General features: G+C 30.5%; 4 protein-coding genes and 1 long non-coding RNA gene across 6 annotated transcripts; all 5 read right to left on the bottom strand.

Moving 5' to 3' along the window:
• Nucleotides 1-3,901: 3,901 nt before the first annotated feature.
• Nucleotides 3,902-11,980, bottom strand: LOC114254449. Its single transcript, XR_003625821.2, has 2 exons — nucleotides 11,195-11,980; nucleotides 3,902-5,567 (listed from the first exon to the last, which is right to left on the bottom strand). It is a non-coding gene; the product is annotated as an uncharacterized LOC114254449 (long non-coding RNA).
• A 76,687-nt stretch (nucleotides 11,981-88,667) lies between these two features.
• LOC105841116 lies at nucleotides 88,668-102,364 on the bottom strand. Its single transcript, XM_036289084.1, has 25 exons — nucleotides 102,168-102,364; nucleotides 101,946-102,055; nucleotides 101,765-101,858; nucleotides 101,273-101,458; nucleotides 100,932-101,025; nucleotides 100,408-100,510; nucleotides 100,144-100,252; nucleotides 99,946-100,052; nucleotides 98,669-98,737; nucleotides 98,236-98,404; nucleotides 97,897-98,076; nucleotides 97,645-97,828; nucleotides 96,417-96,443; nucleotides 94,207-94,364; nucleotides 93,985-94,094; nucleotides 92,871-92,964; nucleotides 92,170-92,355; nucleotides 91,826-91,919; nucleotides 90,796-90,898; nucleotides 90,523-90,631; nucleotides 90,322-90,428; nucleotides 89,857-89,925; nucleotides 89,369-89,537; nucleotides 89,047-89,226; nucleotides 88,668-88,981 (listed from the first exon to the last, which is right to left on the bottom strand). The coding sequence occupies exons 1-25, from the start codon at nucleotides 102,319-102,321 to the stop codon at nucleotides 88,797-88,799; spliced, it is 3,150 nt and encodes a 1,049-aa protein (XP_036144977.1). The 5' UTR covers nucleotides 102,322-102,364; the 3' UTR covers nucleotides 88,668-88,796.
• A 2,205-nt stretch (nucleotides 102,365-104,569) lies between these two features.
• Nucleotides 104,570-111,563, bottom strand: LOC105840696 (cytochrome P450 4C1). 2 transcript variants are annotated; one of them, XM_012687704.3, is made up of 14 exons: nucleotides 111,303-111,563; nucleotides 110,370-110,570; nucleotides 109,640-109,861; nucleotides 108,995-109,104; nucleotides 108,457-108,550; nucleotides 107,870-108,052; nucleotides 107,456-107,549; nucleotides 107,172-107,274; nucleotides 106,880-106,979; nucleotides 106,712-106,818; nucleotides 105,856-105,924; nucleotides 105,485-105,653; nucleotides 104,855-105,034; nucleotides 104,570-104,794 (listed from the first exon to the last, which is right to left on the bottom strand). In XM_012687704.3, exons 3-14 carry the CDS (start codon nucleotides 109,788-109,790, stop codon nucleotides 104,610-104,612), a joined length of 1,545 nt encoding a protein of 514 aa, XP_012543158.1. In that variant the 5' UTR covers nucleotides 109,791-109,861; nucleotides 110,370-110,570; nucleotides 111,303-111,563; the 3' UTR covers nucleotides 104,570-104,609. The 2 variants fall into 2 exon arrangements, with proteins under 2 accessions (XP_012543158.1, XP_012543160.1); XM_012687706.3 differs by lacking the exon at nucleotides 110,370-110,570.
• A 3,339-nt stretch (nucleotides 111,564-114,902) lies between these two features.
• On the bottom strand, nucleotides 114,903-123,352 carry LOC105839692 (cytochrome P450 4C1). The gene is made up of 14 exons (XM_036287943.1): nucleotides 123,244-123,352; nucleotides 122,601-122,675; nucleotides 122,307-122,520; nucleotides 121,248-121,357; nucleotides 119,884-119,974; nucleotides 119,468-119,653; nucleotides 119,200-119,293; nucleotides 118,394-118,496; nucleotides 117,259-117,358; nucleotides 116,922-117,028; nucleotides 116,780-116,848; nucleotides 115,984-116,152; nucleotides 115,431-115,610; nucleotides 114,903-115,366 (listed from the first exon to the last, which is right to left on the bottom strand). Exons 3-14 carry the CDS (start codon nucleotides 122,458-122,460, stop codon nucleotides 115,194-115,196), a joined length of 1,536 nt encoding a protein of 511 aa, XP_036143836.1. The 5' UTR covers nucleotides 122,461-122,520; nucleotides 122,601-122,675; nucleotides 123,244-123,352; the 3' UTR covers nucleotides 114,903-115,193.
• A 7,798-nt stretch (nucleotides 123,353-131,150) lies between these two features.
• LOC114253711 (cytochrome P450 4C1) lies at nucleotides 131,151-138,322 on the bottom strand. Its single transcript, XM_036287942.1, has 12 exons — nucleotides 136,765-138,322; nucleotides 136,376-136,485; nucleotides 136,067-136,157; nucleotides 134,674-134,859; nucleotides 134,425-134,518; nucleotides 133,857-133,959; nucleotides 133,620-133,719; nucleotides 133,280-133,386; nucleotides 133,138-133,206; nucleotides 131,945-132,113; nucleotides 131,528-131,707; nucleotides 131,151-131,459 (listed from the first exon to the last, which is right to left on the bottom strand). The coding sequence occupies exons 1-12, from the start codon at nucleotides 136,922-136,924 to the stop codon at nucleotides 131,287-131,289; spliced, it is 1,542 nt and encodes a 513-aa protein (XP_036143835.1). The 5' UTR covers nucleotides 136,925-138,322; the 3' UTR covers nucleotides 131,151-131,286.
• Between the last annotated feature and the right edge of the window lie 3,611 nt (nucleotides 138,323-141,933).

The following is a 141,933-nucleotide window of genomic DNA, read 5'->3' as shown; positions in this document are numbered from 1 at the left end:
CGTATTTCCGCGGACGGGTGTGCGATACTGCTCAACACACAGCGGCAGAATTTAATTATCGTTGAACATTCTTAGCGGCACTCGCGCGTGTCAAGATTCTCGCGGATTGGCAGATTTTAATAACCTTTTTAATGTTACTATAAAGAAGAGGTAGATTAACGACCAACTGCTTCCGCTCGGCGATAATGAATACTTTATCTTTTGCACTTTACCTTGGCACTGCTAACTTTACACAATGTTACAATTTTTCATAAGTAGAAATCATATAATATAAGATTTTTTGTAAATTCATTAGATTTGCATCTTGCAATAGCTTTTCATATGTTTGTTATGTATAATTTTTACGCACAGAGAGAAAGATTCCTTTAAATTTAATAAACCGTTTTGTTCGACTATTCTAAAGCATATATATTTCCTTGTTTCTAATAAATTGTATTAAATGTAAAAGAATTTGTATAAAATTTATTAAAACCAAAGAAATATATACTTTGGAATAGTCGAACAAAACTGTTTATTAAATCTAAAGAAATCTTTCTCTCTGTGTGTATACTAAATAAAAGTAGAGTAAATATATTAAATTTAATCAACTTAAGAAAAGAATAAAAATTAAAAATATTCTCTCTCTCTCTCTCTCTCTCTCTCTCTCTCTCTCCTGTAGAATACATTATTGTGTTTTAATAACCACTATACATAACATTTAAACTTACATTATTTTTAAAAAGCTTCGTAGTCATATAAATGTTAATACAAATTGGGTATGAATAAAATGATGTTAATAGATGCAAATTCGGTATCGAAGTCCTTAGACATACCTCTTAAAGAACCTACCTCGTTTTACTTGGGTGCTTAATCCGACGGTCTTGGTAACCAAGTAACAAATCCCGTTCTGGAATACTGCAAAGTTGGAAGTTCAAGGAATAAAGTTGAAATTATGGATATGGAAACTATAGGCATGAAAAAGTTAAAATTGTCCCCTAGGCAGACGCCTATTTTCTGTCGATTGTTTGAGTAACCTTTATTGAAAGTTTACATATCGAACAACACTTAAAAAATAAAAAATAGACCAAAGTATTATCAGTATGCAATATTATGCTTCATAAAATAAAGTGGCAAAATTTAATTACTACAATTTTCTCAAGAAAAACTCTGCTAATACACTATAAATCAAAATAGTGTGAATAAATAAATATGTGCAAACTATTCAAATACGAATCGAATTAGATAAAATTGATTCGATTTAATTCGATTCGATTTTATTTGAGAAAATTTTATTGATTTAATATTAAAAAATCCTAATTTGTATATTTTTAATAATACATATCTATATATATAATAATTAAATTTTATTATAAAGATTATCAATTAAAGTAATAAGTATAATTTTAATCTGTTGTAACGAGATATTTCCCTCTCTTTACTTATGACTTAGACTCATTCAAGAAGTACACGTAAATAAAATTAGCTAAATGGCCTTCAAGAATATCTATTTTACCTTTGTAATATTAAATTCAATAATCATACTGTAAATCGTAAATAAGTAGTAGCTCGTTACAATCGCATCGCTGAGCGATTAACTGCTTCGGAGGAACGATTAGACGGACTTAAAGCATTATAGCCCATGGTCTAAGGCACGTATTCAGGTCGCGATATTAGCGTTGTTAACCCTCTTATAGAGTTTACTTGGAATATATATTTAAGCCGTTCACATCCAAGAGACCTGGCATTTCGTGAGACACCATTTATTGTACATACGATGTACAGTGCTGAATTTCCATTATATTTATCTACCGTAATTATGTCGTTCTAGATACATTTTGAGAGATTGTTTGAACATCAATAACATTACTTCAAAGTAAAATTAAATTGTCACATGTTGGCGCAAGATAGAATATATCCGTAAATAAAATTCTCAAAAAACTATATAATTATTATCATTTATTATATACAGCGATAAATATGATTTTACGCTTTTCAATGATAAATCCTTGAATATGCCAAATATAAAATGATAAGCACAATGCTCAACTTGCACAGCATAATACGTGTGGATACAATATATGTAATTGTCGTGGAATTTAATGTGAGATATGAAAAGCAAATCGCAACTCGCGGTTGATAAAAATTTTAATCCCCGCTTGCGCGACCCAGATACTCTTCCTGTTAATTTAATTTTAAACGTTGTCACTCGCAAATGTAACTCGGATCGTGGTATCTCTCCAAGCGAATATTGTGATGCCGCTCGTCCGCCGGATTTAAAAGTCGAAGTGGCGAAATTGCAATGACGAATTGCGGCGAATGAGAGAAAGGAAGTGGAAGTCGCGTAACGAGCGCGACCGACAAACTCGCTTCTCTACAAGCTATTACACCCACCTTGACCGTTCGTAGTTCACAGGCTGCAGATTTATTTCCGCTCGAGGCGGAACGATGTATCCGCGCTCGATTTTATTCGTGGTCGAGCAAATCTCCCGCGCGAAACTTAGAGCTGGTGGAATAAAATTGAGATGATGAATACGGCAACGCGAGCACGAACGGGAAGGGATTGGAATTGCGGCACTGAGTCTTAATCGTCCTACTTCGTAATAGCGTGGCACGTGGGATATTTTCTTCCGCGCAAAGGGGAATCTGTTATAAGTTAAAAAGGCGAATGTGGTAAAGTTAAAACGACAAAGAACAATACCAGGGTACGGAAATTGAATTACGTATCGTCGAAATGTTAAGCTGATATTGAATAAAAAAGAAAGGCTCTTTTTGAAATATACTTACGTTTCCTCGTATTAACTAATGCTTGCTGGTTGAATTAAATGTAATGTGGAATTTTTTTATGAGACGAGGAACAAATGAACAAAAGAACTTTAGAATGTGATATCATTTTGTATATCTGAGAATATCATAAAGGAATTGCGTATACTTTTATAATTTTAATTAATTATATTATAATACGTTACTTTTACGTAAAATATGACATTTGAATATAACTAAAAGTTCTACATAAAATACATTTTATTTGTCAATCATTTAAATTGATAATTGATGATTTTGCATTTTAATTTTATTTACATAACTTTACATTTTCCGAAGAAGATAAAAATTTCGAAGAAATAATATAATATAAAAGCTAAAATAATGTTACATATATTTATCAAATTTGAATACGTTTTGGCTCATTGCGAAATATCATAAAAGAATTTGCGTGCTTCACTATATTATATGATGCGCTCGATATGAAATACCTATATTTCTAAATTAAATTCTATCGCGAAAATGACGATTTTTCCGTGGTAAAGCTTCGTAATATTTCTTATCACGACTCTTTCTTTTAGATATCAGCTGTTTGCAGATATCCAAATGAATGTGATTAATAATGGAGATGATATTATAGGCCATACTATTGAAAAGTTTAACCTTTCTATATTTCTTGAGTAAAATTTCAGTACGACGGGGAAGGGGGAAGGAAGTGAAGGAAAACCCGATCATGACCTGTTTGCGCGCCTACTCAGGAATAAAGATGGAAAACGCGACGAGGCTATCGGGCCCTCCATCCGATAGTAAAGAACGACAGTCATTCTTAAAATGAGGTTAATCGAAAACATCTCGCGACGTTTGTTACCCCGCGCACGTATCAAGTACGTAGAGTGGTAAGGTGGAAAGGGAGGCACGAGATATCTCGAAACGACCGCGCCATGGCCAGCATTCGTAGCTCCAAATCATTCCTCGTCTCTCCATATTGTCAACCGCCGTATCAAATTGCAAATAGATGTCATATTAGACCCTGAGATATTGCATGGGAATGAGCAAGAACCCTTTTTGGTTGACGAGTAACAAGAGGTTATTCTATCCATTTTCTTGAACGTCAGACTATTATTCGATTAATAAATATTAGCAGTAATTCAATAAGTTTTTACGGGTTCGCCTGATGGTTACATTTATTTTCGATGATAACTGCTTTTATTTTATCTAGATAGTATTCATACATGTATACGTATTTAGCACTCGTAACTGCATTAATTTTTTTTCTTTTCACTTTTATATCGTTACTTATGATAAAACAACACAAATGTAATTAACAAACAGAATTACAACTCTTATTCTTAATACTTACAAATAGTTCTTAGATTAATATGTAAGTATATGTAAGTATATGAATATACTATACATAAGTACACACACACACACACACACACACACACACACACACACACACACACACACACACACACACACACACACACAACAGACATTTTCCATCAAAATTATTTCTTTAATATTTTATTTACTTTTTAATTTAAGTATAAATAACAAAAGTCAGTATAGTCATTATTTATAACGTTGATAATATCAGATAAGTGCTTTTTATTTACATGAAAAAGAGAATATGCATTACTCTATACATTTGTAACTTTAAATTTATCTACTTACAATTATTTTTTTAACAACATAACCTATAAAAATACTTATATATATATAAATTATACGTATATATACTAAATCAAAAATTTATTGTGACGAAGTAAATTATAAACAAGATGTAAAGAAACTTAATTTCGATTAAATTTTGTAATGAATTAAAATGTATAGATAAGCGTAATGTTTAACTAAATATCTGAAAGTATCTCTATGTATAAAAAAATATCTCTATGTAAAAAAACTTAGTAATATTTTTATAAATGCAAGTATAAATATATAAGTTAAAACAAAATTAATTTTAGTTTAATGCATTTATATCATAAGTCTAGTAAAAGAGATAAATGCGACTATATTTAACATCACGTTTTATTATAGCATATATTTAATTGAGTTTCTATATCCCTGAGCTCGCAATTAACTGACACACTAACTAATCTTTTATTTGAATCTGCTTTTTGAAATTTGTGCTTCAAATTACAATTTATGTCTAGAAAAAAACGCAAATTTCCATAATACAAACGCGGCAATTGACTCATTTATAGATATTACCGCATAACATTATTTTCACGAAATGTCACTGCTTGCATTGGATACACACGGTCAGGAAGAACAGTATTTATACTTGCGTTATGGAAATTTTTACACGTTTCAATTGAACAAATATTTTTGCTCTGCATGAGATAGAATTGAGCCGGAATACAGCGTTTTCCTTTCCCTGCACATTTGTCGCCGGGAAATTCACCGCTATCGTCATCTATCGCACATTAAATTGATTACGTAGTAAGTTACAGTTATTAGCTATCGCCAGCAGTTGATTACGTTTATTTCTGTACAGAGGACCATATACTGTCTTTACAATACGGTTTCAGTAACCGACGGTTGAATATCAGTACCCGACCGATGTTACAGGGACCTTGTTCACCTTCTATGTAGCACCGAAGATTCCCTGGCCACAGTACCATGTTATCTTTACACTTTGTAGCGAGTTTGATGTAGTCCGTTTGGTCAGGGAAATACACAGAGTCAGAGTCGACAATTTCTGTGATGCCGACCGTCGACTGTGCGAGAGCGCACATTATGATAAGAAGAACCAATGCCGATAGATGCATTTCGATGTACCGAGCGTTTTTTGCACTATCTTACGAAAGTACAATTTGAGAAATCTGAAAATGATACATTTATTATGTAGATTTTAAAATAATATGCCTAATCACATAATATCTTATATGTCGGAAATAATAAAATAAATAGGATCAATATTTATTAATATACTTCAATAAAACGTATTACAAGTAACTTGTTTACGTTTACGTCTTTTTGTGAGAAAGATTTAGTTTTCTTTTACCAATTGCAAAAACTAACATTAATGTATTAATTTATACATATTTTCCGTGCACGCGCGCAATAATTCGAGAAGAAATATAAATAGTAGACTGTTGAATATAAAATGTAAATAAAATATAAGGAATATATCAATTTCAATAAGTTATATGGCGATACGCACACACGTACTGGCAGAGAATTGAAAAAATTATAAAAATATTTTTTATATATCGGATCATTTTATATAATTTAATCGGTGGTCACAATGAACAGAAATTAAACTAAAAGTTGCATACCATCATTTGTTGCTAAAATGTAATGAGTATATTGCATCCGATTTTGAAACATAAAAAATAATAAATTAACAAATTAAGTGAACTGATAAATTTAATAACATAATTCAAAACATATATGTGCAGTCTGCATAAAAATTGATTATACTTTATTAAATATTTGCGCGAATATAATTCCTTATTGTACAATATATAAAAATGAATATATTTTATCAGAGAGAGAGAGAGAGAGAGAGAGAGGAGAGAGAGAGAGAGAGAGAGAGAGAGAGAGAGAGAAGGGGGGAAATTCGACTTTGATGTATAGTTAAAAAAAAATAAGTTTTCTTTGTTTACCTCATTTTTTTCTCAAATTGTAATAATTGAAATTAAACATAAATAGGAAGAATAAGAAGTACTAAGTTTTTTAATAGCTAAATGAATACTTTTGAAAAGTACGTTTATTGAATGATTTCTCTGACTGAAGTAGTACTGCCGATTATTTAATTGAAAATTTTGCATGTCTTTAATTCACGAATTTACATTTCTGGAGCGAAATTATTGCACGTCTCGTATTTTTTAGTGCAGTCAATACAACCCAAATTGTTTATAGTATTGTTTTATGATGAAACATCTTTAATGCATTAAAATTCAGCGTTACTTTGGTAGTGATTAACTTGTACTAACGTAGCAATTCACTTTGTGATAATCTTATTTTATCATTCAATTTTGCATCTATCGCACAGTGTATTGCAGCAAGATAAAATGGAACGACATTTCGATTTATCGATGAATGCAAATATCGAAAGAACAGTATACATATATAAAAGTATACATATACATATCGTGAAACGATGCAATATAGATAAATATAGATAGTATGAAAGACGAATTGATTGGATTTAGGTATTATATGTTCAATTTGGTTTTTTCTTGTTTTTTTTGCATTTTTTTGTTACTTTCCGAGAAGACGCATGTAGAAATTGATACGTTGTAAGATGTGGAAAAAAGTTATAATAAAAAGTATCAGAACTGTCGTTTGGACTATGATTTATGATATCTAGCAAGAGGTCTCGAATTTATGCGTATGTTACAGCCTTTACAGAAAACAATGTAGTTTCGTAAATGCGGTGAACTTGCGCTCAGAGAAGGTGAGAAGAGAGTGAACGTGGAAAGAACGTTATACAGAGTTCCCGCAAAATGTTGGCCCGCGAACGGTGATAGTGTTCGCGCGAGCGTGTTTATTTCCACGCTATCGCGTTTTGCGAAATTTCCGCGCACGGCCAACAAACTGCGGTCTGCGGTTTACCCATGCGTGGAAAGTTTGAAACTAATTTTCCAGCTGGACAAACGATGCATTAGTGATTGTGCGGAACAATTTTTGACACAACAATGTCATCTTAAGCAAAATTTTCAAACTATATATTGTTTAAGCACTCTATGATATTTTATCTAAAGAACATCATAAGCGAGTACATTTCAATATATTTTTTAAACTTGATCTTATAATACATAGATTTCGATAAAAGTATAAACACACATACACACACATACGGTATAATATTAATCTTTAAAATGCAATCATCACATGTTTCGTAGCCGCTTTGTATAATATTTATCTCTCGAAATTTTAAAGGCAATTAAATTATACTATTATTATTTTATCTTTTTTCAATAAGAAGTACAAATTTATTTATATATAGAAACTCGATAACATTCATGAATTTTTAAATTTTCTTGAATCACGCTTTAAATAGATGAAAAAGTTGATGGGATACGAAATACTCGTGATTAGATAAATAAGATTTAATATCTTTTTCATATTGTATCATATAAGATTTGAAAATATTTAGAATTACGAATTTTATATAGAAATTTTATATATAAATACTTTTTTACAATATTGCCTAAATATTGAGTCTTTCAAGTAGGGCTTAGACGATGGTACGGTATTTCAATGGATTGTACGTGTTTTATCTCGGTGCAGTGTCATCCTGTACGATGCCATCTCAGAATGTGGCTACTTTACGGAGGTCGTAGCATCGACAATAAAAATTATGTCTGACGCCGCTATCTGTGACAGCACAAGTTTAAAGAATGCAGTAAAATCCCGACCGTAATAGGCAGGCAGTTCTTTCAGGCACGTCAACGTAAACTTTTATGGATGATGCACGAAGGGCGGTGAAATATTTTCTTTCGAAAGACCTCGCGGTTGCAGTGAAAAATCGTGTTAAACGACGGCAAACGCTTTATTATGCGTCTGTATTAACAGATGAAAATTTTTCGTATATATTGCTCGAGTTGTTTGTGCTCGAGAGGTAGAAACGGCGATGTTTGCATTGAAGCGATTGAAATGTTTTACTTAAAATTTTATAAACTTTATGTGTGTTTGATTCTTCTCGAAATTGTTATTGCGAAAAATAAGAACTAAAAATATGATAAGTACAATACAACTTAAACATTATTTTAAAATTAAACTGTTATTATTAATTTCTTTTTATATAAAAAGAAAGAAGTTTCGTACACACGTGTAATTTTTATATCAAGATGTAAAAGTAATTAATGAATAATTTATAAAGTGTGTTTGTACAAATTTTTTATGTGATATTTAATAATATTTTAACAATTACTTCTACTTTTATACACATTGATGTATTTGATTATGTAAATTTTATCCAATACAATTGACATTATTTGTTATTATTTAAAATATTTGTTAAATTGTATAATTGATAATATTACAAAATATTATAAATTTTTATTAAAAACATCTCCAAAGTATATCAAGAGTTGGAGGACAGAAAGCGATTAAACAATTCCAGAAATATTTTTGAAAATTGAATTAATGGCAATGCATTTTCTGACATGTAATATGAATAAATGCATTCACAATAAGTTGTAGGGATAGTACATGATATTTATTTCGTAATTTTCTTGATGCGTCGCATCGCGTTATCACTTAAGTATTAATTAACGTCGCCTTGGGCTACCTAAAGTGATACTAACAGAAATTAACTTCCGTAAACGGGAAGTAGGTGAACGTTCACAATAATTGCAAAGTATCCCTAAGCAATGCGCTTAGTAAAGACGGCACGCAACGTCGTCATCAAGATAAGCAACCGTTGCCCCGGGCAATTAAAGCAAGTTGGTATCACTTGTATCGGCTTTAGTCGTAATGTCTAACTTAAGCAATTTTAGATGTAAGTGCAACTACAAGCGTCGTGAGCAATCAAATGTACATCCAATGCCCGCGGCACGGTTGAATCCTTAAACAATTATCAATCAATTTCTTGATTGATTTCTCTTGCTGGACATAAAACTTAAGTAACAAATTTTGAAAGAGAGCTCAAGCTATAATAAAAGCTTGTATAATAAAAGTTATATATATATTGAGATAACAACGTGCGCCACTCGACGTGATTAAAGACGAGTTAACTTTGGCCCGGAATAATAAATTGCGCTATCTCCATCTGAATGCTTAAATTCCAAGCATGGAACAGAACACAATGGGCGGGTATATCTGGCTCCTTCAGGTGAAATACTCGCGATAATTCCGGAGGAAAGTTTCAACATTACTCCACGATACGGTGACCGGTCCTTTAGACTAAGTTGTTGCTCCGACAGTCTAGCTTAAGTAACCCTTGGTTAGCGCTTCGCTGCTCCTTTCTGGATCGTGAGTGATATAGACGGGGAAATGGAATTTGCTACAATCGACTACGAAAAAGACGGACGTGAAAACGGCGAACTTGTCTCTTCAATTGCATGCTTGCTTCTTTGCGGATCTGCGATTTATATGCTGATAAGTGAGATTCGCGTTGTAAATCTTTTGGAAATATGACCCGACATTTACATTCGGGGCTCCTATCTTTTGTCTTTACTTTTTTTATATATATCTTTGTATCTCTCACCGAGCGCAAGGATTATGGAGCGTTTGCGAGACCATACGCGGATATATCCATTATAAATGCGCAACGGGTTTTAAAACAATTTATCGCCTATATATACAGCCTTGCCGGGTTGTCACGCGGCGGCCGGTATATATGGTGCATCGTAATTTTTAAAAATAGGTCCATCGTACCGTAATCTGCAATCGTAGAAATAAAATACACGACGTAGAGTACACCCGCGCGCCATCTCGTCGCTGTCTCTCCCTTTCTAACTTTTATTTATTTATTTATTTATTGTTTTCCCCGTAATTTCTCCCGGTACATTACTGCGGGAAAATACAAATCGCAAGGATTACACGTGCACCGGTTGACTCCCGAGCGGTTGACGAGAACGATTAATTTTTGTCTGTCTCTCCCGTCAACGGTAACCGAAGTCGGCTAATTTTATCTCTCGGACACGAAAAATTCGGAGATTAATTTCCGTTCGCAAACAAAGAATGCGTATTTGCTTCAGTACTATTTACATATCTCTACGGTGTAAAAAAACCGTTCTGCAAAAATTTGATCATAAGCTTCAAGTAAAATAATGAAATTCGTTATTTTAACTTGAACTATTATTTTCTTATTTGTTTTATTAATAATTATGTTTAAAGTAATTGTTAGTGGTAAAATTACTATTTATTAAATTTCCGCAATAATAAAATATATGTATATGCATCAAAAAAATGATTTAAAAAAAAAGTTAAAAATTCTAATAAAATTTTATTCGATAGTAAGTGAAACACGTCACTATATATATTAGCGAAGAAATTAAGATGTTAAAAAACGTTTTTCTTTGATAGAAAAAAATTCCAAACTTTTTGGTACATAAATCTTTTTATTTTCCGTAATAAATTTTAATAAAGAAGCGTGTTGTTTTTCTAGTGAAATTTACGCAATAGCAATTTAAAAGAAATACGGAAATAAAAATTTGTAAAGCAAGGGTAAATTGGAAAGGAAATAAAAGCGACTTTTTAAAGGATCAACTGTCGAAGATACTATAATTTTTGATGAAACACTTTTGGGCGGTAAAACGTTTATCGAAAGTTAATATGGCGCAAGCTGTAAACAATTTCCCAAGTCACTATGAAATCACGACCGTCACGAGATTGAGCATAAAATCATTCTCGGTTAGCTTGGAGAACACAAAGGAACCGTCCTAAAGCGTCCACTGGTGCGAGATGCAAATCATTTTGCATAATTAACATTAAACTTACACGGTATCCTCGACACTTTCGCGGCCAACAGGATTAACAATTACTTCACACTCACATTCGTTCACTCACTCGTTCTTCCTCTAACTTGGCGTTCCCTTCTTTCTCTTCGTCTCTTCGTCCCCGGTTCCTCTTCGTTTCGCGTATATGCCGTGATCCTACCCGTAATACCGTCACCTCGAGTTACCAGTCAAATTACGCTTTACGAGCAATTCGCGGCGCTAATACAAATTTAATAATCAGCACCAGCAAAACGTGTTACTCCCGCACACGTACGAATTGGCGCTGGCACAGAGACTGAAGACGCGTATCAAAAGTTAATCTGTGAGAGACTCCATAAGTACTTGGCAGGTTAGTGGTGGAAGGAGAGTAGTAGGGGAGAAGCTATCCACGCTTCCTCGAGACGTGTCATCGTTTTTAGCTGTTTCTGAGGAAAGAAAAAGGAAAAAGAAAGATAAGGGATAGATTAATCCGCGAAGCAAGAGGTGATCGTCTCTACCAGAATGGGCCCGATCGTGAGAGGACTACCTCTCCGTTAGCGGTATCTTTCGCTAAGCTCTTGGAAGTCTTTCTCCCCGGGGAAATGAAAGAATATATTTTATATTTCCAATGTAGCATCCGCCGAGGGATGGCCGGTTATTCAATGAATTATATGCCCCATTGCGCGAATAAATAAAGAACTTGCTATATCGGAATACATCGCTGACTAGATGATTCGATTTGTTTTACATCGCTTTGCGTATTTATCAAATGACATGAATAATTTATGAGGAGACCTTTCCAGTACGTTAATCTGGATTATGATGTATTGTTCTTCTTAGTTGACTAGGACGATGTCTGATGGATGAAAACATTTCTGACATTTTTTTTACTAGAAAAAGGAATTAAACTGTTCTTATTAATATTAAATTTATATATGGTAACGTAATAGGAAAAAAATTATTATATAATATTCCTCTATTATCTAATTTTTAATAATATTTTTAAGTACTAATTATTATACGTGTTATCCTTATCATGTAAAACTAAATATTCAATAATTAAGAACTGTTACAATTACCGTTGCAACACCAAAATTTTAATAAATGACAAGAAACTTTGTAACATTTTATTTCAATAAGAAGTGCATGCATTAAAAATTAGTCATCGTGTTAGCATACGCATTTGTTCGTGTTGCGTTTGGCCGTAACCTTCACACTTGTAAAACAGTGTTCGTAAATGCTTCCGAACTGGTTGAAACGTCACGAGTACGTCAAAAGAAGCACGGTAGGGATTTCCAAGGACGAGTAATGTGCTTCTTTATCAAGAAATAATTGTTGAATAAGAATCGAATTATCCGGAAAATCAATTTATATTTCAAAATAAAGCACAATTATTTTCCAATTTTCGATAAAAAAGTTTGTTATCAAGACGTTGATTAATTTTAGAATATTCGTATTGATTTTAATCAAAATTACTAGTTAAAATATACAATATGAACAGATAACTGATACATCTTAACTCTTCTGTAATAAAAACTATCAGTTTTTGATTAATTAGTTATTGACGTAATTCAGTGTTTAACTGTGACGTCAATTCAGCTCTTTTACCTATTAATTTCTTGATTTTCTTTAAAATTTGAAATTTATTGCCAAACGAATATTTTTACTGACAATAAACATACTATGATTCATCACCAATGAATTCTTGACGTAAAGGGGAATCCGCTGCTCATTTACAACACGCATTTACGACAGACAGAAAATTACTTTTCCTCTTATGTGAGTCAGTGATTAGACAAAATTGCGGTAAATATAAATCAGGAATGTCCTCCATTAATCGCGCTCGCATTCAAGGAAGGAAGTGTCGCCCGTTATGATTGCATATTTTAACATGCGAGGAAATTTCTTCGCGCATTTAATTTCTTCGTACTGATGTCATACGTGACATATGTAGCGGAAAAAAAAAGATGAATTCAATCAAGCTAGTGGTATTAAGTGAATGACGGTTTTCCCAATTATTTTTTTTTTTTGTTACATAATAAAAACGTCTATTGAATTTAGTAATTATACACGTGTTATGTATTGATGGTAGTAATACTTCATAATATGGCAATAGTTTCACATGGATATAATTTTAATTGCAACTAAATTACATAACATACAAATAACTCACCGAAATGTATATGTATATACATATCTATGTAATAGCAACAAGTTCAATGATATATATTCAAAGAGGGAATTTCCGTCAATGAGACGCGACGTATTTCCTACAGTTGAGAGGAAAGTTGGAGCAAGCACAAAATTATCAAATCAAATCAAATCAAATCTTGTAGCAAATATTCAATGTGAATAATAAACTTGCTTGCTTGGACATGAGGATTTTGTAGTTATATATATGCATTACGATTGCAATTATATTGAATTACCGAGAAACCATTTCTGGAAAATCAGAATCGGATAGATATCTTCGTCAACTTTATTTAATTTTTATTTCTGTTTTTTTTAAGAAGAGAGTAATTATTATTTCAACTGTAAATTCTTTTAAAATTATCTATTAAGAACATGAATTTTTTTCTCATAAAAAAGAGTAAATCTAATATTACAATAAATTTACAAAATCACAAACAAAAAAATTACATAAATTTTTATATAATGTGAATAATTTTTTTGTTTATTTCTATCAGCACAGATCTTGATTTAATTTTTTAATTCTTTCTTGATCTAAGAATTATAGAAAGAAAAATATAAATTAATTAATTTACATTGATAGAAATAGGTATTAGAAATACCTGGCAATATTATCAGTTATTTATAATTTATAAAAAATGTATCATAGCAAGATGACAGTCAATAATCAGTTTTAATAGTACAATATTTCAACATTATTATGCAATATATGATAAAGTAAACGAGCGGGTATTTTACTGAATGAGTCATGATGTTGCATAACATATCATTATTATATCGCAACTGAATGCTATATGTGTGAATCTTTTCCTCTGCTATTGAAAAACATAAACGAAATACTTAATTATTGAACTAACAAATCGTGCACGAGTGCATAAATAGATGATGCAATTGCAAAATGTTTCAACTACTTGCATCATATATATGAGTAGCAGTCGCAAAATCTGATACAACTATTAGTCATACTGTCAACGAATTCTATTCTTCTCTCTCTCTTTCTCCCTTTTCTCTCTTGTTGTATGTTAAAATAATATTTTGCGTAAAATATGTTATATCAACGGTTAAATCTCTAGAGAATTTCATAAGCATTCTCCCCCGTGGCCATTAAATTTTCCATTCTCGTAGAATTTACTTTCTAGGTATAAATTATAATCCTACGTATGTACGTTTAATTAACAGGACTAATGGACGTAATCAGCATGTATCAACAAATTTCTGTGTAAATTAAAAAAAAATTTTTTTAACGATCAAAAAAACGCGTCAAGAGTGATTTGTATAAATATAGAAGTGTTTCTATCGATGTCATTTGTCTTAATAATCGTTCGACTTAAAGCACCAATTAATCACCCATTGAAATCATGAATAATTTATTCAAGGAGAAAGAGATCGTACTTCCGAAAATGTCTTGCTTCAGCCGATCTTAATTCCTGCCGCCGAGACGAGCCATTTGCTTCAGCCACTTTCATCGCCAGGCGACCGTTTTTTCTTTTTAATTACGTTTCAGTCCATTTCATTTAGAATTAATAACGGACCAACTTATCGCGTTCAACGCTCCGTAATAAGAGTATTAAATATTACTGCGGTTGAAATGGACATTATGCTGTACGGTACAGTAACAAATGTGAAAAGTGAAGCCTGAAAAGCGTATAAGATTATATGTAAAATTATCTCTAGGAGAAATTTTTTCTTAAAAAAAGTGTCTTTTTATAAATTACTCTTTCTCTCTTTCTTTTTATTTCTCTCCATTTTATCAAACGCAATTTTTTAATTACGTAATAAATTATGGACCCACATTTTTTATTAACAGAGATAAACAAACTTTTTGTAAACGCATGCAACAAGCTTTCATTTTTTTTACTTATTCATTGTGAATACTTTATAGTAAGAATTACACTTATTTCGCAGTTTGATATAATTTTAGATTAAATATTTACTACAGAAAATAGACTTTCTGTTAAAATTTTAATTTATATTTTTACGAAAATATTTTGTTTGAACGGATTTTGTTTACTGTAAATTTTTTACGACTAGGATGTTTTGTTAAAATTTTATAAATTTAAATATTTAATATTATTTAATTGAATTAAATATATTTATTAAACATGTTATTAAAAGTTAGTAATATAAGACAGACTATAAGACACATAAAATAAAAAATAAGAAAATTTAGCAATTGATAAACGTCATAAAGTGATCATTTACATATAAAAATCACGCACACTGAAAATGTATAAAAGGTACAAGCTCTTTTTATAAGAGAAATTATTCTCGATTTGTAATGCGATTGTATAAAAGTAAGTTATGGTTAGATAATTTATTATTAGGTTACTATTACATAAAAGATCTAGCAATATGAAAAATATTTTGTTGTATAGTTATTATGTAAACATTAAAACATTAATTTAGGAGTATGTAGCAACTATTTATTTATCTTGAAATTTTTAAAATTTTTATATTTTATTAGTTATGTTAATATTTTATTTTTATTAATTAAAATTTTGATATTGTCTTGATTGTTTAAATTCAACTTACAGCATAATAATTTAAGAAGAGAAGTGCTATGAAAACGTTGCTATAATTAATAATACATACATCACGGCTGTTACTAATTCTGGTGATTAAATAACTTTCATAATATAATCAGCGCTTTTGTACTTAGCATAACTTTATTCCAATAGTTACCATTTTAATAACGATTAAAGATAAATAATTAAAGGATATAATGCATTACAAAAACCATATTATAATGGAAAGTTTGTTGCGAGAAATTTCTGTTATTAAATTATAAAAATTTTTGTAAGAAAAATTTGTTGTAAGTATAAATAAAATAGAAAGGTATAAAATTTTTATTTTATAATTAAAATTTTTAAAATTATTTTTTCTTCTGTAACGTATATCATAAAATAGTTTTAATATTTACTCATCAGTAATGATACCGTAATATTGTATTTCTTAATGAAAAAAATTATACATATATACATATATTATACTATCACGAACAGTTATAGTGTAATGGATCAAAACAACACAAGTGTGCTCATAAAAATGAAAAAATTTAAAGAAAAATTTTTTAATTAAGAACTTAATAATTGAGTTTATAATATTGCAAGAGTACTCATAATACGTCATAGCATTTTACGAAATATTTCAATATATAACATTTAATTTATTACATTAAAAAATGCAGTCAAATTTAAAATTTACATTTATGTCTGCACTTCTTTGCTTGAAAATCCACGCTAATATAGTGGAATGACTGAGCGCAGAAAAATAAAATGCAGACAATTATGGTACTATTTAATTTTCCAGTACTTTCGGGCTAAATCTTACCGTTTAATAGCCGACAAGGACATTTATGCATTAGGCTATGAATTACAACTGACATCCATTACAGAATGTCGGCGCGGTATTGGTGCACGTTCTATACACGCGAGCGTGTATGTATGTGCACTCACATTCGGTATATGCGAGTCTCCTTATTAGCGCCTACCACATATACCACACTGCTCGCATGGCATCGATTATTACTTATGGCTTGCGCTAAATTACCCACAAAGCGGCATCGCTGCCGCCGCAACCACTGCCGTTGCCTGCGCGGTAACTTCGAAAGACAATCTCGATAATTTTGCTGACTTATCGTTGGATTCCCGCAATCCTCCGGCGTATATAAACGGCTCCTGCACGATATCTCCGCGGATTGCCGATTAACTTACAAGTTACGAGACATGCTGACTTACAGCTCGTCTAACGTGAGTTTCCTTCCGATTCGAAGCACAATTCGCGATCAGCGAGAAAATTCGATTAATATGATTGGCCAGATTGTCTCAAATATAGGGAATGTTATAGAACTGCTAGCTAAAAAATGAACTTTATTGGAGGAAGCTGCGAATAAAATATTTGAAAAAAAGTAAATAATTTTAAAAATATTAAAACAGTTATATATTATATAAAAATTGCACAACTAAAATGTTCTAACATGCATTTAACGTTATCGTAAAACATGATTAATTTTTTATTTTATATAAAAATAATTATAAATTTTATTATACAATTTCTTTGTGTGTGCGTGTGTGTGTGTCTCTCTGTGTGTGTATGTGTTTAAAGTATCTTTGAATCATTCATGTGAGATTTCAAAGAGATTAACGATTTACGATTGTGATCGAATCCGCGTTTCTTTTATTTGTTATTAATTAAATAAGATATCATAAATATTTTATAAATTTTGTTGTAAAGGATAAAGCTCTGATAAGCTGATGAACATTCAATAAGTGAATGCGTAATCTTTGTTTGCGATAGATTTCTTTTTGAAAGAGCTTCTGACAGTTACACAGAATAAAATATCATTTAACGAAAGATTTAACAAAGTACGCATTATGACATGCGGGTTCAGTAAAGTAACGATGCGTACCATTTTCATGTTATGCATTATGCAAAATTTTCGATGCATTATACTGTCCACAATTGCATCAGCCGCAGCGGATACTGCTTGTCGATACCTACATCTCGCAAAACAATTCTGATTCGTTTATTAAATTCATTAACTAATTGCATGTCGTGATTAATATCGGAAAAATTGATAATGATGCGCGACTGTCCGATTTCAAAATTGACCCATTATCCGTGATCATGCAGTGAAATATTTGTCACGTCATTGAATATTCCGGGCTAATGGCTATCACTTAAAAGCTCTTCTGTTTTTTATCATTTGCTTGCTCTCCTGAGTCGAGAATGCGTTTAACTTAAACGGCATGTGTTCGCCGCAAAGCCTAATGATGTTAGGAACGAGAGGCGCTCAACAACGCCGGCAAATCGTTTTGTTTACAACAAAAGCTCCAGAGAGGAGTATGTTGAACTTGTCTAACCGCCGGCCGCCGCCGCCGCCTGGTCGCAGGAATGAATACCACCTCGCGCTTTTAATGACATGCTTTACTCGGTCTTCATTCGGTTAAGCGAAAACACTCGCAAGGATAAAGCGATGGACGGGCGACCACCACTGCGCGCCGGTATGAAAATTAGGATACCCGATATATAGATAACATAGCCGCGAAATGTACGGCGACGGAAAACGAGGGTGGTATACGCTGGAGAAAAGCGGGGACGCTCAGATGAGAGGGGGAGAAGGGGGAAAAGAGAGAGAGAGAGAGAGAGAGAGTTGGAGGGAGAGTGAGAAGTCGGTCGAGGGAGGTTGGAGGGTGTCGAGTGGAGAAGCCGTTCTGGGGAAGGCGGATGGTAGCAGGGAGTCCCGAGCGAGCTGTTTGCAGTTCCTTCCACAAGCCTTCAGTTTGCATTAGTTTGCATACGTGAGTGAAAGTTTAAAGTTTAGTAATTTAAACAGCCGCGCGAGCTGTCCCTTTTCCGAAACGTTGCTAGATATATACGCATGTATATATGCACGTATTATATACGCATACAGTGATGTGGTACGCGTATGAACTTGCCTGGAATGCATTTTCCTTCTACGAATATTCAAGAATGTCCTCTCCCATTGGGATTCAGTCCATTCCCGTTGGGACCCCATCTACTCGCGTGTCCTTTTACTCTTGCATCTTTTCTCCACTCTTCTTCTTCCCCTCCTCTTTCCTTCTCTCTCTTTCTCTATTAGTTTCGAGTTTCAAAGAAATAACAAAAATTTATCCGCCTTTTTCATGGGTTTGTCTCTGACCGATTACTTGAGTTTTTAATCAAGAATATGTACAGCCCCTTGAATAATGCTCTTTTTATCTGTAACAACCACGTTAAATCCGATTATTAATAACGATAATTTTGCCCTTTACGCTGATAGAATTGTGGTAATAGCACGCTAAGTTCTACAGCTATCTTGAAGAAAATTTTCAAGAAACTAGAGAAGCTTATTATTAATGAGATAAGTAATTTTCCCTATAACGTTTAAACTTATTTCTTAATAAGCTAGTAGCCTCTTGTGTTGAAAGAGAAAGAGAGAGAGAGAGAGAGATCTTATAATAGCTTTAAAAGGCATGCAGGAAGTTTTAATTACAACCCTAATAAAATTTGTAAACATGAATAGATTATATATGAATAGATTAAGTGTATAGATTATCTTACATTAATTTATATTTATTGGAGAATCCTCTTTTGACATTATCTGATATGCCATTAAAGAAATATTCTTGCTTTTTATTTTTATATCTATTTTTATATCCTTTAGAATTTTTTATAAGTACATAAACTATAAATTTAAAATTTTTATAAAACAGCAAAGTTGTAAAAAAATTTGATTTTTTTTTTGCTGTCTTCGAGACTTTCTTATTGGAAAGTTGGAATTTTTATTATTTTAATATTATCCAATAAAAAACACAACATCGTGTATAAGATTTTCAGATAATAACACTCGCGTTTGTCTCTTCGCAGTTTGATCTCTTTTTCGCGAGCACGGTCTTCGCGAAAAACAAAAACTTGTGCTCGTTCCTTGCATGGACCCTTCCCCTCTGGGCGCGACTTTTTCCCGTTCGTCTTTCTTTTTGCCATACGCACACGCGCAAGGAAATCGCACACGGATGTACAGAAGCGTACAAACGTCGTCCTTTTGCTTGCGACTTCGCCACGATACCACTTTTAAGCTCGTAGTTGCTCATCCTCCGATCGTTCGTTCCCTCCGTCGCGCGCATCATCCCTCTCGTTTCTCTGACGCATATCTACGACGTGGTTATTTTTCGATGGAGGATTCGACATCGATACGTTATACCCCCGCGAATACATTACCGGGTTGCCGAGCAATACGCACACGAATGCATTACGCTCCACAATCCGCCGGGTTCGACAGCTATATATGCGATTGTGATTTACGATATCGCAAACTACTTTCGAAAGCGCGTCCGAAAATGCGCAGTGATTGCATTAAATTTCTAAACAGCGGCATGACCGCGACTTGTCGACGCTGTCTGCTGTAGCTGCTGCAGACGCGCGACTGCGTGAAGGGGATTCCTTTGAGCGACTTATCCGACAAACAAGTTATTTCCGTAAAACGTGACAAAGTAGATTTTATACTCACCAACAAATGTAAAGAAGAACGACATCTGCGCGTGTTTTTCCGCTGATAAATCGAGATTTCCGTGAGTCTTTTAAGCGTGTGTTATTTTATACTATATATCTTAAAAAATATCTGCATGGTATGTCATTAAAGCATACGCAAGTTCTTAAATTTTATTTTTATAAAATATACAGTCTCATAAATAGAACTTATAAATCAAGCTTTATAGGTATATCCCTTTTAATTTGAATAAAAATATTTGAACTTATTTCTATTATCTAATATATGAATTTAAAAAACTTTTAGCTCTTTCTAAATACAGTCTAAGTTTATAATAGAATTTTTTTTCTTATATATAAAATAATATAATATATTATCTGTTTTTTTTAAATGTATTTATTATAAGCGGTATAACGGCATGCACATTATACAACATAATCGGGAAACTGTTTGCTCAGCTTGCAAGTGATAAAGCGAAAATAGGGATGAGATGCCAGTTGAAAATTATTTATGTGAAGAAAATCTTGAGAGCAGAGGAGTGCATTCCTCAAGGGAGGTATTTCACGAACACCGGGACCTTAGGTGCAAATTGAAAGTGGGGAAAGCACGCCTTGGCACGCTCGCTATTCGGAGAGGCTTGTTGCGATTAGATTTTCATCGTATCGCATCTTTTTTCGCCATAAAAGAGTTGGATATGCTTATCTTTTTATCTTTGATCAGATTTGTGTCAAACAAGTTTATATCTTAATTATCTATGAATAAATCATCTTGTAAAGAAAAACAAAGATACACATTCTTGAAAATTATATCTATTAAATTACATATTTTTAAATTAACAAAATTTATTTTATAATTCTTTACTAAACCTGAATTATTATTTTTTTAATAATTCTTCTATGTAGAATTAATTTTTTTTTAAAAACAGTATAAAGTTAAGAAATAGAAAAAAACATTAATTTATGAAATATATTTTTATGGAGTTGATTGTATTGTTATTTTACAAGAGCATGTTAAAAATGAACACAAATAAGACTTTGCAAATTATTGTATTAAAATCAAAAGTTCCTATACCAAACTTTATATTATATTTCTTTTTAGAATTTCATTATTCATACAGTTCCTACTTTCTGAAGTATTTCATATTATAGATAATATCATCTTAGAACCACTTACATAATACAAACATATTATCATGCAAAGTATGATGCAAGAAATTCACCATATGTATGCTATTTTATATATGTATATACAATAGTCGCTCATCAAATATGCATGAGAGCAAGTTTATGCCTAATTTATTTTGCACAATACTACAAAAATAAATATATCATTAATAGAAAATGTACTATTAGACATATCCGTAATTTAATTCATATAATAGATAATCTATAATATCAGTAATTTAGTATTATCAGTAATTTTTAAAACAGTGTGATCAATGCATATCAAAGGTAAATGAATTATTTCTCAAAATAATTTATAAAATGATTGACTACGCGGCGAGTGTTTTCATTATGATTCTCTTACGAGTCTGTTTGCATTTAATTTTATGATTTTCTCAAAGATACACTGTTCGCTCCGTTTTCCAAACGCCGGTGGAAAAGCACAGCGAATGCACGGCTGTTACGGGTACGTGCACATCAGCCGGTACCACGCCGTCCATTTCCGGCGTCTGGATAGCTTTGCGTTTGTAGCTTAGCTAGAGCCCACCCTACTAACGACATCGTCTCGTTGTCGTCCTTTCGCCACTTCGAGGACTTCGACCCCGCATCCCGTTGCATTTACCGCTGATTCTGGATAGTTCCAGATTCCAAGAGACTTCGCCTCTGCCGGCAGACAATTCCACTCTAACCAAAATTGCTCTCGGCCTCCCAATCTCCAGCTAATTTCATAGAGACGCGCATCAAAGTCTGACAAATTAACAGCCTGAGCTTATTACCTGTCACAGCGTAATTACACATATAAGGATTAGGCGGGCGAAATAGACATTCGTCGTACCGGGTCAGCGTCGCATACCGTCGCGTCGCGTCTCATCTCATCACGCGCATCAAGATTCGCTCGGCGTGCTTACGGATATAATAGGAATAACACTAAAAATAATAACTTTTATTACGTCATGAAAAGATGCTAGCGACAAAATTCCATTCTCGCTATTTTCGCGAATAATAATAGTAACGATAAAGTCAATATCTGCTTTCAGTGAGAAACGTATATTCACATATGAAGAATTTGCTACCATTATTTGCGATGATAATGATGAGAGATAATTGGTGTTTACAGTAGTGAATATAAGAAGAGATTCTTTAATATATAAAAATGTATATTTTAATTAACACTTTTGCAGTAACTTTCTCATGTTATATAATAGAAAAATAGAACAAGATAGTGATACATAAAATCGTGTGTAATAATACACCAATGAGAATGGCATTACACGGTTTGATTTGTATCAATTGTTTTTCGATTATTTTTCATTTAGTAGTAATCGTTATTCTCTGTACGCGACTTGAGATATTTTTTCAAATTAGTTTCAACGTCAAAAAAATGTTCCTAATCGAGTTCAGTTGAATCGGTCGACGATGCCAAACCAACCAGGACATTTCTGTGGCCGATGAGGATAACGAGTTAAAGTTCAGCAAGCTGTTTCTGGCCGTGTGAAGTAAGGTCTGATTAGAATGCGGATGAGGTCGATCGGTTCGTAGCGGTGAACATGTATATTCAACGCGGTTTCCACAAGCGGCATCGGAAAATCGATTTCGTACCTTAAAGCTTATTCCTCGAAGGGCAATGTTGAATAAAAGTACATAAACTGATTTTAAAGCGTCGCTAAAGTATTCTAAAGGACCATGAACAAGAGTACACAATTTTTTTAAATTTTAATAAATATTTTGCAGGTAATGTAATTTCCGATATATTCTTAAACATCACGTACATACATTATTCTCTCTCTCTCTCTCTCTCTCTCTCTCTCTCTCTCTCTCTCTCTCATTTAGTTAATTAATTCATTATACATATATATTTTATAATGTGGAAATTTTATTTCTGAGAGCGAGAAGTATTATTGTAGTAGAAACAAAATAAAAGTATTTTACTTTGTAGCAAAATCTGTGTAGAAATATTGCAGTCACTATTTTATTATTAATATTCGAAACATTTTATCTTAATCTTAATTGAACGGCTATTAAATAATAGGGATGATAAAATTATTCGGTATGACTAATTAGGTTTTAAAATTTAATAGATTATTAATATATACACGTATATTTTGAATAATAGAGCCATGAAATTGTCGTACAGATTTACGAGTATTATTAAATGTACTGTTTATAATTATATAACAATGTTTTATTACCATATGCAATTAGTAACCTGGACAATTTGTTTTATACGTTGCAAAAGGAATAAATTCTTGCTAAAGGTTATCGCATGTCGAGTCATAACGTTTTGGTGTACTTGAACGACTCGACGCTGAAGTGCCTGCCAGACGTCTTCGTGGACTGCTCGACTTTTATCGCTGTTATCGAACGTATATATTTTATAGATTGTATCTAGACACAATGTCGAGATATATCTTGGCAGAATGTCGTTACCTTTCGCCATACGAGAGTGAGGTTTCCATTTGCGCCTTTCAACGAATTCTGCAGTGGAGTATTTCACGCTTGCTGCGTTTTTCTTTAGACATTCGGTCGACCTTTATTCTCTTCTCAGAGCACTAGTCAAAAGTCTTCCAGTATCAAGCGTACATTCACAAAGTGCATAGGAATCGCGATTGACGCTACAAATCTCCGCTTCCTTCTCACAAAGAAATTTTAACACTATTATGATAGTTGATAAGCGGTTTTATTCCACAATAATATCTACAATTATTTTCGTGAAGAATGAAAGCAACACAATATTTGAATATGATTTGTACTAATGTATATACATATATATATATATATATATAATATAGTTTAAAATTGTTTTTTGTTGTAAAATATTTATTTTTAAAGATTAAATGATGTAGTGTGATGATCTGATTATGTGTATAATGGAACATGCCGTTAACATAGTAAATAAAGTTTCCATTTAAAAACGTTTGTAATAAACATAAAAAAATCTGGATAATATTATAAAATAGATGCAAGGAGACTTAATACTTCGATGCTATTAATATTGGAAGGGTTGTAATTATAATATTTATGCAAATTAAGGCTAGTAAACATTATTAATGTTTATTAAATGTAGTTTAGAAATTATATGTTACTGTTAACATTTTTAACAAAACATTAAATTTGTATTAAAATATTTTCTTAAAGATTATTCACGGTACTGTTATTATCCAATATTTTAGAAATTATAAAGTTTGTTCAGAAAAAGAGAGTAAGAATAAAAAGCGAGCAGAAAAGATTTTCTGCGTGGCGCAGAGGGATAGCACGTGGAAACAATGAGAAGAAAGACGAGCGGAGGATTAGAGGAAGAGATTATAACGTTGGAAAGCGCTTATTACGCGTTGCGACACGGTATTCTTTCAAGCGTTTAATATTATAAGTAAATCTAACAATTTTAATAACTTGACAAGATTATTAATAGCAATCATAACAGCCTTTGACAATAATAATCGCAAGAGTTACTTTTAAGCGTAACCAACGCGCAAAACAAATCAGAAACCGAGAGTCGAGATCAGAATCACACAATGACGTAGATAAAGTTGTACCAGGATAAGACATAGCTGACGGTAAAATGGAGGCAATTAAAGAGAAAAAGTCCAAGAATAAATATCGTTTGTGTCGACAGCGCGCGCACACAAGTACACACAGCATCCGAGAAATTATTGCGTGATTACCGTGCGACCCGTTTGTTAAGCGATCGGGAACAAGTATACCGAAACTAACCGACGGAGCTCCCGCGCTGCTACATTCCCTTAATCGTCGTGCACGATGGCTACAAAATAATCTTTCTCTTTAGTATTTCTCCCGCGAATTACCATTCCTGGCTCACATTCAACGATCTCATATCAGTAGCAATATCGGCGCGCTCTTGCATTATTCGTATCCGTCCTCCTACATTCAGGTTTTGCATGATCACGCAAATCGCCAAATTATTCTCAACCGAGCTCAGACCTTACGTATAAACATTCTCGGCTTTAAGTTTTTTTTACGATTTTAAATCGTGATCGAAACCAAATCAGACCATCGTTCTTAACAAAGTGTGACTCTCATTTACGCCGATTCTCATCCTGTCGCCACTGCGTTTACGATATTTTATCGGCGGTCACAAATAGCTAAAACCTATCCGTGATACGGACGAGTATCTCGAACTCAAAGGGCTTCTTAGAGCGCAGGTTAGCTGAAATTTGCACCTCGCTTTCGTGCCGATAAAACTGCTTTCTCGCCGTCGACCCGACCTCCTCAACCCACAGAACGTTAAGAGGAGTTTTAAAAGCTCGAGCGTCACTTCTAAAAGAAGCTGTGGATTCAGATTTTTCTTACCTAGCGGAAGATTGGTCTCCGATGCGCGTCTAAAGAGTCCGCGAACAAGATGAACGCGCAAATTGCTCCAATCCAATTGCTATAATTTCCGTAAAATAGTCTCGAAATGTTCATTAAACTCGTTAATGTTCGATTTAAATTAATTGCTACTTTGATGTGAGGATGTGTACATAAAATATGTTATTAATATATATTTAATAATGTAAAAGCCAAAATTATGAAATAATATTGATTTAATTTTCCTCTCTCTAGAGTATCATTATTTTATTGACAATTACACAGCTTAAAAATCGTTAATATGTTTTTCGTTATTTATTTACTAGCATTTACATACCGCAATAGTATTTAAATGATATAAGAAAAACAGTCAATACATTCGAGAGAATTCCTCTGCTAAAGATTAATTTTGTATGCACAAGGTTGAGAATTAATAACAAAGCCAGAGAGAGTGCTTGGTGATTCGGCGACCCGCACCGTGTTTTACAGGCACCACGTCGTCAGTTAAGGGGTTAAGCAAATTACTGCGCTACACCAACTTCGTTTCATCTGTGTTAGCGCACTCGACCGAAAGCATCCACGAGAGGTATAAATCTGCATTGTATCTCTCGCAAGGTGAAGCACAATGAGTACGAACAAGTGAAAACGAGCGTCGCAAAGAGAATGATGGAATAGTAAAATGACCTCTTGAACGAAAGTGCAACCAGCAGCACATCCAGATATTGTGTATCTGCGTGTTGTGTATTTACATATTATATCTTTAAAATTATAATTTAAATTTATTAATATTTTACTTCTAGGGAGACACAGAGAGAGAGAGAGAGAGAGAGAGAGAGAGCAAACACGCGATTTAGATTTTCATTCATAATTAATTCCATTTACTTAAAAAATATTTTAAAATTTTTTATCATTTTTAGAATATTTCTTTAAGAATAATACATACATATATGTATGTATATATATATATATATATATATATATAATATTATAATATGTTAAATTAAATAGCTTACTGTAACATAACGTTACACTAAAATTAATAACTTGAAATTTTTGCTTGAAATGTTATGTATTTTTGAAATAAAAGAAAATTAGAAGCAAAGTCATTATCTTTACAGTAAAATTATTATAATTACTAAAAAGTATCTTCTTTTACGATTTTTATTACAAACATTTTCTCCTAAAGTACGACGATACATGAATTTATGCTTTATATTAATTTATACGCTTTATGTGTCTTACTCCAGGGAACAAACGAAGTTCAGTCTATTACAGCCGATACTCTTGTCGTATAATAACATCGACCAGGTAGATTGCATCACGTGCACGAGAGTCAAGAGTGAGCACGGGTGAGCAAGCAATTAAATAAACGTGTTTACCTACTTGGCAAGGCGACATAGTGCGAGTGAACGTTAGTAATAATTGTGTCCCGTCGTAAACACGCAGTAAAATATCGTGTAGCAAGACCGTCCGGTCTGGGGAGTCGTGGGAGCATTACAGAGCAAGTGGAAGGCGCGGGGTTGTCCCGGAGGTAATGGGGCTGGTAATAAAATACCGAGGGGTCTAAAGAACGGTAGAGGCGCAAGAGTGAGACGCTTAGGAGCGACCCCGGTTGCTCGAAGAGACGAGGCACGGGGGATGAAACATGTGTGGGGGTGAGAAGGAGTGTGACCAAAGGGCTAGGGCGAAAGGAAACGGTAGGAAGGTCTCGGATAAAGAGGATGAAGAAACGCTCGGACTGGTCCGGATGACGCTGACGCTGTAAGAAAAAGAAAAGATAGGCCTGTGGCGGAACAGGATGCTCGACATCGGTAATATTGAGAGGGTGAAGAAGGGGAACACAAGGTGTAAGGGTGTGCAACGGCGGCGAACGGCAACTACGAAACAACAGTGAGTTGTAAGTGAACCGATATAAAGGACACTCACGATCCCCTCATAAAATATTATACGGCTACGTGTCGTTCGGCGACCGGGGACGTTTTTTCGCGTGATAACTTCGCCCCCTGACCCGCCGGGATCGCATCCTTGCTCGGTGTCATCCACCCCGAGGTACGTTCGGCGCGACGAACGGTGTACGACACGACAGGGTATCGCGCCAATCTAGAGGATGGTTTCGACATTGATACAGAGCCATCCTGACTCGAACCACCATAGTATCGTTTCACCCTTTCTACCGTGCGATGCCGATACATATACGTGTGCGCTCGTGCAAAGGATCTGTGTTTGTTGCACAACAAGAAACGCCGTGACGAACTCAATCAGGCAAGGAAAAGGTCTTTTGCGAGATTTTTCCCTGGATTGGTCAGCGTGCATTATCACGTTCTCGCCGTTCTTGTCGCTTTCATTTTACAGTTCTTTCATAGCAAATGCCGCAAGACGAATACTAACTCGGAACATACATATCTAATTTCAACTCAATATTTATATTTTTAATTGTTTAACTGTTTAGCTTGAAAAATTTTAAAAATAAAATGTCGACGTGACATATTAAAAATATACTAAAAATAAATTTATAGAAAAAAATCATTTTTTAACAAATTTTCACATACACACGTATATATATATTTTTTTTTATGTTGACATTTAATTTTTTACATTTTTTAACACATACCGCAAAACAATTTGAGATACAAATATAAGTTAGACAAAAAGGTTTGATTAATAAGAACGTAATGTGCTTGACTGACGTGATTGCATTGAATCTTTTTTACATATCACTAAATCATTGCAAAAGCCGTGGCATAAACGTCGCAGCTTGGATAGAAGCAACGTTTATAGCGCTCGGAACTTCTGTAATTACACCCATCAAACGCAGAATGGGTCTACTACCTAGCTGTTAGCTGAACGACAAAAAGCGGAATCGCTGGGAAAGCGCGTGCCGCAAAAAGAAAATCGCTTAAATTATAATTAAATGTCATAAAGTAGCTTTATCTTTGACAAAAGAAATTGATCTGTTGATCTATTCAATACTACGTAACGTACTATACCATTTAATAAGGCTTAATAAACAATTAATGAATAATGTTACGCTATTGCAATGCGACAACAAAGTAACAAAATTAGTCTTGTATTTTAATATTTTAAAAGTAACTTTTTCAATGTATAACATGCATATTGTTAGTTTTAAAGAAATTATCTTGAAATTTAAAATTCCGTTTATAGCAGAAACTGAAGTGAAATTATACTACCGTTTACTTTTCTTTTCTGCGCGCTTTGTATGTAAGTACTGCTGATAACGCCTTTATTTATTCCAGCTGCATTCATAGAGATTGCCAAATGTTACGCAATTGCGATACTCTGTTATTCACATTGATATACATGATTTTTAGTTGATGGTCACATAATAATATGTTTCTTGCTGAGCTAGTAATTGATCGTTGAACGATGTCGAGTGCTTTCATGAAAACGTTACAACGAGAAACAAATACAATAACGAGGGATTTTCACTTGCGGAAAATGATGTAAATTGTTGCTGCACAAATTGACCCAGCATCCCAAATCAAAAACATTTATTTTATAATTAAATTTTTTTAAATAAATATGCATAGATTTTGATATCAACAATTATATTTACAATAAAAAAGTTACTGGAGAAACGCTTGAAAAATATATGGAATTGTAATGCACGCATGAAATGATCGTGTGTGTGTGCGTGCGTGTCTTATTCTTAAAATATGTGCGGCAATACAGCATAAAGAATTAAAGAATACTATTAACTATGATCCGTGAAACTCATAATGAAAGTATCGAGCTTTACAATGGTAAAAATAATGCATGATGATATAAAATGATGGCTCTAATAAATAGTCATGAATGGATCATAATATTATTTGAGTGGATCGTCGTATTTCTAGAAATGCGTAAAACCGTAAATCGCAAACGAAACATCAATAATTGCGATTGCAATTTGTAACATATAAAACACGAAAAGCATATGTAATCATAATATGCAACGATAATGACTGCTTCTGTCATCAAAATGGGATGCCACCACTTTATAAGGATTAAAATTTAAGTACATAATTGATCGGCAATAAAATGGAATTAAATTCTTAATTCGTATTTTATCGTACTTTACAATATATCAATACTTGTTAAAGTCATTTAATGAGATTTAGATATTATTTGATGAGTATCATCATTCAATGAAGATAATTTGTTTTTATGTAAAATAAATCCAGATGCAGAGTAAAATAGAAATATGCTATACTTATTAATATGTGACACAATATGAAAAGTGAAAAAATAAAAGCATAATTAAAATATGTCGATTTGGAAAATAATATAGCATTTAATGTTATGCATTTTAAATGATATCCAAGAATGTGACATATCTCTTACAATATTTTTCAAACAATACTTTAATTAAATATAATATAATAAAATACTTGTTTTACTACTAGTATTTTTTAATTAAAGTATATATTTTTAAAATATTTTAAATTAAAAAATTGATGAAATTGATAAAAAATTGAATTGAAGTGTTAATTACATTTTCAAATTAAGAGGTAATGTTTTGATTAGATGTTATATATTACTGACTGTCCTAGTTCCTAAAATATAATTATGACTAAATAATATTTGATTATAGATAATGATGATAAAACATATCAGCTATAAATTTCCTCGTATTTGAAACCTGAAGATTTGTACTATTACGTTATCTATATATAAAATATGTACGTACATCCAGTCGACTTTTCATTGTACCGGAAAGGATATTTCTTGTAATTTGGTACAATTTTATTTCTGACTATTAAACTAAAGGAGTTGATTCGTACTGTTCCGATTTTTTTACGATCGATAGTATAGGTACGTTACGATACGTATTGCAGCGATATAGTAACTGTATATCCCTGTCGTTACTCAAAACGGATATACGATATACGAATAAGTCATAGGCGAATAAACGTTGTGCACAAACGATTGAATTAATCGACTAGATTTGTTTCACTCGATTGCGTTATCTGTATCGAGTACCTAATAAAGCGTTACAGTATTATTGTTTGGCCGATCGGTCAATGAATATTTGTAGAGAAAAAGATTTATTTGTAATTTTAACATAAGATCTGTGTGTACAGAAAACTTCGTCTATAAGAGAAGAATATTTTTTATTAAAACACAATATTTTTTTATGAAATTATATTATAAAATTCCTGTTTACCTTGCGATAAAATTGATTATTATTTTCATAATATAAATTTATTAAAATATTGACTGCCATTCTGTAGTCGCAAAATTGAGAAACGTATTTTAAATTTATTGAAAAAATATTCCGGACATTAAATTTTGATTAAATTTATAGATTGAAAACTAAGATGATATATGTTAAAATAAATTAGACTTAAAATTTTCAAAAGATTCCAAATTGGGAGCATTAGCGATTAATTGTAATCTCTCTTTTGAAAAGTCTATCGATTTAGTGAAGTTAGAAAAATTATAATAATTATCATGTATACATAAGCTATAGCTTTATCTCAAATTTACATTTACCTAAATTTGCATTTTTATTACTTCTTTTTGTTATATATGTACGTCGAAAGTGATCCTTTTCATCGCAAAATTGCCGATTGTGCATGCACAATTTTCTCGCATAAATAACTCATTCCCCCATTGAACAATTGTGCGGAAAGGAGTCGAGTAGGAATATAATAGGATTTTCGCGCGACTATTCCTTCAAATTCTACACGTTTGATCATTTTTTACACCTTATTCATTTTGACACTCACATCGTATCAGAGACACATCATCTCGCGATACGCACATGGTAACTTTTGAAAACGTTACCGATATTTCATCGCCATCTTGCAATGCGCATACGGCATTTCTTGATGCTTTGTCACTTTCGCGAAACTAACCTTGGTTAATCTGTTAATTTACAAGGATCACATTTCGACGCACTATACTTCGACGTAACAAAACATATTTTGTATAACATGTGCGAATTAGCTATTCCCTACTTATGCGAGTAACGTACTCGAAGAAAATAGCCGACTTCTTATACTTGTACACAAATATCTATTTTAAAACTATATTGTTATATATATAACTAATATTGTTATATATATTCTTATATTTAAAAATTAACGCAAAATAAATTAATTTTAATCTAATTTTAATTCTAATATAAATTATTTTATCTTTTTTTTTTAGTTAAAGAACACAGTATTTTATATATTAGATTTCCTAAATCAGAATCGTTAAATGTACTGAAAGAAATAATATGAAAGAATTAAGATCTCGGCTAAATTCGTTCACCTAGCAGAATTTTACGTTTTTCTACAATGTGCTTTGCCATTTTTATTTCTTTGGCTTTTTAATGGTTTTGCACTTTTCCATCGGAATTTCCAGTGCAACCTATTCTACGAAATCGTTTAGGTTTGAGTACGTAATTGCCGGAGAACCTCGCGCGGAAATGCTGGGCGATCTAAATTTAAGCTTTCGTGATCCCTCTAATAAACTTACGCTCACATTCGTCGCCGTACAACCGCCTCACCGATGCGGTTACGGTATTACCATAAGGACAGGAGAGCGGGGTATTTGTCTACGATGTGTAAACTGTGGATCACGGTATGTGTTCAATGATCAACCGCCCTTCTGAAAGTCTAATAGCTCGTCGCTCACCTAGAGATGGTTGCCATAGGCAACCCAGGTGGGAGGAAGCGCTCGCTAGAGTTACTCTCCATTGCTTACAACTCAACTCTACCGACTGGCGGAGATTGTCAGGCTGCATCTGGTTTACTACGAGATTTCCGGCGGTTCTGATGACGTCGCTAGAAACTATCAACTTTGAATTTCCTGTTAATTTCGCATACAGTCCCGCCTTTTTCATTTCCAATGTTTACGGGTCTGCGATTAACGCTGTATTTGAATTTTATCCGATTCAAAACACACACACACTATATATATATATATATATATATATATATATATATATATATACTCCCCAAAATTTACGAAGTATGATTGTTTCTATGCTGTTACATATTCATTAAGCTATTCGTAACAAGAATTTCAAATCAAGTTATGATTGAAGATTCAAGAAATGCTGTAGTTAAAAATACGTAACATCTGCATTGTTTTCAGGTGCCTCATACAATTCAACGAGATTAATAAATAAATAGAATTTAATATGAGAAATATAAAATAAAACAACCCTGCTACACATACAGCGCATCATAGTTATTTCTCCAGCAATTTTAAGTACGATTTGCTCCATAACTTAATAATAAACTGATGACGAAAAAATTAATTGAAATAATAACGTCAAGCGGAGCAGGTGTGCAAATATCATTAGGCTTAACGCTAAATCAACTTGCGGCATTGTTTATGCGTCATAGAGTGTTGCATATGGTGTTTCGAGCTGCGTATTGGTAAATGAAGTTCGTGAAACTTCCATGTACATACGTAAACAAATATCATTAACGGGACTTGTGCGTCAGCCGTTTCGACGACAATGTATACTTGTTCTTGTACACATAATATACGTAATTAAATTCACCACATTGGCCTGGAAAATGAAAATTTAAAACTGACGTAAATCAAAACGTATTTGTATTTATACCGACGAATTTTTGCAATAATGTGCAGTTTTTAATATTTATCTACTCTATGCTTCATAAGCACTGATTGCAGCTGTACTTATCCTCATTTCTATTGTGCGTCGAAATCAATCAAATATTTGCTGAGACATAGTTCGGAATATTGGCGATCGAATTATAACGCTAATACAAATTGATTGGTGATAACCTATTTTCCTATAGACCAAGCAATATTTCACTGTCGGGCGAAACTAAAATGTTAATTATCTGAATCGGACGTTGATCCTCTTCGTTAGCACTTTCGCTGACATATGGAACTAAAATTTGAAACATATGACATAATACTGCACAACTGACATTACTCGAAACCAGTAAGTTTCATCAAATCAGCCAACTAGAAATTTTGATGATGGTAACAATAATGTTAATTTAGCAACATTTTGAAAAAGACTAGTCTAAATATGAATTTGTAATTAGGAAAATATGAAGTTTTAATTTTTGATACATACATGTAAATCTATTTGTGCGTGAATGTATATCGATAATATTAGAAATTAAAGATAAATACTCTTATAAAAAATGTACTGGGCAATATTACGTTGGTAAAAAATTAATACTTATTTTAAGTATTAAAAGCACTGTTGTTACTACTTTTATTGTTCAAAATAAGTAATAATTATTAGCCAATTTAATACTGCCAAGTATGACATTCTTATAAGGGTAAATTATAATACATCTTAATTTTTTGCATTAAAAATGTTATTAAATTTATTAAAAAGTACGAAAAAATCTTTGATGAGCAGAGAAATGTTGGAAAACATTAAAAACAGATAATTTTATTAAATATCAATCGTTTGTAAAATTTCAGTATTATAAATTTAAGAAATAAAGTGTTTTATTTTTTTTATTTAAATAATATTATATAAATAAGCCAAGATTTATTTTTGTTTCTCTTGATTAATTAATATTGATTAAGAACAATTTATATATATTTTCATGAGCGTCTAAATATTTTCAGAGTCGTCTGTAATACGTTCGCACATAAAATGGTTGAAAGTTAATCGCTTAAAAAAGTTGAATCGATAGTGCCCACGAACACAAAAATGCGGCAAAAGCGAAATCGATATTTTCCAATGCTCGTAAAGCAGGATATTCTGGTGATAAAATCGCGGTTATTGCGGATTCGTTTATAGTCGGTGGAAAGCCGCTTGGTTTGTATGTTAGAAAGGGAGGTTTTGTGCGAATCAAGTTTTACAGCATTAATTAGAATTGTGTATTGGGTTTTTAAATTTCTTGAGTGAATCACCTAATTTAATTTCTTTACAAGCCCATCTTAGCATTTCTGCGGTGCTCGCTTGAAATTCAGATAAAGTATGAACATCGGCGTGTCTCATGGAGTAAAAGCAGCATGTTTATTTATGAATGATTTACTGTGAATGCATCAGCCACCCTACGTAAAACGTAGAGAAAGAAATTGAATACCGAAGAAAGATGTGATGATGGTAACCGCTTGAATGCACTTGAATGCATGGTATATCTACCATTTGGATTACGATGCATTGAAGAAACGAGACTTTTCATCGATGTTCCAATGACAATTATATGCTGCTGATTGTTAAGTATACAAAAGCAAAGTGATACATTTGAAGCTAGCACTTAATAATATTACAAAAATAGCTTCGAACTATAAATTCAAGCGACAACCAAATCAAAATTGTCTGCGACAAGAATTCAAGATTATTATTTTCTAATATAGAAGAAATTGTAAAAATAATATTATATATATGATTAACAGAATATTTATAAATAAAAGTGAATAATATAATTAATGAAAAAGCTCTAATACACACACCACTTTGCAGTTTTATCTCTGACTGCATACAAAAGGAATTATCTACAATCTAAATGAAACTTCTGTGATGTTACATAGTCGGCTAAAATTACCGAAACGTTTGTTTTTCCGTTAGAAGTTACGAACGTTTGTTGAATACGGCGCGATATAGCTTTGTCGGGTATATTACCTAGCATATAAAGGAGTGAAACGTACGATTGAGGGCACATACAATGTAACTCTTATTTATATTCAAATTACATTATTTCATAAGAGTCTATTGGCCGCTGATCGAATGTTAACAATGAACGGATACGAATTACGTACTCCTCTTTTCTCGCTTCGTCTATCAAGCACTCGCATTCACATCTCTTCTCTCGGCTTGTATTACGCGCAATGCATAAAATATCTCAGGTAGTTCGTGATGCATTTTCTATAATTTGCTGTTACAAATCATGCGACGCGACCGGTTCACGTCATTTATCGTCGCTGAATTAATTAATGCGGCATAATTTCGCAGGAGTCGTCGTCACGCCGCAAATAAAGTTGCGTCGGAATTCATCCTTTCCCTTCTCCTACCCGACTTGTCTCCCGGTGAATTAAAGAGCGTCTGACATCTTAATTGAATCTCTATTAAGCGGATCCTGTTTTCCAGAATCATTATCGGAGAACTTCTGCTGTCAACATTCATAGAACCGGAAGAAAGATAGAGAGAAAGAGATTTGCTCGAGTTCTGTATAATATCGGCCATAAAACGATTGTCGTCAATGATAACGATTCGCGTTGGAAGTATTCGAGTAAGTGGCGGATGGACGAGCACCTCGCACAAAGAAAGCGCCTCCTTGATTACTCGACAAAAGTTAGCTCCACGATCTTTCCAAGTACACCGTTGCACCTCGGCCTCCTCGCCCTCTGGTTTGTTCAATCCCTTTCCAACCTCTGCCCTCTGTAGTTTCTCTGCCACTCTCTACTGCTATTAATTGCAAAAGTTCCTCTGATCGGAGACATCGAACGTTGTGCTAAAAGCAACACAAGACCGATCGTAATCCAACTATCAACGCTGAGATAAAAAAAGCGCGTTTTAGCACCATTATTGATAAATAACCAAGAACAATTTTCTGATGTTATTGAAAAATCTATTAAAAAATTACCTTTTTGCAAAATAAATGTTAAGCATTTTAAATTATATTTTTTAAATACGATTTTTACATCTAGAATGTCATTAATTAATAATAAATTTATGACAAAGAGAGAAAAAAACGGTTTTTTAATTCACAAAGGTTACAACGCTGAAGTCTTATATATATTGTATTAAAAGAAAAAAATTATTTAGACTTGCATAATATATGTACGTGATAATTGAGAAAAAAGTAGTACAAAAGTAGTCTTTTTTTTTTTTAACCGTCAGACTCTGGTACTACTCAAATAAGTAGTCAGTCTCGGGTGCCTGGAAATGTGAAATAACGTAGACATCGATCAATGTCAAAATAAAACAAGAAATCATACGCAGCTATAAGATGACGGACGAACGTTTAATATAACCTTGATTTTTTTAACAAAATCTTTTATTAGAATCAACCGAAGGCGTGATAAATAACATCAGAAACTCTGGCTCGGTTTCTCGGTACGATAATTCCTCCAGAAAAATGAAATACATTGACTATGTTCTTGGTGTACCGTGTATGTGTGCGAATTTAAATCTTTAATATGTGTTATCATATACAAAATTTTATAGAATTTGCTAAAAATAACACAATTAAAAAAATATATTTTTTCTTTTTATTTAACGAAATGATTTTAAAAGAAATACACATGGAAATTTTTATAAATAAATTCATGAAATTATAAATTAGTCTATGCTTCTCTATCAGGGCATAAAAATAATACTTTCATTAACAGTATAATCGATTAAATCACGATATACTTGTTTTTTAAAAACTGATTTTTACATTTCATCAATCTTGTTTATAATATTCGTGTTTATTTAGTACAACATACGCGTTGCTCACATTCGTTGAAACGCTTTGTGCAGAATAATCGATTTACACAAACAACGCTGCACGAACAATCAATACGAAGCAACCTATTATATTTTTTCTTTTATTAACCTGACATTGCACTATGCTGTCAGATAATCTCTTCATCGCATTCACCGAGTCAATAAGTTTTAGCAGATTTTTAATATATACAATATTGGCGTTTTGTGCCTGTTGAAAAAAGAAAGTAAATCGAACAACCGAACCGTCGGCGTGTTATTCGTTTAATCATGCAATGCATTCGTCGGAAAAGAATTCTCACGAGAAATGAATAGTATAATGCGACTGAAATCATAATTAAAACGACGAAGTCGGAACGACATTCAATATAATTATGATTGCTTAATTCAGGTTTACCTTTAAAATAAAATAAGAAATAATATCTTTTTTTTCTTTGATACTGCAGATAATGTGCTATAAACTTATAAAGTTGTAAATGATATTACATTATCAAATAATAACTTGTTAAAAAGCATTAGAGAGAGAAAAAAAATTTTATTATTTAACGAACACATATGATGTATAAAAATATTTTGTTAAATATAAAAGAAATGGTTATTGCCAACTTAAGTTGCTGATTTAAACAGCGCTGATAACGGGGATATTAAAATCGTTGATGCGATATTGTGCCACTGTAACGAAATATAAATTAAAGTATTTTATTCGCATCTACACAAAGCGCCAAAATTTTATAAAATTGTTTTATGCTTAACAATATTTTAATTACATGGAGCAGCTTTTAAATACAGTAAAAACATATGTATGTTTTTGAATCTGAAACGTTTATAATAGAATTCACTGAAAATTTTTATACCAAGCATGCAAGTGTAATGTATATGAAGCATTGTTTTGTATTCTCTACAAGACACCGATTTTTTTTTATAAAACGTGTTATTAATAAAAATTTAATAAGTAATTTTTAGTAAGATATAAAGGAAAGACTAACATTGAATTTATAAACGACAAAGAGATTTACATTAATAGATCTCGAATTGACACTTTAAGTCTCGACTTGTTTCCATATTCAATTTTTTAATCTGCTAAATGTAAGCAATTTCTAAGAATAAAATAAACTGCTGCATCACGAAAGGAAATTGAATTTAGATGGCCTTAGCAGTACACGGAGAGAATTTTCTCTTAAAATTACCCTCAAAATTTGGTAATTGTGGGAGAATGTGTGACCTCGAGAAATTTTACTATACTTTTTTATAAAAATTTCTAAAAGTATAGTAAAATTACTTATACTTTTAGTAAAATTTACTAAAAGTATAGTAAATTTTACTAAAATGTATAGTAAAATTTCTCAAGCTCACACATTGTCCCACAAGTAGCAGATTTTGAAGGTAAATTTTAAGAGAAAATTCTTTCCGTTTGTACTTTGAGTTTTGCTAGGTTCTGTATATAAGATTCTTCTTTTACGCACGCTTACATTCATGGATATTATACATTACTGGTTTCAAGATGCGTACACGATACGCATACGTGCGTGCGTAGCTAGCGCGTATGGACGTTTGTCCTGTCCATAGTTTATGGACAGAGGTGCGACGAAACTGCCGGCATGTGATGCCGTGGATACGCTGGGAGCGCGGAGACGTGCTTCGAAGGGTTCCCATCGCATAACGCTATCGCGAAATTTCGCCGTCGTTCCGTGCATCCGTATCGTTCGCACGCCATTAATTTCATTCCCGCGCTCAAGGATATCCTACCGACGCCGACAATCATGTCGACGATTTGCCACGTATCTCGCGAATAGCGAGCAAGCATACGCTATTATACGTACGGAGCTTGCCCATCGAAGACGCAATAGGCCCGTGAGGAATTGGACTAACCGCTTTAAGCGGATTTTGCAAATACTGTAGCTTACGCATTCATCAGCAAGCATATCCCATGTAAACGTTAGCAGTGATTGTAACAGTGAATTGATTGATAAAAAATACAATTACATATATTTTTGTGAGTAAGAGCAGATGTTTTATTCTATACTAAAATTATTATACATATAATGCTTTAACATTACCAAAATTTAATAAAATGAATGAGAATAAATGCATCTTCTAAATCTTTAAATAATCTTTAAATTTAAGTTTCTAGTCATAGTAAATATGTGGTCGTTTTTATAAAAAGTCTTAACATTAATGTTTAAAATAAACTTCTGTTCTCAAAATGAAAGATTTGAATATCTTGTTAGTAATATAAACATTATTTTTAAACTCTATGAAACTCTGAAAAAAATTGTTAATTGAGGTTAAAGACTGCAATTCCAATCTAGTAACTTCTTTTACTTTGATAAACATTAATTACGAGTTAAAGTGACCTGATTTATTCGTAGTTACCATTTAGAACTTAATTTGTTACAGAAAGCTATCTCGTAGAAGGTTAAAAAGGAATGAATAAATAGAAAATCTAAATACATATTTTATTTATAATTACCGGATAAAAATTTACGAGAGCAATAAACGAGACATGCCCTTTTTAAGAATACAGTAATAATAAATATGATATTAAATTGATACTTTTATTATATATTTGTATGTGTATATAGTTAACGCGTTTAATCATTTTTTATTTATAATAAGAATAATTTATTATTTTACTAATTATTTTGAAATAAGATTAATGAAAAAAATTTAATAATATAATCTATTGAATATTTCATTCTTGCTTCAGTTTAATCTCATTTTGTATATAGTTGTAATTTATGCAATCAAAATATATATTTGTACATTTCTATTCATATGTATAACGTTGTTATTATTATAATGTAATTGCAAATTTTGAACTAGTAGGTTAATTGGCAAATAGCAAAGCAACCATTTAATTATAACTCATTTGAATCAATGGATCAATGATTATTCTAAGTAATAAACAAATATTGTGCCACTATGAATAGTAAATAGTGATGGAGGATTCAAATAGCTATTCGTAAAGTATGAAGCATGAGACTCAGTAACAATCGATGGCTACTGATTTATGATTAATTATCTTGGTACAGATTTGAGATAATGTATGTTTACTTCCGATTATAAATATTATTTATACATAATGAAATTATTTATGCTAAATACTAAGAGAGATCGAGAAACTAACACTCGAAGATATACATTTTTATTTGATTTCTGTGTTAAAGGTTTTTTAATAAAAATGCAGAACGGTTTGACGAATGTATTAAATCAGGTAAATATTGCTATTAAAATGTATTATATATCACTACTATGTTATCAAGATAAAAATAGAACAGAATTATGATGCTTTAATATTACACGTATTGTATTTCCGAATACATTTGGTTTGCTATGAAATATGTACGATTAAAGCCAATCTTTACTCTTTGTTTGCCTCATCACTGCAATTTACTTTGGAAGTTTACAAATTACTTTTCTGACTTGTAGTGACAGCTGAGAACTATGCATATATTTACATCATTTTAATGCACAGATACTGTTTTGTAATGAAACAAATGCGCAAAAATGTATTATAAATGAGAAGAATTTTTTTTTTTTAATTACAAGTAAATAATTTAAATTGAACTCTGGAAGCTATAAAGAAGCAAGTAATGAATTAGCGAGATTATCATTTATCCTACAATGCTACACTTATAAACATTTAGTGACATCTTCACATCATGCATTGAAAGATTTAAAATATGCTATAAGATAAATGACATGCATAAAAAAACAATTAAAAATTATCATATAGTAGATGTTAAATACATTGTATACATTTAAATCGGCTATGTCTATGCGCTTCGGTGCGCACCGACACTAGTGTTATTCTCCGGAGGGGTATTATAAACTAATATATACATAATAGCACACACTTAGCGGTATGTTCGCGTACGGGCATTATTAGTAAGCCACCCATATTATGATGCTTTACTATATCGAACGTGCCACATCGTTTGTACTACATCGTGTTCCAAGGAAGACGTGCCTTATCACCGTGGCGCGCCGTTGGTGCGAGCTTCTTATAGTTCGACCTCATCATCGAACTGACCCGGAAGCTCTATATCACGGACGATCGACCGTCGAAGATATATACAGTCCAGCCAAGATGATATTATTGAAACTGTGCCTACTCGACTAGAAACGGCACATATCTGGATCTTTCTCCAGCGGCAACACGCCCCAATATATCCGAGGACAGTCTGACGTTGTCGACGCCGATGTATCGCCGTAATCTCGATATATATCGTACCATGTGTACCTACGTATCAGTACCGGATCCCCTTGCAAGATGCAAGCTGTGAGGACCGGCTATAGCAATACGGTTTCAGCTTTAATAATTCCATGCGGAACATGCAGATACCTCTCGCGAATAAACGTACCTTTTTCTACTTACTCGTATTTGCGTTGGAAACACAGGATACCTTCCTTTTGTATTTCAAATCGGCAGCGTATCGATTAGCGTGCAGCTACACACGTACTTTTTTTAAAAAAAACTGATTTATTGTCAACTCAGTGAGGTATCTCGATCACATGATTTAAGATCAATGTATCTCTACGACACTAATATGCCTCTCTATATGCAAGACATTTTATAAGCCGCAGAATAATTAACATTATACGCTTCAGAGGACGGCATTTTTTTCCTAATCAAACATTTTATCCAATCTAGCAGTAAGAATTTATTAATATTCAAATTAGAAGCTATAAACCAATCACAAGGCTCTGGTATCTGCATTAAAGAAATATGAGCTAGTTAGTCGATTCTGGAACTTACACAAGACGGAAGATATATCATTCATTTTAAAAACTCCTTCAATCATCGATGCTACGGCTTTCCTTCGCTCTCGTTTGCGTGCTCTATCGATCACGAAATTAATACGGCGTCCCGTGCACGGTTTCTGCACGGTGACAAAGAGAACGGAAGAGAAAGAACGCCGGGATTGATATCTGTCGCACAGATGCGAAATTCAAAGGGATTTTGCGCTATTTTCAAATAAAGCGACAGGTGCAACTATTGACGAGAACCTGTCGCGATGGCCTCTCCAATTTGCGGTTAGCTCTTTTCACTCGGTGATATTCTTTGAGATATCGTTTCTTTTGTCAAATATGTAATTGCGGATTATGACAAATTAATCAAACATTTGGTAAGACACATTTGTGTGTGTGTATGTGTAGCATTATTTTAATTATTCGTATAAAAAATAAAAGGATATTTTGAAAAGAAAATACGTATTTGAGAATATACGTCAGTACATATTTTTTATGCATTATTAAATTATTCTTGAGTTATTTAATGTATAGTTTATTATTATTTAAAACAAGATCTTTATAGACAGTCTATTGTAGCGTATCAAAAGGCGAAAGGCTCTCTATTATAAATTATCTGAAGATAAATAGCTTGCTCATTAAAAAAGAATATAGAACACAAAACGTTACGGCCACGTAGCACTGAACAACAATGAAGAAAATCAATTCCCCGTCTAGATCTTTATCATCCTCCTAACCACCGAGAGATCTCGAGAAATGCCGTCGGATCCGACATCGTATTTTTCAGCGCGTCAAAAACAGGCTGGCACATTTATCCAGCGGGCAGTACGTGTTTGAAAAATTACAGTTACTGGAAAAATAAATAACCGGCCGCCACATCGCCGGCCCGCCTACAAACGTATATTTTACAGAAGGCCGCGTGATAGTGCTATGAGGGAAGGGATAGTGTGTGAGGGCCGGAGGGATGACAGAGGAGAGACTGAAGGGGAGTGGCATGTATGCGAAATAATTGCGGGATGATAAAGCGTAGTCGGCACGAACATGCGGCACGATGGAGAGCGGTGCCGAAGACAGGGAATGCGAGAAAAGGGAAGCCAGAAAGATTGACATGCGAAAGAAGGAAAAGAAGACAAAAAGAAGCCAGTAGAAAAGGGCATATAATGCCGAGTGGTCGCGTATAAATGCAAATGGTACTGACTCCACTGCTCGTTTCTGCATTCGTCTTTGCTCTTTCACGTTCTCCGACTACTCCCCTTTCGTTTTCTTTTTCCTCTCTCACGTCGTACTCTGTTCTAACTGATTTCTGTATGTGCCGCGATACCTTTATTTCGTTCAGCGAAATCTCTATTTTCTCAACGACGAAAACCCCTACGTGTCTTAACTTATGGTGGACACGAATGTGCCTTTAGAAACTAGAATCGCGAAACGTGACTAAATCGAAATCATAAAACATCCTGATATATTGGCGAATAATGTTCGGCATAGGTGGAAAGATAGATAGATGGAGAGAGAGAGAGAGAGAGAGAGACTCTCGAAAAATAGGATTCTGTCTGAATCTTTTACTACCATGCAGCACCATGCAGCACGTGGAACAGCGAGCCTTTATCGATAAAAGGATATACCGGTTATAAGATGAAGAAATAGCAATGTTCGAAGAAAAAAAACAGCGCCGTTCTAAATCTCATGAACGTTTCTAACTTGCTGTCAATAGCCATCCATTTTCCGATCGTCCGTTACTTCGTATAATAGAATGAGCCCCTCTTTCCGGAATAGGTGGGACGCGAGGGACCATTTTCATAAAAGCTATTTTGTTGCGCCAGATGATACCGGATATGTCGTCGTTGATTCAATGGTACCCAGTTAAGAAAGATGGGGTGTGAGCAACACACGTGATATTCGTCGCTGTCGGAAGAACGCGAAAACGAATCCTGACTCAGTATCGTTAAAAGCTTATGATAGAAGCGGAAAGCATGATTCAGTGTGGCCAAATTTAACGCGAATTTCAAAATAACATTTACAAAGGCACGAAGTGTGCGATGAATAACCATCTATATGCAAATATATATGTATATGTATAAATGTATTTTACGTTGCCTTTGTGATTCCAAGTGCATGTTGAAATCCAAAATATCGATGTATTGCTGCCACTTGCTGCCATAATAGTAAAAGATTTTCTACAACTTCTATCAATGTAGTACTGAAGACACACATATGTACAATATTTCATAGAGAATAACATTGAATTTGGCAATAACGATACTTTTCTTTCTCTCTCTCTTTCTCATCTTTTTACTAATTGTGATAATATATTACAGTAGGATTATTATTGTATACATTAAATTATATGATATATATTATATGTATGTTACACATATTAATTGTGAACCGAAACCAAATTGAATTTCAAAAACTTATCAATGGCTAAATGTGGCTAGATTAATAGAATGGCTACATTAATAGAACGAATCAATATTTATAGAATTTTGATTAATTTTTATTTAAAATTTATACAATTTGGAATATTTTGACTCAATATTAATTTATTTAATTGTTAAAGAGCATTTGAAGAATAACATTTAACTTTTAATATAAATTTTATACATTATCACAAAACTATTATTGTATAACAAATTTTCATAATTGTATTCAATTTGAAGAAGGACAAATCTTCTCAATGCAATAAAAAATCAATTTCTTTGTATAATTTTTAATCCTGTTTTTACATAACGGAGAACATATTATTACTTGTATACTTGGCTATACAAATTTACAGTATATTCACAGAAGAATTAAAAGTTAGAGCTTGATTTTATAAGTAATTAAAACAATTCGTCGCTGCGCCATTTTTTTTTTAATTACGATCGACCACTAGAGATTCGAAGAAATTGGCGATTTATCCGTTTTTCAAGTACTATTTAACCTTCCAATTATCTCAAGTTTACGACCCCAATCTGCGATCAGATTTGGAAAGCTGGAGCCTCTCTCTCTCTCTCTCTCTCTCCCTCTCTCTCTCTCTCTCTCTCTCTCTCTCTCTCTGCGTGTGTGTGTGGGGGGGGAGTACCAGTTTAAATTTCCAATTGAAAGTTCGCGCGATAATTCGTTTCAATTGTCCCATAGAGAGAAAGGCAGACGAGACTAACTAGGAACGAGAACAGCTACTGATTTAACAAAAAACGGATTTTCTATCGGGTTTTTGTGCGATTCCTACTACGGTGCGATTATGCAAATGTGTCACGTGCGCCCACGCATAGACGTGCGAACGGTAGACGATAACAACGTACCGTCGATGATCAGTAATTATGCTAGCCTAAACTCAGGTAACAGTCTAATATCGGCGTAATATCCAATTTTCCGTAATCAATTCCGGATCAACGTATATCGATTCTGACAAACTTTGATACATCCGACGCCCTGCTAAGAGCATTCTCCTCTCGTGGAAGCGTATAATGAGGGACGCATGACAAGCAGTTATCGGGCATAACTATCAAAATTTTCAGTAAAATAATAAATAGATAACACACAAAACCTAAAATATATACATTTATAAATTGTATTTTATTAAATTCGAATTATTTTTTTAAAGTTTGGTATATGTCGTTAAAGGTATTTCTGAAAAATATATTTCAAAAAAATGATTTGCAGAATAATTTAGAAATTAATGTAGCTAGAAATTGGATGATATTGTATTGAAGTTATTTTTTTGTCATGTTGAATTTGATAATGGAATGAAATCTACATTAATAGAATTGGAGAACAACTTCTAAACTATAATGTCATGCGGACAAATCGAGCGAAATGAGCTGTAATGCGAAACGCAGTCGTGCGATAGAGTGGTTAATGATGCAATTTAGGCTGAGATCGATTTACACGGGTCAAGCAACACCTGGGCATCTGACAGCAACATTAGTGCGGCGGCAGATTGCACGTCTTTCATCACGTCTGATACGACGTGCATGTATCAAGAACGTCTGAAGTTAATACACCGCCGAGGAACGTGGCTAATGACCGTAGAGCGCGAATTAATAGCCCAGTATTAAAGGGCAATAAAGCATACCACTTGCATAATTTACGAAAAAAAAAAACGTATAAAGTCTTTTTTTGCTTAGAATATTCTTTGTAATGTCGAATAAAACAAAAATATTCTATTATATACAAATTTAAGTTTAAGTAACTTATTAAGCATATAACATGTATTATGTAATTTATTTCAAAACTTATTTTTTTATTTTCACGAAACTCTACATAGCTACGTAAGTTACACGTACCTAAAAGTAAGACTAGCATTAATTTTATAAAATTTCTTATTATAAATTCAATAAGATGTAGAATCGTGAATGAAAAGTAATATAAACGTTAAACATATAAAAACATAATAGACTTTCCTTAAAATCTTCCTTCAAGGAGTATGGAAGAACAGGATATTCGGGAGACTATGCTTAATGGATGTGTTGTCTTTTAACCCGGGATCTACTTAAACTAGCTTGCCTATTAATTATAGTGCCTTAGAAACTGGGTGTGTTCCCAAGAGTAATGCACTCAACATTTAACACATTCAATATATCCCATGTTGAACTTAATCCATGATACAGCTTGTGTTGAGACAATCATTAAAAATTGCTATAAATTTATAAAAATTTTATAACACATTAAGGCAATGTTTAATAAATTCGCCACTGAAAGTAGCTTTATACTATATCATGAATACGGTATGCGATTATGTTTGGAAAGCAATTTTTTATGAAGTAAAGATATCTTTTGCTAAAAAATAATTATATTAGTACGAATTAAATTTGCATATCAATTTAAAACTCATACACTTCTGTATTATTGAAGAAACACGCACTGTTTTAAAATTGGATATAACAAATATATAATAAAATAATTGGATTTTTAGAATTATATGTTGCATATTTTAATTTACTCTTTGTGTAGTGAAACATTTGTTGTTATACAGAATTTGAAATGAAGTAGACATGAGTAAAATGTACAGAGACATCATATAAGAAACTACTTTTCTTCAGTCTGAAATTTTCAGGTATAGAGATTAGGGATATGTTTTGTGGGCAAAAGCAAAATGCAAAAATAAAAAAAATATCACATTACTCTCTATCTCAAAATTTCAATGACATTTACAAAGCGTTCCAATAGTATTGATCCGATGCAATGTTTCATCATATGTATGTGAGTGTGTGTGTATGCAACTGTTTGAACGAGATCTACGACTTTTTTTAGGAAGGCAATTTTATCTCTCGTACACTTCATGACCTCATTACGGCAGTGCGCAGGAAAATTGCTACGAATACAGCATGCATAAAGATGCGGATTGTAAAGAAGAAACACAACGCGCAACATTGATTATAACTTTCACGATTTTGTTCGTCATGCAAAGTTTCGAACCCATCATAACTTATACGTGTAACATAAACACAATATTTCACAATTGTTAGACATTGGTGATGGAAGATTTTTTTTTGATTGTGCAAATGCATTACTGAATTTAACTAAAATTTGCAAATAAGATTTAATAAATGATTTTCTGACATTTGTATTTAAAGAATAATATGCATACGTTTATATATTCTTTGATTTATACATTAATACATTTTTCGACAACATTTTTCCACCAATCTAAAAATTCTTTTAGTATAATTTTATTTAGTTTGAAATTTGATATAAACAGAATTCTTATCAATAACAATTCTATATAATAAAAAAATATTTTTTCTTTCGTAAGATAACAAAATTGAAATAACTATAACGTTCTGAAAGACGTATTGTGTGTATATGTGTGTGTGTATGTGTGTGTGTTGAGGAAAAGTGTGTGTATGTGTGTTGTTTGTTTATCAAAATCGATATTTTGCTTTTAGCGTAAACATTATTTTTATATAATATTCGTGCAACTCCTTCGTAACATGTTTTTACTACTCGCGTATTTATGGAAGCTATGGTAGCTATGGTCCATATCTGAAGTTTCTTTTGTTTTGTCAAACGGTGTTTTCTAAAATCGTCCCAGATAATTCCGCGTTTGCGTACGTGAAAATTAAAGAGTGACAAGGTTTAGTCGAGATCGTACCGGCTCTTATCAAACTTCTTTACTGGCTCTCTGATACTTAATATCCTTTTGTAAATTTACTCACGAATCTGGCTATTATAACACCCGGGCGCAGCATGGAATGATTTAAAAAAGAATTAACTATGTCTAGCTCCCCTTGAAAGTGAAATATACGCGTGGAATACTTTCCGGAAAATGAGAAGCCAAATATTTAAACAGTCGAATCGCGCCTCTCTCGGACAGTATTGTTCCGTTACTGCTTTTGTTGCAAACGCACTTATCTAATTGTATGAACGATATACACGTGCGTGACACAGAGCGCGACGGTGCACATTGGTGCAGATATTCAAATCACTGCTTGTTAATTCACACACCTTCGTTTGCACGGCCGAGAGCGAGAAAGCGAAATGTGTACGTATCGCGCGCGACAGTACATAGCTTGATAAATTAACAATAGTCCGCAGTGCGAGCGTGTGTCTCGCTTGGACGTTGCATCTCGATTTCCTTCGTGAAATATCCACCACATTCGATATCTGTTGCGAGAAATAAATCTGTAATAATTTATCGTACAATTTTGAATGCTGAAGAAATATGTGTACTGTGTATGGGTATATGCCATAAGATCTATTAAACTCACAGCTTTTAAATAATATTTTGAATAAATTGACTTATTTATAAATTTTGTCAAATATTCATTGAAAAACATTTGATAATAGCATAAAACAAATAAAAATATGTATTAGGTGATGATTTTAAAAAGAAAAAAGCAACATATTTTTCTGTTCCTCACTCAAATTTACACACGCACACAAATACATAACAAAAAAATGTTTTTTTTCCGGTTAAATTATAAATTAGCATTATGATTTTTTAATAATAAAACTAGTATTTTTTTATTATTAATGTAATAAAAATATGAAAATCGCGAGTTGAAAATAATTATTAATATTTTTGTATAGAAAAATTACATAAATATAATAAGTAATCTTTTTATTTAAAAAGCGATAATTATTAATTTTATAAAATCAAATTTAGCTATATATATTATATTTGTCTTTAGAGAGAGAAGTCTTAATATAAATATATATTATTCTACTTTATATTTTCTGTACCATTTTGAACTATTGTAGACTATATTAATATACAACACACACAAACACACACACACACACACACACACACACACACACACACACACATATAAACGTATCAAATGATATCTAAACAATTACATAAATTCGCAATCACATTAAGGTTGTAAGGTTGAAATCACAGTTGCATCACATTTTCATAGCAACTTCCGTCGTACGATTCCTCAGATATACAGATCACTTATCTTTCGATTTGACCCAAGTCCGTTGCATTATTCACGATATCGGACGGAAGCTACAAGCAGAGTGTACGTACTGTCCCACATCTATTCATCGCGGGAAATCTTTTGGAAAGAAATTCCAGTGGTTAGAGTGAAACATTTGTACCGTGTCGATTCCGCGGTTTTCTGCCTTCAAACGGTATTACCGAAATGTTAATATTAAATGCGAGGAGTGAACTGTAATTGTATAACTTTAATTTTTAATCCATAAAAAATTAACGTGTGTATTCATAAAAATTCAATATATGTTTTTTGCATTAAATGATTTCTTTCATCAAAGGCAGGAGAAAACCACAAGCTTTGCGCGTCCAGTTAATTCATGCGATATGAAAAAATAACATCGCTTTGATGCCGATCGATGAATTTTTCTAACTTTACATATATGTATAGTAATAAAAATATACTCTGGAAAACTATCGTTAGTTTTAAAAACAAAATAGAAATATCATAATGCTAGAAATCTTTGACTTTAATTACTCACAAGTGATTTTAAGAGAAATTAGATCATTAAATTGCAAACACTTGTTAGCAGAAACGATATTAGCATATTATTACGAGTATGTGTTAAAGAAAAAAGATACACGCTTGATATATGTATACCTCAGTTTAATCAAATGTTAATTTTTTTTTTTTTTTTTACATAAGAAAACATCAAAAAGAAATTTTTAATTGTCGAATATTATACAAAAATAATTTATTTTATTTTTGTCTTTTTACAAATTTTTATATTATATCTGGTTTTTAATTTTCCTGAATAATTCTTTAGTATCGAGAAATTTAAATGCACTTAATTGTTCTAACATTATTAACTTTGTCCAAATCTTTTGATTCTCTAAGCCAGTCTAAGCCACGGAGATGTAAATACCTTATATAGATATCTATTACAACAGATTCAAAAAATATACACATTCCAAAGTCTTTTAAAAGTGTTGTAAAAGTCTAAAGGATTCTATAAGATACTTCTCGAAATGTCAAACATTGCGCGAAATATTACTAAAGACCAGACACTCTTCCAATTTTTTTTCTTTTATATCTCACATCTATTCACTATAACTAAATCGCATTACAGGTCATTGTTGCGAAGCCGTCGTAACATTGTAAAGCACCGGTCATCAAAACAGTGTACCTCTTATGTCGGACTTCGGTGACAATTCACGTTAGAAGCCTTAACGAGGACCCATAAAAACGCGCTCAGTGAATGTCAATCCCGTAGCCCCGCCAGCTCTGCGTTTCCATTTAGCTATCTGACTCTCTCGCTTCCTCCTCCCGTATCTCCGTATCTCCGTTGATAGTTGTCCTCCTCTATCCAGCCACTACCACGCAAACAGAAATTAATTAGAAGTAGTAGAACGTTTGCTCTCCTTACGACTCGTAGCAGTTCGCCGGCGAGTCTGAAACAAGATTACCGGATTTGCTGTTTTTGTTCGGCCGCGCAACGTAATTCGTTTGCAGGCACTCGAATCGCCCTCGTCGCCGTCGGCGTCGTCGTCGTCAGCGTCAGCGTCGTCGTCGTCGGCGTCGTCGTCGTCGTCGGCGTCGTCGTCGTCGTCGTCGTCGTCGTCGTCGTCGTCGTCGTCGTCGTCGTCGTCGTCGTCGTCGTCGTCGTCGTTGTTGTTGCCGACGTCGACGCCGTCCTCTACAACGTCCGTCGACGACGCCCGAATGTAGACGGCGTCCTATCTCGCCCCCACAAGATAGTATTCTTCTTTCTGCTACAGTGCGCGAACGTCGCGCGTCGCGGGGCAAAATGCCGGATTACGATTTGGCGAAAGAAGCATCGCGCGAGTTAAGTTTCAGATTTTCCGCGAAACTTGCAACCGGTTAATTGGTTTACTTCCGGCGCATACCAGCGGCCAAGGAACTTCCATCTCTGCTTGTTTTGCTCAGCAAAAGCTGTAAATCGTCGGCCTGTCTGTCTCTCCCCTCTCATACCATTCCCTTTTCTCTAGTGCAAGTCCCCATGCCATGTACTAATTGTATTGAAAATAAACGACATTGAAAGATAATTTATTAATAAACCATTTTTATCATATGCGTGTAATTTGGTAATAATTTACAAGAAATTAAAGAAGATTGATTTATTTTATGAAACAAAAAACAAAATTGATATAGAATGACAGTAATTATAAAGATACAAATTTTAATTTTTGTGTATAAAAGTTACTATTTAAGTCAAGAGAAATTACTTAAAAGAGAAATATTTCTGAGACTGCGACAATATTGTAACTGTTAACAAATAACTGACAAGTACTACAAGATACAATTGATTCGGAAATTTTTGTATTAAATTTATAAGTTGTAATTTGTTTACGTTAGAAACTTATTCACAATATACAACAATTTTTGTGCATGTGTAGATAAACTTTTTAGAATGAGTAAAGTCAATAAAGTTATATATAATTTATGTGCGTAACTTTTACAAGTGCTGCTTACGAACAGAAATCCACGTAACGCAAATATTAAACTGAGGTTGAGGCAAATACGACAATTTTGTCGCAGTTTTTGATTTACACAGGACCAGATTCACTTTGTCATAAAATTGCATTAACTTTTTATTTTATTTTTTATTTTAAAACGTGAGTGGTTTTTATTTTGCCTTTAAACTGAAATTGTTTCTAATCTGCAATTATTACAGCATATTAAATTATGAAATAATACATATATAATTTTCATAGATAACAATGGATGTTTATGCATATGTAATTCAATTTAATATTAGATAACATTATAATTACTGCAAAATATTAAACTTCCTGAATATCTTCATTTCTCTGTAAGAGAAATTTTAACATTATAATAACGTACTTGCACCAAATTAATTATCTATATAATGAAGCGTATAATAACATCGCGATCTTCCGAAAATACGAACACTAATATGCATAAACTGGCAAACATAAATAGTGCGCCGATATGAAGTGTCCATTTCTACGACAGAACTCTTTCAGAAGGAATTAATTATGTAATGTATAAAACCGCAGAATTTTTGTTTAGCCTTTATGGCGATTCCTTTGAAATGACGTTCGCTTTGAAGAAAATTTACTGTGAGCAGCGGGAAATGGCTAAAATGAGAAAAATCAATACCATCGAAGAAATAACATCCCAGGTATAAGGGAAAAAGCCGCGCCATCTAAAAATATTGATACTTTAACTAAGGAGGAAAGTTTGGCCGCTTACTGCTGCGCAGTGTTGGACGGAACAACTAAGGCGGCCTGGCATCTGCGGCGGCTGGTATTGACGGGTCTCCAATTCTATCAGGCTCCGGGAAAATATATATGTATTGGATGGCACATTATCGCATATTAGTCATAAAACTTTTTTTCTTCGGCAGGGTGGAAGGAATAAATTCCGCACGCGTGTCAGATGTCCGCGTGGATTATGCCCCCCCCCCCCCCTTACGACTTAAGGTATCCCCTGTGAGCGGAAAGGGAACACCTTAAGTCGTATTAATCACGCTCTGGCTATCATATCTGCTGAAAAATAACAGCGAGGTTAGCTTTATGCTCTACTAATTTTTGTACAGTAATAACTCTAACGATTTATTTCGTGGGTGTTATTGCGCTTATATTAATATTTGTACAATTGAACGGCTGCGGTTGCTATTTTGATTAAATTTTATGAATTTAAAAGAATCATATAGCAATAAATATAAACTAAACGTACTTTTTTTATTTTACATTAAATAACTTAGTTTGCGCCGCGCGTAATAAATTATAACAAAATAAATTATATATCAATGTATCATGTTTGTTTATATTAATTATATTACGATAAATATGCTGAACATCTGTTTCATAATTATTTTGCACAATAAATGTAGATTTTATGGTTTCTGATTATGTGTTGGAAATTATAATAAATATATTTATAATTTATAATAAATTAAGGTTAACAACTGTGACCTTATTAAATTAATAATTAATGAAAATAGTTTAATGACGAAATCGTACGATAATATGAAATAAAATTATTATATTATAATAACAATCAGGTACGTAACATCACATTAACATTGTTCAACAATTAATAGCCTTTGAAAATATAAATTTAATTAAATTTTAAAATGAGCGTACTATTAATAAACAAAATTGTGTGAAAATTATTCCCGATTACATCTTTTTATCGGAAGCTGTTATATATCGAGTGTAAAGGCATGACAGAAGCAGGCTAAGGGGGTACCAGAGCATGTACTGTATAGGATAATGATTGACAGGTATCGACAGTCAGCGCTAACTGGTCGACGCAGACCTGTCAGTGGTTGACAGCGATCACTTGTCCCGCTGTTACGGAGTTCATCGCAGCGATGAGTCGCGTGACGATACAAGATGTCACAGTATCGTATATATTGATGCAATTTCTATAGATACGTACAACAGGGGAAGGGGTAACGCCATGAGTAACATTACGATATTAATATTAATATATCACACTCGCATATCAATAACGTCGTTAACGATAACGCGCGTGATAGGTGCGTAGGCGAAACGAAATCCATAATTTGCATAAATTATTGCAACGACAAATATCGAGCTTTGAGCGAGAAAATGAAATGCGTCAAATGACATGTATCCGGGATATCTCCATCGAAATGCAGTGTATCAGAAATCATGGGAGAGTTGTAATCTCCGCGCGCATTATCGGCGAATAGCATGGCTCCAATACAAATGATTAGTACGAGTCTGCGGTACAAATAATTGTATTGCCTTCATTGAAATGCAATGGAAGTGAAGAAGTAATTTAATAAATTAAAATGACTGAGAAATCTCTCTCATTGTATAATACATAAATTATACATTTTAAAATACTATTTGATTGTTATCATTTATTTTTAAAAATGTTCAGATATATACATGTATATTTTAAAGATTTTAAGAATTTTCCTTATCTCAAAAAATTAATTTCTTACAATTTAATTCGTTGATCCGACAAAATATGTATCCGCATTATAAGTAGAATCGAAGTCCGCTATCGTAACTAAAGTCCGCTCTCACAGAACGAGACGATAAATTTCACTGTTTGTTAGCGCATCGCTGGAGCCGGTTGCCAATAGATTCTCCGTTCCTCCGCATTTTCGTACAAGTTCGATCTTCGAGCACCTCAAAGAGTAGAGAGAAAGAGACGAGAGGTCGGTATCGTTCGGTCTATTATCCACAGCCACGAAAACTGTATTTCCACCGCATGAACTGCATGACACTCGAAGGGACGCGTCGTAAATCATCCCCGCCGCGGCGTGCGGGACATCGGATTGCATTTACAGAGCAAATAAATCTTTAAGACGGGTAACTATGCGGGTCAACAGCATCGGCGTATCGTGCATGTTCGCGTAACGCGAATCACAAATTAACGTCTGTCTAAAATACTTCATACATCGCTCATGACGCGATTTTTTTACAATGATTAAATTTAATGAATAATACAATACGTGTATCAACAAAAATTTGATTTTTGTACCATTAAATCTTATAGATCTATTGCTTTCCTTTCAATCTATATTACTGTACAGATTCGAGTATGTATAAGTTAGGCATTTTTGAAAGAATAGTCTTAATGTGAAAATAAATTAATTTTTTTTTAATTAAGTCAAAATTAATGGCTTATAAAAATAATTTAATTACATTTAAAGTTGCGTAAACAAAAATTGAATTAGGTAAAAGTTTTATCAAAATTAAATTAAGTTAAATTAAAAGTTAATTTTATATTATTTACGTTAATTGTATATTAAATTGTATTACAGTCGTATTAAAGATTAACTTATTTTAAATTAAGCAGTTAAGTTAAAAGTTATTAATTTTTTATTTAATTTTATAACTTTTCAACTAGTGTGATATCATCCAATATCTTGAAGAATAGTCTTTCATACTATATTATATTATATTTAACTGCATTATACTAATCAATGGATATATAAATAATGCATTAATATTTGCCACCACGCAAGCACACTTCGCCTTTATAATAATTACGTTATGCATACCTATACAAATGTTCAAACGTTAAATGCAAGAGATTGTATTCAACAAGCAATTATTTAATGTAATAATCGTGGCCATAATTTGGCAGAATAACGTAATTTGACTAATGTTTAGTTAATTTTGTTTATCGTTAATTGAATTTGTCAACATTTCAGTATTATATTCTTTTCTCACAACATAATTAATCACCAGTAAATGATACCGGTACACTCAACGATATGGCAAATCGTTTTACATGAACCACATTTAACGACGTAACGATTCTGTTTCAGTTAATACAGTTTATCGATAACATCTTCCGTTTTCAAACGTTCTCTCTGCATTTCAGGTAAACAGAGAATAAAGCTACGATTTATATGATATAACAGTACTGCATTTTATCCGAGAATTACGTGTATTTGTTTGTATATGTTGACTTAGCACTCTTCCCTCTTTCCACGATTTTCCGACATATTATGCATCCCATCGTGCTCGTATAATCACAATATCAATGTAATCATGCATTCAGATATTAATCTCATATCCGAGGCATTATAAACGTCCAAGTGATTAATTAAGCAACAAATAACACTCGTAAATTAATTCACCGGAGGCGGTTTAATTTTACCGAATTGAACGATATATTTTCAATTGTATAAGCATATTTTAATCATTTGATTTTCATTAAATGTTTTATAATAAGGCATTCAAATTAAGTGCACGGAGACAATTTTATAGCATAAATTATTAAGGTAAGTAGCGTATATAAAGAAAAAAATTATAAAATTTTTTACTATGTTTTTCATCAAATTGCTATTAATATTTACACTACTTACAGTATAATTTTCTGAATTTTTTTATAGTCCATGGCTTCTATTGTATATGGTAATTTTTATATCTTTTTTTCATGTACGGATAACTAATATTCACAATATAAATTTTTTAAATTTTAATATATATATATATATATATATATGAAGTAGAAACAAAGTAACAGTTAAGTAACAGTAAATAAGTATGTTATACATTCATTTCAAATCACATTATCTTCGATTACGGAGATTGAATAATCAAATGTTGTATAAAATATGCATATATTGAGAATATATTTTATATAAAATTGAAATAATTCTCCGTTTAGCTTTAACTTGCTTGAATATTTTATGCGAATCCTTTATCAATGTGTTATCACGAATATGTGTTATCAACGTGAAGTCAAATGAAAGACTCCAGGAGTCGTCAGAAGATTAAAAAAACTTAAGATTGCTCCTGATTGTCGTCAAGTGGATAACGTCCAACTGTTTCGATGTCACTTTATTGTGCCCAATCAAGAATGTCCACGTTGCAACAGCTGATCCAGCACGCTACAACGATTGCTGGTACGTGAGGTCGCGCTGGTATGTATACACAGATGCATTGCTGCGAAGCTTCGCTTGAGTTTGTAATATCTCTCTCTCTCTCCACAGTTTGTCTCACATTTTTTACTTTTCTTTTTTGCTTTATCGTTCCACACTTGTCTTTCTCTCTCTCTCTTTTCCTCCTTTTTTCTTTCATACTTTCTCAAAATCTCAACTTGATTTCTCTCTTTTCTTCTTTGCCATGTGTATCAAATAGGCTTCTTGCTTCTTGAAACTTGCACGATTGTCACTTTTTGTGGATATATTTGTTTGTTTAAATGATATAGGATCAAAATTGTCAAATATCCGAGTCAGCGGGGCGGGAAAGCCGCACGAATGCGTCCACTCTGTTTCTCTGTCTCTTTCCTTCGAGCTCCACCACTCTAGCTCCGCAGCCTTTGTTCATAGAACCACCGCTGAATACAGCACCGTGCATTATGCTTTTATTCAATCCTCTCGCTTAGAATCGGTCGCAAAACTACGCGGTAATGGTTTTTGCACAATGCTATTAACGTTGAACTAACGAAGGGTGTCTACTGTGCTGGCTCGATGTTAAGACAGAAAAGTCAATGGGGGTGCCACGAGGTTGCGTTGTGTACCAGATACAATGCAAACTTCCGGAGAAATAATTGAGTTCTTCATTTACCAACGACCGCCATCTTTTACGTCACCGAACTAAAATCCGAATTAATTGAGAGGGTTGAGGCGGAAGCAATCTTGGTCGAGAAGCAAGGGAGAGTTTTTTTTTTTTTTTTTTTTCAAGTTCAACCTCCTTCCGCTTTCTATTAACATTTTATTTTTCACAGTGTCTTTTGTTCTACTTATCCTTTCCTTTTTTACTCAAGATTGCTTATTATTAATAAACTATATTTTTCATTTTTTGTGTGTAGTATTTACGATTATAAGATTTTTTTTAATCTATGAAGTACAGAATAATATAGTGTTATTAAATTTTTAATAATTAATTTACTGCAACTGTTATGATTTTAATGCAAGAACGTATTCTCTCTCCATAACGGCCGTATATCTTTAAAAAAAAAGAAACATCCCGGCGCGATAGTGACTTAAGAAACGGTAGTACACGCTACAAGCGATATCATTTAGCCATTTATTCTGCTAGATATCGTAATCCGACCGCAGAAATCCCCTCGGGCTTTGCCTAGCGCCAAAAACGAGCTGTTCCCATCTGTTGAATATCCGCGAAAAATGCGGCAGTTTTAGCAGAAACGTGTCGGGGAAAGCATAAACGCTGAGATTTTGTACACACTCTCCGCTTCCAGGGCTCACGTCAAGGGATCAACCCCTGACCGCCGGTTAGCAAACGATACGTGATGTTGGTCCTGTGCAAAGAGCACGGGAAATCCTGAAAAAGAGCCTTATCTCTTGGAGCGAAGAAGAACCGCGGCGAGCGGGAACTCGATGTGAGGATAGCTCCTGCAATCGGAAGAGGGGGGTGACGAGAATGGTGGTGGAGGCTTCGCGGTCGGCGTCGAGTCTCGCCTCGTTTCCATATCGAGCGACTTTCGGGAGGGGTAGCGGTGACATCGTAACTCAATTTTCGCCCTCGCGCTTCGCGGCACGGGACGCGAAGGGGCAGGAAAGTTTCCTGAAGGGAAACGCCGTGAGAGATGGCGAATCGATCGAACGCTCGTCGATGCTCGATAACATTTCGCGCCTCCGTGCTTGCCGTTTCCCGTTTTTTTCTCTCCGACGCTCCTCGCGCGGTGCTTCACCTCTTCGACGGCTTATCCCATCTCCGGAAAGTCCATTAGTTCTCAGATCATCGTTACCTGTAATTCAATTCCGGCGGGTTTTCCAGGTGAGGCAAGGTGAGACAGCAAAAGTTAGGTAAGACGGCGAAGCAAGGGGCGCAAAATAAAACGTACCAAGGCGAGCCGAAGCACAAGGTAGAAAAGTATTTGAGCACATTTAGAAGGTTTTCTTAGTACTGTATATATATATATATATATATATATATATATATATATATATATGTATATCGCAATTTACCGGGTAGAAACGAGAGGAAGGGAAAGATTTTGTAAATTTTCTTAGTTACGCGGACAATGTAGCTGCTGTTATGACTTATAAATTTTTCATTATATCCTCCAGGTATAATAAAAAACAAGAATATAAACGTACGGTCTGATTACTAGTTATAAACACTCGCGTAAACATCAATGTGCTGTTTTTCCTTAAAGACGTTACAAACCGTAGTATCGACCACAAACAAATTGAGTTAGCTCCGGCAGAGCATTCTTACGATTTCCTCTCGCAATCTCTTGAAGCATTTCTTTCTTGTGGTATGCATTTCTTTCGTGATTTTCGTTTTTCTAGGAAATGTATTTTTTAATTAATTGTACTTTCTGAGAAAATTTATTAGTGATAGTGTTTACGTAAAAATGTAACTAGCTGTATTTAAAAATTAAATAGTAATATTTTTAAAACGAGCTTGGCCTAAAAAATATTTTTCTTTGTGCAGGCAGATTGATTTTTCTACAAATATTTCTTTGAAGACACAGCTTATTCATATCTTAATTATACAATTTACAAAAACAATTAAATAAGAAGTTTCGTTGATAAATGAATATAAGATAAACGGGCCTGAATCAAGCCAACTCAAGATGGAAATCCTAATGGGTTAAATTACCGAAAGTAAATTAAAGCGGGGCGACCGTTGTCGGAATAGGATACACGTTGACGACAAATTTAGATATGTTGCTAATTTGTTACCATACGAAATGAAGGGTAAACTACGCATCGTCGACTATTCGCGATATAACACGATAATGATTGCCGGAACTTCCATCCTATCGCAAAATTAGATCGGGTCATATCAGATTCTAACTTTGTTGCCCGGCCGTAAGCTTTCCTCCCACCGTCCCGCCGTCGCCACATACCCGGCCATAGTTTACGCTCTGTGCCCGTGATATCTCCTTCTACCAACACCCGCAAAGCCCGTCGTCGTACTGCACGCAGCGCAGCACCACGATGCTATGCCGGCGCCGTGGAATTAGCTTAATAGTTTCTGGCCAGCACGCCATTACGAAGAAAATCTAATTGTTTTGCGGCCCCATGGCCGGCTGAGCACCCTCCGCCGGTGTCTTAATACGGCGCTCGCAGGATCCCGAATGCGGGATACGAGTGTGTCGGGGGAAGATTTTACGAGGGCACGACGATAGATCGGTACCCTCGTCTCCTCGCATCGGTGCGGCAGAGCCTCATCCTGTGTCGTGTGTAGTTTTGCGATGCCTCTGTATCTGCTTCTCGTGAGCGTGATGAACTTTATACGTGTCGTCTCGCGTCCAGCGCGTAAAACGATCCTAATAACACGTACAGCACTGTTTCGGTAGGATGTGTTACGAGAGCTTGAAGTAGCTACAACAGGTACACTTCTCTTCTATGGCTCTAAAGCAGAAACAAGCCCATAAATGTCACTCGGTTCGATTTCTAGATTGTCCCTGTAACTATGAGACTGCTACAAGAAAGTATGTATGAGTAAGTTTATTACATATACGGAGAAAATTTTACAATAAAAATTACTATATTTATTACAGTGAGTGCGAATCAAGGAACAAATTATGAAAATTATTACTGTATCTTTTATTACCACAATATTTACGCTACACATAATTTTCTGAAATTTCTTCTTATGGTCCATGACTACACAGTAATTTTTATTGTAAAATTTTCTCCATGTACTTACATACTATCAATGTAAATATGAGTGTAACATTTTTTTAAGTTTCTGTGTTATTAGATTTTATCGTACATCCATACTGATGCTTCTTTATTTACGATAGATTTTACAAATATTGAAGATTAAAAATTATTAAATAAAAAGATTATAATAAATTGTTAATGTATAACTCAAATTAAATACAAAATACACGTAAAAATATTTTTGTAAGAATTTTTATTGATTATATTTTTATCCTAAAGCATTTTATGTCACTATTCTTCTAAATTTGTCCAAAATTCTTTGTACAAATTTGTATACATTTAAAGTTTACATTATTGAAATACTTTAAAATTCAATTATTAATTTTAATTAAAAAATTTGTTTATTTTGACTTTGAAAATGTTACGCTTTTCTCACATTAATTTTGTTTGATATTTTGTAGTAAGGTAGATCTGTGTGCGTTACTAATAAACCAGAAATGAACATGGACATGTGGGATTTGTTTCGTTGCAAATTTGAGCGCATTGTCATCGTATCAGCAGCGCATCACTTTATCCCCCATAACCGATGCATCCAATTACAATTTTATCAAGCGCCGTGTGTCGTACCCTTGTTACGAATATGGCAGTTGAATAGTGATTACGTGTGAGCAACAGCACAGGAACGAAATAGAAAAGAGCGATGGATACAGGACGATAGAAATAGTGAGAGAATGAGAGAATGGAAATGTCAGAGTTCATTTATTATTGTCCGGCCAACGTGGCGCGAGAATTGTCGGTAATGAAATTATAATTTGCGTCGCAAGCCAGAGGCGCTCTTGAGTAAGCTGTTCTATGGTACAACGACAGGAAATTTTGAAATAAGTTCGAGAGAAGCACATAACGTGCTAACGAGCCATTAATAAATATCCTGAACAAACAAGTTCAAAACTGAGCTCTACACGAAATATAGAATTTGCACGATTTGGCAGAAAGCTAATAATTTTCTATTGAATGCATACAAATGAACAGAGAAAATATATTTGGATTTAATTATTTTTATCGTACTTTCTAATTAATTCGTTTATATACACACACATTAATGAGATTGTTATAAACAATTGCAAGAGTAACGAAACCTCTCAGTAGAACTATATTTTACATTAGAGATTTAATCTCAAATTTGCACAGATTTTAAATGATTCTTTTCATAAAAATATTTTTTTAATTCTTCAAAGATGAGCAAATTGCATTTACATATTTATTGTGATTTATTTATTAGTTAATCAAGTAGAAAGCGTTTCTTACGCTTTTTAGATATATTTTGACCTTGAAACTGCGAGAAATCCTAATCGACTAATATCACGTGGCTTTCTTCGCATTTTTTTAAAAGAAACAGTATATCTCGTAAAAGTATTCTCGAAACCTGCAGGGCGCGTCGAGATCATCTCGAGTGGCTGATGCATCCCCTATCCGCTCATGCTATGATATCACGATACAACGAAGTGCGGTTCTTTAGTATCACCTTTGACACGTTCCGTTATACTCTCGTAATAAAGTACTCTCCGCTGAACAGGCTGAGCTCGTCTCGAAAAATATCATGCTGTATATTACATTATCTAAGATATATTCGATAACAAAAGACTTGATAATACAAACTGTTCAAGAATATGAGCGTTTTTCATACGGCACATTATTACCTAGAGCAATTTGAGTTTAGGCGCGTAATATATATTACTGGATATTATTAATAATTTTTTTTTATTAATAAATAATACATTATTAATGCTACATATAACAAAAGTAAGGTTAAATTTTGTAATGAAAATTTCATTTCTTTCTTACATAAAAGGTAATGTAAGTAAAAAATAATGTTAAGTACCAGATCAAATTCTGACAACTTTATACATAAATCAATAAATAATAAAATTAATAAATCCACGAATTGCCATTAAGCATATCGTTTACGTCAAGAAATAATCGTTAAACTTAATAGCCTGCAGACTTTAATTTTATCTACTATGTAATCAGACCTGATTAACGATTCCGGTAATTACCTTAAATCAGTTGATTAACTCCTGTACTATTCCGTGGCATGAACGTGTACGAGTGTTTGTCAGATATATATAAGCACACACGCACATACATATATCATCAATTATCTATGCGTAATTCGCTACAGTTAAACTAATCATAGATATAATCATGTGATCAGGCAGGATAATAAGATCAAAACCATTACTGATACACAAATTACGGTTAATTATTTCTATAAATCTATGGCTTTAATTAATTTAATTTTTTTCTCCTGTTGTCCAGTGCTTTATGTAGAAAAAAGTAGCTTTGCGCAACGTCACATAGTATCACGTATTAACTTTATTAAATTCATTATTATTAGAATCCAACAAAAATAGAAAAGTAACGTTATTTTTATGTATAATAATTTTAAATAACAAATTTATTTATATACATAAAAATGTAATGTTACTTATAAAAAAGTTTAATTTTTTTAACTTAAAGACTAATTAAAATTTATAAATACAGGAAACGAATATAATATTAATATTAATATTTATTTGTTTGTTAATAAAACTGCCAAGGCAAAAACTTAAAAGTCATAATTATTATAATTCTATTAACCATCTAGAGTGCTTTTAGAATTTGTTAGGATTTCTTTTTGAAAATAAATAATCGTTTTGCATAACATTGAAGGCGAGATAACATTTCCCTTTATTGTAAATTATAATGAAAACATGATTTATGTCGAAATGAAAATTTATTGTGACATGTTACAAACATCTATAAATGTGTTATTAATACCTACTTCACCTAATATGCTGATTAATGTGATTTAATAACGAATTCATTGTCTGGTACGCAAATATTTGATGATATGGTTAGTTGATTTACCATTAAAACTCTACAGACCATTGTCAAAGCTACATACCTACAGAATATCCATCTCGGGAATACACTAATAACACAACACTAATTTGTATATTATACGTAATATGATATCACATAGGATATCACATTACATCGGAAAGATCACGTCACATTGATTGGCGCGTATTGTTATATTCATGCGGAAATTTACCGATAAAACCACAATTAACGCGCACTTGCCGCATACTTGTTATGAATGTTGATTGATATGCACAAGTGACGATATTAGATTAAATAATAGAGTAGACCTGTTTCCAAACCGTAATTTTATATAGAACTATCCTCGAACAACCAGTTCAAATACAGCTAGGATGAAATTGTCATGTCATAGCAGAGTTAATTAATGCGTTAATTTCTCTTAAAGCTAATTGTATAAAATTTAGCGAACCGGAAAAAATGTTGGTAACACGATATCGGTTTATACGCATGAAAGAGTAAACTACATAGTACCGTTACGTATTAATCTCACAATGGCACCTTTTTTACACAAAAAATATACAATATATAATACACATCACAGTTAATACCAACCTATTGCTTAACCTATTCAGCCATAAGTCTTGCAGAAGAATTTTTTTTTATGGATCACTACACTTTGTTTATACGGTCCTTAGTCCTTAACATCAGAAATGGACGGCCAGATTTGGATGGAAAGAAACGGGTATTTTATCCTGAAAGAATAAAACGGATAGGTTGTAACGAATTGAATCGCTCGTCCTTTAAACATATATTTATATTAGAGCGTTTTCATGAAATGCAAATATATATTTTTATCTTACAACCGGTTAAAATGCACTTAGAACTTAATTCATCCCTTTGAGTTACGTTTTACTTCCAAATAGTCGTACACACTCGCAACCGTTTTCGTTTTTCAGTGGGCTTATCTCTGGGCAAACCGGAAACGGTTATCTTTAAACTTTGTATTTTATCCAGCTGCGTAGCTGGGATAGGAAAAGTGGAAGATTTCCTTTATCCCTGTTACGCGGAACGTATAAAACCACGTCGGTAGACTGGAGGTCGGTTCGAAAACGGGGAAAGTAACAGCCAAATTCTTTCAATTGTTATATTGAATATAATAGCTAGAATAAAACGCACACACGGATACGCAAATTCTCAGAGTAAAAAGATCTATTATCGTAGGTAAATATTGTTTTTTCTAGACCTGGCTATGCGTTCTATGTTTTTGAACAAATATAATTCTATTTTACTAAAATTTTTCTCTATTTGAACTACGAGCAAAAACTGTGATGAAAGTCTCACCAAAAAATTTAGTGTATACCTCTTTATGAATATCTAACACAAGTTTTATTAGGAAATCTAACATTGTTTTTACGACTAACAATTTTTTTTCTAATAAATGCATAATGGCACATATTGAAAACATTAAATTTAAAGACAATCATATCGCTAATCTTTCTTTCGACATCGACTTTCCTTTGGTATGCTTGCGCGCGCGCGCGCGCGCGCGCGCGCGTGTGTGTGTGTGTGTGTGTGTGTGTGTGTGTGTGTGTGTGTGTGTGTATTTATATACAGATGATACAGAGAAAGGGTATAGTATTACACCAACGTTTTTGTTAATGAATAATACACTCTCAAAGAAATTTTATAAATACTTTTGCGGAATTTATAATCAAGCACGGAGAGAAAAATTCTAGAAAAATTACCGTGCTCGAAACTATAACCCGAGTGCAAACGTGTTTTGTAGTGTAAATTTATGAGGGAACAAGAAAAAAATTACTATTTTTTATAGACAATTTCAAATAAATGGATCAATTTTTCAAAAAAATCAGGCTAAAATTTTTAATTTAGTACAGTAAAATGTATATGAAATTTTTACTTGATTTTGGCGAAAAATTAATGGTTACTTATAAATATAAAAGTTTTCTTAAGTTTTATTGTGCTTCTTGTAAATTTTTCTTTTACGCTAAAGAATATTTAAAGATTAATTTATAAAATTTTATCTTACTGTTTCTGAAAATTGTGTTTATCTTGTTCGGCTACCGGGTTTCATATCGTGTTGATCATGTATTTAAGTGACAAAGAAACAAATAATATTACGTATTGCATCATTTGGTAGCCTTCGATCAATTGAAAATAGATTTCCATGAATATAGTGAATTGCAGTAAATTTTATTTCAATAGGTATATGCGATTGATTCTTGGCGGAAAAAATTTCTATGAATATAAAAATATTTATTAAAAGTAACAATTTGTAGGAATATTTAATGTTTTATATAAATATCAATTTTTTTGTAGAAATTAAAAAAATAACTACAAATTACTATTACTTTCTTAAATAAATCTCTCTGAATACATTTTTTTGCTGAAGATCTCCTACATCAATTTTTTACTTATATATGCTTCATATTTTTATAACAATACTTTAAACAATTTAACAATAATTATTTATTAATCTATCACACATATGTAGCCATAATTATGTATCCATAAACATCGAGTGTTTATAGATCATCATGAAGTTAGTTCCCGTAGGGAACTTTTTCGAAGTGAACATCGGCGTCGGTTCACGATTGGATGGGTGACCGTTTTTCTCGCAAAAGCATTAAGCAATGCTAGATGTGCCTATAGTTTATATTAAATTGGAAAAAAAGTTTTTATAGGAGGTATGATAAATTTTACCGTGTGTAGTAAGATAATTTATACTTAGTGCTCTTGTCTATTTTTTAGTAAGACATAAATAACAACTTTTATCCTTTACTTTCCAAAAATTAAGCAAATTAAAAGACTTTTTCCTCTTCAAAACAATTGCACCTACATTCCTATAAATCACGGTAATTTTTGACGAATTTTTTATATAAAAATTAGCTAATTTTTCACTCCGTGTACAGGTTTATTCTTCATAAATCAGTTGAGGATGGTGTAAGTGTATCTCTTAAGAAACGGCAACGTGTATGAGTTTCCTCTATGGTCGCCCTCGGAGAAGTTTCAAGATATTCGAAGAGCCAAAGGCGCCCGAAAGCTACGAAAACACAAACGCATCGGGTACCGCTCTTTCTTTTCGAAGAAGTTTCTGTTGCAAGAATTTTCAGTGTTCAATATTTGAGAGTTTCCTATATAGCTCGAGGATGTCCCTTTCATATATGCATTGGCGAATCTTTGCGAAACAGCAAATACACGATTATGTCAGACGCAGGTTTTATTGCGGCAGCGGCGGTTTTCATCCTGGATCTATAATATTACGATGTGTCCGTTTTATGGCTTATTTTCGCAAAGCCAGATCTTCCGTGACAATCCAATATTTCTCCTATTCATAAAATCGTGCTCTATATTTTACTTTGACGTTTTACATTCGCGATTTCGTGCAGCGAGATATAAAATAAAATTAAAATTTTCGTAGATTATTTATAGTAAAGAGATTTGTTTTGTTTTCTGTGATAGTAGGATGCTTTTACAAAAATATGACGTAAATATATATGTATTATTTTACATATAAATATATACAACATATAATTTTTTAATTTAAGTAGTATTTGCGAAACGTATATAGCATCCGCGTCGCGCAACAAAATCCAATGATGAATTGTGGATCTATCATTCTGTGGGAGACAGCGTCGTTTACACGAAAAGGCAATGGCCACAAATTTCAAATAAAAGCATTGCGATTGATGCTCTACTAACTGCAACAAATAACTGCAGTCGGCATATCCATATATTCATATACATATATCGTCGTTAGTCTTTTACAAACATTTTTGTAAAACAGACATATAATTGATGTGTAATTTAATGTTCGATGTTAGTTATTAACTAAATGTTGCTCTTATTTTTAAATTGTTAAAATAATGTTTTTTAAATATCTGTTTATATATTGTTATAGATTAATATTATATTATTAAATAACACTATTAAAAAATGTATTTAAAAAGCTATAAAAGAGACATTTTAAAGCTAAAATAATAAAATATTTTCTGTAAAACACAAGTGAATCATAATTATTTTACTGTATTTGTTTTATGCGGTTTCACTGAAAAACTTAGCTCTTATACTTACATATACTTACATATATGTATACATATAATATATACATATGTTCTTATATGTACAAATTCTTTGATAAACAAGGTAGTCATATCGTAAACGTGATTTACATTAAAAGGCAGACCGTGTCGCATTGTTAGAGAAATACTCAAAGCTCTGAAATATGCGTAGCATGTTCTCTCGTTCGTTTGCTCGGCATGTGCCTAGTGTCCTGGGGCCCCGATATCGATTTTTATCACTAGGTAGTTCTATTGTCAGAAAAATTTAGTAATAGAAGTATTTTCGTTCCTTCTCTTCGTCAAACTATTGTTTATTATTTTCATGAAACGAAACCATTTATCAATGTGACATTAAAATTTATTTATCTTTCCTAGATGATTATCAAGAGAATAAATTGCTAAGGTGTGTATTGCAAGGTCTACAGTTTAGCAATTTTTATATTACAATTTTTTAATTAAAATACTATATTTACAATAAAAATAATTAAGTTATGAAGTCTAAAGTAATATAAAACATTTTTTTGTGAAGAAACGTAAAAGTAAGATAAAATTGTAATATGAATTTGTTGACCGGACAGCAGTTTTTAATTTTTTTTAACCTTAAATTTTTTTATCAAAATATATTTTTATTTTATTTTATAAAATTTTATTTATATTTTATGAAATATATATTTTATTTTAATATATTTTAATATATTTTATTTTAATAGCTTAAATCATGTTATGTTTAAATGTGCAGAAGTGCACATTTATGTGAGTGAACAGGATATATCCAAATTCCGGTATTATTATAAAATATTTATAATGCACGTATATTGCTACAAGAACAAAATATTTTCTACTGCCTGTTTACGAACCTTTCAGTAAACTTCAACTCAGGGTCTCGCTTTGCTTGAACGTCGCTTTGCGACCTGACAGCGGAAATTGCTATTTAAATTGCTTTTTAATGGATACCGTACATTTATTATTTCACTCTCAGAAGAGACGATGTTTTCTAAATTTGACATGGCTTTGATACGCTATAAATCTATTTATAAGTAGTCAACTTCATATGTGAAGCTAACTATAACATGACATAATAATGTTTATTCAATTGTTTTCAAAATTATCACTGACAATCACTGAAATACCTTGTAGAATTAACGTATGAATTGGGCTACGTGTATTAATTATTTATCAGGCTATCCAATTATTACAGAGTGTTTAAAAATGATAAAAGAACAGCTTATCTCACCTTCTTTCTCTTTTCCTATTATTCATCTTTCACGATATATTAGTAGCGTAGAACGAGCTTCGAGAGACTCATTCATTGTCGGCGCAACTTTCTTTTCGTTGCAGCCGAACGCATTCCTAAAAACATTAATTGCGGCTGACGTATCGCGTCCGATTGCAGACATGTATGTGCATGAACAATAAAACACACACATACACACACACACACATATATATGTAATATATATATATATATATATATATATATATATATATATATATATATATATATGTACATATATGTATATGCTCATCCTCTGTGTGAGAAACACGACGAATATCAAATCGATACAGTGACCCACGTTGCGCGCGCATCTGATAGTTACGCACACTTCGCAGTTGCACTTAGCGTATTAGTAAATACGGAAAGGGTGTTATGTACGATAAATTATCTGTTTCGAGAAGTTATTGGTAAATATCTGGATAACGAGGCAGTTTCTTCGGGGATGTGTCTGTTGTCTGCATATTAAGTGTGAATCAACGATCCGCTAAATTCATCGTTACTTTTTTGAGTGTAACAGTCAATGCAAAAATGTGTTTTGCAGTTTAATAAAATTTATTTAAGATGTATACCCACAATTTGTACAAATATACACACTTTTAATTAAAATTAAGACGGAATTTGCGTATACATACAATCTGGCAAAAAGTAGCAGTGAAATTTGAATATCTATTAAGCGTGAACTTACTCGTTTTACCGGTAATTGTTAGTGAAAAAAAAATGAAAATTACTTTGTAATATTATTTTATGCCGTACCTCTGTAAAATGAGTAATTACAATAATTAATAATTAATAATTTTAATTGTAAAGGTGCATATACAGTTATATAATAAATATATTTTGTATTTGACTTTGTATATACTAACTAATAGTCTTAATATTATCGAGAAAGGAATGAAAAAAAAATGCAATCAGTTAAGCAACATCAGAAATTATTATTACGTAAGATGAGTTATAAATATTATAGACAGTGGTGGAATTAAGTATGTTCTTATTGCAGAATTTCAGCCATATTTTCGGTGCTCGCACGTCGTCAGTATAAATTAATGCAGAGCAAACAAATCGCGGGGGTGTCCAATTCTTGTAATTTATACGCCAAGCAATCCTTTGTGTACCCATAATGCCGAGCCGCTTAATTTAGTGAGATACCTGGACTGTTTAAATATCAGCCTCGCGTACATTCTCAACCGCTTCTAAAAGCGGCATATATACAATTAAACAGAACATCGCGCTTTATCGCGTGGAGACGATTCCTGATAAATCGCGCTGAAGCGTTCCGCGACAATAATGATTGTTAATTTGCTTTTTATAATACCGTGCACAAAAAAAAATTCAACGATTGCGCACGATCGCTAGTGACTCTCATTACTTATGCTCCGGAAATTTAGAGACGCGTCACGACACAAAATATGGACGTCGTCGCTGTCATCGGCGCGTCTGTCGAATGTGCAGCGACGCGCGGATCTATCGGGCGGCTTTTTGAGATGCAGATTTTACGCCTACCCTCGTATATTCCGTCGTGTTTTGCAATAAACGTGCATCGTGCCACGCATCTATGCGCTCGCGAGACCGGCCGAGCATACCACGAATTTAACGGTCAATGGTGACGATTGGTGAACAAACGCGTGTGCGTTCACCGGATCGGCTCTATTCAACATAAATCCCTTATTTTTGTGACGAGAAAAAAAAAAACAAAAAAAAAGTGCCATTTCAAAGAGTATGTTCTGGCAGGACAGCCAGGAACTTTTCCAATTAAAGTACTCGTTATCCGAAACGATCGGCGGGATACAACACCGATCTGCCCGGTCTCATTAACGCTTTTTCAAGGTGGATACAGCCGTGGTAAGGGGAGAAAGGGGATAGATAAAGAGACTGGCTCGGCCAACTATTTTTCTTAGCTCCGGCCATAACGTTCCGGCTGGAATGACAACGCGCTCCTCGAGATAGATAGCGAAACGTTTCGATTCCCATCAGCAATCGAGCTGCCGGTGTATCGCGAAACCCTGTGCGGGTTTAAAGGAATGGGACGAATATATACCATACTCTCACCGGGGCCCGGGCAATTTTATTCGAAATCGTCCGAGTGTTAAACTATGCCCGATTGAAAATCGATATTTCATTCCGGTCGAACTGCCGACACGCCGAGAGAGTAGCCCGGCAGATTTTATATGTCGAGTGGACGGCAGACGCGCATACCAGGCGCTGCACTGTCGCAAAAATTCTGTTGCGCCGAATAGTTTTGCTGTCTGCCCGGGATTAACCACACTCAAGACGTAGTACGGTATTTCTCTATATGTGTAGCTACGTGTATAACTGGCCGAATACTTTCTCTTATCGATATTAGATAGCGGAATATCGACAACTGGTAGAAACAAAAAAAGAGAATTTAAACTGAAGAAGCGTCATAAAAGTCATAACGTGGCCGTTTAACAAACAGTGCCTTAAAACTAAAATTTGTACATCTCAAAGATAACTGATGATTCGGCGCAAAAGTAATACGAAATGTCTTTTTTCCGAGACATTCCGAGTTGATCCAATATAACTGTAAAGTAAAATATATTTGTATATTTTATAATACTTAATTTTATTTATTTCTTAATTACAATTAAGACAATAACATTTAGTTTTGATATAATATATGTGAAATCATTTTTATATAATATTTTATATAATACAATATATGAAGTATTATAAAACAAAATATGTTACGTGATTATAATACAATTAGTAATTGTCACATTTTGTAATCTAATTGCATTTGTATTACAATGAATTCACAGTAAAATTATACGCAAATAACAAAATGATATCGCGTAAAAAATTATATATAGATTCAGAGATAATTATGAGATAACATCGACACACATGAATAGTAAATTATACAATTGCAATAGAACGCAGCTTAGCCAGTGTCACGACTGTAATATCTAACGGCCGACCTTGTACATATCGCAAACGTGCAGTAGACGACTCTTTAGTGCAAGTACTAAAACGAAGTAATAAAACGTGTTACAACAGGGCAGTTTCGCCGTTCTGCCCGGCGATAGTTAGCTTTCGCAAGATTTACAACTTCTACGGAGAATGATTCTTCATTTTCTCGCGCCTCGAACTCTCGAATACTTCCCGTTTATCTCTAAAAAGATGAAGGATGAAGACGTACGGCGGAATGGACGAGATTTATGTTGATATTTAATACTGGCAAAACATTACCGGCTACATTACGAGCATCCAAACAATGAATAGCTTAAACATGTATCATAAAATGCTTTTGCATTTTCATTCCTTTAAACTTAGACGCAGTTAAGAAAGCATTTCTAACGGTAAATAGTATTTTAATAGAGAGAGCAAAGAGAGAGAGAGAGAGAGAGAGAGAGTGAGAGAGAGATAGAGAGAGAACTTTGTAATATTCACTGCCTTTTTGGATATTATAAAGTTTATGTCAACAATATTTACAGGACATTATTATGTAAATAAAGCTTTAAAATATTGATAGCAAAGTGGATGGAAAATGTTACCAGAAAACGGAACAAATCGTTCGCTGTTATTATGTATTGCAATTATTTAATATTTTTGCTGCTCTATATCTGTGTGTGCAAAAATGTAAATTACATTATTACTATGAGAATATTTTTGTTAGTTACTTTAATTTTACTGTGTACAGTTTAAAATATATTGCATGTAAAATATATTAACTTTGCCGCTTCATCAGACAAAATTACTCTCTCTCTCTCTCTCTCTCTTTCTCTGTCGTGCGATCTTTTCTGATCATGATAAATTCCTTGCGCTTACGAATGCGGTACTACTGTTACTTATTGCATGCCGTGAGTGTCACTGTGCCGTAAATCGGCTGAACTTGCACAGGGCGGATGCAATTACGGATCTTCTATCCTATGCAGTGCATCGTAAGATATTAACAACTACGCGCGGTTGTAATTTTTGTTCCGACGTATTTTATCCGGACACGTATTATTGTCTTGCTTGTAAACACACAAAATAAAAAAATATAAAAAAAAGAACAGTGGAGAAAAAAGGAAAGCGATGCCGACATTGAAAAATTTACGCCGGCTTGTTTGTCGCGTAAAGTGTAATTTTCTTAATTTCGTGCTTAATGTATGTACCTCGTGTTACCATAATAATTAGATATAATATTTTAGTATTTTAACTATCTTTTTGCACAATTACATTATACCGAGCAATTAATTTTCTTTGTTTCTCTATATATTTAATCGTAATATAAAAATTAAAGTATAAAAATTGTAAAAATTGCTGATGTTTGAGATAATATTACTTTAAACAAAGATGTTATAAAATACAGTGACACATAATGTTTATAAAATTTATAAAATATTTACAAATAATTGCTTACAATTGCAATTTATTGTATAATATATTAATATTAAATATATAAAAATAATATTTCTTAAATTAATTTTTATTTTGTAAGCAAGCGCATCTATATTTAATAACTCAATTATACACTTTTTACAGTTTTTTTTTCAGCATTTACATTTTTAATACATTGTATTGCTGATTTTAAAAAAATTGTCGAGTATTACATTATAAGACTTTTTCGTATTTTGTTTTAATAAATATATATTAAATATTAAATTTATTATGTAGCTTTAATAGTTTATCAAATAATAATATAAAATAATATATTTTACTTTTATTTCTTTTTCTCTAAAAATGGAAAATAATTATATGATCATATTTTAAAATCGAGTTTTTTGTAAATGACAGTAAAATACGATTTTTAATTTAGCGAAATATATTCTACCGATAGTATATTGTGCGAGGGCATGTACTTGAACTACCAGTAAAGTGCGCCAGACGTGTGTGTTTGTTCCTTTGAAATACGCAAAGCAAAATACCAGAATGGCTGTCGCAGAATAAAAACTTGGCTTTCCAACGAATGCAAAGAAACCAATATAAAGCCCACATTTTACAATTAAGGTTACAATTAGATAGAATAATGAATGTTGTGTAATTATATTACAAGAAAATGTTATAAATAATTAAATTAATAATTAAGAATCCGAACTTTATCAATCTGTAAATTGCTGAATAACAGACGAAGTGTTACAATAAACTCTGACTTGTCGATTGTATAACTTTGAAACACGACAATAAAAGCTTTTGAAACTGATGCCAGATAAACCTAAACACTACGAAAGAAATGACTTTGTAACGTCATTAATTGCACTTTGCTGGAGATTTAAATCAAGCGTATGATTGATAAAGGTCGAGCTTTTTGGTCGAGCGATGTGGCAACAGGGAGACAGCTTCGTGGGATTCCAGCGGCTATCGCTCCGCACCGGTATCGAACCACAACGTCACGCGGTGATTGACAAAGGGAGGGAGAGAAAGGGAGAGAGTAATTAGTCGCCCTCAACGAAAATTATCTGCTCGCGTACGCGTGACTAATTAATTGCACACAGGTTTGTCTTCGCAACACCTCTTCCAGAGAAATGTGTGGGCTACAAACGTACGAATTCATTAATAATTCTCGCACATCGCGCGAACGATATATATATTACTACAGAAGCAGCGTGCCATTGCATAAATTCCGTCCGTTGTTATCCACGCGACTTGACAAAATATACAATTTTGCTTTTAGTTATTAACAATTAAATAATTGTAGATTTCAAATTATATGGCACACGAGGTAAAAAAAATACTGTTATTTCTCCTCTGCAGTTAAAGAAAATGTGTATGTGTATACATTTAAATTACTTCTTCGCTTGAATTTATTTTAATTCGTCGCGAATAAATACAGAATCTTTCCTACGACGAGGTTTTCTTGGTGTAGATTAAATTTTCGATAAGAGAAGATCACCGATATTCCAAGAACAGTAAATGTTAACGTAACAAGGACGTTCTCCTTCAATATGATGAGAGCTTGACCATTTCAACTCACTATCCTTGATCATAGCAATCACTGACCAAAAGCAGAACGATGCGAGTGTCGCTCTCCTTTTCTTCATCGCGCGCAGGGCCGTTACGTCACATTCTCAGCTAAATTGGACGCATCGTAATCAGCACGTCGTAACGCAGTAACAGTCGACACCCTTCGACGTACAAGGCGGAGATAAAAGCAATTATAAATTATGAACTTGTATAATGCATAAGGTGCCGGTGCATTACGCGAACGCGCGCTTAAATATTTTCTATGACAATTCTGGAAAAATTAGTTTTAGCAGTACCCTTTTAGCGATCGCTGTGATGGTAAGCGCGGACTTCTTGCAACTTGGGGCAAATGCGATAATGCAAACTACAGCGGGGAGAAAATAGCGCTGTAAAATACCTCCGCCTCACCGACGACGGGCCACGGAAAATGACCTTCAGTAAAGAGTAAAGAGCCTTTTTCTTCACCACTAACGTTAAATTGCGTTCTAATTGCGAGCACGCGGCGTGCCTTGGATGCCGACAGAATTATGAAAATACGTTTTCTGATCCTTCCTTTGCGTTTTATTACGAGCCGCTGATTCTCGGTACATTGCAATCCGCCACGTCTACGTCAAACGGATAAACGCATTATGTACAAGAAAATATCGCGGTTCGCCGACCCGTACTAGCTCGGTTGTGCGGCATTTAATTATATTTTCGCAATTCGCCGAGCGCTTTCGAACTTACTACGTAAGTACAATATCTGGATGGTGGCGTAGTTGCACACGGGGCTGCATTGCGGGAGTTTTGGCGCGTGTTTATCTTACTATCTTTCTCTCTCCTTCTCCCTTTCATCACTTTTCTGGTATCCCTTTCTCGGCGACGCGGTGTTTGCAACAAAGGCTCGCATTTTCTCCATACATTTGGCGCTAAATGTAACCGTCCGACTTTTGTCTCATGTTGAATCTTCATATTAGAATGAAGAAGTACACAGTCGTATTCAGGAGTACAATAGAATTTTGAATATAGATAAAATCTATTTACTTTTAAATATACGTTTAAAAATACGTGAATGATTATCAAACAAAATTTGTAAAAAAAATATATATATATATGTAGTTGCGTATTAAATAAAAATGCATTAATAAAACATTTTAACTCAGCAATTTTTAAAATAAGGTCGAGTATTATTTGTCTGACATTAATATGTTAAACACAACGTTTTTGTACATTTACGAATTATACGGATATTTTTTTTATAAATTACAAAAATGTAGCTTTTTATAAATTTTGTAAATTTTGTAAATTTTATAAACAAGATTTTATTCTATTTTTTGTTTTACAATTTTTTAATTTAAATAGATTTTATTTTAATATATTTGTAACTAACTTAAAAATTATATTTGAAGATAAAAGAACTAAAAATACTTAAATTTTCATAAAATAATATCTACTGTTCTCTCTCTCTCTCTCTCTCTCTCTCTCTCTCTCTCTCTCTCTCTCTCTCTCTCTCTCTCTCTCTCTCTTAATAAAAAGTTGCCTTCAAGATCTTTGAAAGATTGAGCAGTACAATAGTAATATAGCTGCATATTATAAGCGCAATTAGTAGATTTTCTCGGTCAGACTCTAAGTAGAAATTTTAGAGTTTAGTCTGGCGCGTGGCATAGACTTTAGAGCGTACGTGCCCGGAACTCCTTATGAGTAAGGGTGGTCGGCTCGATTACGGGACATCCGAAGGGGTAAAGAGCGCAGTCACCCTTAAATTGCCTCGATGAAACGGCAAGTCGTCGGTGATATCATCTAAGAGGGAGACAAACGAACCGGCCATTTCATCGGACCGGCTCTTGCACGGAGCACCGTAATACGGAACGTCGTCGCTCTATCTATTGATCAATGTAGTAAATCGAAAGAATCAACGCGATTTGTTCCATTCGATTGAGCGGGTTACGGAAGAAATGCTTAATTTCCTATTCATATGTCCTGACGCGCGTCGATCTATACAACGGAAATGTAACCGTCCACGAGTGCCCGCTCTGTGCCGCGGGTTGCGAAAGGGATAAGCGACCCGATGTTGGCGAATACTATTGGCGAGTTCATCGGTGAATTTCAACGTCGCCGGGCCACGCATCCGTTCCGATGTCGGCGGAAAGCAAACGATGTACTCGGGCGGGGACAGGCACACGGACCCATTCATGTTTATGGAAGCCGGTCCATTTGCCGGGATCACCAGTGGAAACCACCCGGCTTTAACCCCGACGGTGAAATGCCGAGCTGCCGGTAATGCTCTACGACAGTACGTTCATATTTCGTTAACAGACGCGCGTCCTACTCTAAGAACTGAGGATCACGCTACTTGCGCATACATTTAGTAGCAGGAAAGTTTTTCCGCCACTAACACGTTGACTCTCGAAGCACATTAAATATCAAATACTGATTCCACGAATAAATTTTTCAAAAATATTTTAAATAAAAATTAATTTAAATGAAAAATTGAAATAAAATTATAATAAACATTTATTTTTTATTAAATGTTGAATATTTTAAATGTTCTTTCTAACATAGATTTTACTTTAATAAAAGCGTACGAATATAGGAATATTAAGAGACACATGAATAATTTAATCAGGAATATTGCGTTATGAATACTAAAAGCAAAATCGGCAATTATTTATTTTATTTTATTATGCTAGCCATCCACGTTAATCGATAATGAGATCAACGTTAACATATTTTGCTCTTTTGCGCTACAACTAACATTATTAAAACAATGTTGTGATGTAATTATGACAAACCCGGCATTGAATACCGATCAATTTAACGGCATCATCGTCTAGTGTGAATTATCGAGCAGTAGCTTACCTAAGAATCGATTCACTGAGCCATTATAGCTACGATTACAAAGCTATCTAAACTCTCGTGAGTGGAAGTTGATTTGGCTCGAGGCAACAGTGCGGTCATAGGTCGTCCTGTCTCGACGGTCTAATTAACGAGACTAATTGACAAAGTTCCCTATGAGAATCGTCTTGCCGATCTGGCGCTTATAATTGGAAATACATTTCACAACCAAGTCGACAGCAAACGACCAGAGTATTCACTGATCCGTTTACCATTCGATGAAATAATGCCATTTGTAACAATATGCCTTCTCATATACCTGTACACGCACCTGCTGAATGCTGTGTACTGAAGTATACGTATTTTCCATAGCGATTCCGTATCCTAATTCACTACTATGTATTCTATGGTTTTGTATACATATTGGAATTGTGATAAATCAGATTAGATTGCTCGTATCTATCTACTTAAAAAAAAAAAAAAAAAAAAAAAAAACAGATAAAAAAGGTAAAATAAAAATTATTTGTGTTACACAAAAGATGCTAAAATCTGTTTTGCGATGCCATTGAGTGACTTGGGATATTCGTTTTCTCTTCGCATGACTTATCAACCGAAAATGTTTAAATGAACTAAGTCGGCCGCGAATTCTATCATTTTCGCTTTTCTGGAATCACATGCGATGATCTTCCACGTCCGGCAGTCTATCGTTCGAAAACCATTTATCCTTCGACCATCTATTCTCTAGCAAAACCTAGAGACAAAGACTATATCGAAGCGGTCTTGGAGAAAACTTCACGATTCAGACGATTTTGCTGTCAATCGACTTATTTGCCAGGACGTGGCAACGAAGTATGAAAATTGCTCGGCCACTTTGTCTCCGCGCGGGAAATGGCTACGACGGTGCAGACTGTGAGGGGACACCGCCCGTTTCTCACGTCAGGTTCGCTATAACATATGGACACGAAGCGTAGAATAGTGTGCGGAAGCCTCGCAGAAAATAATAAGAACCTCTCACGTGCCGGGGGAGTCAAGAGGCATTTGGATTCGCGCCACGCCACGCTGAAAGAATAAAGCTGTTCACTTTTGATACGTACACGAAATCCATTGTAGAGGTGAGCGCTATTGACAAAATGAATGATGGTTATATGGCGCCGAACGTCCCGCCGGCCCCTTACCGAAGCTATAAATCGTCTCTTGCAGAACCGGCCATTTTCAATGTGGCGGATACGCTGCGTGCTGCCCCTTTCTTTCGTTTTCCCCTTTTGCGTTATCATCCAAGCACGGAGATCGCCAAGATAAAATCATGCCGGTTTGGCAGATTCGAGAAAACGGTGATCTATAAACCACCCGAAGCTATTCACATATCTTTTATTGAATCTGATACATTGGCACATTTTTGGGGAATTTTAATAAATATTCGATAGTTCTTGCTGTACTTTCTAAATCGAAATTAGTGTATTATCACTGAAGAACAATGAATCGTCTGATTTTTGCAGTGCTACAGTAAATGATATTCGTACACAGGATATTTTTTCAAGTTCTTATTTTTAGCAAGTAAACGTTAATTAGAAATTTATTACGAATCTATTTATTCGTATATGCAATTATGCTTATTATTAATAAAATTGATAATATTATTGTCAATTTATTAATTTTATTATTACTATGTTTATTATTATGTTTATTATTAATAAGTTTACTTTTGTAAGTCTACTTTCTGTGTCAAAAATTCGAGTTCAAATTCACTCAGAACAATATCATATTTTTAATTAATTACGTCTCAGAAAATAATGGAGAACGTTCGAGAATACTTATGTCAAAATAGTCACCATGGAGCATGCATCAAATAGAAATTACAATCTTCAATCATGAAGGATTAAGAAATAATAAATATGTACAGTATTGAAAATCAATAAAATTTCACTAATTTCGATTTAAAGGGTACACATTTGTAATACAGTTTGTTAAATATATGTATATTATTTTAAGCACCAACTTGTGTGCGAATAAGATTTTAATCTTAATCTAAATTGAGGACTTACCGCATTCCGTGTTCTACCTTGTTAGTATGACACGCACAGTCTACATGTGTGTTAATATAGAATTAGATGCGACGAACCGAAAGTACAGGCATTATATGAGCTGCATACCGAAACTGCCGCACGTTGAACAAGTGCAGTCGTTGGAATTAATTGTCATTATTTCGGTAATTACATTCATGGCTAATAAACTGAATTTGCATACCGCGCCGGCCGACCGACCGACTTTATAATACTCTGGAAAATCTCGCAAAGAGAGATTGCATTGTTCGAAGATTAGAATTATTTGATGACTACTTTGAATATCTTTGTGAGAAGGGCATGCTATTTCTTCCGTGACGTCTCGAAACGACGTATAAAACAACGTGAATAAGGGAAACACGAGCGGGCTAAACTAGGTTAGATTACAATCGAAGTATCGGTTCTCGAACATTGTTTCATGAATCGTCATTTTACGTTTTACGATTGTCATTTATATTTTGACGCTATAGATTAACGCCTACCAAAAAAATTATCAAAGTTATTAACGTTAGGTAACAAACATTACACGCTTAGACGCGTTCGTACATCAGGTGCACAGCGTTGAGCCGATCGATATACACGTTGCGGGAAACAGCCAGTGCAAATAACAATCCCGGTAGGACTCCGAAACGTGGCCGCGCAACGTCTGTCATCGATATTTGCCGTGTGGTAATCCTGTGTGCGTATATTTGCGTCCATATCATTCTGAAAATTACTGCCGCCAAAGACGAAGTATGTTCTTGCGTATCGATCTTTATCGATTTATGTTTCAAGTGCCTGTTATTCTTCTCTTTTTCTCCACATTCTTTCCCATTTTTTATCTTTAATCTATCTGTTTACGTCGTTTTCTCTTTAACTTCATATTGAACGATATGTTGCAATATTTTTCTGCAGAAGTGTTTTACAAGATTTGTATGTACTAAATAAAGATTATGGTTAGGTTTGACACTATAAATGCTTCGAAGCATTTAATTGACAAATCGGAATAAAGAAACATTAATTTTACAAATTGATCAATAAAAAAATACTTTGTTTGTAGCGTTAAATGAACTTACGCAGCCTACATTATTTAAAATATACATGGCATCATCGTCAAAGATTGGCGAACATAAATATATTTCGTGTGATATTGTGCACTATACATTAAAATTTCACATGCGTGTTGACAAAATGGTATGCGACAGATATCGATATGGTTATACAAACTTACGATATGGAAGTATATATGATGCAGAACAAACTATCAAATTCGGCGCGCCGTAAATATCTTCTTGGTGAGAGAGGTCATGTATCTACGTATATTGAAATTCAATTTATACTTTTGTAACCGTTCAGCGAGGTGAAAATGATTACTTATCGTACATATAAATATATTTACATAACTGATGTTATAAATGCATAGTGACCCAGAAATTGCAGACGCGTTCTCTGACTCACAAATAAAATAGGAAAGTTATAGTAATCTTTTGCGAGATATAAATAACTTTGGTAAAATTGAACAAAAAAGAATTTCAAATAAAATATTAAGAATAAAACATTTTAATGTTGTCCTATTGTCAATTTTACAAAATTGCGCTCAATGATCGCGTCACGCACATCTCTTGTAGTTTACCTACTCAAATACAGCGCTCTCACATTCTTGCAAAATAATTGGAATGCTAGTTAAAATCGAATTCTACTTTTACAGATTACAAAAGGTTACAAATCTCAAAGTTTATTGCACCATGACCGCATGAACCGACAGTTCTCTATTTATAATTTGATATCCCGTTGTTACAGCGTTCAACCTTTCTTTGTTATTATTAATTTTCTCGGAACATTGATTTTTTCCATTTATCTGACTCGTTATATAATCTGTAAATATGAAACGCGAACTTAAAAGACCCAACATATAGGGTAAGTTAGGATATGATAGCCATACGGAAAAAATGGCCAATGGCTATAATTTCTCCAATAATTGTTAAATAATGTTTTCTCGTAATTATTTTCAAAGATAATCAATTTTTCACGTGTTTATTAGAAATTGCCACAATGTCGAATAAATTACTGTTGTGCTGTCGCAATAAACGTTACCCACGTAACAAAAGTGTGTAAATTGTAATGTGTAATTATATTTTTTATTTCTTTTTCTATTTTTTAAATAAATACTATAATTATCTTTCTCTCACAGTTTGGACAAAATAGCCCATGACATTTTGGGGTAAATGTTTACGTATATATTTTATTATAAAAAAGACGAGAATTAAGTTGTGCACCTAATACATTAATTTGACATATCATACATATGCTTTTTTTTTAGTAATGACAATGAGTTAAGTTGATTCTAAACTTGTGTGAACATTTAATATTATAAATGTTTAAAAATAAAATTAAATATGTGATAATTTGTGGTAATAAAACACTAAATATATGTAAAATTATACGTTTTATATTATTCCATAAATGTTAAGTACAAAAAATGTATAGCCAACTGTTCTATAATACTATGGCCATCTTTTCCCTAAAAGTTGTGAAACATGGCCAATGTTCATGTTTCAATATTTTGATAATAATACATTTTTATTAAGTATTTTCTCTTTAATGTCGATAGTTTCATATACTTACCTAAAGCTTCAGTGAAGTAATGTACCAAACGCTATTAAAAAATAATAAAAATAGAGGTATGTTTTTTGCATTAAAAGAACCTATGGCCATCTTATCCAACTTTACCCTATTATTTTAGCAGTTTTAATCAAATTATTTAAGTAATTTCAATTATTTTAACATTTTTAAATTGAGATGACACGAATGTGTAAAAGAATAATCTTCTTCTATCTCATAAAATCTAATGTTGTTAATATTGATAATAGTTTGGAAAAATAGAGAGCAGAATTTGTGCAAACAAAAAGATACTTAATAATTGTAACAGTCTGTTTAAACATTTTATTATTAATAGCAAAAAATATTTACATATCGGGAGAATTAAATTAAACTCTTTATTTTGATATTAGCTAAAAAAAATTTAACCATTAGTCTACTAGTAAATTTGCGACTAACCATGAACATGCTGTATTTCTGAGACACCGAATGATGCTAAATTTGTCGCCGTCCAGTAAATCTCGCACGTTTGAATACTGCAAGCACGTAAATAGGGAAAATGGAACGAGGAGTGATAATGTCGAAGGGAGGAATAACTGATTATTTGTTCGCCGTAAATATCATTACCCGTACTATTGAAGGGGACGTTACTATATGTAACTCCGCGCAATCGTAAAATTTTCAGCGGACGTTCTAATGGCAAATATTTACACGAATTTCCGATTTCAAACGGTACAAAAGTGTTGCCGCACGATCGTCAATGGAGAACAAGAATCGCAGTAACGTGGAAAATGCGGGGAACTTCAAAGCAAGCGACAGCGACGCTCGTTTTATTATCTACGGCATATGTACTCTGCACTAATTTCATTTCATTTAATATAATTACGTGGGGGACCTGTGTCACACACACCAGCATACACGAAGCCTTCGTGCCTCACTTGCCTAAGGGTACGTACAAACGCGTTTTATTGTGCCAGCCTAATTTGCAATCACGTAATTTTATACGTGTTGTATAATGCGAAAGGTAGGACGAGCAATTAATAATTTGGCGACATTTTTCTGTTATTATTCATTAAAAGAAACAAAAGAATTACGTAAGAGTAAAAAAGTATCAATAATTGATAACCTAAAGTCATTCACTTTATCACGTAAATATGAAACTGCAAATTGATAAAATATTGAATAAAAAATATGCAACAAAAAAAAGTAAATTCATATATTGGATACAAATTTTATTTGCTTTAAAAGAGAGAAAATTCTTTTTTTATAAAGATTTTATGGAGATTTTGTTTATTTGATTTTTGAAAAACAATACTATTCTTTCTGCAATATTATTCATAGCATAGTCATACATGATTTAAATTAATAATTGCACAATATAATAAAACATTTTTGTAAAATTTCCTTTTTTCAAGTTGAAAAAAAAATGCAATATGTTGCTAAATTTAATTTAAAAGAATTATTATTAAAAAAGAATGTCTTGTACCATCTTCTTTTTTATCCTTTAGAATCGTCGGTAATCTGTGAACTATGAAGCTTAACGTGTCAGTATAATATATTCGCGTATTGCATCGTATTTGTTTGGGAATGCGCAGCGTTGATGTGTCAAAATATAAAAGATCGTACGCATAAACACAGAGCTGCAGACGAAACTACAAATAAAAAAAGAGATAACGGGATGCGAAACCACCGCGAGAAAATATGCGGAGAGTTGTTAAGGACAAATGTTGTATATATAATACTTAGGGGTGAATTTTGTCTCTCGTTTCCTCTTCTCTCTTTTTCCTTATTTACATTTTTGGCTGGTAGTATGCCTTGTGTAGAGAAAGATACGCGCATTTCGTATCCTTATTTTCTGCATAACTCTCGATGCAAAAATAATATCCTTCTGGCTATTGTCTTATAAAAGATTCTTTTATAAAAGACGCGGATCTCATCTGTGTATTATTTTTATATAAAGATAAAAATTACTCATAATTACTGATTGTGATGTATAAAGTTTTTGTTATCGAACGTAATTGATAGTGGAAAATATGAGCAACAAGATTTCGCATTGAAATACAGATCTCACTATTTTCTGATCCTTCATTTTTGTTGCAAAAAAGGTGAAAAAATATATTGATTAATGATGTCATCTAATGACATATTATTTTTAACATTAAGAAAAAATCAGTAGAGAATGCTGTCTAATCGTAATATATGACATTTAATACTGACATTTAATACATAAAAGTGCTGGCTATTGTTGCTTTAAAAGATATCTTAAGGCTGGAACGCTTTTACTGTAGAAACATATTTCATGTGGTCTGGCAGGAAAAAATAACGGTCCAATCACCAATTGTATGGGGCTATCCGAGTTAGAATATCTTGTTATCTAGAGAAGAGAAAAGGGATTGAAGAAGCTCGGTCGACTACGTGCTGACGCAGGCTGAAAGTATCTCGATATATCAATATCAGGCGTGCCAAAAACTTTGAATACACCGCCCACCTTGACGACGTGCTATGTGCGGCGGAAGTTTTCTTCACTTTCAGAGCGGGGTATACGCAGGAAGGTATTCTCGCTAAACTTCTTCCTCGAATGAGATAAAGCGATAGCAAAGTCGATAAGCTGATTTGATCGCAACAATAGAACTCTGGCTTACAACGTACATATTGTGTGATAACCGGGAGTTCCTACACAGTTCCGGCATATCGATTCAAGAGAAACGCTACAAGATGAAGTGTACGCTTGGGACCAGGAAGACTACGTTTATATAAATATGCAAACACATGCGGTCAATAAAGCAGTTGAGAAATCTTTTGTGATGCAAGAAATTAGTTTTGTAGGATATCTTAACTCGTTTTATACGTAAAAGTGAATAATTAAATTTGTATATTTTACTTATCTCTAATGTAAATCAATAGGATAATGTATATACATATATATGTATTAAATCTACAAAATAATTGCCAATTATACCTTAGGCGTATAAAATATTATAAATTTTAAACTTTATATAAAATGCGTCTGAAAAAAAGGGTTTACTTTAATTTTAAATATTGCAATAACAAAATTTATATTTAAAATAAAGTAAAAATTATTATTGTAATTAAAACATTATTATAATTTAATATACATTACTAATACGAACATATATTTTTAAACTGTCAGAATTCTTACAAAATGACTTATTGGAGAGATCGGGAGAGACGGGGAGAGACCGGGAGAGACGGGGAGAGACAGGAGAGACCGGGAGAGACAGGGAGAGACGGGAAGAGACCGGGAGAGACGGGGAGAGACAGGAGAGACCGGGAGAGACCGGGAGAGACAGGGAGAGACCGGGAGAGACGGGAAGAGACCGGGAGAGACGGGAAGAGACCGGGAGAGACGGGAAGAGACCGGGAGAGACGAGTAGAGACGGGGAGAGACCGGGAGAGACGGGGAGAGACGGGGAGAGACCGGGAGAGACGGGGAGAGACGGGGAGAAACGAGTAGAGACGGGGAGAGACCGAGAGAGATGGGCAGAAACCGAAAGAGACCGGGAGAGATCGGGAGAGACAAGGAGAGACCGGGAGAGGCGAAGAATGTTTCTATTGTGTTTAAATTAAGGTAATAAGAAAAATGAAGATGGCGGTTATTTTATTGAAAAAAAAAAGAACTTATTTAAAACAATCTTTTGAATGGATTTCTAAATCCATGGCAGCTTTTAGAAAAAAAAGTTATAAGTACGTGAATAAATAAATATTAGATTTATTAAAGATAGATAAATGCTTATTCAAAAATAAAATAAAAAGAGCAACAGTAAAGCAAGGCTCTTGAAAGTTAAACAACGAAAGCAAAGAAAATTTGAAAAAAAAACGTAGCATAAGAATAGAGAGCCGCAGCAACGCGTAGCAGGGCATAGCTAGTTGTATAAAAAAGTATAAAGGAACACTATGATGTAAATGTTTTGAAAAAAGCAATATAATATATAGGTATTAAAAAAAGATATGCGTTTACATGATAAATCAACTTCTGCACGGCGTATCGAAACATACCGAATTAACGATCGATTCTTTTTTCTTAGCACACGACTCGCTTTTACCCCGTCAATATCCAACAATATAACCGGCATAGTCTACGTTATTAACATCGTAAATGCAGTGCTGCGTGCTACGGTTGACTGGCAGAAACCTTGCAATCTGCGTAAAGTTTGCGCAGCGAGGGATATAGGCTCGTGGTAGGTGGAGAACTCGGGTTGAGGTACTTGGATCTGGTCTCTCGATCGTCTTGCTCGCCTAGTACAGGCGCGAAACCGCTGGATCGTGAATGTACCGGTGATGTCGCTGGTTTAACGGCACCGTATCCAGCGACGGCTGTGTAATTTAATGAGCATAAAAGCCAGAGGCACGATTAATACGCGTACCAAAACGAGGACGACGTTGTCGACAAGACACAGCTATACATGCAACGCCGATTTGAGAGATATGCGACACCGATGTAAGAATTACAGAAAACTGTGACTCTTGATGTGTGAAGTTCGTAGTAGAATATCCTTCTATTTATACTTTGGAATACCGGCGCATATTTTTGAAATTTTAACATTTTTTCGTAATTTACAAATAAATAATAAATAGAAAATAAAAAGTGAATTTTAATGAGCGAAAATAGCACGCTAAAAAATAACTATTTTATGTAAGTTAAAATAGAGAACGCAATTAAGAATTAAAGATAGAAAGAGAGGTGAGGAAATTTAATATTATATTTTCAAAAAAAAAAAAAATTATTTTTAATTAGCACAAAAAACATTTTTTAGTCTTTTTGTTATTAAAGAATTGGTGGTCAAGCTTGTTTTTGTATTATACTTTACTTTCTAACAAAAATAAAAGTTAATTTAATATACTTGCTTGCGTGCTGCAGTTCTTGTAATATTATAATTAAATTTACTATATTTAAAAGGAGACATAAAAAATATATTTTACAGTAGGCCACTGAAAGCTCAAACATACATTATCGCTCGACATGGAAATCGAAAAAAAAAAGAAACAAGCAATACATCTTCCAACATCACAAGTGCACAATTCTCGTAGGTTGCTGCACGCGAGTAAAATGATGTCGCTCCGACTTGCAAGTTTGCGCGACTGGCCAGCCGAGAGGAGGGAAAAGTTTAACTTCAGAATTTACGGGCTGACGCTAGGAAAAAAGTTTCGGCACACATCTGGATGCGGCCGACCGATAATCGATATGTGCGGCCATTCTTGCTATGTGTCGCCCATACGCCACTCTGAAATCAAGATTTTTCGCCTAATTTGGCCTCTAATGCTTTTCCGACTCATTTGAGAACGCGCTACGAAAGTAGAAAAGTTGTTGCACACGAAGGGGATTTTCATTTATAATGCTTACATCGAACTTTGTGTTGCTTTGCGTTTTATTTTTTGTTATACTTGTGATTGAGATAAGCATCATTAACTCTTTTAGTGTATCAAAAGTTTTTATTGCTCCTTATAATGAAAGTAAACATATGGTAGTCCCTATTCTTTTTCTTCTAATTTCTTTTTGTGAAAGTTGAATACACTAAATTTACACGTATTAAATTTTTTAATAAAATTTTAAAATATCCATAAATAAAATAAAATATTAAGTCTATTTTAAATGTTTTTAATAAACATGCTCTTTAAGTGATATTCAGTGAATAATAAGTGAAAATATATTGATTTCAATATTATACTTATAACTTACCAATCAGTGAAATGAATATACTATCTTTTAATAATAATAGACTAATTCTAATTATTGAAGAAGGGGTTCTAAGATCCTTCTGAGCATCGATATTTAATTTAATAACTGTGTTTCAAGACTGACGAAATTGTCGGAGCGCGGTTTATAATGTTTATATGAGCTAAGAATATTAAAGAATATTAATAGAAAAATTACATTTAGCATTCGCTGCGGATCGAATAGCCAATCTTAACTTTATTTGTTTAAAACATTTATTGGTCAGAGAATTAACTTACTATTATTGTATATACCTATTTCTTCCCATACACTTAGATACTAACATTTGTCCTGCTAATAATTATCTACTGAGCCTTTAGAAGGCTTCAGAACACTTCACACTCTATTCCATTCCTCGTACGTTTCTTATTTGTTGAGTACTATTCGTCAAACACTTTCGTTCGAGCATGAAACACGCTGCATCTGTAATTTCCGTGCAGGAACTCGGCAATTCTACCAAGCCGTACCTTTCGTCGATCCACATGTCTTTCTCTTCGTCCTCCATGTCCATGGTTTTTCTCTTTATCTTCTTTTCTCTTAACTTTGCGTTCTATACATACGTTCGGAAAACTCGCCTGTTAGTATGTTCTCTTATTCCGTTTATATAAAAACGGATCGTTAGCGAAAAAAGAGAATAGCGGACGACAGCGGCGAACTAGTTGGGATCGTGCGCGTGAAATACACAGGTACGTCACGCACGTGCCGTCGTCTGTAAATCAGTTGCTAGTGCTCGGGTTTTAGCGAAATATTTAACGATGATTCCTATCCTCGTTCCGCAGTTGCACCAACCCTTCAGTCTCCTTGCTGAATTTATTGCATAATTTCAAAACGGTTCGGCGTTTCCGTGCCGACCGTGACTCGTCGCTGATTATGCGGCTTCCACAAATACCCAAACGATAAATTAAAAGTATAATGTTCTCGAACTGCCACTTATATGTTAAATATTTATAAAATAAAGCTATATATATATAATATATATAATAAAATTATTTTATAACAATGTCCAATGTATTTATAAATACCATTATAAAATTAAATTATTCTATACCATTTTTAACAATATTATAAATGTGGTATACATAAAAATATATAACAATTCTATAAAAAAACTTTTATCCAAAAATTTCTTAACTGGAGAATAGGGATTGTTTCTCTCTGCTTGTTAAATATGATTATGTATTGAGTTCAGATTGCAAACGTTTAATTGGGACAAAACGTACTCGAATTGGATGTGCAACACGAGTTATAATATCTCGCTTGAACTGAAGATCCTTCAAATAATCGATAGGTTCTAAATAAAAGTTGTGTACCAACGAAGCAATTACGGTTTTCAGTTCCAACATGGCAAATCGTTGTCCTGTTATTTGTAAATATATTACAATTTTTATATATGACAAGAAAGATTAATATCTTATACATTACCTATACAATTTCGTGATCCTGCGCTAAACGGTAAGTAGGAATAGGGATGACGTTTCTGAATTCTTTCAGACAAAAATCTATCTGGATCGAATACATCTGGATTTGGCCAGAAATTGGGATCTCGATGAATATCATAGATATAAATCATTACTGTAGCTCCAGAAGGAACCAAATATGATTCTGAAAAAAATGTAAAGTTAAAATTTTTTAAAAAGAAACCAAAAGTATTTGAAAAGTACAGAGCAATATAAGTATAAAAATATATAAAAATATGTATATTTTGTGTTTAAAATATTAAATGTATAGTTTATTCTTTACTCACGCATCTTTATATCTTCCGATAAGACTCGCGATATTAAAGAAACGCTGGGATATAATCTTAACGATTCTTTCAAACACCTTTCTAGATACAGCAAATTATTTAACGCTGTTAAAGTAAGCTTCCCTCCGTTTTCATTCATTACTTTTCTAACTTCACTTCTGACACGCTCCTAAAGTATTAAATAAACTTTTGCATTCTTAAAAAATGTTTATTAATTAAATTTAATTAATGTGTATACATATATATGTATATAATTATCACACAGAAAAATTATATACGTATTTTTTTAAATATATATCAAGGGTCGAAACGTAGTATTTGTAATTAATTCAATAAATTTTCCAGTTGGGTCGACAAAAAACTACCTCACTGTTTTTTTAAATAGTTAACGTTTTTAAATATTTATAGGAAGATTATTAACAGAAAAAATATTAATATTAATAAACATATTTAATTATTTGTTATAACTTTGTAATTTATAAAAATACCTGGACATCTTTATGCTCAGCTAACAGTAATATAGTGTACGTCAGACTCATTGCTACGGTATCATGTCCCTGTAACAGAAAGACATTTTCTTGTATATTATGTATGATACCCTAATAATAATAGTTTAAGAAATATTTTTTTAATTTATAAAATTGGTTTAGTATGTTTTATGTTTCATGGCACGCAATAATAAAAACTGACATTTTAAAGAAACTGACAATTATAACTATCTCTTACAATTAATATTTTTATTGCTTTATTAAGATAGTATAACGACATTATCTTAACATACAATAATACAATCTTTTTAAAGTAAATCTGTTTAAAGATATACGTTAATAATTTAAAAATATATGATATTATATATAACTTATCAAAAATATATAATATCATATTTGTATTTTGAATCAAATATTGTTAATCGCCTGATTTTTAAAGAATATTAATGAAATGCAAACGCTTACTTCGAACATAAAAGTATCGACTTCTTCTCTAATGTCAAATTCATTTATTTCGTTGTTGTTTGCTGCTGCTATCAGAAGATCCAACATAGCGAGTCGCTTTTTTTTAACTAAAATAGATAAAGAGATTAGGAACTGAGATAAATATTGAGAGTATTAATTTGATAACAGAGGTATTGGAAATTTTGTATATTTAATACGTACTTCCTAATATCTCCTTATCATCTGTTTCTGTTACAACTGTATCATTTTCTAAAAACTTCAAGTACCGTCCACCAGTATTTTTATGATATTGTTTTCTTTTTGCAATAATCTAAGGCATATATATTTCTTTATTACTTACATTATTCTACTAAAATAGATTACATATTAAGATTAATTTTTATATATATAAATTATGAGATCTTATTATAGTATAATAATTATACAACAGAAAGTTATACGTTAACAATTTTTGCTTATAAGAATTTTACTTACTTTTTGGGTAAAATTATGTAATATTTTTAAATTTTTAGTGTGCTTTCTACCTATTGGTGTTAGGGCAAATATCATATCAGAATGAAACCATGGTCTCATTATTCTGGACATAATTACAAAAGATAAATATTGATTATTGTATTTTTTTTAAATATAATTATAGATTTATTTGCTTGTATATTGTAAATTTTTTAACATAAATTTACTTTTTATTTTTAATACTTAGTAATGTAATGTACTCTACACACTTTATTTTAAATTTATGTTTAATTTTATAAAATTTAATAAAAAAAACCATTAATATACAAATATATTGTAGTACATATCTTTAATATTAGTTTTTAAAATATAAATTGCATAGCATTATAATAGTTCCAATATTTTTATTAATTTTTAAATATTTTTTTAATATAAGCCATATGTAAACAAATATGAAAATTACATTGATCACTTCTGTTAAGTTTTATTAATTTTCATAGTTAATCTAACATTAAATTTCAACTAATTCTCGAATTCATTTTTTTCAACTTACATTTTATTTAGACTAAAAAAAATTAGAAGTCAAAAGAAGCTTGCATTAGAAACCTATACCTCTCTTTTTTATTATTATTATTTATGACACGAAAAGTTTTAAATGCAACTACTTGTAATATTATTATACAGAGAAAATATGAAATATAATTTGATATTAAAAGCAAGACAGAAATAATTTAGAATATAATAAGTTATTAAAGAGAAAATTAAGTTGATAAAGCGAAATATTATATGCTTTATGAATGTATCAAATCTATTATCGTACGTAATATCAAAAATTTTATTAAGAACACATGCGCATGTACACACACACACGCGCGCGCGCACATTTTTATACATATTTGAATAAAAGCTTTATTTGAATACATATATAAGTTTAAAAAACACTCCATTCTTTGCTTGATATACGACTCCTTAAAAAATATAAAAAAATAGTTGTATATTATTATCAACAACTTTTCTGCAATGTTATAGTAAATTATTTGCATGTAATTACCTATAAAATAAAATGTTACCCATCTCATGAATTGCTTGGCGATATCTTTGTTGAAATTCTCCCATATTTTGCAAGGAAGTTCCCATTGCAGTTTCTGTAAGCATATTTGTTAAATTTGCATTAACGTTAAATTTTAATTTTAAAATTTTAATAATATAAATTATTTATGAAAAAACGTTAAAAGATTAGAGCTTCTTTTACACATAAGAAATTTCTTCTTTTACAATTTAATGTTAAAAATGAGTATTACAGATATTTTATTTTTATATAGTGTTATATTTATTATTGTATTATATAATTATTATTGTGTATTATTATGAAATATTTATGAACTATTCATTTACCACATATTGCATTTAACGTATGCTGACTAATAAAAGTCGCTAAATCCTCGATATTTGAACCATTAATGTTTTTTAGAGATTCTGTCATACGAGTGCTTTCTTCTATAAAAATATCGACAAACTCTTTTAATATAGTAAAATGAAATGCCGGCGTTAGAATCTTTCGTCTTTTTCGCCATTTCGATCCTGTAATAAATAAATTTTATGAGTACACTGAAAAAAAAAAGTAATATATTCAATAAGATATGTTATTGCGGGCTGCCAATTAAAAAAATACTCAATACAATAATATATGCTATTGCAGTATCAACATTGTACTTGCATTAATAGCAAATATTATTGTATTGAGTATTTTATGTAGTTGGCAGCCCGCAATCACATATGTTATTGGCTGTATTACTTTTTTTTTCTGTGTATGTATAAGCATACTGCGTAATAACTGCCGCGTAGATTTGATTGTATTTTAGATAGCGCAATATTATGCGTTATATTACTGTAACTATATTACGGTTATAATATAATATAGTTTATAATAAAGTAATATCTGTATATTATTTAAAGTAATATTATTCTACGTATATGATTATAATTGTTTTATTATTATATTGTTTTAAGTAAGAGTACATAAATATACCAAACGAAAAACTATTTTTATGAAAGTACATATAGAATTTTATGATAAAAAATTATATTTAGTTTACCTTCACTAGTAAGTAGACCAGTTCCCAACCAAGGATGAAAGAAACTGTACATATATCCTTTACTAAGATTTTGCGTTGTACTGCTTAATATTTTCTAAAATCACAAATACGACAAATTTAAATACGATATTTTTATCAAGCGCCGTATGTCTTTATCAAATGAAATATTAACCCTTTGCATCATGGTGGGTCACTCAGTGAAGGTCTCTAGTTTTTAATTATTTTAATGATTTTTAACTTTTTAAAGTCAGTTTTTTTGCTTTCTGATAGTTCGGGATACCTTAAGGTATTTTTATAAAATATATGACCGTAAATTTGTATTTATTTACTTGCTATAAATAAACAAATATAAAAAATTTGCTGCTTTTTTGAAATTTATTTTTTCATAGAGAAGAGCACTAATTTCTACGAAACTTTACATCTGAAGGTTTTTGAGGATTACGAATCAATTATCAAATTTTCGAAAATAGCGAATATACCAATAGCGGACACATTATTAAAAATTTTGCCAATTTTTATAAAACTTAGTATTTAAGGATTTTTGGGGGTGCTGATTATCCATTGTCAGAATTTTAAAATTCAAAATGGTGGATACAATATGACGGGCATAAAATTAAAAAATCAACTAATTTCCGCGAAACTTAGTATCTAGGAGTTTTATTATATTGGTCCGCTATTTTGAATTTTAAATTTTGCAAATCTGGCTACAAATTCGTTATCAGCACGAAGAAAAACCATCTAGATATTAAGTTTCACATTTGATTTAATTTTTATTTTTACGTCTACTATATCCGTCATTTTTAATTTTGAAAATCTGACATTACATTTGTAATCAGCGACTCAAAAAACACCTGAATACTGAGCTTTATCGAAATTGGCAAGCAAGAATAATTCGTGGCTCAAAGGATTAAAATCAAAATGTAAAAGTCTTTCGTTTTGCAAAGTTGTCATTGATCAGTGATATGAAAAACTACTTGTGATACTGTAAAGTATGTAGTTTTCTAAAAACAAGCTATAAATTACCATAAAATTTTGATCATTATTAGTAAAATATTAATTTACAAATTAATCGAATAAATCGATGAATGATATATCTTTCTGATATTTTCTTTACCTCTATATCATCTGGATGGTGAACAATAATGAAAGGAATAGGACCACACCAAAATGAATAAATTGGATAAAAATTTTTACAGGCTATTCGTTCAAGCTCCCAAAGTTTTTCTAAAATATAGAGAATATAAAATTTATAAATGATAAATGTAAATGTTTTAATATATAGTTTTAATGCAAAGTATATGCAATAAAACCATGCAGTGCAATTGTTTTTACTTGCCCTGCGAGTACATAATGAACTCTAAAGCATTTCCAACAAATGGCAGGCCTGGCTTATATGGGATTTTACTGATAAGTCGTCTAAATCTTCCATAATAAAGAATTACATACAATAATACAATAAAAATGCACAATAGTAATAAGGTAATGAGCATTGTTTGTTAAATAGTTGAAATTTTAAATAACTTAAAGTTTTCTTTAAATTTCTTGTTTTTCTTCTTTTAATTCTTGAACTTCAGTTATGTAATATAATACGTTGTAACTAAAAAATAAAAAATGTATTAACATTGTTGCACAGTAAAAAATTTTGTGTTTTCTTGTTAAAAAATATTCTGGTTAAAATTTTTATGTTAAAATTTAACATATTTATTTGTTACTTTAACATATTTCTGTTGTATTAATTCAAGTAAAGTGTTAAATTATTAGAATAACTGAAAAAAAAGTGTAAAAGTAACACAATGTGCACGTACTTTCAATTTACACTATGTTCCGTATTATCAGCGATAGGATTTATCTGTTAAAATTGACAGAAAAAAGTATTGAGTTTACTTTATAACGGATTTTAACAAGGACGATTTATTTCTTGCGATTTCACTATCTACCCGGAGATGGCGCATTTCTCCTGAAAAAGATTCATCTACTCAGTAGATTCTACTGAGTGAATAAAAGGGGCTTGCCAAGAATAAAGAATCTAGTACGATTGCATTCACATATATTATAGATTAATATTAGACCAATAATGGTTAGTCCAATAATACACATAAATTTTTTATCGATGATCCTGGAACAATCTATATATGCAATTAAAAAAAAACACATAATGAATTATATGTTTTAAAAAAATGTTAATAAAAGTTTTGCGAAATAAATGTACATTAATTAATTCATATAAAAATAATTTTAATATTTGTTTCTTGTATAAAAGATTTATAGATCTTACAAGATTAGAAAGAATTTTTTATTGTTTTATAAATATATCAATTTTTTATTGCATTCATAGAGAAAAAAATTAAAGTTACCTTAACAGAATAATAATGTTATTTTTTGTTTATCCATTACATAAAAGTTATAGGAACCGTAACACTTTGGAAGCAATTTCTACAGTTGTCTTAATCTTAGCAAGTGAAACTACTATATAAACGTGATAACCATAATCTAACTGATAACCATATTATCAATTGATAACGCTAGCACATTATCAGAAATATAAAAAATATCTGTTTAGTAAACTTATGATAAATAGAACAATTCTGTACGCGGTTTAACAGTTTGATGCAAAGGTAGCAGAAATCTCGTAAAATCTATCAGTCTGTTATTATTGGTTACCTTAGGTTATATCGCAGATTTTATCGGGAAAATACAAGTTTAATGCTAACACAGTTACTGTTTATCTGCTGTCATACTGCAAACATTTCACTAGGATATAAACAATGTGCACAAGAAAAAAATTACACTATAATACATACTTATTTTATAAAAGATTTCTCGCGAATTAATATTGCTGCTATCCGTTCTATTGCCATAATAGAATTGAGCTCCCAATACTATCGTACGACTATATTTTATAGATTTCTTAAATAGATTTTTCTACAGATTACATTAGAAGGTTAGTAAGAGGTTTTGATTGAGATAATTATATAAGAGAATATTCTTGATCCAAAGAGAGAGAGAGAGAGAGAGAGAGAGAGAGAATATTATTTATCAAATATTCAATGGCCGGTGTTCATAGTCGAATCTTATTTTAAGATCGTTTCAAGTAATGTCTCAAGATACTAAATAGATTTGTGAATAGTTGATAATATTTTATATAAAACTCGACTATGAATACCGGCCAATGTAATATAACTTGAATTTGCATTTCTGTTTCAAACATAGAAAATATTATTATAACAATCATAACAATTTTTGTAGAAAAATAAAATTTTTTATTTAATTAATTAAAAATAATCTACATACAATGCGATTACATACAATACAATTGTTATATTATGCCAATGAGAATGATATGTTAACTTTTATTCTCCATGTCGGAATAAAATTATTAACATTGTCCACAATTATTTTTCTATATTTGATATTTTTATATGTTGATTTTAATACGTTCCGGACAATTCAAATTTTATTTTAAAATCAGAATTTGATTCGAAATAAATTATAAAAAATAAACACGCTGATTTTTACTTTCTATTCCAAGAGTCAAAATTAACTTACTTGAGCTTTATCGTCTTATGGTTTGTACTTACATGAACAAAAAGTTTAAGATGTTAATTTATGTTGATATATTGAAATGTTTACTACCTATTGTTTACGGAATATGTTTAAAATGTAATAACTCTACACAAATTGTAATATTCTTATTAAATGAATCGGATTAACTTTGATACACGACTATTAATACTGAATCTTCCGACTTTTTTTTGCAGGTTATCTCAGATAAACTTGTTTTCAATACAACTTTCTAAAAAAAAGAGAAATATCAGTAACCGTCGTCTGTGTAAATAAACAAATGAAATCGCGGCTCATACATGTCTATTCAAATTTAGTAATATAATATTCTCTTTATAATAAATAAATTTTCGAAATGTAATTTAAGTTATAAAGTTTATTATTGTAAAATTATAACATAAGTATAGCAATAACGTAAAGAAAAAGAATGTAAGACGACGATCTTAAAGTTTATTGATTTATCTTAATTTCTGTAACAATGTAAAAATAATAATTTGTTTTTTTAGATTACTAAAGTCTTTTGTATCTATTGTAAAAATTAAATTTTATATTTTAAAAAATTTTAATTTTCTAAAAACATGTTATTTTGCTTTTCTGGGAATAAGATAATGAAAAGAATCAAATTATGTTAAAAATGTACTTCTTATATAAACAAAATATAATATATTATATTAAACGTTATCTTAACTTTTAATCATCTTGTTTATTTATTTATTTAATAAAAATGTTGCAAAAAAAGAAATTAAAAATAAATATATTTTTACGCTTATGTTAAAATAAAAAATCTTGAATTGGAAATACAAAGGAATATATTATATGCTTTATTTACATCAGATTAAAATTATATGCATAAGTTTTTAGTTAAAACAATTTTACAATATCATTACTTTTTTCAGGAATTTATAGATACGCACTACTTTAGTTATAACATTTTTTTGTTAATGTCTGCACTTGACAACTTAATAAACAATATTTTGTTACTTCATGTATATATAATTAAATTTCAGATAAAAATTTTCTTGGAACAGTTTATATATTAAATACTTATACTTTATTTATAAAATAAAATTATTTTAAAAATTAAATTATTATATTATTAACAAAAATATAAATATAATATACATAATAATACACAAATACAATTTTATAACTCTTTTAATTAAGAATTCCTTCACTGGAGAATAGGGATTGCTTTCTCCGTGCCAAATAAGACTACGTATTGGTCTCAGATTGCAAATGTTTAATTGGGATAAATCGTACTCGAATTGGATGTGCAACACGGGTTACAATATCTCGCTTGAACTGAAGATCCTTCAAATAATCGACAGGTTCTAAATAAAAGTTGTGTACCAACGAAGCAATTACGGTTTTCAGTTCCAACATGGCATATCGTTGTCCTGTTATTTGTAAATATATTAGAATTTTTATTATATATGACACGAGAGATTAATACCTTATACATTACCTATACAATTTCGTGGTCCTGCGCTAAACGGTAAGTAAGAATAAGGATGACGTTTTTGAATTCTCTCAGGCAAAAATCTATCTGGATCGAATACATCTGGATTTGGCCAGAAATTGGGATCTCGATGAATATCATAGATATAAATCATTACTACAGCTCCAGAAGGCACCAAATATGATTCTGAAAAAATATAATAAGTCATAATTTCTTAAAAACAAACAAAAGAATTTGAAAAGTACAAAGCAAATATAATAAGTATAAAAAATATAAAGGTATGTATATAAAAATATGTATATTCTGTGTTTAAAATATAAAATATATAGTTTATTCTTTACTTACGCATTTTTATATCTTCCGATAAAACTCGCGATATGAAAGAAACGCTGGGATATAATCTTAATGATTCTTTCAAACACCTTTCTAGATACAGCAAATTGTTTAACGCTGTTATAGTAAGCTTTCCTCCGTTTTCATCCATTACTTTTCTAACTTCACTTCTGACACGGTCCTAAATCATTAAATAAACTTTTGCATTTTTATAAATTTTGTCTTGATTATTAATTAAATCAAATTTAATAAGACATTAATGTATACATATTCATGTATATAATTTTATATTATTATAATTTGACTAGAAAAATTATATACTCAATTTTTGTAAACAGTTAACATTTTTATCTATTTGTTAAAAATTATTAACAAGAAAAGTTAAAACTATTGATAAATATTTTTATTTATTTGCTATTATTTAATAATACATAAAAGAAAATACCTGAATATCTTTGTACTCAGCTAGAAGTAATATAGCATAAGTCAAACCCATCGCTATAGTATCATGTCCCTATAATAGGAAGTATTTCGTTTTATATTACGTTACAAATTATAGTATAATAATAACACAAAACGTATAAAACATATTTTTCAAATTTATAAATTTGTTCCAACATATTATATGTTTTAGAACGTAATTATAAGAAAGAAATGTTTTAAGTCATTTTAAGTTATCAGTTTAAGAAAACTGATATTTATTTTATTTTGTATAATATGAAAGAAAGAATACTGGCATGTGTTTCCTAAAGCGGTACCCTTTTATTTATATTAGGAACTATTATACTGCATTAATATAATTTACTTATATAATTATAGAAATAAGAACCTATAGTTTTTACATTTATGACTTTTAATATAAAACCTAATCAAAACGGATCTAAACTAATTTAACTGTATATACATATAATCGCGCATCACATTACGCCTTACGAAATCGATGGATACTATAATTAACAAAAAAATATTTTACATTGGAGGACCTCTAAAAATTTTCACATTAACTTGTATAGATTTAATGCAAGTATTTTATACAAATTTTCTGTTAATGAAAAAGAAACAGAGAACGTAGTCTATTATACCAGTTTTTAGATTTCTCACATTTATTTTTTGGTTTCTTTTATGTTGCGAAAATATTATTTATTACAAAATATGAAACAGTATTGTAAAAATTAAAGAAATGAATTAGCTATTTAACTCGACTGTCTAATCTATACAGTCTTATTTGTACTTTGACACGGTAATGATATTCCTTTTATTCTCTGGCACACAAGCATTCCACAACGGTTTAAAATAATAATTAATTTGATTCTGAATATCAGAGACATTATTCCTGTCATAAATTTACTGTCATGAACTTATGGATGGTGTTTCTGCAAAATTCATTAATAAATGAACATTTGCTGGTATAGAGTTAGCTTAAATAACTAACTTATTTTTTGAGAATAACAACTGCTACATTATTCAATAGAAAATACTTCTAGTTATATTTATGTTTTTAAAATTTCAGTTTTTGTTTAAGGAATATCATTCAACAACAAAGTATTATGCCAGTATTTATTTCTACAAATATCCAAATCTTTTTAAAGTATGACTTTTAAAGATATACGTTTGTAATTTAAATATATGATGTTGAATTGAAAATACTTTATGTCTTGCTTCATAGTTCAGCTTAATAATCCGATGATTTTTAAGGAATATTGATGAAATGCAAACGCTTACTTCGAACATGAAGGTATCAATTTCTTCTCTAATGTCCGAATCATTTATCTCATTATTGCGCGCTGCTGCTATCAGAAGATCCAACATAGCGAGTCGCTTTTTCTTAACTTAAAAAAGTAAAAAAATTTAAACTAATATTAAGAGTATTAATTTAATGTTAAAAATTGTATATATGTATACATATACGTATATACATACTTCCAAATATTTCCTTATCATCCGTTTCTATTATATCTGTATCATTTTCTAAAAGTTTCAAGTATTGTCCAGCAGTGCTGTCATGATATTGTTTTCTTTCCGCAATAATCTAAAGCATATATTTCTTTATTACTTACATTACTATTCTATAATACTGAAATATATTATATATTAAGATTAGTTTATATACATGTAAATTATGATATTATTAGATCTTATACGGTGGAATGTTATGTATTCCCAATTTTGAATAATTTAACTTACTTTTTCGGTAAATTTATGCAGTATTTCTAAATTTTTAGTGTGTTTTTTACCCATCGGTGTTAGCGCAAATATTACATCAGGATGAAGCCATGGTCTCATTATTCTAAACATAATTATAGAAAATATGTATTGAAGCAATTGTTTTATTATTTAAAAAAAATTTTATTGTATGTTTGTTTGCTTGTAAAATGTAATTTTTTAATTGTAAATTTATTTTTTATTTTTAATACTTAGTCATGTAATGTGCTACACACACTTTATTTTAAATTTATATGTAATTTTGTAAAATTTGATAAAAAAGCTACTATTAATATACAAATATATTATATTACATATTTTCAATATTATTGTTTAAAATATAAATTTTTTATATATATTTGAATAAAAATTTTTAAGTGATTAAAAATACTCTATTATTTGCTTTACTATCGATATACGACTTCTTAAGAAATACAATTAAAAAATAGTTATGTATCATTATCGGCTATTTTTCTGCAATGTAAATTATTCACGCATGTAATTACCTATAAAATAAAATGTTACCCATCTCATGGATTGCTTGGCGATATCGTTGTTGAAATTCTCCCATATTTTGCAAGGAAGTTCCCATTGCAGTTTCTGTAAGCATATTTGTTAAATTTGCATTAACGTTAAATTTTAATTGTAAAATTTTAATAATATAAATTATTTATGGAAAATCGTTAAAAGATTAGAGCTTCTTTTACACATAAGAAATTTTTTCTTTTACAAATTTAATGTTAAAAATGAGTAACAGATTTTATTATTATATAGTGTTATATTTATTATTGTATTATATAATTATTATTGTGTATTATTATGAAATATTTATGAACTATTCATTTACCACATATTGCATTTAACGTATGTTGACTAATAAAAGTCGCTAAATCCTCGATATTTGAACCATTAATGTTTTTTAGAGATTCTGTCATACGCGTGCTTTCTTCTATAAAAATATCGACAAACTCTTTTAATATAGTAAAATGAAATGCCGGCGTTAGAATCTTTCGTCTTTTTCGCCATTTTGATCCTGTAACAAATAAATTTTATGAGCATGTATAACCATACTGCGTAATAATTGCCGCGTAGATTTGATTTGATTTTAGATAGCGCAATATATTACTATAACTATAATACGATTATAATATAATATAGTTTATAATATAGTAATATTTGTGTATTATCTAAAGTAATATTACTCTACGTATATGGTTATAATGGTTTTATTATTATGTTGCTTTAAATAATATAGTACACAAATATAACAAATAACAAAAAACTATTTTTTTGAAAATGCATATAGAATTTTATGATAAAAAATTGTATTGAAGTTTACCTTCACTAGTAAGTAGACCAGTTCCCAACCAAGAATGAAGAAAACTGTAGATATAACCTTTCCCAAAATTTTGCGTTGTACTACTTAGTATTTTCTAAAACCATAAATAGGATAAGTTTAAATGCAACAATATCTGTATTAATTGATAGAATAAAGGTTTATCTTTTAATATTTTCTTTACCTCGACATCATCTGGATGGTAAACGCTAATAAAAGGAATAGGACCACACCAAAATGAATAAATTGGATAATAATTTTTACAGGCTATTCTTTCAAGCTCCCAAAGTTTTTCTAAAATATAGAGAATATAAAATTTATAAATGATAAATGTAAATGTTTTAATATATAGTTTTAATGCAAAGTATATGCAATAAAACCATGCAGTGCAATTGTTTTTACTTGCCCTGCGAGTACATAAAGAACTCTAAAGCATTTCCAACAAATGGCAGGCCTGGCTTATATGGGATTTTACTGATAAGTCGTCTAAATCTTCCATAATAAAGAATGACATACAATAACAGGATAAAAATACACAATAGTAATACAGTAATGAACATTGTTTGTTAAATAGCTGAAACTTTAAATAATTTAAAGTTGCTTTTAAATTTCTTGTTTTTCTTCTTTCAATTCTTAAATTAGAATTACATAATATAGTTATATAATGCGCTGTAACAAAAAATAACAATCAATACTTTAATTTAATACCAATATTAATAAGAATATACACAATAAAAATTTTTTGTACTTATAAATATTTTTTAAAATTTATGTTTTGCTGTACAGAATGAATAATCATTGTTTTTAAATCTTAAATGTTATATAATCCATAATTTTATAAAATAGTTATGATCTTATATTTTATAACTATTTTAATGTTTTTTGAATTGCAACATTGTTTTCATTTAACATTTAATTTTAAAAACTCTTAACTTTGTCTCTATATATATTTCTATATTAAAAAAAGTTTACTTGTTAAATGCTCAACATCTATCAGAAATTTTTTGGAATAATGTTGCTGTGATATGTAATAAAAGTAATTCTAAGTTAGAATAATTGTCCTATTTATTTTTTTTAATACCAGTACTTTATTTTTTCTTATGTATTATTTTATATACAACAGATTTATATATAATAGATTTTTTTATTAAAAACATTTTATTCCTGGAAATTATAAAATTGTATTTTGCACAAAAAGTTTAAACACTAAGATATGTTTCGACCGAACAAACGCTTCTTTACTTATTAATTTATGTTTTTTACATATCAGTTATTTTTACTTAATATTTGTTTTATTATTTTATCTTTTATATATTAACATATTTTTATAACAGCTCTTTATTTATTTAATTGCTTAATATGTGATTTTAATACTTTTCTGACAAATTAAAATTTTTTTTTAAATCAGATGTAGCACAAAATTAAAAAAAGCATCGATTTTTACTTACCACTTTAAAGGCCAAAATCGCTTATTTTATCCATTATCCTTAGTTTATGCTTACACGAATAAAAGTTGAAAATGTTAATTTATTTTAATGTATAGAAAAATGATTACTTGTTTATTGTTTATGGAATGTGTTAAATATTTGTAATGACTTTGCATAAATTATAATTTTTGCGTTAGTACTTAATGAATAGGTTGCAATAATTTCGGAATACGACTTTTTAAGTACTCAATCTCTTGTGGCTTCTACACTCCTTAGTAGTTTATGTCATACTAACCGTTTTTTATGCAACTTTTTAGAAGCAAAAGAAATATTGATGATTGACGCTTGCGTAATTAAGCAATGGATTGCTGATTGCGCTCGTTTACTTAAATTTAGCAACATAATGTTTTTTTTGTACGTCAATTTCTTAATTTTATTTTTGTAGCACTATAAAAAAATAAAGCAATATAATTAAATTTTAAGTTACATATTAGACATCTCTTTATCCACATATTTTTAAAGAATTCTAACATATGTAAGAATTTATCAATACAATAATTAGTGCGTGAACAAAAATCTTACAATTTTATTTATATTAAGAAGTAAAAATATAAAACAAAGATGGATTGTCGATATTTTACCACTTTGTTTTTTAATTACATCAAAACAAAAATAAATATGTTTTTAGTCTGTTTTATTGAAAGATGTGCCAGTTTAAGCTGCATCCCAATTGTTATTTTTAAAACCGAATTATGAGAAAAAAATAAGCAAGAAAAAAGTATAAATAAAATTGAATGCTATAAACATGTAAAATATGCGTATTTATTCTGCTGATAAGGTATGATTTAAGTACGCAAATTCAGTAATTCTCTTTTTCAAAAATACTTTTTATTATATAAATACTATAAAAACATTGTACATTCTTATATTTTTATAAATAAAATTTATATTTATTAATATTCTTGGTATATGTTTAAATATTAAAAATTAAAAAATGAAACTATTTATCCTAGCATTGAAAATATAGAGTACAGTGGAACTCAATTCATCCGGACATATTAGGGCACAAAAGAGTTTCGGTAATCGAGGTTCAGTTCACTAAGTTTTCTTTTTGCAATTATTAGTATCGGAGCTGATACTCAAAAAATTTAAAAAATGTTGAGCTCTTATTATTCAAAATATCTAGTCTGTACTTTATTATCCGAATAGTCCGAATAAAAATAAACACTTGATTATAAATTTATTATATTTGAATATTATATTTGAAATATTATATTTGAAATTGAGCACAAATTTATTCGTATAAATGGAATGTAGGTTAAACGAAGTTCTACTATTATATACTATTATGTATTAGGATATATAAAAATCCCATGAACCATTCTTATCTAAAGATTTTTTAATTTTATTATTAAATAAAACTACATGACTTTGAATGAATCAGTACGATCGATTGGGACAAATCGTGCACGAATTGGTTTTGTAACACGGCTTATGATATCTGTTTTAAACTGAAGATCCTTCAAATAATCGACGGGCTCCAGATAAAAATTATATATTAATGATGCCATTATAGCTTTTAGTTCCATCATAGCAAATCGTTGTCCTGTTATTCATAAATATAAATTAGAATTTATTTATATAAGAAGAAATTAACATATATTACCTATACAATTTCGTGGTCCTGCGCTAAATGGTAAGTAAGAATAAGGATGACGTTTTTGAATTCTCTCAGGCAAAAATCTATCTGGATCGAATACGTCTGGATTTGGCCAGAAGTTTGGATCTCGATGAATATCATAGATATTTATATGTAGCACTGTTCCAGAAGGCACCAAATATGATTCTAAAAATATTATATAATAAAATATTATATAACAAAATATAATTTTTAAAATTTAAATTAGTGCCACACTACTTGCTGTTACATACACAAATTTATTTATATGTAAAAATTATATTTTACTTAAAATATAATTTTTTTCATGCAAATGATTTGAATTGGAAAGTACAATATTAATAATTAAGTACATACAAATTAAATTAATTGCAAATACATTTAGAATTGATAAGTTTAAATTTTTTGACAATATTATTATATATGTGAAATTGGAAATATTGTGTAACGGAAAACAAAAGAAAAAGATAGAAAAAAAAACAAAAAAAATATATAAATATTTATTTAAAGATTTTTGTTTTACATTAATTTTATATATAAAATTAATTTAAAACAAAAATCTTACATATATATGTATATATGTATACATATATAGATGTATATTAATTTATTACGTACTCATATTCACATCTTCTGATAGAACTCGTGAAATGAAAGGAACACTAGGATACAACCTCAACGATTCTTTTAAACATCTTTCCAAGTATGTCATATCATTTAACGTTGATATAGTAATCTTTCCTTCATTTGCTTGCATAAGTGCACTAACTTCATTTCTAATACGTTCCTATAAGAGAAAATAATAAAATTTTGCATATTTTATGGTTTATGTTTGATATTTCTGTGATTATTAGTTAAAAATACGGCAGTACTTTCTAACATATGTAAAAATAATTTTTAATAGAAATTTAGTATAATTAAAATATTATTAAAATATACCCTTAACTAATTGTTTATATATTGATTGAATAAATTATTATTTTACGAACCTGTACATCTTTATGTTCAGCTAGCATTAATATTGCAAAAGTCAGACCCATTGCTACGGTATCATGTCCCTATAAATAAAACGTTTTCATTTCTGCAAACGGGTTAATAAATTAAAATTTTTTTTTAGCAAAAAATAGCAAATAATTATCAAATAATTCCGATATAGAAATCGATCTATTCTGTTGATATGGCTCAGGCAGCTTAATATACCTTTTTCTTAGTATGAGAATAAATTTTTCTCTGTGTATGTTTTAGAGCTATATCTGCCTACAAGAATATTTGACATATCTACAATTATTTATTTTAATTATTACTAACTAATTGAATATTTAATTCTACAACGAGAACTAAAATTATTAATTTACAATATAATAATTGGAATAAAACACTGTATGTATTGTAAATGAAATACGAATAAAATTAGAGGGCTATAGATATGAAAAACACATGATCAACAAAATATACAAAAAAATAAAAAAAAAAGAATAAGGGTAATTGAAGAAGAAGACATTAAACTATATCGCGAAATATAATAAAACATAGTTTTTTAAGACTAATCTCTTTTTCGATTTGCATTGCTGTAATACAAATAATTTAAGTTAACATAATTTAAATTTTTTTTTTATAGAAATCTATTTATAATATTGACTTTTATTTTTTGATATGTATAGATTTATTGTTTATATACGTAAATACATAAATATTAACATCTTTTGAAGAAAACAATTGTATAAAAATATTGAATTATTTGTTTTTTTTATCTTTATCAAAAAAATTTTTATCTTTTAATTTACAATTTAAATAATGAAAATAATTTCTACAGAATATCTATGAAATATAAACACTGTTTCTTACTTCGAACATAAAGGTATCGACTTCTTCTCTAATATCCAAATCATTCATTTCGTTATTGCGAGCCACCGCTATCAGAAGATCCAACATAGCGAGCCGCTTTTTCGTAACTTAAATAGATAGAGTTTTACTATAATTTTATATAAAAGATTTTATTTAAGTATTCTATACCTTCTGTCACTTCATCGTCTGCAATATTTTTATCGTTGTTAATATTTATCAAGAATCGTCCATCAGTACTTTCATGATATTTTTTTCTTTCTGCAATAATCTAAAACAGCATATATATATATATGTATACACACACACACACACACACATGTGTGTATATATATATATATATATTGTTACTATTTATTGTTAAAAAATTGTATACATTAATATATTAAATGTAGAAATAGTTAAAATTACTGTTTTAAAGAAAAATTTTGATATAAATCTAAAGAATAAAACTTTCACTTACTTTGTCGGTGAAACTATGCAATATTTTTAAGTATTTGGCATGCTTTCTACCCTCTGATGTTAATGCAAATATTATATCAGGAGTCAACCAAGGTCTCATTACTCTATGTATTGTTACATGTATTTTAATAATTTGTTTTTTAAGAAATGCGAATTTATATGGCTTTATAAATTATATATTTTTTTTTGCATATTTATTACAACAGCTTCACTTCTATTGTTTTAATGTTAAAAATAACTATATAATATATCTCTGATAAAATTTACTATCTAAATGTAAATTACCTGTAAACTATAATCTTTCCAATTTCGTGGACTGCTTCACGATATTGATATTCGAATTTGCCCATTTCTCGTAAGGAAGTACCCATAGCGGTTTCTGCAATTGCATTAATGTAAATATTAAAATTACGAACTTATCTTGTTAATGCTGTTATTTTAATGATAATTTGAAAAAATAAAATATTTTTTACAAAGCTATATTTTCTCTCGATTTTATAAAATATATTGTATAAATTTATAGTTTTTGAACTTATAGTTCATAGTTTATAATAAACTTATAAGTTTTTAAAATTAGTAAATATTAGTAAATATTATAATTAATAAAAATTATATAAATATAAATCTTGGAAATGGAATGTCCATTCTAATTGCAGAGACAAACGTTCTTATTTTATAAATATGTGTACATATATTTACCACATATTACATTCAATGAATGTTCACTGACAAAAAACATTAAGTCATCAACTGATCCTTTGATATCTTTCAAAGATTTTGTCATACGATTTCCTTCATTGATTAAAATTTCAACAAACTGTTTCAATATTTTAAAATGAAACGCAGGTGTCAGTATCCTTCGCCTTTTGTGCCATTTGGTCCCTGTAACAAAGGTAAAATAACGAACTTAGACTTAATTTACGATATTAAAATTTATCTTTTTTCATATTATATTTTTAAAAACTGAATGTTTTTTTTTATCTAAAAATAATATTTAATTTAACTGTACACGATAATTCTTTAATTTCTATTTTATCTTAATATTAATAATGTTTTACATACTTCATATTTTTTAAATATATAAATCTAATATTTGATAATTATAAATATTAATAATATTGACTGTATGTTTATATATTGTTTTTATATTACATTATTTATTGTAAATTACACAATCTGACATAAAGGATATATAAAAGTATATATACATAAATTTTTACACAGACTTTATTTAGGTCTTTTTTTTAGTTTAAAATTAAGAATTTTTGTTAAATTCTTTGTGATACCTTCGCTAATAAGTAATCCAGTACCTAACCAAGGTTTGAAGAAAGTATACATATAACCTTTTGAAAGATGTTCCTTTGGGCTACTTAATACTTTCTAAAATTAAAAAAATTAAATTAGATATTAATAATTTTTTTATAAAAAATAAACTAAGAAATTACAGAAAGAACATAGTACTTGCAGGATCTTGCAACAAATATTTCTGAGGAAGCATTGTGGATTGTTCGAAAAACAATCCCTTTGTATGTAGCCAGACTCAGAGATCGATATTTAAGTCGGTTTTTATATTTAATATTGTTTTAAGTACTATTTCAAAATGTTATAAATCAACCAGATAATTTAACATTATTATCTTAAGATATTGTTTAAGACAATTTTGAAATAAGAATTGTCTATGAATGTCGGCCATATTTTAATAATAATCTAAATTACGCTATAAATATTTGTAAAATTTACGCGTTTGAATTGTTTTAAATTGTTTATAAAAAAACGATAAATAAATTGATAGAAAATTAACTTTTGTTTTTTTATCTTTTTTACCTCTAAATCATCTGGATCGTGGACGCTTACAAAAGCAATCGGACCAAGCCAAAATTTGTACATTGGATAATAAGTTTTACAACACAAACGCTGAAGTTTCCAAAGATCTTCTAAAAAAATATATAAAAAATATAAGATTTAAAAAAGTAAATAATATTTAGTTTATTGAAATTTACGTGTAGTTATTTACGTGTAATTATTTTTATGCATGCTTCTAATCAAATCTAAATAAAATTTTACTGTCCATTTTGGAATTTTTTTTTAAGAAGATCGATTTATTTAAATGTATTTTAAGTTATTTGAATGGAGGACTCATGATAAAATTTTACCATTCTAATTATACCTAACTATCTAACTTATTTAAAACCTTTATAATTTAAATATACATTTAAATATACATTTAATTATTTAAAAATCAAATTAATAGGTACTGTTGTGAAAATAAAAAAATGGATTTGATTAATAATCAAACTTCTAATACATATATTTTTTGCATCTTATTTTTAAATTAAGAAAAATTTTTTTACATTTAACTAAATATTACACGTAGCAATCGTAACTGTTACTTATTAATTAACATTACTTATTCGTAAATAATACAAATGTTAATCAGTAAAATTAAGATTTTCTGAAAATTTTACTTACCTTGTGAACATATTAAATCTATACTATGGCCAATTATTGGAAGTGACGGTAAACCCGGTATCTTATTAATCAATTTTGCAAATTTTACATATTGAAACGAATAATATAGTAAGACAAGAAAAACACTCAATAAAAATAAAGCAAAAATCATTGTTTACGAATTAAAAGTCTCTTTAACTTTTTTCCGTCTTTTAGTTAACACGAGTTATGTAACGTAATATGCTGTAATAAAAAATAGAAAATTATTTTATAATTTTATCGATAATAATGGTAATAATAAAAATGATTATCTAAACAATTTATGAACGTAAAACAGAAATAAACATATATATATATATATATATATCTATTTTACGTTTATAAATTTTGATAATCCATTAATAATCCATGATAAATGTACATATATATTGTGTGTGTGTGTGTGTGTGTGTGTGTGTGTTTGTGTGTGTGTGTGTGTGTGTACATACACACAAATATGTACATTTATAATATTTTGATCTTATCTAAGCTATTTTCATATATCTCATTTTCCTGTTCTTATTTTCACTAGGTTCCAAAATTACTGATATATCTCGCGTAAACAGATAGAACGGATTAAACTAAATAGAAGAATCTTTTATTGCTTGACAAATTTTTTAAATAAATAATTAAAAATTATAAATGTCCGCGAACCAACATGCATCAGCATAACTTTGCGAAAAAAAGAACAGTATTTAATGACTAGACGTACAAACAACGTGTGATGCTAGACTCTCATCTCAAGCTATAATTATTTTTCTTTTTTTTCTTATAAAGTAAAGAAGTATCTTGCAGTACAAAAAGTATTTTTCCACATCGTTCATACGTAACGTTGTTGTTTGTAGAGCGCTTGACCCAATAGCCTACTTAAAATGCTTAGCTGTCTCTTTTCGCTGAATCACGCAATTGCATGCTGAATCAAGGATTATTATTAATTAATTTCTTATTAATTATACATTGAAGAATTAACAAAAAAAATTTAGTTTTATTCAGTCTACTTATCCAAAGAAATGGCACTATAATTTCCAGACAATGTAATTATAACACAAACTCTGTATATTATAAATATGATAAAAATAGATAATAGTGTATATTTATACCATTTACACATAATTCACAATTTAAATAATTTATTAATTTTATTGCATATATGCATGCAATATATGTACATTGCAGTAATACATTTTACATAAACTTATCTATATTAAAATGATTGTAACAATTTGTTATACAATTTTTTAATTATAATAACGTATTTAATTATTTTTAAAGACTCTTATAAATATATAGTTAATAATTTTTGTTTTGTTTTTGCAATTTTTTTGTTTAAAGTTAGTACAAATATACTATCTTTATTTTATTTTATTTTATTGTATTATGAACAAAAATGTTGTATAAATGTTATATAAGAACAAATTTATGACAAATATGTTTCTTCTTATCTATATTTATATATAAACAATTACATATATTTAATCGAAATATTTATACTTTGAAAAAAGATTTTGTTTAAAAAAAGATTATATTAAGAAAAATTAGTATATCTTAAAGAATTCTAAAGATTGTTTTATACAAAAATACTTTACGACAACATGCTTATACCCAAAATATAATATAAAATGAGAAATAAGAAATGTTTACTTACCTTGTTATACAAAATACTTCCAAATGAGTAATTTTATTTATTTACTTTTTTATTCTATTTTTATTTCTAAAATTTATAAATTACTTATGTTGCACATTAATTTCTAAAACCTGATATAACTAACTTCTGGAACTTATTTACAAAATTATATAACTAATAAGATTCTAACTTAAACTTTATAACAACTAAAGACATCGATAATAACAGAATCGCTGCTATTACGTCTTTGACTTAATCATACAAGGTAACGTCTTATAAATTCAATCCGACATCTACTGATGTCACGTCTCAACAGATTTTCATTAAACAAATCAGATATTGCCACGTCATCAAATGAGATAGAGTGCAGTAAAAACGAAGATACTGATGTTAAGACTATGTATGTTATGTAGCCGTTTTAATTGCATGCTTCGTACTCTGTGATCAGTTAGTCACATCGCTACAAACTTATAGAAATGTACAATTTTAATAAGAAGTATCAGATATGATTTTAACGTTTTATGAATTAAAATCAATATTAATCAAATTAATAAAAAATTTTTATAGTTTTTCGTGACATATGTGTATATGTAATTTATTTTAATTTTATTTAAATTATTTTAATTTATCTAAATGCAACACACCGTAAAGTACACATAATAATGTATCGTTTTATCGCAATATTTTATATGATATCGAATATATTTCTATGTTTTTTAAATATATTATTTTTACATATTTAGCAACTAATCTTACACAAATTAATTGAACACGAAATAAATTATCAAATTAACTTACATCTTGAACTGTTTTATTTAGTCAACATATGTTAGAAAAAAATTGATAATCCTATATTTATAAATAATGGCATTACTTTCATAATTATATATTCATATTTATAATTATTTTCATTTTATTTCAAAACTATTATATTAATCAAAATTAAATAAAACATTTAACTTTTATATTTTTAAACATGACTAAAAATTCAATATTTAAGATAAACTGTAATATTGCTAGCTACCGCAAAATTAAACTAAAAATTCTATCAAAATATATAATGTAACGTAGTTGTATTAATATAACAAAGTTTATCTTATTAAAATTTTTCACGAAACAAATGGTGCACGTATTCGCATACTTAATAGCAGTCTTTATCTATAAGTACTTTTATCTATAAGTTTTGCTAAAAATAAATTTGTAGTTGTGTGTAGGTGTAAATAAATTTGCGTTTCAAAGGCAAAAGTTTTTAAAAGCAAGAACAATAAGAACGTGTGCAATTTGTGTATATAAACAAACACACTATCAAGAATTACAAGCGCATTGAAATCTACACAGAAAAAAAGAATATTCTTGTTTTGACAATATCTCCAGTTTCAAAACGGAAATCTTGAAATGAGATTATATCGCGTTAAATCAAAAAGATTCACTTGAATGAAGATTTATTTCAAAATTTTATATAGTTTAACCAAGAAAATAATATTCTTGTTATTTAAGAATAATTTTCTTGAATGGAAAATAAAATATTGGATAGAAAATACTACATGTTTAAATCGAAGATTATAATTTTCTTAGAATAAAATTATTAAAACAATTATATTATATTTTAAAAATAATACTTATAGTATTGAAATAAGATTATATCTTTAAATTCAAGATTTTCAAATTCTTTTAAGAAGATTTATATATTGTTGCTTATATATGAAACAAGGATCGCGTTAATTTGAATACATAAGTTTAAATTTAATTTTTTTTCCGTGTACGCGCACAAAATAGAACTTATTCGAATCTATAACAAAATATTGAAAGAATTATCTAAACGCTAATAATTTGTAAAATCTTAAAAAAAGTTTAACTTGAAGTAACGGGAGTGTCCAAATCGTTGTCTGTATTCTTTCACAGACGCTTCTGTTGTTATTTTTATTATTTGATAGGCAAAATGTCTGCACGAAAGGTATTTCTTGTGTATAATTTTTTTTTATAAATTTTTGTTTACAAAGTTAATCTAAAAAATCACTATTATATGTCACAGACAAATAAAAACTTGCACTACGTATATTTATAGAAAACTGTGTCTCACTTAACGCATATAATTTTCTGCTTTGAAAAAAATCTTAATGCTTTATTTGTAATTCTGATTGATTCAATCGATATTAATATTGTATTTAAACTTGTGATACATAACGTTCTTATTTAGCATATAAAATTTTTCCATTTGAAAAATTCTACACGCCAAGCAAGAATATTATATAAGTTTTTATTTTTACACGCAGCTCATAGTATGTATCTTTTTTGTTCATATGTATTTTTTTTATCATCTTGAACATGACCAAATAAAATATTGAAGTTTATGTGCATAGTATGTATCTTTTTTGTTCATATGTATTTTTTTTATCATCTTGAACATGACCAAATAAAATATTGAAGTTTATGTGCATAGTATGTATCTTTTTTGTTCATACGTATTTTTTTATCATCTTGAACATGGCCAAATAAAATATTGAAGATTATATGTATAGTATGTATCTTTTTTGTTCATATGTATTTTTTTTATCATCTTAAACATGGCCAAATAAAATATTGAAGTTTATATGTACGTGCATACATTTATATGCATTTTACAAGTTTTTTTTTATTTGAATAAATATATAATTTTGTAACAGACTACTTTTTTTAAATTAAAACCAAATTCTTAATTTATTTTTATGATGGACCAAATTTCATTTCTTCTCCTGTTCTCTATTATATAGGTAACCTTGTTACTTTTTTCAAAGTTAGTTTCTCAAAATTTCATATTAATATTCATTTTTCCTCGAGTATAAAGATATTTTTTTCTATACAAATTTTAACACTGATCAAAACTTTTCTGAAGAGTTTAAAGAGCTAAGAATTTGCCAGTGATTATTTATTATGTCACTTTGGACTTGTTGAAAATATCTTACGGTTATCTGAAAAAAACAATAATTATCAACAATGTTTACAGATTTATGTGTTTATTTTCAAAAGTCCAATATTGATAAAGGAGGATTATCATTAACTGAATAAAGCTTTTATATAAGATGTTATTAATAAATCAGAAACACACACACACACACACACACACACACACACACACACACACACATTAAAAACGAATTAATAAATTTCTTAATATTTTTATTGTAAATATCACACTTTTTTATTGTAATACCGGTATTATATGAAAACATTAATACTTTAAAGCAATTTCATATTTTATAGCTATTAATTTATTGTTTACAAAATACATGTATTATAATATTGATAAATATTAATTATATAATTATATATTTTGTTAAAAAATTCTTTGTTAACATTTTATTTAAAAAATATATTGTATATATAAATAAAAAGGTTCTGACAAATTTTATCTTATATAAGATGTGACCAATAATGAAAGTATAATAACCATACATTTTGATCAATAATTAATTAATTAAGGTACAGATTAATTATATTTATTAAAAATCTAGACCTAGTGTAGTCTCTAAATCTAAATCAATAAAATCTTTACTGATTTGCAGTGTTGTACTTATAACTGTGATCATAACTGTCTTTTAATTGTTTTTGAATTATTCTAGTTAAAATGAAATAACTCTTTTATTGATCGGTATCAGTGTATTATCATTCAAATTATTACATTGGTTCACATTTTGCAAATATGATAGCTAATTTCTGTTGAACCTCATGGGGTAAATGTAATGTAAGAATCAAATTTAATAACCCAATATTTTCCACTGCCGGTCATTAATCTGTTTGTATATTACCAGTCTGATTTATCGATATTTTTTATTATTGTAGATTAGATTTATTTCTTATTAATAATATATACATAATATTCTTTATTTTTTCTAAACACTACAATAGTCACTTTTTGGAATTATTTTTAAACGCTTATATGCCTTCTGTGATAATTGGGATAAATTTTATACGATGCGGATGAGCAGGACGAAGTACAAAATCAGCGTATATTTTTAAATCTTTTAAGTAATCAATGGGCTCTAGATAAAAATTATGAATCAAAGGAGCTATCATCGCTTTCATCTCCAGCAAAGCAAACCGTTGACCTACAATTTTATATTTTATCACAATTTATTCACATAAAAGAATAGACATCAATAAACATCTTACCGATGCAATTACGCGGTCCAGCACTGAATGGTATATATGAGTAAGGATGACGATTTCGGATATTCTCAGGTAAAAATCTATCTGGATCAAATATATCTGGATTTGGCCAAAAATTAGGATCTCTGTGGGCTGAGTAGATATTAAGAAGCACTAATGTTTGGGGAGGTAATAAATGTGATTCTGAAAGCATTTTATAAAAATATAATGTACCAATAATTAAAAGCTTTATGAAAATTGAGAAACAAATATTTATATGATGCAGAAGAAATACATATAATTAACACAATATTGTTATTGTGATGTTAATATCTAATCTCAATTTATTGAAACATTTATTTAATTGCATTGTACTAATTTTTAATTTCTTTAAATAACTTTGGAAATATTACTTTGAAAAACCTTATTATGTTTATTAAAATAATACGAATAAGTTTAACTTTAAAATCAAAATTATATAAATATTATAAATGTATTTGTATAACATGATGACATATTTAATGTATAAAATAAAATATAAAAATGTATATGTATAATGGATTGATCGGTTACATACTTAATTGTGCTTCTTGTGAAGTAAGTCGTGATATTACATAAACACTTGGATATAAACGCAATGCTTCTTTTATGCATCTCTCTAAATACGGTAGAACTTGCAACGATTTCATGGTAAGTTTTCCTTGATTTTCTTGCATAATAGCATTGACTTCTTTTCTGACATAATCCTATATCATCAATGTTAATTAAGAGATCTTCAGTATTTTAATATTTTATATAAATAGAAATAGAGTTATAGAATTATAAAATTAAATTTTTACATTTATATTTTAAAGATACTCCAATCAATATTTTTTCTAATATTTAAATATATATTATAAAATATATTTTTTACATATTTATATAAATATATTTAAAATGAAAGATAGGAAAACAATTTAAAACATTTTCTACATATTTGATTTCTACTCGAAAGGGATTCATTATACATGAGACACATATGCATATACGCGAACAAGTTTCAAAACTGATTATTTTTATTACTACAACCCTTGATTATTCTGTGTACGACAAACAAATTTCCAAGGTCATTAATAAAACTTGTATTTAAAAAAATTAAGAAAAAATGATGCAAATATAATCTAAAAGATAAGTAAACAGTAATTCTTGAACTTAGAAAGTTTAAGAATCAACTATATGTCACATTTTATTCAATTAAAAGAAATCAAATTTAATTTAAACTAAGCGTTTGTCTCTCATACGAGAATAACAAATAATAAATGACATGCTGAGTTAAAGAAATTATTTAAGTTTTTTATTAAACCAGAATGCCAGAATTTAATCTTGAAGAATACCTGGACATCTTTGTGTTCAGCTAGTAATGCTAAAGCAAAAGTTATACCCATCGCTGTAGTATCATGACCCTGTAATCATACTGTTTTTCAACATATATTTCGATAACGTACAATAAGAAAAAGAATTTTCACAATTGCGTACCTCTAACACAAAAGTATCGACTTCCTCTCTAATATCCATATCAGTTAAAAGACCTTTTTGAGATTCCTGTATTAAGAGGTCCAACATAGCTACCCGTTTTCTTTTATCTAAATAAAAAATTACATAAACATGAAGGTACTTATTAATCTAATAATTTTTGCTGGTTTTATTTTTATCAATAATATTGAATTAAAATTCTAATTATATTACAAATATTAAATTAATTTACTTTATAACAAAAACTTAATGTAAGTATAATAATATTTGAATTTCTATATATACAATAATTTTGAATATTATACAATGAAATTGAATAACTTTTGATTATACTGCGTACATCCAGTAGTTCCTGCATCATCTGCTACTATATTTTCACCAAGATTTTTCAAATATTGCCCATTGGTATGTTTATGATAATCTTTCCTTTCTGCAATAATCTACATACAACCAACATTAGCTTATTTTTTTTAATGGCTTATTTTTAAAATTTTTTTTTAATGTTGAAGAATGTGTTTACTAACATTTACGAATTGTTTTGTTATTTTTTCACACAAAAAGTCGTATGTAATATTCTATGGTGTAATGCTACATATAGAGTAAGTTGTGTAATGCTATACAAGAATCTATGGATTGTATGATTCCTTGTGCCAAGAATCTCTAGCCAAGTGCTCTAGATTGCGCTAATTTTTACACATATATATGTAATTATAAATAATAATTATATAATAATATGTTCATGTATAATTATATATACTATTAATTTAGGACGTTCATCTATTTGAACTGTAGACCATACGTTACTCAATTCTGTGATCTTATACAGAAACTGATATTTCTTATAAGAGCGATGATCCACAAACATTTTATATTAATAGATACTTACATATGATAGATTAGTTAAATAGATGTTGCTAAGAAAGTAAACGCCTAATTATATTTTTAGTAAGTCTTTTTTAATAAGTTATTATAACTTTGTTTTATTAAACTTGTTTTTTAATAAGTCATTAAAATTTAATTTTTACATATACGAAATAATAATTGACTTGTAGTAACTTGTTCGAATATAATATATTAATTAATAACAATAATATTTTAAGTATACATAAATAAAATATAACAAAAAAATCTGAGCTTTTATATATTTACTTATATTTTATCTTTAATAATATTTAATTATAAAAAAATTATATGGGAATGCACATCAGTTCTTGTATATAAAGTCATATATATAGGACTTAGAATTTTGATCCAAACTTCCATCAAAAGTTCACATATAATTTATTCACATAGATTTTTTAGATACCATGTGAATTTTTATATGGATTTTGAGTATTCTATATAAAAGTTCTATAAATTCCCATGAGTTTCCATAAAAATCTATTTGAAAATTTTTAGCAGGATATACTTTTTTATATTTTTTTGTAATCTTACGCTGTAGAATATTCATACAAATTATTAAGACTTTTACGTACCTTTTCAGTAAATCCATGTAATATCTTTAGAATCTTTTTCTGTTTTCTACCTTTCTGCGTTAACGCGAATATCCAGTCATCTTTCAACCACTGTCTCACTAATCTAAACCATATAAATTGTATGTTATACGTATGAATTTAAAATGTTAGTTTTATAAAATTATTTTATAAAAAACATTCTCAATTACAGTATAATTATTTATTATATTGTAATAGAAGAAAGACTAGAGCAGATTCACTAATAGCATTTTCGACCGGCCTGAGTTAATCGCTCCGAGGGCGATTAATATGATGTCATAAGGCCAATCACAGCCATTCTTCTGAAGAAGGGAATAACTGTGATTGGCCAGTTTTAAAGGAAAAGAACCTGAGACGGGTTAACTCAGCACCGGTCAAAAACGCTATAACTTTTTAGATTTTTAGTGATAAAAAGTTTTACACATTTAATTGTATGCAATTGATTATATAACATTGATAGAAATAATTTTTTTCTATATTTTAATCCCATCGTTGATGCTATAAACGATATAGTTTTATCTGTAACAATTAAAATATCAACACGCAGCATGATTACGTACTTGCCCCGGTATCAAGCCAGATGCGCTAGCAGCTCGGGGCAAGTCAGCATTACATAAAATACGTATAACTACACTATGCAGAGTGTTAAACCGAAAATACAATAAGAATATACAATAATATAAGAATTATACAATGAGATACCATATACAATATTTAAGTCCTTAAAATTTTATTTAAACTTTGAAAGAGAAGAAAATATTATAGATATTTTATTTATTATAAATTACCTATAAATAAAAATTTCACCCATTTCATGAACCGCTTTTCGATATTGTTGCTGAAAATCACTCTTTCCTTGTAGAGAAGTGCCCATGGCAGTTTCTAAAAGAAATTGCTTTAATATAATTACATATTTTTTAAATATTTCTTTATAAAAATTAAATAATTCTAGTTCATCTTAACACTCGTGTTTTTTATAAGAATTCTACAATCTCATTCTATTTATAATATTATTTAAGATAGAATATCTGCACAGATATAAGTAAAATATAGTACCACATATTGCGTTTAATGTATGTTTACTAATAAACGGTACTAAATTTTTTGTAACAATGTCTTCCGCATTTTTCAAAGATCTTGACATATACTCGCCCTCCTCGATTAAAATTTCAACAAATTGCTGTAATATATTAAAATGAAATGTTGGAGTTAATATCTTTCGCCGTGTTTGCCATTTGGAGCCTAAAAGAATAGATAAGATAAAGCATAAATTTATGCTAGACAAAAACGTGGTCCTTTGTAGGTATTATGTGTGTTAATGAAACATGAATTTTTATTATTTTAATTTTAATTTTTATTAATTTTTCTCGCAACGATTGTCTCTATGTAATCTAAGAAAACTGTGTCAATGTCGCATCTAATGCATGCGCGCGCGCGCGCGCGCGCGTGTGTGTGTGTGTGTATATCATTACCTTTACTAGTAAGAAGACCTGTGCCAAGCCAAGGATGAAATATATCATACATTCTACTTTTATCGATGTGCCTCATACTGCTTAATATTACCTAGAAAATTATAAATAATATTACATTAAACGCTATTTAAATTTAACGCTGTTAATCTTAATAAATTTTAATAAGAATAGCGGAAGACTGTCAATATTGACATCGATTTTTTAAAATAATACCTTCTTGTTTTGGAAGAAATAAATATTATTGTTTAATTATAATTAGAAATAAATTTATAGTTTACACACATTCCTAACTTTTTCTATATAAATCTGCTAAAAATAAATTCTATGAAAACAAGAACAATTACACAATTTTCTTTTGAAAATTGCATAGTTTACTCAGTAAACACAAAGTCTCCTAATAACATTTAGAAAATTGATTTTATTTGTATTTTCAAAGAAATATTGCATAAATATTTTAAAAAGATTATTTAATACATGATTTTTTTTAAACTTAGAAATATTTTAAAAGAATTCCAAGTCATGGTCGAATTTTCATATTAATGTTTGAGCGTTAAGTACAACATATATGAAGGCGTTACATTTTGTCTTTGAATGTAATTGTAATAATGGTGTTGGTTTTATGCTTGCTGAATAAACAATAACGAGTATATTATTGTTAATATTAAATATTAAATTATTATTTATAGTATTTTAGTTTATAGTACTTTTAAATTATTATATATATGTATGGTCAAAGCCTATAGCGCGGGCGTTCCTAGGATTGACTCAATGATCAATGCGTGATGGACCAAGCGTTTTGATCAAAGTCCGAAATAGTTTTATATTTTGGCTTTTGACTGATATGTTTTTAGTCCTAGGAATATTTAATATGACTGGTCAAAGTTAGAAACTAAAAAAATTACTTCGGATTTTGACCAAAACGCTTGGTTGTTCCACGCATTGAGTCAATCCTAGGTGTGATTACAATAACGCCATCTAAGTCCGCTATGCGCCTTGCGCGTGTTCTAATCTGTCTACTATCTGTGAACGATTTACGGCACGAATGCAAGTTATTATGCGTCCAGCAAGCAGCAGTTGCGTGGAAAGTCGCAAACCCATGTGGTGCAGAGAATGCTTCGCGCGCGTGCACGCACGCATGAAGCGACTTTGGTTAGCGACTTGAACGGGGTGGATGCGGGAGGGGGGCCAAAGGCGCGCGCGCGCATGTGTGTGTATATGTGTGTGCGTGCGTGCGAAAAATATTTCAGATATTTTATTATTTTTTAAATATAGATTTTTTATGAGTTTTTTATAAAATGTAAATAAACGAAAACTTTTTAATGTTTTTTGATACGTTTACTTATTTCCGTTTTTTAATTTATTACCTCAAAATCATCGGGATGACGAATAGTTATCATGGACTCAAAAAAACCTCGTATTTTCCAAATTGGATAATATTCATCACTTAAAGACATTACAATATCAACAAGACCCTCTAAAAAAATACATATATCTTACATATATAAATGTTATAAATATAGAGAAAAGATTTGCTTATTTAGGGTTTTAAAATTTGTATTTTACATTATTTTTTACATTGAGAAACCCGTTTAGTTGAATCAACTAAACTCTTGTTTGGATGTAGGCAAACAAATACATTGGTTGACGCAAAAATACATTGGTTGACGCAACAAAACAATGTAGTTGTCCGCCCATATTCAAACAAAAATTTAGTTGATTCAACCACATGGAATTGTCAGTGTAGTATTACAAAATATTTAAACTACATTTTTTTCTACAATTTCTAATGAACCCGAGAAAAACTTTGCAAGCAGTGAAAAGTAAAAACGTAATATGATCCATAATATCGTTATTTCGAATAGTATACGCACATAAACTACAGTAAATATCGATTATCTTTGAAAATAATTGCGAGAACACATTATTTAGTAATTATTGGAAAAATTATAGCCATTGGCCATCTTTTTTGTATGGCCATCATACCCTAACATACCCTATTTTATGTAATGCTTGCCCCGAGCTGCTAGCATACCTGTCCCAGTACCGAGACAGATACGCAATCATGCTGCATGTTGATATTTCAATTATTACAGATTATACGGTTTATACATATATATATATATATATATATATATATATATATATATATATATATAAACGTAGTATAACTGCGTACCTCGATATCAAAGTAAAATTGTCTTTATTATTACTACATAGTGAATTGCAACAATTAAAACAATTTTGTAACTGAAATTGTAAAAAGTTAACAAATCTGCCCCAGTCTGTCCTATTCATTGCTACAATAAGTTTATGTTGCTCGCATTATTTATCAGTCGCTTCATATAAAAACATTAAACATAATAATATTGATATTTATACATTTTAAAATTATTTATGAAACTCTGTTAAGAACTTTAACTTACCTCTTGAACCTATCACTAGAAATAGATTACCAATAATTGGATAACCTGATGGTCCTGGTATTTTATTGATTAATTGTCCCTTTGGTCCATATTGCACGTAATAATGATATACCAAATACACAATAAAAATAAGTAATAATATCGTTATAAACATTCTTGTGTAATAACCGTTTTAATTAGATTCAGTTTTTCTACGGTCTCGTATTTCTTCAGTCTTTGGAGATTGCGCATAAAAAATATTTTATATGTATTTACGATAAATCTTATTGTTTTCTAATAAGATTGATAGCTTACCTAAACATGTATGAAAACACTACTTAATGAATTTTAAATCACGAGCCAAATTACATTCTTATATATTTTTACTCGCTGAAAACAAAATAATAAATAAACTTGCTTTGACACGTCACATTTTTTTAACATTTGGACTTAACGATGTCAATAATGATAAAAACTGTTCTGATAATTTTGATAAAGTTGATAATTTTATCTAAACGTATTTGATAAGAACATAATAATGCACCGAAATACGGTAATTAAAGGGATCTTGGAGTGACAGAGTTACCGACATTTTTTTGCGAACTTGGATCTTTAATTAGAATAACAAAATGCAAAATCCTTACACGATTAAAGTACGCACAAAAATGAAAGTGGCGACGTACGATTTGTTCTTATAAATTTAAAAAAATTGTTATTTATTAGTCACCTAATCACAATATTTGCTTTATACGAAAAATCTATAGTTTATATGTATAAAATGGTCCCGTTGCCCCCTAGAAAAAACTTTCAGGAACAATATCGTGCAATTAGAAATAAGATTAGAAGTCTAGAAAAAAAGATTCGCATTCCGCAAATTGGAAAATGAGAAAATGAAAATTCAAGTTATATAGTCTGTCTAGCTACTAGATTCTAAATCAAATCTAAATATTCTCAATACCTGTACCAAAAATATTTCTGTTATTATGCAGAATTACTTTGTGACATACTGTTTTCTCACTGTGCACTCACAATCAAGAACTTCTTTCGTTTATCCTTCTAAATAATTTATATCATTTCGCATGTATTTAATCGATTCTTCTGCGATTAACTCGAAGTTCAAAGTTTAAAAAAAATATAATACTTCAAACACACAATTTAATATCGATGAGATTAAACATAATCTTTAACATTTACTTCATTTGTAATCATCACTCAAATCAGAAATTTATGACAAGATTTGTGTTAATATACTGCTTAAGGGATAACACTAATGTGACTGCTTCAAAATATCACAATTTTTTTTACTAAAAGTTTTCTTTGACATCTCAAGAATGATGCCGCATTAATCTTATGTAGAGAAAAAATTTATAAGTTCCTCAAATGCAATTAATTCGAGACTCGTCTCAGTGCCGCTAAACAGATAAAATGAGTACTGAGCGTTCCGCACATTTTTATGCTTTCTAGATAAAAAATATTGAATACCAAGCCATTAAATTTTATGAAAACTACTTATCTTAGTAATTAGTACTTAATTTGTTACATTTTATTTCATTATTCCCTCAAAAATTTATAAAAATATATATATAGTTTTGAGGAGATCACACTAGTGTTATCTCTTAAAGTTCGCGATGAATATAATAATAAATAATGATTCTAAAAGAAGTCTCACGTATTCATATTGAGTCCTTGAATCAGCTAAATTTTAAAGCGGGAAAAATTGCCTAATACCTGATAATAATTTAAGAAAAGTTAACGCTTAAATTAATTTTTTACGGTTTTTAAATTAATTATAAATATGCAATTGTATACGAATTAAATAAAATGTACATATATTATAATAAAATATTTGATACAGTAATATGTACCATATAACGTCAAATAAATTAATAACAATACCAAATATTTATTATTGTTTCATATGTTTACAACATTATATTAGTTTGTATAAAAATTTTATATTGTAACATTAAATATTTAATTTTAAAGATGTAAAATTTTTTTCTTTAAATATTACATGTTGGCTAGATTTATTTTATTCCTAGAATGTGTTATTAACATATAAAAATATAATTTTGAAAAACATCTCTTCAAACAAGCACAATACTGCTTTAATCGATATTGTGTATCTGATTATACAGATAAGTAATCATGTCCATTTTTAACTCTGCCTTATTTGATGTACTCTTGAAATGAGATTCGATGATTACAGGCGATGAAACTTTAGACCATCTTATAAAAAATGAGAGAAACTGCTTAATCATTAGTGCGTCTGACAGTCTGACCGGAACATTTTTAGCATTCGTCTTGAACATCATATCTCGAATGCTTCGATACTTTGTCTTTCTCTCGCTCTGATGATCCAGATTTCCATTATTGTACAGAAATATGAAAAGTCTTAATGGTTGAATAAAACGGATTTTTTGTGATTCTACGATTTTTTTATTCATGAGTCGAACATTTTAGGCTATAACGATTCAATGTTTTATTTCGCAGCTGCACCTTTCATTCTTGCATATACATGATAGATGAAATTGACAAATTGTTTGTCTATGTCTCGGATGATGTCGGCATCAAGAATACCGGTTTAGTCTGATATTATAAATTTGGTCTTGCTGTTTATGGTGTGCCTGGCTTTCTAACTCTCCATCATGAATCTCTGTATTAATTTTTTCCTGATTTCGTTTATGGATATCATCACAATATCATCGACATATTACAAATCAGCTATTTTCCTTACACGAACAACAAATTTTTCTTTCTGAGTATCTATCCAGTATCTTATGAAATGGTCTAGTCCGCCGGACACACAACTTTTATTTCTTTGTGTAATCAACTAGCTCTACGTAGAAATTTTGAATCAGAGGGACTATCATTCTCATTAATTCATTAAATTGTGAATCAAGGGACTATCATCCTTTATCTTCAACAAAGCAAATGTTGACCCATAATTTTAAGTTATAAGTAATTTTTATAACCTAATTTATATCAATAAACATCTTACTGATACAATTACGCGATCAAATGTTGCTGGTGCTTTTTGACGAAGATTCTTATATGTTAATCCTATCTAAAAAAGGAGATGTTAAATCAAATCGAATTTATTGTTGCCGCTTTTCCGAGATGCTGATTGGCTGTCTCGCTATCTCGTTGTTAAGTGCGTTGTGACTTTCTTCACTTCGTGTCATTTCCAGCTGTCAAACTACTTCGTGTCATTTTCAGCTGTCAAACTGTCACTTTTGATAGTTGATTGAAATAATTACAAAAAATCAGGGGAAAAAAAAGAGCCAAATAAAAAATATACGAGAGAAAGAGAGAGAGAGAGAGAGAGAGAGAGAGAGAGAGAGAGAGAGAGAGTGAAGGGGGGGGGAGAAGTAAGAATCCTTTCTAAAAAAGGGCATGGCATCGATACTCGCATCTCTCGAAGTATTGTTGTCGCTTTTCCGCGATGCCGATTAAACGTGTGTGAAGTTAGCATCTCAAAGTTTAACATCTCATAAAAATACTGCAGAATTACTTGCATCCAGCATAGTTCTACAGTTCTTGATAGGTATCAACAATAGTTCCGTTGAATTATCTATTTTAATTAAAATTTTATAAATGAGATGCTAACTTCCAAAATTACATAATAGCATCTCACCGTATTTTGAATACGACCACAGAGAAGACTAAATCTATAGAGTCCTATCATTTAGAGACGTTCTATCAATAGTTCTGATGATTAAATTAATGAAAAAATAATTTTTTGTTACAAAACATACGTATATATGCGTGTACGTCTGCGCACGTGGATTTGGTGTAACTGGCATCTCAGATAGACAAAATTAATTAATTTAAAAATTTTAAAAGTATTTTTCAACAACTATCTAGATGGGAAACTTATATTTATAGGTCTAGACATGAGATACTGGTTGAATATTGATAGTTCTGTTTTTTTTAACGCAGTTCCCATATAGATACGGACGCGTACAATAGTTTTTAAAAAAGTTATGGTGTTATAATTAATAAAAACATTTTTTTAAAAATTATTTTGCCCGGAAAACTTGAATTTTGAAGGCAGGACGTGAAGAGCTAATTGAATATCAACAGATTCATTTGTTTTAACGCAGTTTTCATATAGTTCCGGACGCGTCCAATAATTTTCTAAAGAATTCCAGTGATATAATTAATTAAAACATTTTTTAAACAATTATTTTTTCGAAAAACATGACTTTTGAGGGCTAAAGGTGAGATGCTGTTCAAATATCGACAGTTCTATTTATTTTAACGCAATTCATATATCGTTCCGGACGCGTAAAATAAGTTTCTAAAGAGTTCCGGTAATATAATTAATTAAAACATTTTTTAAACAATTATTTTGCCCGAAAAACTTGAATTTTGAGGGCTAGACGTGAAATGCTAATCGAATGTCAACAGTTCTATTTATTTTAACGCAGTTTTCATATAGTTCTAGACGCGTACAATAGTTTTTTAAACAGTTACGGTGTTATAATTAATTAAAACATTTTTTAAACAATTATTTTGCCCGAAAAACTTGAATTTCTAAGGCTACACGTCAAGTGCTAATTGAATATCGACAGATCTATTTGTTTTAACGTAATTCTCATATAGTTCGGGACGCGTACAATATGTTTCTATAAAGTTCAGGTGATATAATTAATTAGAACATTTTTTAAACAATTATTTTGCCCGAAAAACTTGAATTTCTAAGGCTACACATCAAGTGCTAATCGAATATCGACAGATCTATTTATTTTAACGTAATTCTCATATAGATAGGGACGCGTACAATATGTTTCTATAAAGTTTAGGTGATATAATTAATTAAAACATTTTTTAAACAATTATTTTGCCCGAAAAACTTGAATTTCTAAAGCTACACGTCAAGTGCTAATCGAATATCGACAGATCTATTTATTATAACGTAATTCTCATATAGTTAGGGACGCGTACAATATGTTTCTATAAAGTTCAGGTGATATAATTAATTAGGACATTTTTTAAACAATTATTTTTCCCGAAAAACTTGAATTTCTAAGGCTACACGTCAAGTGCTAATCGAATATCGACAGATCTATTTATATTAACGTAATTCTCATATAGTTCTGGACGCGTACAATATGTTTCTATAGAGTTCAGGTGTTATAATTAATTAGAACATTTTTTAAACAATTATTTTGCCCGAAAAACTTGAATTTCTAAGGCTACACGACAAGTGCTAATCGAATATCGACAGATCTATTTATTTTAACGTAATTCTCATATAGTTAGGGACGCGTACAATATGTTTCTATAAAGTTCAGGTGATATAATTAATTAGAACATTTTTTAAACAATTATTTTTCCCGAAAAACTTGAATTTCTAAGGCTACACGTCAAGTGCTAATCGAATATCGACAGATCTATTTATTTTAACGTAATTCTCATATAGTTAGGGACGCGTACAATATGTTTCTATAAAGTTCAGGTGATATAATTAATTAGAACATTTTTTAAACAATTATTTTTCCCGAAAAACTTGAATTTCTAAGGCTACACGACAAGTGCTAATCGAATATCGACAGATCTATTTATTTTAACGTAATTCTCATATAGTTTGGGACGCGTACAATATGTTTCTATAAAGTTCAGGTGATATAATTAATTAGAACATTTTTTAAACAATTATTTTTCCCGAAAAACTTGAATTTCTAAGGCTACACGTCAAGTGCTAATCGAATATCGACAGATCTATTTATTTTAACGTAATTCTCATATAGTTAGGGACGCGTACAATATGTTTCTATAAAGTTCAGGTGATATAATTAATTAGAACATTTTTTAAACAATTATTTTGCCCGAAAAACTTGAATTTCTAAGGCTACACATCAAGTGCTAATTGAATATCGACAGATCTATTTATTATAACGTAATTCTCATATAGTTAGGGACGCGTACAATATGTTTCTATAAAGTTTAGGTGATATAATTAATTAAAACATTTTTTAAACAATTATTTTGCCCGAAAAACTTGAATTTCTAAAGCTACACGTCAAGTGCTAATCGAATATCGACAGATCTATTTATTATAACGTAATTCTCATATAGTTCGGGACGCGTACAATATGTTTCTATAAAGTTCAGGTGATATAATTAATTAGAACATTTTTTAAACAATTATTTTTCCCGAAAAACTTGAATTTCTAAGGCTACACGTCAAGTGCTAATCGAATATCGACAGATCTATTTATTATAACGTAATTCTCATATAGTTCGGGACGCGTACAATACGTTTCTATAAAGTTCAGGTGATATAATTAATTAGAACATTTTTTAAACAATTATTTTGCCCGAAAAACTTGAATTTCTAAGGCTACACGACAAGTGCTAATCGAATATCGACAGATTTATTTATTTTAACGTAATTCTCATATAGTTTGGGACGCGTACAATATGTTTCTATAAAGTTCAGGTGATATAATTAATTAGAACATTTTTTAAACAATTATTTTTCCCGAAAAACTTGAATTTCTAAGGCTACACGTCAAGTGCTAATCGAATATCGACAGATCTATTTATTTTAACGTAATTCTCATATAGTTAGGGACGCGTACAATATGTTTCTATAAAGTTCAGGTGATATAATTAATTAGAACATTTTTTAAACAATTATTTTTCCCGAAAAACTTGAATTTCTAAGGCTACACGTCAAGTGCTAATCGAATATCGACAGATCTATTTATTATAACGTAATTCTCATATAGTTTGGGACGCGTACAATATGTTTCTATAAAGTTCAGGTGATATAATTAATTAAAACATTTTTTAAACAATTATTTTGCCCGAAAAACTTGAATTTCTAAGGCTACACGACAAGTGCTAATCGAATATCGACAGATCTATTTATTTTAACGTAATTCTCATATAGTTTGGGACGCGTACAATATGTTTCTATAAAGTTCAGGTGATATAATTAATTAGAACATTTTTTAAACAATTATTTTTCCCGAAAAACTTGAATTTCTAAGGCTACACGTCAAGTGCTAATCGAATATCGACAGATCTATTTATTTTAACGTAATTCTCATATAGTTAGGGACGCGTACAATATGTTTCTATAAAGTTCAGGTGATATAATTAATTAGAACATTTTTTAAACAATTATTTTTCCCGAAAAACTTGAATTTCTAAGGCTACACGTCAAGTGCTAATCGAATATCGACAGATCTATTTATTTTAACGTAATTCTCATATAGTTCGGGACGCGTACAATATGTTTCTATAAAGTTCAGGTGATATAATTAATTAGAACATTTTTTAAACAATTATTTTGCCCGGAAAACTTGAATTTTGAAGGTTAGACGTGAAGTGTTAATCAAATATCGACAGATTTATTTATTTTAACGCAGTTTTCATATAGACGCGAACAGTAATTTTCTAAAGAGTTACGGTGATATAATTAATTAAAACATTTTTAAAATATTATTTTGCCCGATAAACTTGAATTTTGGGGGCTAAAGGTGAGATGTTGTTTAAATATCGACAGTTCTATTTATTTCAACGCAATTCTCATATAGTTTCGGACGCGTACAATAAGTTTCTAAGAAGTTCCAGTAATATAATTAATTAAAACATTTTTTAAACAATTATTTTACCCGAAAAACTTGAATTTTGTAAGCTGGACGTGAAGTGCTTATTGAATATCGACAGATTTATTTATTTTAACGCAGTTTTCATATAATTCCGGACGCGTACAATAATTTTCTAAAGAGTTTGCCAGAAAGTGAAAGTTTTGAAAATTGATTGAAAATTAACCGGTAACATTACATATAATATATTATAATTTTTAATTTATTTAAAGGGGATTAAGTATGGAGTGAAAGTATATAAGAGTGATATTAAGAAACATGAAAATATAATATAATTACTAATTTGTGTTTAGAGAGAGAGAGGGGGGTGGAGGGTGGAGAGTGGGAGAGCGTGCGAGATATAGACGAGGATTTAATAAGAAAGTAAAATGTAAGAGTAATATTGAACAATATGAAAATAATATAATTAATATCATTAATAATATAATTAGTAATTTAGAGAGGGGGAGAAGGAGCATGAGATAGAGAAGGGCATTAAATATGATAAAGTGTGTGAGAGTAATATTACAGAAGAAAAAAAAGTGCAATGTTCAATATAAAATAGGTAAGTGGCGCGCGCGAAGCGCGCGCATTGTTGTGTTCTAGTAACATAAATTTGATAATCTTTTTTTAAAGCATAATACTGCTTTGATATTTTGCATCTCAAATTAAGCTACACATAAATAATTGGAGCGTCTCTTAACTAAATATAATTTTAATTGATTTTATCATAATATACTACTAAATCGCCTGCGTATCTTTACACATGATACGTTCTTGAGATATGATTCAAACGACGACTAAAACCGATCTTTAGATTTTCTTGTAGGCAATAAACAAACTACTAAATAATAAAGTATTTATTAGACTTGTGTTTGGACTTTTATAATAATAACAGCAACAATAAATTTGGTGACACATAATTATTATTAATGGATTAAAACATTATTATACCATTTCTGTTACATTATTTCTAATTTAAAATTAAACTGTAATATAATAATTATATTTCTGTACAGTGTTATTAACTTTTTAAGATTATTTAATCCTTCCTGTCTTGAGCTATGCTAAACTTGTATGTTGCAATATAGAGCTAAAAATTGCTGTGGCGTAAGAATATATAAATCTACATTTATCGAACAGATCTTTTATTATTAATTTATTATTAATCAGTAAGAGTTAACTATATTAATTTTAAAAGATAATTATAGCGAGATAAGCAAAGATAAATAAAATTATTTTGTATAGTTAATTTACATAGTCCTATTCCAAAAGCTATCAATTTATTTCCAATTACTAATATATTTATTACATATATTTACTCACATTACACATATTTTTGTATTATTGCACGCAACAAATTGTCATTTTTCCAAATTTGAATTGCTTTTAAATATCTATATGCATTTTCTAACAACTGGAATAAACTTTAAACGATGCGGATCTAAAGGGCGTAACACCAGATCAGGTACTGTTCGAATATTTTTTAAATAATCCACTGGTTCTACGTAGAAATTGTGAATCAGAGAAGCTATCATTGCCTTCAACTCCAGTAGAGCAAATCGTTGACCTATAATTTTTAGTTAGGAATAAGTATTACAATTTATTCACATAAAAGGATATCAATAAACATCTTACCGATACAATTACGCGGTCCAGCACTGAATGGTATATATGAGTAAGGATGACGACTTTTAATCTTCTCAGGTAAAAATCGATCTGGATCAAATATTTCTGGATTTGGCCAAAAATTGGCATCTCTGTGAACTCCTAATATATTTAGATGTATAATTGTTTTGGCAGGTATTAAATATGATTCTGTAAAAAACATTTTATAAAAATAGTACAAAAATAATATAAAACACTAATTAATAAAAAAATATAATCCTACAATTAAAAGATTATTTAAAATTTAAAAGATAAATACCCATTTGATACATAACAGATACATATAATTGATTCGTTCACAATGTCATGTGATCCACAAAAAACAATTAGTCAAATATATTAACATCTTGAAAAATATATACATCAAAAGATTAATCAGTTACGTACTTAATTGTATCTCTTCTAAATTAACTCGAGATATTAAATAAACACTTGGATATAAACGCAACGCTTCTTTTATACATCTCTCCAAATATCGTAGATCTTGCAGTGACTTGATGGTAAGATTCCCTTGATTCTCTTTCATAATAGTATCAACTTCTTCTCGAACACGATTCTGCATCATTAATGTAAATGTAGACACAATTTTTTATCCGTGATACAAGGTCAAATCAGGTTTAATTTGTTGCTCCATTAATTTAAATGTGTTTATATACCGTTAAAAATGATTTTAAAGTAAGTCGAAACGCGTACGGTGTCATCTTTTATATGTTCAAGCGTTATTTTAATGTCTTAAGTTGAATTTAACATGCTGTATTAAACATTTCATCTCATTTGTGCTTTGATTTCCGCGCTGACTCACATTACTCGTTTATTCATCAATTTGTACAATTAAAATAATTTTAAAAAATAATAAAATTAACTCTTTCACACATTTTACAACATATGTTTTGTATGTCATGTAGTGTATATCAAATATTTTATCAGAAAACTGTTGGTGAATTTTCGTGTTGGTAACTTAATTTATTTTTGAACACCATTTCGTTATTATTTGCTTTACTAGTGTCAGTGCTTTATTAGTACTAATGCTGTAACATATGACGTATATGTAAAATTTCTAAAATTAACTGAAAACTAAGATTAGTGAAGAAAACAATACATGGAAGATACATTCTTCGCTTCTTCCGATAGCTGTCAAACCGAGTATTTTATTACATAACTAGGTTTTGTATAACAATTATTTTATGATTATTTATTAATTATATAAAGAAAAACCATTCGAATAATCTTAGAAGTGTGCTATAAGGCTATCTGAAGTGCTTTTATTAAAACAACTTATTTATAATTGGCACAGAAAAATTCTAAGTGCGATATTTCGTACTTCTATCGTTATAAATTCAATCCTTAAGATCGGAAGATAAGCAAAAATAACTTTGATAAAATGAGTTTCAAATTTTTTAGCTGTATTTTCTATTAATGAACTTTTTTTATTAATAATTTTTTAATAAACAAAAAATTATAACTTTTTAAAGATTACTTAGAACAGTGACCATAACACCATATGCCAAAGTCAAGTTAGAGAAGGTTTTCATCAATACTTGCCTCTTTTTTTATAAAAAGATTCATTTCATGAAACGTACCTGGATATCTTCGTGTTCAGCCAGTAGACATAAAGTAAAACATATAGCCATTGATGTAGTATCATGACCCTGTAATCATACTGTTTTTCAACATATCTTTGGATAACGTACAACAAGAAAAAGAATTTTTATAACTGCGTACCTCAAACACAAAAGTATCGACTTCCTCTCTAATATCTGAATCAGTTAAAACACCTTCTTGAGATGCCAATATTAAAAGATCCAACATTGCCAGCCGTTTTCTTTTAACTAAATTAAATTATAAAAGCATAATAATCTTATTGGATAATTTTTGTTTGTTTTACTTTTCTTAAACAACATAGAATCAAAGTTTAATTTACATCACAAATGTTAAATTTATTTAATTGACGGCAGTAGTTATGCCATAATGAAAATATTATAATATTTAAATTCTATTGAAGTAATAATATTTAATACTAATAGGTTATTGAACTCAAAGTATTACTTTGGATATTACGTACTTGTAGTAGTTTCTTTATTATCTGCCATCGTTTCTTTGTCAAGATTTTTCAAATATTGTCCATTAGTGCGTTTATGATAATCTTTTCTTTCTGCAATAATCTACACATATTGAACATCGGTTTTATTGTGTAAATACTGAAAATGTTTTTATTAACACTTACGAAATATCTTTTTTTTGTATGAAAATTACGGAATATTTATCTTAACTTTTGTGTTAAGAATTATGACATTTTTACCTTTTCACTAAATCCGTGCAATATCTTCAAGATTTTTTTTTGTTCTCTACCTTTTGGAGTTAATGAAAATATCCACTCGACATGTAGCCACGGCCTCAATAATCTAAATTGTAATTACAGAACGTTATAAGTATTTTGAACATAAAAATTTTGAAATCTATAAATTTAAGCTTCAAGCCAAAAAATCGATACAATTTTCTAGTTAACCTTTTTAGACTGACTTAGACGCATAATATAATAAGAACAATTATTCATTTTAATTTGTTAAATACTACACTGAAAAAAAAATTCTTGGTAAACCTGTGAAATGCATTTAGTAATGATTTTGTTGAAATATTTGGTTGTTATAAACAAATGTAGTAATAATAACAAAACCTTTGGTAATAATTATAAATCTTTCATTATAAGTACATTATTTTGTTATAATTACCTTACGTTTTGTTGAAACTATTTCACTAAGGTTTTGGGTAATTTGGACCAAGGCTGGATTATTATAACCAAGTCTTTTTTTCAGTGTAAACTATATATTGTGTCAGTATAAATACACTAGTTATTTACCATAAATTACCTATAAACAAAAAGTTTCCCCATTCTGTGAACCGCTTCTCGATATTGTTGCTGAAATGCATTCTTTCCTTGTAGAGAACTGCCCATGGCAGTTTCTAAAAGAAGTTACAATATTTTAATGTAATCATATATTTTTTAAGTATCTCTTTATAAAACTTAGATAACTTTAATTTATCTTAACATCCATATTTTGTATAAGAATTCTATAATCTCTTTTATTAATTATATAGATATAAGCAAAATATAGTACCACATATTGCATTCAGTGTATGTTCACTAATAAACGGTACTAAATCTTTTATAACAATGCCTTCTACACTTTTCAAAGATCTTATCATATTCTCGCTCTCCTCAATTAAAATTTCGACAAATTGCTCTAATATATTATAATGGAATGTTGGAGTTAATATCTTTCGCCGTAAATGCCACTTAGATCCTAAAAGATTACAAGATAATGTATAACCGTGTGTAATGTATAATGCTATTAACATTAACAAAAATGACACTTGCATATGCTATAAAATTTTTCTTTCTTTTCAATTTAATATTAATAATTAATTGTCAATTAATGTAAAGAATTATATATATATATGTTTAATATATATATTTAATATATATATTTTCGTACATGATAAAAAATATTGAATTTTCTTGATTTGATTGTACCAATAAATAAAAACATTCAATGATTTCTTTTTATAGTAGTCCCAGCATAGTAATAAATTTTACATATATACAAGGTTAGGTTACTTCTTAAAAGTAATGTGTTCTTATTACTTTTTGTAAAAATAAACTCGTAATCGTTACTCATTACCAATTTTAGAAATACCGTTATTAACGTTTTTTTTCGTTACTATTCTTAGAAAGTAACGATTTGTTACTGTTTTTGTTATATCTTTGTAATACTAAAGTAAGATATTAAATTTTTAATTACGTTATTTATTATGTAAATAATAGAAATGTAAGAATAAATATTAAAATTGAAAATTCTAAGTTATATAGGACAAGCTTATCTTTATACTAAATTTATCTTTTAAATAATCCTTCTAATTTTTCTTTTATATCAATTTTTCTATTTTTAATACGTTTATGGAAAGTTAGAATACAATTTACAAACGTACAAACTTTATAAATATTTAGTATTATATAAAATATAATTTTTAAATATTAATATCTTTGTTACAAATACATTTTAACATTCACCTTCAATACTATAGTTTATATTGTATATTGTGTGTGTGTGTGTGTGTGTGTGTAAGAGTAAAACAAAAATTATAAACTTTCAGTACTTGTAATAACTATTTAAACGTAGTATAAAATAGGATACAAAATATTTTTAGTGTAAAATGTATTTAATAATGTATTACAAAATATAAAAATAAATAAAACTTCAGCTTTATTTATTTTTATATTTTAACACAATAAATATTGTGTTTATTACACATAAACAATAATATATATTTTACTTACTTGAGCGCTGACAAGACGTGCGTATTAAATATGAAAGTATCATAATCATGAACTAAAGTAATCATAAAAAAGAATTGTTACAAAGAAGTAACAGTGACAGCATTACAAACATGTTATTTTCTTATTTAATATTACAAACTATATACTTCTTTATTTATATAATATTACATTACCTCCACTTGTAAGAAGACCCGTCTTTAACCAAGGATGTAATATATTATAAACTATACCCTTATTGATGTATTTTACATTATTCAGTAGTATCTAGTAAATTATAGAAAGTATTAAATTAAATACTATAATACTTAATTTTAGTAATGAAAATTAATTCTTTTGAAATATCTTACTATATTTAAACTATTGGTTCTCTACTAATTACAAAGATTTTCTTGTAAAATATAAATAATCGAAAAATACCTAAATTTTTAGTTTGAACACAGAAATAATGAATACCGAATTTACTTCTTTTTATAATTTATTACCTCCAAGTCATCAGGATGTCGAATGGTTACAGCAAAATAAAAGAAGGTCCACATTTTACCAATAGGATAATATTGATTAGGTATAGTAATTAATATTTTCCAGAGCTCCTCTAAAAATTTGTGTAAATATATCAAATTCCAAATGTTAAGAATAACAAAGATTGTATTTATTTTTATGTAGAATTTTAAAACATGTGTTTTAAACTGATTTTTTGTACTTAAGTTACATTGAAAACAAACACGATAACTCAAAAAATAAAGATGTATAAAAATATCGAAAAATTTTCTTTCTTATTAAAAATTATTAAAAATATACACAGAATAACATTAATATTACATTATTGAAAGAATTAGTTTATTTATAAAAATTATGGAAAGTTTTAATTTACCTGGTGGACGTAGCGCTAAAAGTAGATGACCAATAATTGGATAATATGATGGCCCTGGTATTTTATGGAATAATCGTCCATTTTGTCCATTGTGCACGTAATAATGATACACCAAATAAGCCACAGGAATAAGTATTAATAATAATATAGTAATAAACATTCTTGTGGTATCTGTTTTAATCAGATTAATTTTCTACAATGTTTCTTCAATTTTTATTGACCCAACAAATATTTTATATCTTTATGATAAATAAAATAAATAGGATATCATCTTACTGTTATCATAATAAGATTAATAAGTTTATACAAATACATTTGAAAATATTGTCCAACACTTAAATACCGAACTGAACTAGGTAATTTTTATATTTTTTGTTATTGAAAACAATGTCGTAAATAAAATTTCTTTTTTTTAAATCAGGATTTAAAAGTGCCGATAATGAAAAATTCATTGATGTAATAAACTTGATAAGTTTATCGGAACGCGTTATAAGTAAAACACAACATGCATCGAAATACGTTAATTAAGAAGATATAAAAATATAATGAATATACTCTTTTTGTTTCTAAATTAAAAAGTGTATGTATCACTAAAAATTATATGTATTTTACAAAATCTTTTAATTGTTCTTTTTCTCGATTAAAAGAACTTATCTCATGAAGCAGTTATCATTATCTAAAATGTTTTTAGAGTGTTTATTGCGTGTTACGTAATTGTGTTATATTGATTTATAATCAATTTGTATAAATATTCTTAATAAATATGTTCTTTACTATGCAGAGTCTTATGGCAAACTGATGCTTTCTTATTATACATTCTTATATACATTCATTTCTTATGTGCATTTATTTGAATTCCGAGTTGTTTACATGATTTTGCAATTCTATATATAATTATTACACATTATACTTGTTACAACGTCTGATCTTGAGACACTAACACATGTAGCCTATCCGTGCGCGGCAGCGATTAAAATCTGTTAAAAATATTGAAATTGAAAAAATTATTGCCTCACAAAAACATTCATGTGTTAGTGATCGAATTAAATGATCGATGGTTGGGGTTCCAAGAATCCATGATTTGATGGGTTTGACGCACCTATTTATAATTACACTTCTTGATTTTTAAAAAAATACGAATCTTTGAGACACAATTTGATATTGTTAACATTTATTATTATATTTGACAGTTATCATTTTTTAATTGCCATTTAAAACAATAACTTATGATAATGTTTGTTTTGATATACTGCTTGAACTTTTTTCGCGATAAACAATAATAAATAATCTTAAAGTGTAAGTTTCAAGTCCACACATGTTGATAGTATTTAAATTTCATATTACTTATGGTCAATATTTATAATTGAATTATTTCAAGACCGTCTCAAGTAATAACTTAATCCTTTCGTACCTCCGGCTTTCCCCAAAAAGATGTGTTTTATATGAAAACGGTTTTATGAGTTTTCGAAGATGTTAATTCCAAATCAACTTTCAAAATTAAAATTTTGGAAGGTAGATTTAGGTTAGTGGCCATGAAATATCAATATTATATAAAATATCAGCGCGGATTAAGATTTTTTTCCTGATTACTTATATTTTGAACTTTTATATAATACTAGCTATGCCCTGTCACGCGTTGCTGTGGCTCTCTATTCTTATGCTACGTTTTTTTTTTTCAAATTTTCTTTGCTTTTGTTGTTTAACTTTCAAGAGCCTTGCTTTACTGTTGCTCTTTTTTTATTTTTGAATAAGCATTTATCTATTATTAATAAATCTAATATTCATTTATTCACGTATTTCTAACTTTTTTTTCTAAAAGCTGCCATGGATTTAGAAATCCATTCAAAAGACTGTTTTAAATAAGTTCCTCTTTTTCATTAAAATAACAGCCATCTTTATTTTTCTTATTACCTTAATTTAAACACAATAGAAACACTCTTCGCCTCTCCCGGTCTCTCCCGTCTCTCCCCGTCTCTCCTGATCTCTCCTCGTCTCTCCCGGTCTCTCCCGGTCTCTTCCGGTCTCTCCCCGTCTCTCCCGGTCTCTCCCCGTTTCTCCCCGTCTCTCCCGGTCTCTCCCCGTTTCTCTCCGTCTCTCCCGGTCTCTCCCCGTCTCTCCCGGTCTCTCCCCGTCTCTCCCCGTCTCTATCCGTCTCTCTCCGTCTCTCCCGATCTCTCCCCGCCTCTCCCGGTCTCTCCTCGTCTTTTCCGGTCTCTCCCCGTCTCAATGTGTCAAAATTTCAATAATATTAATGAAAAACTATTTTTTACACTTAAATTATGGCCATCATTTATGAAACACCGGTATATCCAAAATCAAACCCCATAAGAACACTCCCGGTTACGAACGTATGCAACGTTGTGTCAAAATTTCAAAGCAATCGGTGAAAAACTTACGGAGATCTTAAATGAGGAACATTTACATGTTTATTTATATAGATTAACAGCAACAATAAATGTGTGTGTGTGTGTGTGTGTGTGCGTGGCAAAATTATCATTAATGGATTAAAATATTATATACATGATTTAGATTAAAATATTAAAATGTACATATATGTATATTGATAGATGCCAAAAATTTATTTAATATACTTTGTGAATATTTGATTATAAATAAGGATAATTATTTTTATTACCATTCTGAAGAAATAACATTGAAAATTCTTAGATGGGTGATATTATATTCATATGGTGATAATGATTATGTACATTTACACAATACTGCCACCGCACCGTGATACTACCTATATTTTATGGCAGTCAAATCGACAGGATGAATATTGATACATTTACACGCGGCCCAAGGCAACGTGCAATTCTCTCTAGTGGTGAGATGTATGACGGTCTTTAAACATGTCAACGGAGCAGTCTATACACAAGCCCACTTCTCTTCTCTGTACAGCACTCCGTATTCTCTGAAGTCCGACGAAATCGTTAAACCGAACGACGTGGCCGTGCTGCAATTGGAATTCCTCCATCCGTATTACTCTGTCTAATGCACCAGTCCCTATAATGTGGTACGAGCACAAAAGGATCCCCGACGGCGTGTACATGCACATCTCTGTGGATTGTGTGTACGCCATGGACACGAAAAACGATAAGAGATTTCTTTCTTTTATGGATGAAAATTCGTCTCGTTTCTTTTTCCTTCTCTCTTCCTCTCCAATTCTCTATTTCCAACACCTTGAGTACGTCCTAGAATCTTTCCAGGATCTTTAATACAATAGTTTAATCGATATCAGTAACGTTGGAGCCTTCGATATGTGATGTATCCAATAACGTATACCCCGCAACTCCGTGCTAACTGTAGTGAAGTTCTAAAGCTTGTTCGACGTAGAAGATACACTGTTCCATCTTAGGCTTCCACTATTCTATAGTGGAATCCTCAGAGAATGCTTCAAGTGTATTGTAATCAACTGTCGTAAAGCAAAATTGATATATCTCGTGTAGAATATTCTATTTCTACTGCATTATTGTATATTGTTATAAACAGGATAATTATATAAAATTATTCTGTGTTTATATATTATACATGATTTTACATAAAATATCAAATATAAATGGGTTAAGTATAAAAAATAAATATATGCAATTATAACTGCGCGATTAAATCTAATATTCGACGATAGCACAATGCAATGCCTTTATGTTCAAAACAATAACAAAAAACTTACAATCAAAAGCGAATTGATGAGAGCGTTGTAGTGCCATTAACCATACTTTGGCTTCGTCGTGGATATAAAAATGTAGTGACGTGTAGTATATCCCAAATGATGCGTAACAATGACGAGGAAGAAATATGCTCCTGTCCGGCTAGATAAAAGGACTGGATTTATTGTTTAGTAAGGGATTTAACGACGGGGAATGGCGAAGCATACGGTTTACGACAAGATAAAATACATGGTTAATGGTAAAATAACAAATAAATAAGCATTGGAGCAAATGACAAAGAGAAAGATGGAAGAAAGACAACGAAAGAGGTTAAATGACGAAGAAAGGAAAAGAAAAAAGAAAAATGGCCAAAGAAAACTGCCAGTGAGGGAAAGATGAGAAAGAGAACAAGCGTTACGACAGACGCGGATGCGGAAGAATAAGGGAGAAGAATGAGATTATGGTGAAAAATATGTATCTGCATTTTAGCGCAATGTATAATATAAATTGCTTTTAGTTTTCAGTGACTTAATATAATAAAAATCGTGCTTTATTTCTTGTAGATCGCAAACAGAGTACTACTACCCCCTTCTTCAATGACCCCTTCATCACATAATCACTTTAGCACTGTAAATATCTCTTTTCTTTTTGTCTTCTTGTCTATTTTTTATTTATTCTTTAATTTTTTTTTTTTGCTTTTTCTCTGCCCAGACAACCGCGATATAGTGGCCACGCCTTGTCTTCTCAATAGTCTTTTCCGTTCGAGATTTTAAAGTGCCTCCTTCAATGCTCGATATGGAAAGTTAGCATGGAATACCCCGTAAAAGGATCAAAACTTAAATGAAGTTAGCGACGGGATAGACAACTCCCGGTTGCCTAGCGTGGTGAGGGCCGTAACAGGAGTGGAAACGGTGGCCGCGGGGATATATTCCTGCTACCTACGTCTCACCCCTATTCCTTTCGCCCGATTCGTTGTTACTCTTTGCACGCTCCGTCGTCCTTTCACCATTGCTTTGAATAATATTTTGCACAACAGTTGAGACAGAAAGAGTGAGAGAGAGAGAGAGAGAGAGAGAGAATGGGAGAGAGAGAGAGAGAGCGAGAGAGAGAGGAGATGAAAGGAGAAGAGAGTTCCACAAGGCGAGTTCCGACGAGCGCTCAGCGTCGTCCGACGCTGCAGCGTTTTACTTAACCCACCTTTCCTTCTTCCGCGTAACTCCGGTGCCTTTCTAAGAGTCCATTAAGACTGTTTCATCTTTCCATACAATTTGTTTTCCCGTCCCTTTTTGAATGCAGCTTTCGAAATTTTACAGAACGTGGAAATACCGCGGAATAGAATAATCGCGCTAGCTATAGACAAATTCAGCTCGAAAGGATTTCGAAAAGACTTGATTCACATGACAAAATAATTCAAGTCTACTTGGGATTATAGAAAATTTTTTTCTGCGATAATGGAGAATCCAGGTGTCCCCTGTTGTCTACTATTTTTGAAGAATTGCAATATTAAAAATTTACCCGA

Source organism: Monomorium pharaonis, chromosome 6 (genome assembly GCF_013373865.1).
Source record: "Monomorium pharaonis isolate MP-MQ-018 chromosome 6, ASM1337386v2, whole genome shotgun sequence".
Classification (NCBI taxonomy): Eukaryota; Metazoa; Arthropoda; class Insecta; order Hymenoptera; family Formicidae; genus Monomorium; species Monomorium pharaonis.
Note: the sequence above shows the minus strand (reverse complement) of the source record. Positions and strands in the feature narration are given on the sequence as shown.

Coding starts and splice junctions, on each gene's coding strand:
- LOC105841116 (XM_036289084.1), bottom strand. CDS start 102,321: ATGTTCATTACTGTATTACTATTGTGTATTTTTATCCTGTTATTGTAT. Junction 90,429..90,522: donor TGATAAGGAGATATTAGGAA/GTACGTATTAAA, acceptor TATCTATTTTAG/TTAAAAAAAAGCGACTCGCT. Junction 89,538..89,856: donor CTGAGCATAAAGATGTCCAG/GTATTTTTATAA, acceptor TTAATACTTTAG/GAGCGTGTCAGAAGTGAAGT.
- LOC105840696 (XM_012687704.3), bottom strand. CDS start 109,790: ATGATTTTTGCTTTATTTTTATTGAGTGTTTTTCTTGTCTTACTATAT. Junction 107,550..107,869: donor TTCATTGAATGTAATATGTG/GTAAATATATGT, acceptor ATGCAATTGCAG/AAACCGCTATGGGTACTTCC. Junction 106,819..106,879: donor AGACGATGAAGTGACAGAAG/GTATAGAATACT, acceptor TATCTATTTAAG/TTACGAAAAAGCGGCTCGCT.
- LOC105839692 (XM_036287943.1), bottom strand. CDS start 122,460: ATGTTTATAACGATATTATTACTTATTTTTATTGTGTATTTGGTATAT. Junction 119,654..119,883: donor AGGTCTTCTTACTAGTAAAG/GTAATGATATAC, acceptor CTATTCTTTTAG/GCTCCAAATGGCAAACACGG. Junction 118,497..119,199: donor GGTGAAATTTTTATTTATAG/GTAATTTATAAT, acceptor TATATGGTTTAG/ATTAGTGAGACAGTGGTTGA.
- LOC114253711 (XM_036287942.1), bottom strand. CDS start 136,924: ATGTTTATTACTATATTATTATTAATACTTATTCCTGTGGCTTATTTG. Junction 132,114..133,137: donor CTGAACACGAAGATATCCAG/GTACGTTTCATG, acceptor TTAATGATGCAG/AATCGTGTTCGAGAAGAAGT. Junction 131,460..131,527: donor TGGACCGCGTAATTGTATCG/GTAAGATGTTTA, acceptor TAAAAATTATAG/GTCAACGATTTGCTCTACTG.